We start from the raw sequence: 128,446 nt of genomic DNA, 5'->3' as shown, positions 1-128,446 counted from the left end.
GTCTTGTCCTGAATTCTAGCCATTACCATAGATGATTTTAGTGGCTATATGTTGCCAAATGGCTATACTTTTTTTTTCGGATTTTTTTTTCGAAACTCAAGTAGGTTGAGTTATAACTCCAAAATTTTTTATTCACCAACATTTCTAAGGTATATCGAGATTTTGAAGGCTCTTTTGCCATTCATGCAAAATAAATATTGAAATAAATATATTAAATTTGCCACAATATTTAAAATTTATGGGATATATATAGAAGCATTCACCACATGTACATATGTACTCATACACATAGTACATATATAGACACATGTCACATACTACTTATCCTTGCTCCTTCTTTACATACTCATACACATGAATCACACACCCCTCTGCACACACACATTACTCACCATTACATCTACTCTTGTATTCATACATATATATACACAATTCTTAGAACCAAAAGGTTTTAGGTACTCATGGTCCAATAACTTGAGCTAGTCAAATCTTTGAAGCATGCAACTTGAAACTTGTAAAGCAAGATAGAGCTCTACCTAAAACCCATAAATGCTAAGGGATTTCTCCTCTTCATAGACTTGAGCACAAATAATACCTCCCCTTCAATGAATGGTTTATCCAAGAGCAAGCTAATTTTAGCAAGGTGCCAAGGACTCCTTAGTTAAGTTGAGTAACACCTTAGTAGGATTGAGATTCATGCTCTATGCTATGGTGATAGTTGTGTGAACACAAGCATTTGTAGTACATGGTGCAAGTGAAACTCATGAATCATTACATGGTCTAGGCACTAAAATAGATGTAGCTAGTTTTTCGAGGATCTCAATAAGATAGAGGTACTCTTGTATTACCTTTTTCAATGACATTTGTATACGTGGTGGTATTACTTTTTGATTATAAGTCACTTGTGGATGAGGGAAGGAGAATTTTGACACAAAAGAAAAAGGCTTGTAGGTGATAAGTTTAGCAATATATGTTGAAGACTTTTAGAGCTCGCAATGTAGGTCGAGGGCTAGAAGTTGTACTTTAAGTACAAAATACCGACCTGGGTGCATAGAGCCGAGTAAAAGCATTTACAAGTTTAATCTTTATGTGAAAAAACCTTGCATGACTATTGATTAACATGTGTGTGCACCCATAATGTTCTCCTAATGATCGTAACTCCACGGCTATGATTTTGTACTGAGTCTCTCTCTCTCACTTTGATTGCACATGATTGGGTTTATTGGAAAGTTGTGCTTCTATATCGGGTCTTTTTCCTCCTCCTCTTCCTCTCTCTCTCTCTTCTCCCTCCCTCCCTCCCTCCCTCCCTCCCTCCCTCTCTCTCTCTCTCTCTCTCTCCCCACTTCTCCCATCAGAAGCAGCTTAGTCAAGCAACTCCAGAGAGCAATAGCAATCTTCATCGCTCCCAGGCAGGCAAGTGAGCCTCTCTCTCTCTCTCTCTCTCTCTCTCTCTCTCTCTCTCTCTCTCTCTCTCTCCCTCCCTCCCTCCCTCCCTCCCTCCCTCCCTCCCTCCCTCCCTCCCTCCCTCCCTCCCTCCCTCCCTCCCTCCCTCTCTCTCTCTCTCTCTCTCTCTCTCTCTCTCTCTCTCTCTCTCTCTCTCCAGGTGTCAGGTTATCTCCCTCTCTCCTTGCATACTGGTCAATGGTCATAAGTCTATGGCACTCTATTTTCCATTCCATACTGGTCACTAGTCTCGTAGGAGGCAGGTGGAGAAATGGGCACTATGAGTGAGTGTACTGATCACTACTCACATCGCAAGTGTGGCAACACTCGTATAACCCATCGTAGGCACTCAATCGTGTGAAGTCAGATAAGTAGGCATCGCAGGCCTGGCAACACTGCGAGTGAGCATATTGATGCCATCACAGGCCCTGGAGATGTCATGAATAGGGAACGAGATGCACTGGTCTCGTAGGCCACCACACAGGTGGCGAGTGAGGCCCTAGATGACCAATGCCGCCGATGTATAAGTTGTATTCAACCACATCCACATATAAGATGTATTCAACTACGAGCACGTATAAGGTGTATTCAACCACGGGCTGCTGTAAGCTGAAGCTAGTGACTACTACTGAGGACCGCAAACGATATGTAGTGCCTAACTAGGTAAGACCATAGGCTATTTTAGCAATGAAGGAGACGTGGGGAGAAAGCGAATAAAATCCATGTATGATCATTGATTAGTAGAATGGCCACTCTATCGACACAATTCAACTGAGGGAGTAGGTAGTTGGATATGGTGGCCTGGTGGAGCTTTCATTAGAAGCTGCCCGAAACCAGGCCTATCCTCTTGCTTGCGCATGAGTGCTCAGAGCATAGAATGAAAATGGAAGCATAGGATAGCCAAAGTTTTCCATTGATAATATAACAAAAAAGAAATGTTTGCATTAGCAATAAGCTAAGGTTGGTAATTTTCTTGCAATTTTGAAAATGATGAATGGAAATGCATATATACATATACTTGAATAACTTGTGTGTGTGCGAGTACTCTTCACGCACGTATGTATGGCATGTACTTTAGCTTGGAGCACGCTATTTGAATGGTCTCCGCACAACTTTTTGATCATGAATAAGGACTTGTTGGAGTGAGCCAATATCTAGTCCTATAAAATGAAATAAGAAATGAAAACACTAGCTAATCACCATTTAGCAATATGTGTCTATAGGAAAAAGGATGCAACTCAGTGGCTTACAAAAAAAATCTCTAAACCGTGACTATGTCAAAACTTGTGCCATGTGTGTCAACACCTTAGCCGTGTATTCTAGGGAAAGCATGATGATTTATTCTCTTATAATTTATTCTAGTGTTGGCTTACTTCACTTTGTTGTATATTATAATCTAAGCCATACTCTCTATGGACATTGCATCATTGGGTGGTCTTAGGGTTCTTTATTTACACGAAGATATGGTGTTATTTATTTGCATGAAGTCATGCATCTTGTTTAGGTGGATTGTAGCTCGCAGTTTTTGCTTTATGTTGGCAAAAAATTTCATTTAAGGTAGCAACGAATCTAAAAAATATTGTTAACACAAATTCTTTCTAAGCTGTTGAAAGGTAAGGGATTCTTGAAACACCTTTAAGTACACACAAGCATTTTGAAGCAAACCACATAGGGATTGGATTGGGACTTAATGCTAATGCGAGGTGGTGTTTACCATTGACAGTAGGATACCTTATTACATGCTAATTGTTTTCAAGAATACCATTAAAAAAAGATTAGAAAGTAGGTGGCATGGTGTGTGTGGATAGAAATGAATAAATAAATTATGGGCATTTGCTCGTGTTTTTGGCTACGTAATGTCCTAACATGCTAGTTGTTTGGTGTTGCTTGATGGGATGGGCATTACCACATTTAGGTTGTACACTCGACCATGAAGTGTCCTCACGTGTGTAGATCTTTAAAACTCTAGCAATCTTTTTATGTATTTATGATTTCATGAGAAAACAACTTGATGCGATCTATGTTGCATCTTCATTGTTCAATGTCTAAATGATATCATGCAATTTTAACTTAATTGAAGTCTATATACAACACTAGTATAACCCGAGATTGATATCATTTACTTTTTTTAATAATCAAGGATTGTAATTCAAATGTTTATATTCAAGTGATGCAATATAACTTACAATTGGGAGGCAAGGTCTTGGGTGCCATGCTTATACACTTTTTTTCCTTTGTCATAGACTAGGGGAATTGGCCTTGTCAAGATGGCTCTTAACGCTGCCAAAGCACTCCGCATTTGCTTGATAGAGGCCATATCGTCCAGTACAGAAGAGAAAATATCATTCATTAATAGCAACAATGTTGCCTTTTTCAACTTTTGCAATTGAGCATGCATAGCTATGCATGCCTTGTTGCAACAACAAGGGCTTTCGCACTTAGTTATTACTTATGCAGTCATGGATCCTGAGAAGAACTTGCATCTTTTTTGCACATTGCTCGAAAACACACCTAAGATGCTTGAAGATCTTAGGGAGTTAGCATCTTCATTTGTATCAAATGAGAAGTTGGCCTTCTGGAATACAAAGTGGAGAGAGGAGGTGGCACATTCAAAGCGGGCAAAGGACTTGTCTGGTGCCTCCTCTCTGTCAAAGGGTTTGAAGACTACAATAGGTGCAAGTCCTAGCCTCAGTTGAACAAGACAACAAAATGATTTGCCAGGGCCAAGAACTATGTGGCAGACATTGAGGAATCACCAATGTGTGCCAACAATTGGCATTCCTTTTGATGCAATCAAGCCAGGCAGAGACATCGGCTTCGGGCAGTGTGAGGAAGCCACAATAGATAATATCAATTATTTTTCTTCATATTTTAAAGTTTTTGCCAAAATGTACAAGGGCTCTAATAATGCCAAGTTACAATAGTTTCAAGTGGAGTGTGGGATGCAAAAGGTCGATGCATCGATTGTGTGATGCATTGCCTTCACTTTTGAGCCCCCTTGGGTTATTGTCTTCCCCTTATTCAATGGTGGTAAATTGAATGATGTATTGATGTGGGGTCCTTTCAAGGAATGTATATATAGAAGAACAATCGAGCACTTGCACAAGACATCAGTGGGATTTAGCCCTAATCCTGAAAATGTGTCCAATGCAGATGAGAAAGCTATGATTATGGGCATTATTAATAATATGCCAAACATTATTCATGCACTAGTGGATGGGATGAAGGCCGTGCATAGTGCCAACATCATCCATTCAGACTTTACATGCTAAGAACATGGTATTAGACTTTACCACAAAGAACATCCCTAGGGTTGGCATTGCAGACTAGGGTCTAATGCTCATTTCTAACATGACAAGATCAACAATCAATTGTGGTGGTGCAAATGATCCCATGCACCTCATTAATGAGCGTCGGTGGAAAGGAGACTTGGAAAGGAGAAGAAGACCTTGGATTGCACTTGAGATCTACGACCCACTATGCCAATCTGCCTATAGTAAGGAGTCAGATGTGTACGTAATTTGCTGGCTCATCATCTATCTTGTTGAGTTTGGCACCTAGGCCAAAACTTGTGGTTGTGCAGGAAGCCAAGGGATGCCCCAAATGAAGTGATCATGCATCTAATAGAGTTAAAGGCAAGTGATCGCATGTTGGTAGATGATAGGGCTGCAAGTATATCCTTTGTAAACCTTGATGATTTTTTGAGGGTAGAGTGTGGGATTGATCCTGCAAAGGCACAGAGACCCCTTGTAGAGCTTGCTCCTATTTTAGCTCACCCTTTTTGAGTAACCCAACTCTTACAATCTCTACTTGCATTTTGTAAAACAATCTATCAGTTTTTGGAGTTTCCATGACTTGTGAATCCAAACATGTTTTGAAAAGATTGGCAACTTTGTAAAACTCTATACTCCATGGAACGGGACTTGTAATTTGTGCCTATAGATTAAGTTAGTTAAGTGCTTTTAATTTTTAGGAGTAATTATTCCAAGATTTCATGTCAATGTCGTCTCATTCACGATTTGTTTACAGATTGATAGTTTTTTCAAGTTTGGAAATTCACTATTTGCATTGTGTCATGTTTTATATCATGGTAAAGATTTTATATTATAAATTGTTTCTAGATATTAGGCAAATGTGAAACACATGTGACTCGTGAGTATTCTAATGCATTCACGTGGTTTATGAGTGTGAATAATCATAATTTGATATTTACATCATAGACCACAATGCTTATCATTATGCACTTAATAAAGGTAACACTTAGAAAATTTCATAGTCACCAGAACCACTCAGAGATTTGTATGAACCTTTTATAGCTACTTTGTGATTAATTCCATGATAAACTTGGATATCAAATTATCAACCATATCGCATTTTATCTCCATTGAACTAGTGTCACGATTTAGTAAGATTTTTAAAAATGTGCAACGATGTGTGTGTGTGTGTGTGTGTGTGTGTGTGTGTGTGTGTGTGTGTGTGTGTGTGTGTGTGTGTGTGTGTGTGTGTGTGTGTGTGTGTGTGTGTGTGTGTGTGTGTGTGTGTGTGTGTGTGTGTGTGTGCTAGCGCTAGTTATTCCTTGCAAATAAGATGTTTTAATTTAAAAGCTTGAAACCAATCTTTTATGGGTCATAGTTAAGTTGGTAATGGTCTATACGTTTCTTTCAATTTCAAGAAGGTGAGGAGATGAGGTAGGAAAAATGCACAAGGATGTATGTGTACACACACGCGTGCACGCACTTACACACACACATATGATCACATTTTATACCAATTGCACACATTACCAACTTAACCACGACCCATAAAAGATTGGTTCCAAGCCTTTAGATTAAATCACCTTGTTTGCAACAAGGAAGAATACCCTTAAATATGTGCACATACACATCCTTGCACATTTTGTACCAGTTGCACATAAAACAAAATATAACTTGAAAGTGAAAGAAACATGTAGACCATTACCAACTTAATTACAACCCATAAAAGATTGGTTTCAAGCTTTTAGATTAAAGCATCTTATTTGCAAGGAATAATACACACGCACACGCACATACACACACATGGGCACGAGCGCATGTACACATACATTGTTGCATATGTTTAAAAACCTTACTAAATAATGACACTAGTTCAATGGAGATAAAATGTGATATGGTTGATAATTTGATATCCCAGTTTATCATGGAATTAATCGCAAAGTAGCTATCAAAGGTTCATAAAAATCTCTCAGTGATTCTAGTAACTATGAAACTTTCTAGGTGTTATCTTTATTAAGTGCATTATGATAAGCATTGTGGTCTATGATGTAAATATCAAATTATGATTATTCAACTCATAAACCTCGTATATGCATTAGAATACTCACAAGTCACCAGTATTTCACATTTTCCTAATAACTAGAAACAATTTATAATCTAAAATCTTCACCGTGATATAAAACATGACACAATGCAAATAGTGAATTTCCAAACTTGAAAAAACTATCAATCATATAAAACAAATCATGAATGAGACATAGACATGAAATCTTGGAATAATTACTCCTAAAAATTAAAAGCACTTAACTAACTTAATCTATAGGCACAAATTACGAGTCCTGTTCCATGGAGTATAGAGTTTTACAAAGTTGCCAATCTTTTCAAGACATGTTTGGATTCACAAGTCATGGAAACTCCAAAAACTGATAGATTTTTTTACAAAATGCAAGTAGAGATTGTAAGAGTTGGGTTACTCAAAAAGGATGAGCTAAGATATGACCAAGCTCTACAAGGGGTCTTTGTGCCTTTGCAGGATCAATCCCACACTCTACCCTCAAAAAGTCGTCAAGGTCTGGAAAGAATATACGTGCAGCTCTATCATCTACCAACATGAGATCACTTGCCTTTAACTCTATCAGGTGCATGATCACTTCATTTGGGGCATCCCTTGGCTTCCTACACAACCACAAGTTTTGGCCTAGGCGCCAAAACTCAACAAGACAAATGATGAGCCAGCCAATTGCATACACAGTTGACTCCTTGCTATAGGCAAATTGGCACAGTGGGTCATAGATCTCAAGTGCAATCCAAGGTCTTCTTCTCCTTTCCAACTCTCCTTTTTTGCCGATGCTCATCTATGGTGTCCATGGGATCATTTGGACCACCACAATTGATTGCTGATCTTTTCATGCCAGAAATGAGCATTAGACCCCAATTTATGATGCCAACCCTAGGGATGTTCTCTTTGATAAAGTCTAGTACCATGTTCTTAATATGCAAGTCTGAATGGATGATGTTGGCACTATGCACGGCCTTCATCCCATCCACTAGTGCATGGATAATGTTCTGCATATTATTGATAATGCCCGCAATCCTAGCTTTCTCCTTTGCATTGGGCACCTTGTCAGGATTAGGGTTGAATCCCACCGATGACTTGCGCAAGTGCTCGATTGTTCTTCTATATCTACATTTCTTGAAAGGACCCCACATTAATATATCATTCGATGTACCACCATTGAATAAGGGGAAGACAGTAACCCAAGGGGACTGAAAAGTGAAGGCAATGCATCGCACAATCGATGCATTGACCTTTTGCATCCCACGCTCCACTTGAAACTATTGTAACTTGGCATTATTAGAGCCCTTGTACATTTTGGCACAAAATTTCAAATCTAAAAGAAAATAACTTATATTATCTATTGTGGCTTCCACACACTGCTCGACGGAGCCTTCACCGATGTCTCTACATAGCTTGATTGCATCAAAAGGAATGCCAATTGTTGGCGCACATTGGTGATTCCTCAATGTCTACCACATAGTTCTTGCCCCCGACGGATCATTTTGTTGTCTTGTGGAACCGAGACTAGGACTTGCACTTATTGTAGTCTTCAAACACTTTGACGATAGAGAGGAGCCACCAGACAAGTCCTTCGCCAAACGTGCCACCTTCTCTCTCCACTTTGTGTTCCACAAGGCCAACTTCTCATTTGATACAAATGATGGTGCTAACTCCCTAAGATCTTTAAGCATCTTAGGTGCATTTCCGAGCAATGTGCGACAAAGATGCAAGTTCTTCTCAAGATCCATGACTGCATAAATAATAACTAAGTGTGAAAGCCCTTGTTGCTGTAACAAGGCATGCATAGCTATACATGCTCGATTGAAAAATTTGACAAAGGCAACATCATTGCTATTAATGAATGATATTTGCTCTTCTGTACTAGAAAATATGGCCTCTATCAAGCAAATGCGGAGTGTTTTGGCAATGTTAAGAGCCATCTCGACAAGGCCAATTCCCCCCAGTCTGTGACAAAGGAAAAAAAGCATATAAGCATGGCACCCAAGACCTTGCCTCCCAATCGTAATTGCATCACTTGAATATAAACATTTGATATACAATCCTTGATTATTAAAAAATTTGCATGATATCAATCTTGGGTTGTACTAGGGTTGTCTATAGACTTCAATTCAGTTAAAATTGCATGATATCATTTAGACATTGAACAATGAAGATGCAACATAGATTGCATCAAGTTGTTTTCTCATGAAAGCATAAATACATAAAAAGATCTCTAGAGTTTTAAAGATCTACACACGTGAGGACACTTTATGGTCCGAGTGTACGACCTAAATGCGGCAATGCCCATCCCATCAAGCCACACCAAACAACTAGCGTGTCAGGACATTACATAGCCAAAAACACAAGCAAATGCCCATCACTTATTTATTCATTTATAGCCCATCAGGACACTATCTAGCAGGATTCACGACCAAGTGCCCATCCATACCCAAGGGGGAAGGGAGGAAGGGTGTCACAATCAAAATGACACATCTATATTGAGTTCACGACACAATGCCAAGTCAATTGTGACATACTTGTCAAAAGGCACTCACTTTCCGACTTCATGATGACTAAATGCCTACTTGATGAGCACCTTTCAATCCTACACACACACTATCTAGCAGAATTCACAACTAAGTGCCCATCCATACCCAAGGGGGAAGGGAGGGTGTCACAATCAAAATGACACATCTATGTTGAGTTCACGACACAATGCCAAGTCAATTGTGACATACTTGTCAAAAGGCACTCACTTTCCAACGTCATGATGACTAAGTGCCTACTTGACAAGCACCTTTCAGCCCTATACACACACACCCATCATAAGACAAGTATCATGACATGTATATATCAAATACACGACACATGCCAATCCATGTATCTCACAAGTGACTACAAAATACATATACGCAAAGACTCAAAGATACAAATAGTGCATGGCAAGAGACCCATCTCATGACACACATACATGCCAATCAACGACCCCTTGCCATACACGTGCGTGTGAAGAGTATACACCTTCGCACAATGAGTGATAGGAGAGGATTGCCTTATCGGTTCTTGTGACATGCATATCCTGAATTCACGATGCATGCCAGCTAAATGGCCTCTCCTATCACACATGTGGATGTGTGCACACACATACACGCACACACATACATACACACATTGTGACAAGAAAGGACTGTCTCATGACATGCATACACCGAATTCATGATGCATACCAATCAACAAGCCTCTCTTGCCACACACACCATACCACCTACTTTCTAATATTTTTTTAATGGTATTCTTGAAAAAATTTGGGGTAAGGTATCCTACTGTCAATGGTAAACACCACCTCGCATTAGCATTAAGTCCCAATCCAATCCCTATGTGATTTGCTTCAAAATGCTTGTATGTACTTAAAGTTGTTTCAAGAATCCCTTACCTTTGAACAGCCTAGAACGAATTTGTGCTAACAATACTTTCTTAGATCATTGCTACCTTAAATGAAATTGGTTGCCAACATAAAGCAAAAACTGTGAGCTACAATACACCTAAGCGAGATGCATGACTTCATGCAAATAAATAACACCATATCTTAGTGTAAATAAAGAACCCTAAGACCACCCAATGATGCAACATCCATAAAGAGTATGGCTTAGATTATAATATACAACAAAGTGAAGTAAGCCAATAATAGAATAAATTATAAGAGAATAAATTATCATGCTTTCACTAGAATACATGGCTAAGGTGCTGACACACATGGCACCAATTTTGACATAGTCATGGTTTAGAGATTTTTTTTGTAAGCCACTGAGTTGCATCCTTTTTCCTATATACACATATTGCTAAATGGTGATTAGCTAGTGTTTTCATTTCTTATTTCATTTTATAGGACTAGATATTGGCTCACTCCAACAACTTCTTATTCATGATCAAAAAGTTGTGTGGAGACCATTCAAATAGCGTGCTCCAAGCTAAAGTACATGCCATACATACGTGCATGAAGAGTACTCGCACACACACACAAGTTATTTAAGTATATGTATATATGCATTTCCATTCATCATTTTCAAAATTGCAAAAAAATTACCAACCTTAGCTTATTGCTAATGCAAACATTTCTTTTTTGTTATATTATCAATGGAAAACTTTGGCTATCCTATGCTTCCATTTTCATTCTAAGCTCTGAGCACTCATGCGCAAGCAAGAGGATAGGCCTGGTTTCGGGCAGCTTCTCATGAAAGCTCCACTAGGCCACCATATCCAACTACCTACTCCCTCAGTTGAATTGTGTCGATAGAGTGGCCATTCTACTGATCAACGATCGTACACGGATTTTAGTCACTTTCTCCCCATGTCTCCTTCACTGCTAAAACAGCCTATGGTCTTAGCTAGTCAGGCACTACATATCGTTTGCCGTTTGCGGTCCTCAGTAGCAGCCATTAGCTATAGCTAACAACAGCCCGTGGTTGAATACAGCTTATATGTGAATGTGGTTGAATACCACTTATACGCCGGCGTCACTGGTTGTCTAGGGCCTCACTCGCCACCTGGGCGGTGGCCTACAACCAATGCATCTCGTTTCGTGTGCACGGCATCTGCATTCCATCTCCAGGGCCTACGACAGCATCAATACGCTCACTTGCAGTGTTGCCAGACCTACGATGCCTACTTGTCTGACTTCACGATTGGTCGCATCACATTGTTGCTACTGTTACTAGTAGCCCGACCTATGATGCCTACTTGTCTGACTTCATGAGACTGAGTGCCTACGATGGATTATACCACTGTTGCTAGACCTGCAATGCGACCACTGATCAACATGCTCACTCGTAGTGCCCATTTCCCCACCTGCCAATGCGAGACCAATGACCAGTACGCAATGGAAAATAGAATATCACAAACATATGACCAATGACCAGTATACAGGGAGAGAGGGAGACAACCTGACACCTGGAGCTCAATAGAGAGAGAGAGAGAGAGAGAGAGAGAGAGAGACTCACTTGCTACTACCTAGAGTTGAGCTACCTGTGAGTGATGAAGATTACTGCTGCTATCTAGAGTTCCCTGGAGTTGCCTGACTAGGCTACTTCTGATCGGGAGAAGTGAAGAGTGAGAGAGACAGAGACAGAGAGAGAGGAAGAGGAGGAGGAAAGAGACCTAGTATAGAAGCACAACTTTCCAATCAACCCAATCATGTGCAATCAAAGTGAGAGAGAAAGACCCACTACAAAATCATACCCATGGAATTACTATCATTAGGAGAACATTATGGATGTACACACCTATTAATCAATAGTCATGCAAGGTTTTTTCACATAAAGATTAAACTTGTAAATGCTTTTACTCGGCTCTTTGCACCGAGGTTGATGCTTCGCACTTGAAGTATAACTTCTAGCCCTCGACCCGCATTACTAGATCTAAAAGTCTTCAACATCTCTTGCTAAACTTATCACCTACAAGCCCTTTTCTTTTGTGTCGAATTTCTCCTTCCCTCATCCACAAGTGGCTTATAATCAAAAAGTAATACCACCGTGTATACAAAGGTCATTGAAAAAGGTAATACCATAGTACCTCTATCTTGTTAAGATGCTTGGAAAACTAGCTACATCTATTTTAGTCCCTAGACTATGTAGTGACTCGTGAGTTTCACTTGCACCATGTACTACAAATGCTTGTGTTCACATAACTATCACCATAGCATAGAGCACGAATCTCGATCCTACTAAGGTGTTACTCAACTTAGCTTGAAGTGTGTGCATAAGAAGGCACTTCCCTAGTACTCCACAAAATTTTGTCTCAATCCAAATGGCCAATGTGGAAAAAATGATGGACATCCTTCCTAAAAAGCAGGGCCTCGTGCGCTTGCTTGTGAACCACATGCCTATACATATTGAAGGATGCCCCATATGCAACTGCTAGTCATGATGAGTCGTACTAAAGATGTTTCCTAAGAAGAACGCTAGAACACTTAGGCTTATCCCTAGTTGTGCACTTGCCACAAAAATTCAGGATCAATCCCAAGTCAACGAAATCAAATAAAAACACAACTCGCAATGCCTATTTTAGAATAAATCGTATATGCATCGAGTTGACAGTGCCTGTAGGGATTGTCAAATCATGAGCAATGTAGAGTAGCAATGTACCACCAAAACAATTCAATAGAATCCAACTCACTGCAACAACGTCTCTCTTCTCTCCATCATTCTCTCATGTAACCTGGTCTACACCTAGAATTAGAGCATCACCCCCTCTTGTACAAAACCCTACTCGAGAAGGAGTTGCACATATAGCTAACCACCTTAAGGGTCCCAACCTCTTAACTAACATTGTTACTTATCATTGTGTGTTAGCAGCTCAAACATTCGATTTGGATCCTCTTGCTAAGCTAGGTGGGACCTCCTGAGAGATGCTCCATATCAATTTTACTTCAATTCTCTCAAAGCTAAGCATCAAAGAGAGATTGTTACATTTATTTAGGACAAAAATAGATGCACCTTTACTGATGACTAGGATACGCTAATGTTTTCCACAAGCATCTCTCAGTGCTAGCCAAAGTTGAGCCCAAGAGTGTTGTTGATTGGTCCTAGTGTGTTTCTAAAATCTTGGATGTGGAAATGGAGAGAGTCCTTGGCACCTTGTTGAAATTAGCTTGCTCTTGGATAAACCATTCATTGAAGGGGAGGTATTATTTGTGCTCAAGTCTATGAAGAGGAGAAGTCCCTTAGCATTTATGGGTTTTAGGTAGAGCTCTATCTTGCTTTACAACTTTCAAGATGCATGCTTCAAAGATTTGACTAGCTCAACTTATTGGACCATGAGTACCTCAAACCTTTTGGTTCTAAGAATTGTGTATATATATGTATGAATACAAGAGTAGATGTAATGGTGAGTAATGTGTGTGTGCATAGGGGCGTGTGTGAGTCATGTGTATGAGTATGTAAAGAAGGAGCAAGGATAAGTAGTATGTGACATGTCTATGTATGCACTATGTGTATGAGTACATATGTATAAGTGACAAATGTTTCTATATATATCCCATAGCTTATAAATATCGTGGCGAATTTAATATATTTCTTTCAATATTTGTTTCGCATGAATGGCGAAAGAGCCTTGAAAATCTTGACATACCTTAGAAATGTTGGCAAATAAAACATTTTGGAGTTATAACTCAACCTACTCAAGTTTTGAAAAAAAAAACTGAAAAAATAAAAGTATAGCTGTTTGGTGACATATAGCCACTAAAGTCATCCATGGTTTTGTCTAATGTTTTGAAAGTTACACAATTATTGTATGACTTTTAGACAAAAAAACGATCCCATTTTTTGTCTCATTTATTCGAGGACTCGTATTTTTAGCCCAAAAAGCATGCTTAAACTAGGTAGACACATGCAACTACGAGAGATAGTAAAGCAAATACTTTTAAAAACTTGTCCTACCATAATTGAATGTATAATATTGAGCCTTTCATATCACATTCATAAATATATTTGTTAGAAGATAGATGTTGTAACATTGATACATGAGAATAGATTGAAGTTCATCATCTTCACATATATATAATATAGTTAACACTTTTTAGCAATGCAACTTTAGAGGAAAAATCAACCATTCATCACAAATATCATCACCTTGCTATACTAACAATACAATTCAATTTGCATAGTGTTTTACATATAACATGGAGTGAGAGAAATGATAATGTAGCTTACTTATTTTATACTAAATTGAAAAAAAATTATATTGTCATGGTTGAGTCATCACAACAAGCGGAACAATTGATCCCCATAGCACCTCATATGAGAAAGAAGCAAACAAAGAAAAATGTCGAAGCACAAAATGTCAAAATGACAAGAAAGATGTATGTATAGGTTAATACAAGGCACAAGCATTTAGCAAACATGGAACATAGAATCATGCTAGCATGGCAAAGAGTTGGCATAGTACTTTCCAAGAATTCATAATTATGGGAGAATGTGTTCCCTATAAATCAATAGCATTGTTATGTATTGCACTTCCCTATCCTATACTATTCTATATCACAGTAGAAACTAGGACAAATAATAGTGAACTTACTTAGATATTTAGTATTTAAGTTGTCAATATATTGGTAATTTGTATGTTTGTTTGCACTCAAATAAAATCTTGTTCACATGTATCAACACAAAATGAGCATCAATAATTTGTTAAATAATGACTTAATCATTTATTTAAATTATAACACACATTACATTGAATATCAAGTATATGTTAATGTCTTCATTATTAAACATAAACGAAACAAGATCCCTATCCCACAAATATTAATGAAAAAGAGTTTCTCCATTTTTTTCCATAGCACTTCAAGTTGTGCTTTATAATGGAACAAAATTAGTCTTAAGTTCGGCTTGTAATAAAGAAGAATTAGCAGCTAAAAAAGAAGGAATTGAAATGAACAATGCAAAAGCCCTTAGATCACTTCAATGTAAAAGCTTGCAACGGTTTCAATGATGCTTAAAAAAAAGCAAGCAATATGTGTGCATTTGAAAACCATATTGTGCATGTAGGAGTTGGTAGGACACTAGTTTGCCCTCCTATTTAGAGAAAGACACAACTAAAGACTGCAAAGGTCAAGATCTAATGCTGCTAACAAACATTGCTCCAAGTGTTTCTTTGGGTCAATCGTACTCCAAGGTTGTAGAGACCAAATTTTCACATGTGATGGTATCCCACATATTTGAAGTAAGAAGAATGGCATAAAATAGGTCATTATGGAGTGAATCCATCAAAGCAGCTCTTTTTCTTTTGAGTGTTTTACTTTGAAGCATAAATTTCCTACCAACCTTTGTTGCAAAGGTTTGCTATCATAAATAACTCTTTCCCACAAGACGAAGTTATAGAAGGGACATGATAGTGAAGCATCCATCTAGGAAGAGCAAGGAACACGTATTCCTCCTATTTTGGAAACTCAAGAAGTTAAGGACATGTAAAAGATGACCATGATATGCATGAAAGTCAAAGGGTTTGTGAATATGCTTAGCATGTAGATGGGGGGAGGAGGGGCGCAAAAAGCTTCACACAATTACTACTATAAAACAAAACATAAAGAAGAAGAGCATGATGAGAGGATGAAAATGTACCTGCCTAGTGATCGATGGTGGTGCGTGGTGCAGCAACGTGCATCAACAGCTTGGGACGAAAATTAAATTTTAAAATGAATTTTTAAATTATTTCCTTGGCCTATGCAAGGAATTTGGTAGTGTTATGATGGATTTGGCCTCTAGTGATCCCACATGATGAGAATTCAGCAAAGCCTTGGTGTCAGTCACATGCCATCCATCCATCATATGCCCAGAATCATCTAGGTCTACAAGGATGAACAAACCTCCTTCCAAGGTTTCAAGAGGCTAGATGGAGGTCCACCACCATGGATACATCTAGGCCATCATTATGCATTTCTAAGGGGGGGTGCCCTGCCCGGGACATTAGAGAGGACATATTAGCCATGCTTTAACGATTCATGAGAACCATCGTTAGATGACATGCATTTTCCTATGTGAGCAACTTTTTCTCACGAGTCATGTTTCCCCCCTAGCACCATTGGACCCTCTCCTAAAATATATATACATGTACTAGGCTTCTATACGCGCGTGCACACACACATACAATGTACATATGTGCAATTTCAAGAACCACACATGAAACTATGGCTTTTTTATATACTAACCCACCCCAACGCTTCTCTACGGGCATAGATCTAGGGGCCTAGTCTCTTATCACATGAGAGGGCTGCTTACATGGCAAGAAGGACCAAATTGACTTTTAGAGTGATGGTATCCCATGGAGAGACCATTGGTGATTATGATAGAATGTATGATTAGGAGCAAGCCATCAATGCCACATGAGATCATTGTAGCAACACTAGGTGCCACATCTTTAGTCACAAAGGCCCTCTTCAAGGAAGTGGCATTCCTTCAAAGATTATGGGAGCTCCCACAAATGAAATACTCCCACCAAGCACTCATGTCCTCCAAGCAACTAGCAACTAAGGGAGATAGACATTACTTGTATGCCTAGATGTACACGTGGCCAAGGCTACATAGGAAAAGGACAGATGCGCTCCCACCTTTTGATTATAGCATTGACTACACTACACTTGAACTCAATCATTCTAACTAAGTGATCAAGATGAATATTGTGAGAGTGGATATCGAAAGGACTTGGGTGAGCCTTGTGCATCAATTAGGCATAAAGATTGTACTCTACCAAGCACACTTCTAGCACCTCTCTTGATCGAATATGCAATTATGTGGGATAAAGATACTCTCAAAGGAGCATTACATATGCCAATGCATTGTGCATCATGAAATCAAACAGAGATACCACTACCTATTTTGAAAAGAGGGTTTTGGGGCATTATGTAGAGTCATGGAGTACAAGGACTAAGATTATTTTTGCTCGAGCTACAATGCCACAAGGAGACTCTTTTCGAGACAAGAAAATAGTACGTCCAGATTCACCTAGATAGAGAGTGCTCACGAAGTTCCTCACACCAGTGATAGGGCTCCTCCACTATCTCCTCCACTATCCACCATTGCCTCAATCCCAAGGAGTTTAGGCTCCTCAACTATCCACCATTGCCTCCATCCCAAGGAGTTTATGGTCATGTGGAATCACCCTAGAGCGATCCATATCTAAATGTTGAGTGAGACGTTCTCAAACCCTAGGGTGATGACCTCATTGTCCTCACCATTGACAAATACAAGCGATTATTGCCTACCACAAGAGACACCCGTTGAGATATCTCAATCCCCTTATTCTCGGGTTCTAATAACATAGTCACATGTTACAAAGGACTCAGGAGATTCAAGCTATATCCACAATGCAACGGAAATTCAAGACAATTGGCTATATTAGAATGAAAAAATATATTATATGGCATTATTCCATGATATAATTTCAAAGGTAGAACCACTTGTAACTTGTTCTTTCATATTATCGAGCGTTAATAACCAAATTGAAGTGAAAATCTATGACAAAAGGGTGCATATGGTACTTGCAGTCCAACCAAAATCAAGGTTTAGTGAGGATTAACACACGACAATGGGCCACATATGTCGAGGATGTACCCTGGTTGTTATACTTGTCGTATCATAATTAGAAACTCAAACCTGGCTAGTTGTTGAAGAATGACACGTTTGCAGAGACTTGATGAAGCGATATCAGTTAGCAAGTCTTTCAAAGTTGCAAGGGGTAGAAGACATCGTACATGAATAGATTGCCAAGTATGGCCTTTTGTAACACTCCATTACACATCACAAGTCCAATTGAAATAAGGGCCTTATTAACATAATCTGTGTGCTTTATGATAGCACGATTTTTCAGAGGCAACCCTCATAAGGCTTACAACAAAAGAATATACGTTGAATCTTATGGCATGGTTTGCCATACTTCAACAAGACACAGGGTTGATGCCATCTAATAATTCGCGTTGCCTTTGTATAACAGTTGTCTGAGCAAGAAGAGAGAACCAGTCCAGCGAGGGCAGCCGCCATGGCCAGGTCTTCAAGCATACAAACCACAATTAGCAGAAATGGAAAGAATGGAGATGGTAGGAGACCGTTACGTGTAGCACGAGGGCAAAGCGCCATGCCATGGCAATTATCCTAGCATGCATCTCGTTTGTAACGGCTTGCAATTTCTCCATGGATTTGTTTGTGGAGGGGAAATGAGAAGGCCATAATGGTTGTTTCACTTCTTTATCTTTTGATTTTTCCGTTAGGGTTTTAACTCTAGGTTGCTTTCTACCAATTCTTTTCTTTTTCAGCTAGGGTTGACCTCTAAAGGCCGCTTCATACTAATGCCCTGTAAGGCATATGCTTTTGTTATATGTATTAATGCTATTCTATGCAGACAATAAATGGTGTGTGAAAGTTACCCACCTTAACCCGCATACTAAGGGGTATCCATAGAATGGGTACGTGCCCTATAGAGGGACCTACCCATATGTATTGGGTCCCTCTCATATGGACACCCTTTTGCAAAAGCCCTTGTAAATTCCTAATATCAAACAGACTCTTGAAAAATCCTTAGTCAAGTACGAAGTTATAAGGGACCATATTCTTGCTTTAGTGAATCCATTTTTGCGAAATACCTTAATAGTTTTGCATATGCTAGTAGCAGCTCTCCCAATCAACATTGGCTGAGTAGATATGGACACATATTTGTGAAAGAAGACTTTGTGAGACAAACATGATTGTGGCCCGTTGGGGGATGTTTATCCCCTTTGCTAACACAATGTATGTTTTTTTATGTTCATAGTTGTTTGTTAGCTAAATGAGATGTTTTTGGCTTATTTTTGCTTGCTTGAGAAAAGTATATGTTCTAAAGCTATCAACTAATCCTTCTCCATAAAGAAGACATGATTATCTTGATATAAATCACATGTATCACGTATATATGTGTCTGTGTGTGTGCACACACACGCACACACATATCAATCGTTCATGAAACTATATTGCAAAAGAAGATTGCATTCCATGCACATTCTCAAAAGGCCTAATTGATGGAAGGCATGAAGAAACACAAGATGAACTAGTAGGTGAAAAGTGTTAAAGATATTTAGATATATACATGGTAGAAACCAAACGAATACCAATTTTGGAAGAAAAAGGGTTCGAGTGGATAATACCATAGAAAAGATTCAAGCAAGGAAACCATCAAGCAACTTTAGAGTTTGGAAGGATGGAAGGTAAAATTGAAGTATTAGAGTAATCAAAATGTTTCAAAGGCACCAACTCAATCAAAGCTAAAACTTACATGAACACAACTCAAAGCATAACACATTGAAATTGCCAAGATGAGGGCTAATAAAAAGGTGGGGAAATGAGTAGTTTATTCAGGTGGCAAAGTCATCATAAAGGAGTTCAAAATTCCTATGCAATAAGTTACTTTTAGATTTACGTATTTTCGTCATTATTATAGCTTTAGTAGTCGATTTTCTTTTTGTGCTAATGGTACCTTGACATGGGTTTCTTTTTGTGCCAATGTCACCCTAAAGTGGATTGTAACTAAACTTTGACGTGTATCTCTATGTCCTATATGCCTTTTAATGCATCTAAAAGGACGTATATCAATGAACCTAATGACACATCCTTAACCCCAACAAGCTCATCATGAATTAGTTTTCCATAGCATAAAAGAGATCAAAGTAGTTTAAAGGTCCAATTTAGCACCACAAGCCTATAGTAAGAAATCAAAAAACTTATGGTGGTAGCTACTAGTCTACTTTAGTTCCACAAGCCTATAGAAAGTTTAAAAGTTATTGAAAAGTCCTAATGAACCAAGGGTGCATAAGATGACGTGTGACATTACCCACAAAAAGCTTAGGGAGCTTTCTTCAAGAAGCCTTGTCTAGTCAAAAGAGGCAAAAGAAAAGGTTGTCTCAAGCAAGTAACAATTATTACATCAAGGACATACAATACACACTTTTTCTCTCAACTTAGAGAGTTTCATAGACATGAGCAAGGTGGTTTTGGGTCTAAGCTTTCCTAGTTATTCCAATCTTTAATTGACATGTAACCAAAAATGCCAACTAGTGTCACATTTTGGCTTAATACAATGCTAAGGCTGGGTCAAACAGAGGCGGCAGCACTACAAAACATGACCAACCATCCACCTCCTTTGTGTGAACAATGAAGCCGGAGACACAGTGTGCTACAAGAAGATAAAGAGGTTTTTTCTTAGTGCCAAGGCTCTTCCGAGGGGGAGGGGTCGGTAGAAAGAGGGTGGGTCTGAGCGAAAAAGAGAAGGGAAGTCTCAGCCATTTGTGGGATGCCACGTCAAAAGTACGCCCCTTTGACATATCTCTACCGCTGCTCGTCTGAACCCAACCTAAGTAATTGAAATGACTTTAGAAAAACCTCAATTTTTTTATATAACTATTGGAAGGGTCATACTCTTCTTATCCTAAATGTCTCCTAACTTTGAAGGGCAAATTCATTTCTAGCCTTATTGTAAATGTCCATTTCATGATTGTTAAAACATGCTAGCTTAATTTTTTGCAAGTCTGTCGATTTTTGTAATGTCTCTACATGTATATCTTTTTAATCACCATGAGACTTTGATAACAATAAAACATGCAAGAAGCAACAATGTTTTGATATGATTTCAAGGTTGAACAAAATTTTGCAACTAATGTGTCATCAACATGTACGATTGCCTCTGGCACTTCAACCACTTTGAAATCAATGAGTCTCTCGCTCACTCCCATGCACAACCCATTTTCACGGGGAAGCTTTGGTCGCTCAAGAAGGAAACATTAAGCCTAAACAAGGGGAGGTCCATTATGGTTCCTCCCAACCAAGATAACCCTAAAGGTTGCCAAGATAGGCACATGATTAGAGGCAACGATTTCTTCTAGGATTTGATATTCGAGTCCTCCTCCCAACCACCAAGGACCTTGCATTGCATACATTCTATCTAGCCATCCACCTCTCCATATTGAACCAACATGTCTATTGTGCGAGATTTAAACAAAATGCACCTGAACTCATGGCATCCACATGCTCAAGTGAGGCAATCAAAGAGAGAGAGAGAGAGAGAGAGAGAGAGAGAGAGAACTTTAATTGTGCATCCTTAATGATCAAGCTCCAACGATGTCCCTATTCTACTAGTTGTGAGGTGGCATTTTAGGTTGTTTTCATCCTTGTGCATATTGAATTCTTGGCTCCTTATACCTTTGAATACTCAACTCATTTGTCTTTATGGACAGCATGTATATGTGTGTACATGCATCTCTATGTGACCTTCCCAACAAAGAGGAAAACATGTCAACTCTAGGAGCAAGCTTTGTGAGACATAAACACCAACCCTAGTCAAACAATCAAAACAAGCATTGCACTTGGAATTTTCCATATCATAATCGGACGACAAAAAATGAAAGCATGAAAATGTATAGTCGAAAGAAGTGAATGCTCTTTTTACACTTCAAAATAATGGAATGAGTTAAAAAACATGTAAATGTTGTTAAATACAATAAAAATAGGAATGATGCCCTATTACAAGTGCAAGACACTCATGTCACAATTTAGAAGATTCTCATATTCCTCTTGCTGCTTATTGAATTTAGAGTTGCAAGAAGATGCATACACAACTTGGAGAAGATTTGCAAGACTTAAGGACGCCCTAAAGTGAATAAGCATATATATGCGCCGGAGGGGAAAAACCTCTTTGAGAGAGAAAAAAGCGACCGAAAGGTCCTAAGTATGTGTTCACACACCACTATTGAAATACGATGACAAATTCCCCCAAGATTCATACATGTGTGTGTTCACACACATTAAACAAAGGGTGTACAACTTTACCTAAGAGGTTAAACACCCTTACCCCTCTCTGATACTAATTGTTGGATCTAGAAATACAAACACAACTTGGAAAAAATTTACAAGACTAAGATTACCCACAATGAATAGGCATATATACAAGACCAAGGGAAAAAAAAACCTCCCAGAGCAAAAAAAAAAAAGTGCCCCAATGGTTCCCAATGCGTTCACACACTACCAAAATATGTTGACATTGCTAATCTTGTTCAAATTGCACACATGGAGTAATATTGACTTACCTCATGTTGTTGAAGGTTCCTAAGCTTGGGTATATGAATATGAATACCTCAACCTGGACGAGCTCAAGCCTCACTTGGAATACTCTTATGCATCTACATGGTCAGGCATATATCTGGCCGTCATGAGAATTTGGGCGGGATTATATGTATCCATCATGAGATTTGCATGTGATTCCTCTTAAAGCCTTTGTGGTGGTATTGCATTTAGGAAGAACCTTTCCTTTTAGCCATAGGGACAAGGACTTCGGGAGCTTTGGTTGTATGACAAAAGCTAAACACGCTTGAGCATCATATTTGCAGCCATAGCTTCCAAACTATTAGTAAATGACCGTCATGGCACACCTTGTTCTCATTTGTTGGCCATTTCCATACTTGCAGCTCAATCTAAGGACTATTGTGTGTGCAACGCTACTGGCTTTTACAATGCCAGTCTTTCTATCCAGGCATCGTTGTGCTTGAGAAGTTCTAGAGCTTGCAGTTCTAGGTTACAAGGAAACCTGGTAGATCCATGGTGTGAAATTTTGCAACTCCAATGAGAGCCCTGACCTTATGAGGGAATCTTAATGATTCAAAGCCTCAGGAGTCGCCTATGATTCTGCTGTCATGCCCACTCAACTCGCAGACTCCCATTATAAAGCACTGATTTTGATAACATAGTGAAGTGAAAAAGGCCATAGGCACCCCTATTAACCTTTTCATGGCTGGTATCTCATGATAGCACTCTTGCCCTTCCCTGCAACATCAATCAATTCTTCTAATATGATTCCAGAACTCTCTAAACCCTCCAGCAGGCATATAAAGCTTCTCCAGCCATGCTTACAAATTTGTACAAATCAACACTCGCTCCCCCAAGAAGTAGGTGAAACCTAAAAGCAAAAGCATGGTTCTAAAGACGTATTTCATATCACGTTCCCATCATGCAATCACACCCATCTTTGAATGCAAGCATGTACCATTGCCCATCTCAAAACTTAAGTCAAATGCGAGCCAACATCTAAGCTGTCTTTTTGTATCCACTACTGGATTAAAAACAAAGTGAATAAAAATCAGAAGAGCAAATGAGCAGCTTGCAACCCCATCATTCTGGCAATATGTTCTAAGAAACAAAACATTGATTTGCTACTGCTACTACCTTGTTACCTAATTAAGTCAAGTTAGTTAACAATCAGAATCAATTATCACTCAGCTGTATAAAGTCAGAGTCCAACCCTCATTTCAAACCTTGGTAAGAGCTACGAGTGCACACATTACTCCCACATTCAAATTGATTTCAACTGCGACTTACATGCACAGACTCAACCTGAAGTGCAATATGTAACATTTCACACACAGGGATGTTCAATTCCAAGTGTGCTACTTGCACAGCACAAGTCAAATTACCCAGGAATTCGGTTTCCAGCTGGCAAAATTCAAACTCCACAATTGGAACGAGTCCAACCTTTGGAGAGCATGTGCAGAAGGATGTCCCTTATGGGGATCCCTTCCTTCGCGACCAAACGACATAAATACTGTACAAATAATGATCACCTAGAGGAATAATTCAGTACCCATATACCCATTCTCTGGAACCCAAAACAAAAGCCCTGCAGCAAATCCTTTTTTGTATTGATACATGGCAGGTCAAGCCCACTATTGAATAATCTTGTAAAGACCCCACCTTATGGGTCAAGCAAATATATTAGCCAGCCAGGCATGTCTATTACTTACAAGAGAGTAGGGCTAGATTTCATCTGAAGTCAGCTCCTCCATATTTTATAATCTCCATGCACACCAAAACTTTGCTTACTCAAGGCTGGGTTTGCCTTTTTGGGCAATCAGCTTTATGGTTCAGAGGAGAGTCGAATTCAGTTGAGTACAGTAGCCCACTAAATTTAGTCAAAAAACTTCAATCTGCCTTGAGTGAGGCTATTTGGGGCATATGAGAAAGATCACCTGGAAGGTGTTGTCACTTGATTTGCAACTATTCACTGGCTGTGAAGTTTGATAAGTGGTCACTTGATTTGCAACTATTAACTGGCTGTGAGGTTTGATAAGTCGATGTCTTGTATTTCCAGACGCACAACTAACTGATCATGCTTCATCCACAACTATCATCTGATCCAATCTCCTCTTCCTCAAACTCAATGTCCCCTTCCACCTGTCATAGAAAGCAGTCATTTAGAAGACAACAAATGCTTAGAATCCCATAAGAACCTTTCAGAACCAAAAAACAATGACCTAAAAAGTTCTAGGTACCTTATCTAATTCATGGGTGTGCTCTTCATCATCAGAACCTTCTTTTTCAGAATCACCCATCTCTTCATATTCAAACTGCACACCTCTCTCTATCTCCTCCTCAGAATCAGTAAGTTCTTCATGTTCCATTACTATGTTCATACTTGATTCATCCCCACCAGACCCCTGTTGATCAACTTTCCCTTTCCCTTTCTGGTTTCCATTGACTAGATTGGTGTTAAGGGGCTTCTTTCTGGTATTTTTAGCAACAGGAGCAGAAGAAAGCATTGGAGAATCCTTTTCTAATCCATTATGAAGAATTTGCAAGATCCTCCGCTGCTTTTGCCGCTGCTGGCTAGCTCGTAACGATCCTGGCTGAGACATCGGATTTGATAATGCTGATGGCCACTGGACAATGCCCTGATCCAACTTAACCTGATTGCCTGTTGTCAAAGCAGAGGGATTTCTTTCCCGTGCAGAAGGCCGTGCAGATCGTATCTGATTGTCTAGTTGTTCATCATGATCTTGCAAAAAAGGGTGAAGTTCTACAGAGCTTTTTGTCTGATCCTTTCTTGTACATGATGAGACACCAGAACCTTCAACAGAAAGATGGCATACTTGTTGAGGTTGCCCAAGGTACTTGGACATATAACTACAATAAGTGTTGTCCGATATCTGAAGATAGGACAACACCCCTCCTGCAGCTCCCTGCATCAAAAGGGGATGCATACTGGCACATGCAGATTTAGCAACTGAGGTCACTGGTTTCTCAGATAACTGATCTTTTTGTGCTGCCTGACTATTTCCAGGCTGATAAACATGACTTGGAAAATACACCTTGCTGCTTAAGTCTCTGGACACATGAAAATTCCCAGTACAGTTCATCAGCGTCATCATGCTTCCTTTTTGGTGTTGTGATAAAGGATGGTCACTACTCAACTTTGACTGGGAGATTACACGGACTGAGGGGGGAAGATTAAGTGATGGTAGACCAGGCGCTAACTTGATAGTTTGTGTTCCATTCTTATAAAGACCACAAGACCAGGACTGGTAGCGTTTCCTCTTGGATTTAGAGAGTCTAACATTATGTGAAGATTCAAATACATTCACACCAGATGCAGAGCTCCTTTCTGGTGGTAGATGAGATTGTGCACATGGGACCATATGATTGATTGATGTAGTCCCTCCTGTGTTGATCTGAGATGAAGTTCCATGGCAAGATGTTGGCAGGGTGTTTGTGTAAACAGAAGGCAGCTTGCTTGTGTGTCCCGTGACAGGAGTTGCTTTGAATGTACTACAGTCAGTCTTCGAGTCTTTTAGAAAAGCTTCATGCAAGTACACATTGTTTGCTCCATCAGCTTCACCCTCACTGTTCAGCTCTCCATTATCACCCCCACCATCACAAAATATTGTACCCAAGACACCCTGGCAAAACAAGATAGCAGATTATTCATTTTGTATCTTAAAAATCTCACGCAATAGTGTCTTTCAAGTCTAACAAAGCCAGAAGAAAAACAAAACAAGGGAGCAGAGAGGTTTCACCCTTTCAGAAATGCCCTTAACATTAATCAAATATCATGTTCAGCAGGCAGTGCACAAAGCAAAACATTCGATGCTTATGATAAAGGTCATTAAGTCACGTACATACATCCCCTCAATAATTAATTTTTTTTCCAATGAATTTCTGAACTTTTCTGGAGCCATCGATGATGATGATTTTTCCACAAAAATCCCTTGCAAGAATCATCTTTTGATGTGCTACCATAGACATGTCATGGTCTTTGGGATTGTTAACAAAAGAGCATTGATGCAGAATGAATGTAAACTGTTTATTCCAAAAAGAGCTAGAACATTTGTCGGACTGGAAACATGGGTAACACTTTGTGGACTGACTGCAGAATTCTCACATTCCACACAACAAGATCACTAAGAAGATAGTCTTATCTAACATCAGTAGCATTGCCCCCATCAATAAACACTTTCATCAACCATTTACGAAGCATTCTCAGTGTGTTATTCAGTTCAAAAACGTTTCTTTGAGCCCCTAGTGTAGGCAAAGGCATGTGTCCTTGTAACCTGTGATTATCACACCATAAGGAAGTGAGGCCCTTCCTTATCCACAGTATTTAAGGCTTGAGAACCTTTCAATGAGCAGCCCATGCTCCACAATCATGCAGGTGCCAATCATGCATTTATTAAAGATAAAACTTCCCAACCTCCTGTCCTTTTGTAAGGAGCAGACCAAACTCCTCCATCATGCATTTTAAAAACAGGAATGCAAGTATTGCAATGCTTCAACCCAACCTTCTCCTGTTTTTTTGCTTTGGGTATTTGCTTAGCTTCCCTTGTGGTCTTGTAAGATTTTTGAAGACCCGTAGCTACTCGCCATTGCCGAGGTAAAGTCACTGGATCACGATATGGGACACACTGCTTCCAGACTTTTGTCCAATCATTTTTGAAAACTTTCAGCCCCTGTGAAATTTAATGCATATAACAATTGTAATTTGACGAATAAAATATCAAAACATTTGCATATCAGCCCTATTAAATTTGAATATTGTTTCAACTGTAACTCAACTAATAGCATATCAAAAACAATCCAATCAATTCAATCACAAACATAACAAACAAATATTTAAATGGTTCGAACGTGAGCAAGAAGAGTGCACAGGTGTATGTGAGCATTGCCCTTACAAGGGTTTTTTTCTTGTCGAAGGTTTTTTTTGTGGACTTTCATTTGGTTGCAGCTGTTTGAGTGCTTAGATAAATGCTCTTTAATTGTTAGCATGTTCTTTGCTGCTTTTTTTGGGGAGGTTTTGGGGGGCCATGGGGCAGTGCATGGGTGGAGGGGGTGTTTTAAGTCTTTTGAACATTGTAGCATTTTAGATCATTGCTCATCGAGAGTAGTGCTGCAAGTCATATGACTCATTGGCATGCTTGGCTTCAAGATCTCCATCCTTAAGAAGGTACGACCACCCTAGGGGATGTTTCATCAATGTCTACTTGTGGTATTGACACTTTGCCATTGTTTTCCAACCATTCATCTCCTTTGTAATGGAAGTCCATGTACTGGACTTAGGCTTCCATCTCCTCTCTGTTCATGGTCTTACCCAACTTGGTACCCAGGTTGTCCCCATCAAGTAGGCTGTCTTCATTGAGGATTCTACATCAAAAGCCATTCTTGCAGCAAGTTGGCAAGAAAGAGAGTTATATCGACTCCATTTTCCTTCCATTGTGAAGGACCATCCTCAGCGTGTCTCCATTGCCACACCCCCATCCCAGATATTTCATTCCATCCCCCATCATCTCTTCTAGTGATTCCCTCATACCCCCCATCCCTTTCAAAGGGGGATGATCTAGGTGATATGGCTATAGATTCCTTGGCCCTTCTTGTTTCATAAGGGAATTACCAAGATCGTGAGGAGCTCTTTTAGGGATTACAATCTTCATAGGTCTTTCCTTCGTGCAACGACCTCTTTTTCTCGTCATTGGGCCATCATTGCTTGCTGCTAGCATGCCCATCACTTGGTCCATAGTCCCTAAAGTTCTTTTTGGGCAGGTCTTAGCCCCTTCAATAGCTCCTCGCTATCTTCACTCAATTGGATCAAAAGCTTGGTTCACCCATTCACAATTGGACATCACTAGAGAAATTCATTCAAGCCACTTTCACCCCCATTAGCCTATGGTGGCCTACTATTGTATTAGGCTTTCATCTGGAGAGGGGGTCATACCCCTTGGTTGGAGTTCATCATCAACAAACTTATCAACCATTGTCTATTTGTATGCTCATCTCCTGCATGTGAGCCTCAATCGAGTTAGACAAGGACATAAGGAACTCTAACACAATCTTTGTTCATTTGTTTCTCTCTCCTAGGCATTTTAGGTAGAAGTTCTTCTCGCCTTTTATCACTTCCTTAACCCTCTTGCATGACCATGATGGACAATCCATTTTCCACTGTTGTGCAAGCATTTTAACCATTTGGGTAGAGCGGACAGTCTTGGGTAGTCATATTTTAACTTGGCAACAAAATTTTGCAAGCATTTTAGCCATTTGGGGAGAGCAGATAGTCTTGGGTAGTCATATTTTAACTTGGCAACAAAATTTTATTAGGTTCCACCTCCAATAAAGCAATACGGTCATCAAAAGGTTGGCTATGTTACTAATGTGTAGCTATTTATGGCTTGACCCACTCCATCGCTTTATACGGTGGTATCAATTCACTCCAACCTCCCTCATCATCCTCTTCACCTCCTACCTCTATCTACCACCTCCACTACCGCATCTCAACTGCGTAAAGAGGTTGATAATTGCAACCTTATGTATACACTCCATGCTCAATCAAATTTGTTCCTTCATTTATACTACATTCATCTTGTCTCTATCTTCCCTTCTCACTCTATGTTCATGTTCTTTATCACTACACAATCTCACAAAAACTTTGGAAAACAAGCACCCATCCAAGGATTGAAACTCCTTGCACTTTGTACACACGTCTTTCATTTGCCTCATCAAATTAGTGTCCACCATATTCGCAAAACATCATCATTAAGACAATCTAGTATGGCAATTACCACCACAGCTAACATATTCTACTAAATTCATCACCCCATCCTTGCCTTGCACTGAATTATTTTATGGATGATATAGAAATCTTAAACCTCATTATTCATTTAAGCCATCAAAATGAGAGTCATTAAATTAGACTACTTAAAAGAAGATATCTATTACCTCTACAATCTTGGTATTCATCAATCCATCCTTGTCCTACAACAATTCATTTTATGGAGGATGTAGAAATCTTAAGTCTTATTATTCATATTTAAGCCATCAAACGGAAAGAAACAATTAAGATCCATTAAATTGGACTGTTTGAAAGAAGATATCGATCGCCTCTGTAATCACAATAGGCCCTTGGGCAGCCTATTGAAGGGATGATACCTTGGTTTCTTTTGGAAGGAACCTCTTAGGTTTTAGAAGAGTGTGAAGATGTGACTTACTCACCATCTTGGGCATAGTATTTTTTGGACTTGTGTAATCATGTCTTTCTATATATCAACTATTACCAAGATGTATTGGTTCAATGATTCAATTTAATTTGATGCTCATAAACCTTGAAAGGCAATTTGTATATTTGAGGATTTCAAATTATGGTTAAATATCCATCATTTTATTCAAGGGTGGTCAATGGCTAAAATGCCTTATAATTATTCTTGGGTTGTCATCAACAAGATATCCAAGAGAAATATAAAGTTTTGACAAGTGATCCAATTGACCAAAAAGCCCAAATTACTAAGACTTTTTCGTTGGGATAGTCATATTAACTAAAAGCCCACATAATGAAATGCTCCTGATCAAAATTGGAAAATCTATACAACTAAGCTCTCCAAAGTCTAAATTTAGCAACTTCTAAAATTTTGAAGGTTACTATTTGTGGAAGTTACTCAAATGAGAACTATGTTCATGTCAAAGCCACTAAAAATCCATAATGAACAATTTTGTCTTCAACAACTATCTCAAATTCTTAACCATTCGAGAGGTTTTTAGAGTACAAGGTCTAGAAGCTTCTTTCTCTAGAAAATTGACATGTGGCATCTAGAATTGAAAGAGACAAGTTATTGAGCTAAAAGTACATCACAAACTGATTAGCTCTTTAAAACAGCCCTAAAACATGTAAATTATCAAAAGTTTCATTAAAACGTACACTATCCTAGAGAGTTTCTATATCCCGTAAGAAAAACCCTAATTTCGGCTCCCATTGCTACCAATGATTAGCTGCATCATCTTCAAGTGGTTGCATTGCTGTGCTTACTGATTCCGACCCCAAAGAATGTTGTGTGCTAGTTTTCAACCTACTACTCTTACATTTTCAGCATCGGCTTGATTTGCATTTGCATCTACATAATGCCATTTTCAGTTTTAAGTACTTTTCTTCATCAGCCTCTGCTTCGATCGGTGGTTACTGCACTTGGGATCTGTCTCATTCATGTACAACATTAATTCATTTGCTTCAAAGTTCTCTTTCTTCTCTATTTGTGTTTGTGTTTCCATGTTTTTGTGTTTTGTGTTTTGCATTTAGAATCTGTGTTTCGATCGTGTTTGTACATGAGTTATTATGTTTCAATCGTATTTGTACATTCTACATTTTCTCTATGCAAGCCCTAGCATATCTTCATATGGTATGAGAGTTGGTACTCTAGTTTTATAAAGAATATTATATGGCTATCATGGAGAGCTTGGTTTGTCTGAGATACGCAAACAACATGTAAACGATAGCTCAAATAACTCCACCTTCAAATCCTCTAATGCTTTCTCCAACTATTCCTTCAATGGAGGCCCTGAGGAGTCACTATGGCCTTGATTTGGAGAATGATACTCCATCTACTACCCTTTTTTTAAAGGATCATTCACAACGGCCTAGCTCCTCTTCATCTCATACTCCTTCACAAGATACATCTCAATTGAAGCACTCCAGTAACAAGACTAATCACCTCTCACTTGAAAAGAAGATCCACTTAAAGACACTACCAAAAGTTCAAACTCTTCACACCAATGGTAGGTTCGTACATACTACAATCCATTTTTGTGTGAGTCTGATTTTGTCTATACTACTACAACTGCTATGCAAAAACCAACTGTAAGTCACCATGAAGACCTAGATTGGTACCGGTATGGTTTTGAAGAAAACTCTATTTTCAGAGATGTTCTGCAAGGTAATCCTTTATCCTCAGTTTTATTTAAGTACGAGTTTGGTGCTTCTCATTCATCTTCACATTTCTTGCCCCTTCCCTCCCACTTTCATTTCACATTTAGATTCCTCTTCTTTCAATCTAGATCCTTACTTTAGACTTACAATAGGTTATCTTACCTCACCGCACATTGCCTTTGATGCACATCAAGGTTTTAGGCCATCACTAGACACTCAAAAATATACCACTCTGCACCTTGGTACATCATTAGCAGGAATGTCACTCTTTAACATTGTGCCTTACACATACCTGGAAGTATGTTACTCTTTGTCCTTTGGTCCTATTGTTGGGAAATCCCCCTCTTGCACATTGTATGGCTCTCCTTGGTTGCTCAAACACATGAATCCGCATCTTGAGCTAATAAATCACCTCCTCCTTTAAAGAAAACAAGGAGTGGAAAGAAATCATCTCACAATTAGACTAAATTATGTCTTTCATGATTGATCCTAAATACAGACCATATTTTGATGCCAATGGTTAGTCTCCTTCTTTGCAGGAAAAAGAAAGCAATATACTCACACCCTCATATAGATGCTCCTAGCACTTCTTGCCTAAAAAGAAAAGGTTTTGTACATTTTGCCAGAAACCAAGCCATATTTTTGGCTGAAGCTGTTAATACTGCAGTCTACATTTTAAATCGGAGCTACACAAAGGCTCTCAAGGGAAAAACACCTCATGAGGCTTACACTGGTAAAAAACCATGTCTCACACTTCAGAATTTTTGGATGTGAATGTTATGCACATATTCCACATGAGAAGAGGAACAAGAATTTTTGGATGTGAATGTTATGCACATATTCCACATGAGAAGAGGAACAAGTTACAACCAAAAAGCAGAAAATGTATCTTCTTGGGTTATAGTGATGAGTAAAAGGCTTACAAATTATATGACCAAGAGGCAAAGAAGACCATCGCAAGCCGTGATGTGGTGTTCAAGGAGCAGCTACATACAGTGGAGGAGGATAAGGGAAGTTCTTCCACTTTATCATCAAGCGAAGAAGTAGTCCACTATGAACCTCTCCCAAGAGTTATCCCTATCCTTGAGGAGGAAGTATCATCTTCAAATGATGAGAAAAGTTCACCAACCTAACATCACCCCACCGGAAAAGCCATTGCTGCGTTGGGTGAAGCAGCTCTATGAGCACAATAATCCTATGCCCACATCTATTGAGGAGAAGGCAGACGGACCAAGGAGGTCTCAAAGAATAGAGGAGCAAAGGAGGGCTTCTGCTCACATAGTCAATATGGCCTTGATGGCTGAGATTATGAGAGAAGTAAAGGAGCCAACTGACTTAGAAGAAGCACTTGCAGATCCAGCATGGAAGGCAGCTATGCAAGTCGAGTATGACAACGTAATGAAAAATGACACTTGGGAGCTAGTGGATCAGCCAACAAAGCGGGAGGTTATTGGCACCAAGTGGATATGGAAGGTAAAGTACAATGCTAATGGTACCTTAGAAAAGTACAAAGCTAGACTGGTTGCATAAGGATTTTCACAGGTTGAAGGGTTTGATTTTCAAGAATCATTTGCCCCAACTGCCAGAATGACCACTATTCGCATAGTACTTACAGTGCCGCCCACAAGCAGTGGCCAGTTTACCAAATGGATGTTAAGTCAGCGTTCTTAAATGGTGACCTCAAGGAGGAGGTATACGTGGCTCAGCCACCAGGATTTAAGACCCCCCATTCTGAGAACAAACTGTGTAAGTTGAAGAAGGCATTGTATGGGCTGAAACAAGCCCCCAAAGCATGGTATCAGTGGATAGATAAGTTCTTTTTAAGCTTAAACTTCAAAAGATGTGCCTCAGATGCTAACTTCTTGTCAGAGATCATAGCCTGGTTTCAGGCAGGCAGCAGCTGCACAGTCCAGCTGCACAGTCGGACTGTGCAGTCGGACTGCCACGTGGCAGTCCGACTGCCTGCAGCTGATTTTTATCTGGCTGCGCCCTATTTTGGCGCCCCATTCTAGGCAGATTTTCGCCTATTTATTGCTGACGTTTTCAGCAGTCTGGCATTCATTCTCTGTCGCAGATTACAGACCGGTGCCGTGCAGATCTCTGTCTCTGTTCGCAGATTTCAGACAGCAGACAGTGCAGACTGCAGCAGACTTCGAGGTGGACAGCAGGTTGCATCGTCGAGGTGGAGACACGCAGTCCAGCGCACTGCGCCCGTGTATATCTTTGTATTCAGCATTCTTTATACAGCAGATCTTCAGTGTACACTGTCTCTTTCTCTCCCTTCTCTCTCTGCGTTCTCTCTCTCTCAGTCCTACGCTTCCGCACCGCTGCACTCTGACATGGTATCAGAGCAGTGTTTGAGGGCTGACTGAGCGCAGAATCAACCTGAAGAGGAGTTTCCATCGCGACACAAATTTGCGTTTTTTGCGTTTAAGGGCAGACAGGAGGGCTGCGCCTTGGAACAAGGCTGAAACGAGTGTGGGCGCACAGGAAAGGAGTACAGGTGGTGGATTTGCTGCTGTTTACTGCTGTTTGACGCGGAGAAAGTTTGAGTTTTCAACCTAAAAGTGCAGGTTTTGCTTTTTCATCGCCTCCGGCGGGTGAAGAAGCTTCGGGACGCAGAAGAGCCTTAGCAGGCTGAGTTTACCCAGTCAGAGGGGGCTGCTTTTGCGTTTGAGAAGGCATTGCAGGTGAAGATGTCTACAGAGATGGACTTGGAGTTCCAGGCGATTATGGACCGGAAGGTGCCTGTCCTACCGGCTCTTCCTACAGATCAGAAGCTCGACGGCGACAACTACCGCATTTGGCGCGTTATGATGTTGGCCATTCTGGAGTCCTATGATTTGGCGGAGTTGGTACAGGAAGATATTGACCGGCCCTCGGTAAGAGATGAGTCCAAACTCTCTTCCGATGCTCGTGCGGAGTTGGCCAGGGCCCAGTCTCATTGGGACAAACTGAATGCCAGGATTCGATCCTTTCTCTTTCTATCATGCACTACAGCCGTGATCGCTCACATCGAGCACTTGACGGTGGCTCGTGAGATATGGCTGGAGCTTGATCAAATGTACAATCGGATGACCCTGATGAAGAGGGTTTCTTTGGAGGTACAGATGCGGACCTTGTCCGTCAATAAGTCTTCTTCGCTAAGGGAACACATTAACAAGCTAAGGCAACTACAGATGCAGGTTCAGAACGCGGGGAAGCCGATCTCCTCCGAAGACATGGCGATTACACTTTTGTCCCAGTTGCCGCCACGATTCGGTACATTTTACTCTGCCCTTATTGCTTCGGGGCGAGAGTCTACTCTTCGGTGGGAGGAGTTGGTTCCTATGGTCTTGGACCAAGAGGAACAGTTAAAGGGACAGAATGCTTCCAAGACGGAGGCGTTGACAGGTCAAGCCTCTCAGAAGAAGGGGAAGGACCAAAAGAAGAAGAAGGGGGATAACAAGTCCAAGAAGGACAAGGAGAAGGACAAGGACAAAGACTCCACATGCCATATTTGTGGAAAGACTGGCCATTGGAAGAAGGATTGCCCTGACAAAGACTCGAAGGACACCAAGAAGAAGGAAACCAAGGATTCTGGAGCGGTGGCTACACCCTCATCAGCTGCATTTCTACACTTAGTCATCATTGAGGACGCTTCACCGAATGCTTCTGATGCTGCGATGGCGGCTTCCCAATCTCGAGAGTGGATTATTGATAGTGGTGCCTCACGGCACATGACTCCTTCATCAGATGGTGTTGCCCAGCTGCGACCTTCGCGTGGGCAGGTTCTCATTGGAGACAGCTCTTCTGTTTCTATTGCAGGTCGGGGTAAGATGCAGCTTATTCCGGATGGACGAGGTGGCACCCATACCTCAGAGGTTTTGCATGTACCAGGATTGGGGTACCATCTCCTTTCAGTCCATAAGATTTGCTCCCTTGGTCTTCTGGTGGAGTTTGACAGTTCTACAGTGCGAGTCCTTGATCGTGAATCGAGGAAGGTTCTATCATCTGGATATGAGGAGAACGGCATTTACAAACTGAAGTCTTCCACTGCCCTCTCTACTCTTCTTCTTACCTCACAGTCACAGTCTGAATTATGGCATGCTAGGTTTGGTCACCTGAACTATGACTATCTTCGGAAGGCGTCACGGGGACAGCTTGTTCGAGGGTTGCCGGATATAGTGGTGAGCCAGCAGCCATGTGTCTCCTGCATAAGGGGGAAGCAGCATCGGGATGCCATTCCCCACACCGCTTCGCGGCGGTCTACTTCACCGATGGAGTTAGTATCTACGGATCTATGTGGCCCTATGAGGAATGAGTCCCTGCGTGGGAGCTCGTACTTCATGCTGATCGTGGATGACTATAGCAGGATGACATGGGCCTACTTTTTGGCACTAAAATCAGAAGCTTTCTCGCACTTCAAGGATTGGCTTCTCTTTGAGGAGAACCGATCAGGCCGGAAGTTGAAGACCTTGCGATCCGACAAGGGAGGTGAATTTGTCTCTAATGAATTTGCTCGGTTTTGTGCAGATAGAGGAATTCACCAGGAGTTTGCCAATACGAATACTCCACAAGAAAATGGTATTCTCGAACGGAAGAACCGCAGTGTGATCGAGATGGCGCGCACCATGATGGAGCACCGACAGACCCCCCAGGTTCTGTGGGCCGAGGCTGTGGCTACTGCAGTCCACATCCTTAACCGATCTCCTACTTCGGCCGTGGAAGGGATGACTCCATTTGAGGCGTATTTTGGTACGAAGCCAGATGTTTCTTACTTTCGGGTCTTTGGGTGTGATGCCTATGTTCACATTCCCAAAGCTCACCGTGACAAATTCGAAGCGGCTTCCCGCAAACAGGTATTTGTTGGCTACAGCTCCCAGTCCCAAGGCTACCGACTCTATGATCCCGTCAAGCGGGATGTATATACTAGCCGTGATGTGCGGTTTGTGGAGGTTCCGGCTTCTTCAACGGGTGAGGAGCATCCCGTTCTTGGAGATCCAGGGGAGAGTTTGGCTCCTTCTACAGTTCCACTGGAGCCTGTGCCGTTTGATTATGATTCTGTTTCTGACACAGAGTCTACTGTTCCACCGGATCCTTCTGAGGAGTTACCACCGGTGGACATTCCAGAGTCTTCTACTGATGGAGAACGACGAGGGGAGGTTCGGCCTCCTCCTCGCTGGGCCCGTGACACACTCCGTGATTCAGGGATCGAGGGGGTTCCTGAGAAGTGGGGACCGCAGGATGGTCCGCGGCGGTCACGGAGGCACCAGGCGCATTCTTGGGAGCTTGTGTGCTCCAATTATTGTTTGATGTCCCGAGTTATGCAGGATCGAGAGCCCACCTCCGTGAAGGAGGCTTTACAGTCCGCCCCATGGAAGAAAGCTATGGAAGCTGAGTTGGAGGCTATTGAGAGGAATGGCACTTGGTCACTTGTGCCACGCCCCCCGAAGAAGAAGGTGATTGGAGTCAAGTGGGTCTTTAAGACCAAATATCTCAGTGATGGTACTTTGGATAAGCACAAGGCTCGCCTTGTTGCTAAGGGTTTTGCCCAGCGCCCAGGGATTGACTATCATGACACCTTTGCCCCTACAGCTCGTATGGCAACCATTAGAACTGTTCTTGCTTTGGCTGACAATAGGAGATGGCCTGTTTATCAGCTGGATGTGAAGTCGGCCTTCCTGAATGGTGATTTGAAGGAGGAGATCTACGTTGAGCAGCCTCCTGGCTTTGGTTCTTCAGATGGGAAAGTCTACAGGTTGAAGAAGGCCCTGTATGGTCTCAAGCAGGCCCCGCGTGCTTGGAACGAGAAGATTGATTCGTTCCTCCAGACTCAGTTGGGATATCGGCGGTCCAAGGCCGATCCGCAGCTGTATGTTCACACTTCCGAGGATGGTTGTGTGCTGTTTGTATTATATGTTGATGATTTGATTGTCACAGGTGATGATGCACAGCAGGTCCAGGAGACAAAGTCAGCCTTACATCGGACGTTCGAGATGACGGATTTGGGGCTACTCCATTTCTTTTTAGGACATGAGATTTTTCAGTCTCAGAGGGGGATCTTTCTCTCTCAACAGAGATATGTACAGGAACTCTTGGTGTCTTTTGAGATGGAAGATTGTCGGGCCCTCTCTACTCCTATGGATCCGAACTGGAAGGCCACTTCCCACTCAGCTTCTCCTTTGGCGGATGCTTCCCGCTATCGACAGTTGATAGGGTCTCTGATTTGGCTTCTCAACACGAGGGTTGATCTATGTTTTGCTGTTGGGCTCTTGGCAGGGTTCATGAGTGAACCTAAGACGGTGCATTGGCAGGCTGCTCAGAGGATACTTCGGTATCTGAGGGGGACGTCTGATTTGGGGATTCATTACCCCGCAGGGACAGATGGGTCAGATCTTGTACTTGCAGGTTGGAGCGACTCGGATTGGGCCGGTGACGTGGACCACAGGCGGTCTACAACAGGTTACTGCTTTACTTTGGGTGCGGGTGTTATTTCTTGGAGTAGCAAGAAGCAGCCCACGGTAGCCCTTTCGTCTACTGAGGCGGAGTATCGGGCCGCGTCTTCCACCACATGCGAGGTTGTGTGGCTTCGGAGACTGTTGGAGGAGCTGGGGTGCCCCCAGACTCGTCCTACATTGCTGCGATGTGACAATGAGAGTTGCATTGCCTTGGCGAGGAATCCTGTTTTTCATGCCCGGACGAAGCACATTGAGATCCAATACCACTTCATCCGAGAAAAGCTTTTGGATGAGACCATCACTGTGGAGTATTGCAAGACGGAGGATAATCTTGCGGATTTGTTTACAAAGGCGCTTCCTCAGGCTCTACTTCGGCAACATTCCAGATCCCTCAGACTTCTGCCCTGTCCAGGCTCTGAGAGGGGGTGTCAGAGATCATAGCCTGGTTTCAGGCAGGCAGCAGCTGCACAGTCCAGCTGCACAGTCGGACTGTGCAGTCGGACTGCCACGTGGCAGTCCGACTGCCTGCAGCTGATTTTTATCTGGCTGCGCCCTATTTTGGCGCCCCATTCTAGGCAGATTTTCGCCTATTTATTGCTGACGTTTTCAGCAGTCTGGCATTCATTCTCTGTCGCAGATTACAGACCGGTGCCGTGCAGATCTCTGTCTCTGTTCGCAGATTTCAGACAGCAGACAGTGCAGACTGCAGCAGACTTCGAGGTGGACAGCAGGTTGCATCGTCGAGGTGGAGACACGCAGTCCAGCGCACTGCGCCCGTGTATATCTTTGTATTCAGCATTCTTTATACAGCAGATCTTCAGTGTACACTGTCTCTTTCTCTCCCTTCTCTCTCTGCGTTCTCTCTCTCTCAGTCCTACGCTTCCGCACCGCTGCACTCTGACACTTCTAAGTTTACAGGGATGGTGAAAAGTCTGTAGTGATTGTCCTAAATGTGGACGACCTTCTTATTACAGGTGACTATGAACATATGATCAACCAAACTCGAAAGGCTTTGAATTCTGAGTTTGAAATGACAAACTTGTGCTTGCTGCACTATTATTTGGGAATTGAAGTCTGGCAAGAGCCAAGAAAGATCTTCATCTCTCAGAAAAAGTATACATGGGAGATCTTGAAAACATTTGGCATGACCGAGTGCAAGGAGATAGCTACACCTATGGAGGTGAATGCAAAGTTACTTATTGAGGATACATCAGCACTGGCAGACATTGGGAGGTACAGGAGAATGATCGGCAGTCTGATCTACTTGTGTAATACCAGACCAGATATCAATTTAACACTCATCGCTCAAAGGCCAAGGGTCTTAGATCCACACCCAAAATCGCCTCATCCCTAGCTAAGGGTCTTCTATACATACCAAAGTTGAATCAAATCCCCCTTTCTCAACCAATCTGAACCCCTTCCAACAATGGTAGTGCCACTCCAAGGAGATTGAGAGAGGCTCTTCCTAAGGTAGCGTAATTTCTCTACCCCCTAGTATCCATAGTCATCAATCGCTGGCGATACAATGGATCTTGGATCTCCCCCTCAATCAATGCCTCCTAGTGTCTCTAACTTGTTAAAGTCCTTACCTTCCTCTAGCCTAGTCTTTTAGGAGTCCCAGTTTATCCTTGGACATTAGGGACCTTAGGCTACTTAGGTTACATTTTCTTTAGACTTAGCCATATTATTTTAAGTCTTCCACTACATTCTACACTCACTTTAGCTTTCTATTAGCACAACATCCAAAGTGTCTCAAAATGAAACATCTAGTATGTAGGTTTCTTTCTTTATTATTTCATGTTGGGTTTTGTATTTCCGTTTAGAACTAACATTGTAGGTCCTACATGGGCGGAAGGTTTATTTTTTTCCGTCTCTCCCTTGGCAAGTATTGCCTCCATCGACATGGAGACGGAGATAGTATGAGTCTTGCATATCCTTCTTCTCTTGGCATTTGTTTTAATTTCCTTTCAATTGAGATGTTTTTATAATTAACCATCATTATCTACACTTCTCGCTTACTTTTCATGAAAGATGGATTGCTACTTTGGTGATTGTGCCTTCATACTTCATTAGCATTGAAGCTATCTCTTGATGTGGAGTTTCAAGCATGCCTATGACACTTGGTTAGTAGTGGATCCCTCTCCAAAGATCAAGTACAAGCACATCCCAACTGCCTTAGTGGCTGAATTTTTCCTACTCTTCCAATTGGTAGCCATCTCCCAAGGTTGAGAGATCCCTCTCTTGAGATCAACTGCAAGGATATTCCGCATATCCATATGGCTAATTCTCCTTTGGCTATTCCGCCTAAGGGATATCAGGTCTATCTTTATCATCAGATTCTTAACAGTTCTTAGCACCACACAAAGACAGACATCAGGTTCCTCTTTCTCCCTTAGTATCAACATTCATGGTTAGAGGGGATTCCTACCCTTTCTTGGTATTCTACAAGTGTTAGCATTCGTCCTCAACATTAGTCTCTCTTTTCTCTTGTACCTCCCCTTTGCATTGCATGATCATCACCATCTCTGTAAAAGAGTACTTGGAAAAGTAAACAATTTCTCCACGAGAGACATTATCCAAGTGGCACTTGTTGCATGCGCATTCTCATCATGTAGTATTACTCTACATCTGATTATGTGAAGCACTCCTGAGCAGATCCCGAACTATTTCCACGGATTTCTTCTACCACTTTACCACCATATCTTCCATGCTTCTCCCTTTTCTTTTGTCACCGACATCCATGGATGGTTGGGATAGCTTGTTTGTTTTGTGATGTGGTAAATCTAACCATCCCTTTCCGTTCTCCCATTCAAGGCACAATTACTTTGTAGGCCACAAATCATATCTTTTTTCTTTTTTGGAAGGTTCAACATGGCTCCATCCGCATTTACAAGTCCTGGTAGGTCATTGGGCAACCAACGAGCACCCTTTGTCCAATGCATTGGCCTCTCTGGGATGATTACTTAGACTCCTTTGGTAAGATGCAAGCAGTGAGACTCGGGCCAATAGAGGTGCATACGCCTCCACTCCTGCCGTGGGTGCCTATGGCGTGCTCCCAGTAAGTGTGCGAGCTTCCTGGGAGTACCTTCCCTACCCACTGGGCTTGGGAGGGGGTGAGCTTGTGCTCCTGTGAAAGTAAAATGTCGATCCGTCCAGCAAGGGCAGGCTGCAACTCCTGCCGAACAATCAATTTCCTGGATCCACGTGCCCCACTGTAGTGGAGGCTATTCACATTCACATCTTGGGGTAAAAATGGGCTTGAGCTTCTCTTCCAATCCCTTCTTAGTCTAGTTTTGGGCCTAAGAGGATATTGAGCAAAAAGTACATTACAAACTAATTAGCTCTTTAAAACAGCCCAAATCATGTAAATTACCACAAGTTTTATTAAATTAAATGGTGCATGATCCCAACTTGATTTATATTGCATCTACAACACATCGTTTTTTTGTTTTCAGCACTTTTTTCATCAACCTCTACTCCTACTGATAGTTACACTCCAAATCTATCTCCAATGGATGAAACACATCGACACCTCCCTCAACCCACTCCTACACCTCCCTGAACCCACTCCTATGACAGCCACCAACTATTGGACAACTCTGCCCTTAAGCATTATATATATTCTCTCATTCATTTACAACATCGATTCATTCACTTCAGAGTTCTCCTTCTTCTCTGTTTGTGTTTGTATTTTTATATTTTTGTGTTTTGCATTTAGGATTTGCATTTATGCATTACAATCTAAGTTATTATGTTTCAACCGTATTTTGCATTTACGCATTATGATCTAAGTTATTATATTTCAACCGTGTTCGTACATTCTGTCTTTTCTCTGTGTATACCCTGACATATCTTCACACAAGTATCCCTATACTTGTGATTTTGTGGTGGCCTATGTGCAATGAAGATTCGATGTTCAATACTGGCAATGGCACAGAGAGAGAGAGAGAGAGAGAGAGGGAGTGAGCAGCAATAGAGAGAGTATGTGTAGGAGATACACGACGTGTGGATACAAAGAGTTGTACCACTCTTAGATTTTTTCGTGATATTTATATGTAAAGTGCTAAGGGTGTGTTTACACACGAACATGTATAAAAAGCACGATGGCTCTTTATTTCCAACAACCTTCCACCTAAAGGCAATAGACCAGAAGGTTGAGAAAAAAATCAGCCATGTCTTAGTATATACAAAGCTGAAATACATATACTACTATCCAACTCCCATCATTTGTCGACAATGAGCAAACCGCTCTGCTAGAAGACTCTTTGTGAAAGGATCTACGAGATTATCATCTATATGTACCTTGACAAACTCAATACTTTTGTTGTCAAGTACATCCATGACAAAGTGATACTTCACTTCTATGTGCTTTGTGTTTGCATGAAAGATAGGATTTCGTGCTAGCATAATAGCACTCCGACTATCACAGTGGAGGACAAGAGCCTCAAAAATACCAAGATCTCCCATCAGACGTGAAAGCCATAAAGCCTCCTTACATGCCTTAGTGGCAACCACATACTCTACCTCTGTAGTAACAATGCAATACACCTTTGTAGCCTAGAGATCCAGGAAATGGCTCCCCCTGTGAAGATAAATACATACCCTGAAGTAGACTTCCTGCAATCAGTATGGCCAACATAGTCTACATTGTGGAAAATCAGAGTTGGAAGCATGAGAGAGTGTGCACAAGAGGGAGAGAGAGAACTCAAGTACAAGAATAAGATCTTGCTTAGTCAATTGTTCAAGGTACAACTAGTACACTCTCCTCAACTGTGAGTGTGTACTTTAGGCTGTTTATATAGCCTCTCGAGAGATTAGGGTTAGGGTTTCCCCTTGCTCCCCTGTCCTCCACTCTATTTACACCTAGCTACCCTTATCCTCTCCAGTATAAGAAGAGTTCCCATGCTTACTTCTCAACATGCATCCGTAAAGCCAACGACAAATACCTTCTACTTTCCAAAGCAGATGCACAAATCCTTTGTGTCCTTAAGATATCTCATGATACCTTTCACTACTTCCCAATATATTTTACCAAGATATGCCATGTACATGCTAACCACTCCTACCCCAAATGCTATGTCACGACATGTAGCAACCATAGCATACATCAAGCTACCCACAGTTGAAGCATATGGAATTTTGGCCATTTTAGCCTTTTCATCATCAGATGTAGAGTTGTCCTTTGCACTGAGTTTCACATATGGAGACAATGATACACCGATTGCTTTTTCCCCCTCCATATTGAAATGCTGCAAAATCTTGGATACATACTCCTGATGTGACAAGTAAAAAAGACCTTTTGATCTATCCTGAGTTATGCATGCCAAGAATATGATTTGCTTCACCAAGATCCTTCATATCAAAGCTACTACGTAGGTTTTGCTTCAATGTGTCTAACGCATGAACATCCCTAACACCAATCAACATGTCATCCATATACAAAATTAGTATAATAAGGTTGTCATCTGCGGCCTCCTTGATATACAAGCAATGATCCATTTGACTTCTCTTAAATCATTGAGATTGCATGAATGTATCAAACTTATGATACCATTCACGCAGTGCATGTTTAAGCCTATACAAGCTTTTGTTCAGTTTACATACCATCTTTTCTTGCCCCTTAGCCACAAAACCTTCTAGCTCTTGGGTATATATATCCTCATGCAGATCACCATGTAAGAAAGTAGTCTTTACATCCATCTGTATGAGTTCCATATCCTCACATGAAACCAAGTCCAATATGGTTCACAAAGTAGTCACTTTGACTACAAGAGAAAAGATCTCATAAAAGTCAATCCCATGTTCTTGCATGTACCCTTTGGCAACAAGCCGTGCTTTGTACAACCAGAGGAAACCTTTAGCTTGTAAACCCATTTGCATGGTAGAAATTTTTGTCCCTTAGGCAAATGCACCAAATCCCATGTACCATTTTTCTTTAGAGATTCCATCTCTCACAGCAAAGCTTTATGCTATTTATTGTTGTTCTCTCTTTCTACTGCTTCCTTGAAGCAAGACGATTCACCACAATCTATCAACATGATATAATTAGCAACATAATTTGCACCAGGAACAAACCTGTCTAGTTGTTTGGTATTTTTAGTTAATCTACGGACCCCAATGATCAGTGTTTGCTAGCTTTTCTGCAAATTTGCATTAACAGCTTGCTGTTCAAAAGGTTTAGCATGATGTCATGTTTATTCCAACTATCCCAATGGCACATTTTCTTGTTAAAATTGTAGTATATCATGGGCAACTTCTTGTTGATCAATTTCAGTGCATTTATAGGGTTGTTTACAGCAAGTATTTACTACTGTACGGTATGCACTCTTTGCTATCCTACAAGTATTTCTTCTCAGAACACAACCCCTCTCACTTCCTCTGTCTTTTCGGGCTGTTTATGCATGCGATCTTCCCAAAAGATTACATCATTGTTGCATGCAATTTTCCTTTTTTGGGGATCCCATAATTTATAACACATTTCTCCCTTGTCGCCATATCCTAGAAAGATGCATTTACAAGACTTTGGCTCCAATTTGTTGCATTGTTTCTTGCGTATATGCACAAATGCCTCGTAGCCAAACACTCTCAAGTGTGTATACGAAGGTGGCTTGCCCGCCCACACTATTTGGTGACTAATTTATCAAGTGTACGGTTGTCATAACAGCCTTTGCCCAAAATCCATGAGGTAATGCAACATGAGATAGCATAGTGCGGACCTTCTCCTGTGAAACCAGCCTTCCTTCTTGGAATGGGTAGTGATAACCTGATTTAAGAGTTAATTACAGCAATAAATAAATGCATATAAAACGAAATACACACTTTACCATAACATTCTTGGACAGTAGACTCCCTGTTGGCCCCAAAACTAGCGCCCCTTGCGGCATTTCTTTAGCTTTTATTCAATTGGAAGGAGTACAACTTGAGATTCTTCAATCTCCTCCTGCTAACCAATTGCTCTTGCTGTCATAAATGACCAACAAGCCTTTTGGGTCATTTGCCCCTTGATTCACCCAGGACTTCTTCTCCAATTTGACCCTTGGCTGGCCAAATGTTGCCCCAAATCAATTCGAGATGGGCTGGCTCCTGAAATCCCTTGATAATCTTCAATTATCAGCTGCTGGTTTCAGTCCCTTGAGCCTTCAATCTCTGGCACGGATCTCAAGGTGGCTGCTAAACCCTGATTTCTGCTGTGAATTAGGGTTTGTTGCAGAAATTACAGATCAGCCCACCAAAAATGGCTGAGATCTCCTCCGAATGGCTGAGAATTGCTGAGAATGGCTGAGTATAGGTTGAAGGAGATGAGAGAATGCTGTAGAGAGAGAAAATTTTGAGATTTGTCGTGAAGAACTGATCAAAATCAGCTGCTGCCCTGCTGTACCAGCCCCAAACGTCTGCACCAACAATAGGAGCATCAGAGACTGTGATCTTTAGGAGAAAGTGCATCAACAGCAATTGCCAGCTTCCCAAGGTCAAGAATATGCCATCTCCATCACCAAATTGGTCTCCAATGGCTGGGAAATGGCCCCAAAAGCTGGCAGCAACAGTCCAACAGCCCCAAAATGAAAAAACGAGATTTCCCTCTCCCTTCGGCCCTATTTAGCCTTTCCCCCACTTGCATGGGAAAGCTTTGCCAAGTGGCAGCTTTCTTAATCCATTTTCAGCAATTTCCAGCCATTTAATTAATTTTAATTCTGAAAATTAATTCAGTCATTAATCCATGCCCAAAAATTTGACCTTGCCCATCCAAAAATTAATTGGCTAGGCCATTTGCAACCCAAAGTGGTCCCATGCATTAATTGACCCTTGGACAACCATTAATCCATTAATTAATGCCTAGTCCCTAGTGGCACCACTGACACTTAATGGCCAATTAATGGTCCTAGGGGCAAACTAACACCAAAATTCCCCTAGAATCTAACAAGTGTAACTTGTTACAACTTTTGTCTTTGACACCCATCTTTTTCACAGGGTCCTTTGGCTTTCAACTATGAAAAAGTAGCTTGCACCTCACATGTGCATCTTTTAATTGCACATTTGATTAATCCTTTAATCAAATGTCAATTAAACATAAGCAAACCATCAAATTTTCACGTCCTCGTGACATCCTAAATAGTCCGATTCATACACTCTCTGACACCATTTTTGAGCGGATTATAAGGGGCAGTGAGCTTCCTTTTTATTCCTTTGCTATCACAAAAGGCCTGAAAGGCTTTGGACACATATTCCCCACCATTGTCAAAGCGATGATACTTTAATGTCTTGCTGGTCATATTTTCAGCAAGTTCTAGGAATTTTTAAAACTCATCCAAGGCCTCGTCTTTATGACGGATCAGATAAACCCATACTTTGCGTGTGGCATCATCAACAAAAGTGATAAAATATCTATTTTCCCCTAGAGACAACCTTGGCATCTCATATACGTCTGAATGTACCAACTCTAAGGGTAAAGATTTTAATAAAAGACTTTTTATGTGATATTTGAGCATGCTTGCCAAAAATACAATAATCACAATGGTCAAAATCAGCATACCTCAAACATGGCAAATAACCCAAAAGAGAAAGCATATTCATTCTAGTTTGACTCATGTGCCCCAACTGGCTATGCCACAAAGATATACTTGGCTGCTTGGTTATGGCGACAATATGATCATGCACGCTAGATACATGTAATGGATACAGAGTATCACTTTTAGAGCCTTAAGCAACAATCCTAGAGCCCTTACATATCTTCAATTTGCTATCCCTGAAAGTGGTATGATAACCTTCATCATCTAGCTCTCCTATGCATATCAAGCTCTTCTTGAGCTGAGGTACATGCCTCACATTATGCGAAGTAAACATTGAACCATGCTAAAATATCAAATGCACACTGTCAATCCTTGCAATGTCACGTCCATAATTATCCCCCAAGTGGACAACACTATATCTACCACCACTTTAGTCCGAGAGACTTACTTATGGTGTGGTGTTACATGGAATGAAGCACTTGAATCAAGAATCCAGGTAGGCATATCATCATCAAAATTTGTAATCCATGACCATGCATTAAAATAAGAAGCAAAGAGTATGTCACTGCCACTGTCACTCTCGTGACTAACTACATTGGCTTCCTCTATCTTCACACTACTCTTATTTACATGTTGGCTATCCTTTTTCTCATCTTTGTTATCATCAGTATTTTTGGCTTTGCCCTTTTCTTTCTTCCACTTAAAGTAATCCCACTTAAAGTGTCCTTTCTTGCCACAATTATGGCACTCCACATTTTTACCACAAAACTTCTTGTATACTTTGTTGTCAGAGTTACCCTTCTACTGGGATCTGCCTCTAATGTGCAGTACATTGGAAGACTTGTCTACTGATATATTTTGCCGATTGAGCTCTTCCATGAGTAAAGAGCTCTCCACATTTTAATATAGCAATATAGCAGTAGAATTACTCATCTTTGTCCTAAAAATGTCCCAACTTTCAAGCAAAGTGCATAGCAAAAAGGTTGCCTTAAATTCCTCATCAATGTGAAATTCCAAAGCAATCAACTAGTTGAAAATAGAGTTAAACTCATTCAAATGTACAGACATGGTTGTACCTACTTTCATACGAAGGTCCATCAATTTTTTTTAACTAATAAACTTTACTTGCTACATTTTTCTGAGCATATAAGTCCTCAAGTCGTTGCCACATATCATAAGCAGATTTCAATTTCTCTATGTTGAAGAGTAAAGTGTCTGACACTAAAAGCTCTATGGTAGAGTGTGCAAGCTCATCTAACTCATCCCACCCATCTGGATCCATGGTTGCTAGTTTTACCCCTTTTATCTTTATAGACTTCACATATTTCTTCTATACCAAGACATTATAGCACTGCTTCTGTCATATAGCAAAGTTGTGTCCACCCTTAAGCTTCTTAATGTGCAAAAGATTGCTGCTATCACTGCTACCAACCATGATTTACAGCTCAAAAAAGACTCAAAAGTCAACAAATGTGAGCCCAACTGTCACATAAATGACCAAGGCACGAAAAAAGTACCAACCGGCAATGAAAATTCAAGTAATTGCAGAAATTTCAGATCTACTAATCAATTTTCAGAGGTATGAAATGCATGCTACAGCACACCATAAGCCATTACAGCCGTACCATAGACTAATATATCAATTTCAAGAGAAAGCCCCAAATTTTAGCTACAAATTCTGCTCCAAATGCATCCACAGGCAAAAATTTGACTCCAACAATCGAAAGCCCCAACATTTCTCTGCTCAAACTACTCAAATGACACCAAACATAACTCCCAAATGGATTGCACAAGCCAATTTCACCAAAATTTCACAAATTTTGCAAAAGCCCCAAATTTGTTTGAGGTCCAATGTGCTCAAGTTGCATAGAAATTGCATTGCAAATACATACCTAGACCAAATTTCACCCAAACTTTGCAAATTTTGCAAAAGCCCAAAATTGTATGGAATCCAATGTGTCAAAATTTCAAGAATTGTATCTGTTCCACTGCAATTTCTGCATGTGTGTGAAAAGCCCCAATTTCAAAGAACTGAGAGTATACAAGATTCCACAAATTTTACTCAGCCAAGTAAAATCTTCACACATACGCTAAATCCCCAAATTCCGAGACTAGATGCATGCCCAATCTCTAAGATTTGTCAAGCTGTGCGCATGCACGCATGACAGCCTGCAAAAAGCACCAAGGAAAGAAGGGAAAAAAAGAAAAAGAATGTTTCATTCTTTTTTCTAAACAACCGATAGGTTGAGCAACACGTGATCTGTGCCTAGGAGTTGCCACCGAACTACTTGCAACGGTCGGTCAGCACGCAACCTGTGCCTCATGCCTGTCACCGCCTGCTCATGTGGCATGTCAGTCGCTGCCTAGCTGCCTATTGAATTGCTTGTCGCCTGTCCCCAACGCTGGCATGGACTGCCTGCCTACACCTGCATGGCCCACAGCTTACATGGCATGTTGGTCTGCCTACACGAAACTCAAGAGACAAGCAACCTTCAACTCTGATACAAGTCTCTGGTAGCCTATGCGCAAAGAAGATTTGATGTTCAACAATGGCAATGGTGAAGAGAGAGTGAGTGAGAGAGAGTGAGATGCACGATGTGTGGATACAAAGAGTTGTACCACTCTTAGGTTTTTTGTGATAGTTATATGTAAACTACTAAATTAAAAGTGCTAAGGATGTGTTCACACTCGAGCATATATAAAAGGCACGGTGGCCCTTTATTCCCAACAAATTTTGCTCAATAATTGTCATTTTCAACAAATACTCGTTATTTGTAGCCTCTACTTTCCACTTTTGAGCACCCAAGCCAACACCTATATATTAGAGGTCTCTCACTTCATTTCCAACAAGCTCTAACATTGCGATTTCAGCCACATACTTTGTACTTGCTTATTTAACACTCATTTAAGAAGCTCTTTTTACTTAGCTTAAACATATCAAAGCACAAGAGAAGAAATCAGCTTGTTGTCCAATGCATGCAAAAAATAGGGTTTCAAAATCCCAATTTTCAAGCTTGCAACAAACAAGCCCAATTGTATATGATTCACGCACTTTGTGCCCGTTATTTGTTCCAACAAACTTTTGTAATGGGGGAGGGACAATTCCCCTCTCATCATGGTGTAGTCTCTCACTTTCCTTTTTCTTTATAATTTCATTGTAATACTTGATCAAGTTGGTTAACTTCGAAGCATTGTCATTCCCACATTCTTCCCAACCTTTATATACTCAAAACGGGATGTTGAACCACTAATATTAGAGTTTGCACTAATCATTGATCAAAATGCATCAATCTCTAATTAGTTGTCTTGAAATTAGCCCCAAAAAGCATTTAATGCAAATTACAAATAATAAATGGCTTTATTTTCTAAGGTAGGATAAATGCACCAACATTCTCTATTATAAAGCCAATTGTTTAGTGTGTCCTTTATATCTCATTCATTACCCTCAGTCTTCATCCATCAGCCCTCAACCTTTATACCACTGCCCACACCCAATTAGGAGCTGCTGCTAGTCCATCTCAGCTTGTCACCCACTTGGAGGACATGCCATCAGTGTAGAATCTATAGGAGCCTATTGCCCACAACTTGTCCCAGTTGCTACAAGCTCATCTAAGGACTGCACACACAGCCTAGCAATATCAGTCACAGCAGACCACCGGGTTTGAAGCACTTTTCCACCTGCAATTTTATTGATCAAAGGTTGTCCCTGCAGCCCATGACATCATACAACCTGTGGACATCAGATTGACATCTGTCCTGGAGGACATGCCATCAGTGTAGAATCTATAGGAGCCTATTGCCCACAACTTGTCCCAGTTGCTACGAGCTCATCTAAGGACTGCACACACAGCCTAGCAATATCAGTCACAGCAGACCACCGAGTTTGGAGCACTTTTCCACCTGCATTTTTATTGATCAAAGGTTGTCCCTGCAGCCCATGACATCATACAACCCGTGGACATCAGATTCACATCTGTTCTTTGATGTCTGGCAGGCAACATCTTCAAAGGCTGTGTTTTCTGTACATACAGGCCACCTTGCTGTCATACAGCTCCTGCCACTACTCGAGTGCTGACATCATCATTGACACAGCCTGGCCTACATTTAAAGCTTGCTGGACCTGCATTTACTGCTGCCATCCTGACTGACATGTCAAAGACACCATGAATGCTGCAGCGTTTCACAATCCATCTCAGGCACAACACACTCCAACATCACTCTTATACACCTCAGCCCTAGTCCTATGGACACTGAGGTTCGAAGCACCAATGCAATCTGTACCGGTATTCAATAATCCATAGGAATCTATCACAATGGATTTCATCTCACAAGAACACCTCAAGTTCATGACATGATTTAGTCCATTGTTGATAGATTTAATAGGCAATCACATTTTATTCCATGTCGTAAAACATTGAAATCATCACAAGTTGCAAGACGATCAATCCATAAATGAAATTTCTTACATGCTTGAGTTTTCTACTCATTGAAAAACACATAATGCCTTGAATGTAAGTTTTCTTAAGTCTTACATAGGTTCAAACTCCAAAGAACCCATTACCGAAGATCCACCAAAAGTAGAAAACATGACAACTCTTTAAACCAAAACACTTGTTTCAAAAGGATAGAACCACAAATAGGTGGTCTTACGACACAAACTTCCTCCTAAAATTAAAACATTTATCAACGATAAGTACACAATGGATGGATAAAAATTTCATGAAGGATTACCTTGATATCCTTCAACCATATAAAAAAGCTTGTCAACTAAGGACACCTAAAAAAGCCAAAGGGCTATCACAACACAAAAGAAAAACTACTAAAGTCGATCATTGATGAGTGGTCACAAGCTATGGTGGACCCATGCAATACGTTAGATTCTTAAAACAAAGGTTGCACAAACTTTCACCTATATGACCTAATTTAGCACCTATGACCAAAACTCTGGTATAATAAGATTAGATTCGCATATAAAAATGATCTTAAGAGTGTAGACTAGATATGCCAAAATATAGACTTACAATCAACAAGATGACATGATCATGAAAAGTTTGTGCAATTTTCATACATAGACTGAAAGTTTAGAGTACCCATATCTCTACATTAAGATTTTAAACCAAGACTTTAAAACTAGGGGTCCTTGAATTTTAAGAGCCTCAAATTGGCCTATAATGCTAACCCCAAAAAAACAAAAATGATGTTCTAAAGATAGTAAGTGTGCATGTTGACAAATTTTACTACATAGGGATGTTTCTACTCTTGACAATTTTCAACCAAAGAAGTAAAGCCTTAAAGAGGAAACAAGTATCATGACAATTGTCATTCATGTTTCCAAGTGTCCCTTCACTTGTCCTACTTCGTGACATGTGGATGGACACTTGCCTTATACTAGTCCATTATCCCTCTTTGAAGTCGAGACTTCCTTTCCCCTTCCTTTTCTACCCTATACTTGCATAAGGATCAATTGTTTTATCGCATAATAAGCCATAGGCTGTTTTCTTCATCTGTTCTATTGTCTTTTAAATATCTTGCCATTGTTATCCAAAATATATATATATTTTGAATGCTTGTGAATCATGGCCAAGTGGTAAGGCATTGTTTTTAAATAATAGACATTTTCAGCCTCAAGAGTTTATATATTCCATTCCCTTGAAATGTTTAATCACGGAAAAAATGAATTTTGTAATTATGAAGTATACTACATTGTAAGGGGTGCTTACAATATGGGCTCTAGACCAATTATACTAGTGAAGGCCATATGCAATGTCTAAGGCCTCAAGAAGTTTCTTTTGAATCTCTGCATTATAGATGATTCCAAATTTCTTTGTTTATCCCATAACTACAAAGGCTTCTCTTTCTAGGTGGATGTGTAAGTGCGTCACCATTAGTATAGATCAAAGTGGCACAAGGATCTTACAAACAGTAATGTGGATTATATGACCAACTTAAAATATTTCAAGTGAGTGATCAAGTGATTGGTAATAATGCACACAAAACTACATACTAAAACAAAAGAGAGGAAACGACAATTGTCGTAATTGACAACTAGACCCCTTTAAAGTGCATAGCATCCCTTCCATACATTTAGGCATCAAGATGGAGCTGTTCTCCTACTAATAGTTGTCAATGGCATACCTATTATTGAAATTCAAGCAAAGCAGAGAATTTGCATTCAACAGAAACAGGTTTTGTAACCGGCCTGTTCACTGGAAAGGGCGGTAGTGTACAACCAAAATACATAAATGTTTTCACCCAATTTACAGTCATCCACTTTACCTGAACTTCAAGACACTGAATCAAGAAGAAAAACAGGAAGCTAGAATGCTCCCGTTGCCACATAGGCACCCTGTTGGCCCCTAAGTTAGGCGCCCCTTGCGGTATTTCTTTATTTTTTTTAAAAAGAGAGAAAATACAATGGGCTGTCTTTCACCTATTCTGGGTGAAATTTGGCAGCATAACAGTACAATTACTGACCCAAAACAAGTTGACCAAGAGGGGAAACTCTGCCCAAGTCTGAAACTTCTGGTTGGAGTGCAGAATTGACCATTTCAGTCTGCTGTAATTACTGGTTCAGACCTGTTCTGAAACTTGTTTTCAACTCATACTGTTCCCTGCACTGCTCAGCCCACTGTAATTACTGGTTCATACCTGTTCTGAAACCTGTCTTCAGCTCATATTGTTCCCTGCATTGTCTTGCATCATCAATGCCAAGTGCCCCTTGATTCTGGCATCAATTGGGCTCTGAAGTAGCCTCTGAATAGTCCAGAATCAAAACTGATTTAGTGCTGTTTCAGACACTTGCTTGGTGAGGTTACCAGCCTCACCTGTTCCTGCTTGGAAACAGCAAACAACTGCTCCTGTTCCTGAAGAAAGGAGGCTCTTGCCTCATGCAAAAACAGCATATTCCACACAGTTGTACCTGAATCAGAAGAAAGGCCTTTGATTCTGCAGCATAACCATACTGTCAGGGAGAGAAAGAGAGAGAGTAGGAAGCAAGTTCAGCCCTCTGTGCATCATAGACAAGGTAGACCAGCTCTCAAGAGCTCTCGATCTGCAACAATCCATCTCCCCTTTCACAAATGAGCCCCCAACCATCAAAAAACTGCACGCCAGCCCCTCTTTAAAGAGGTAAGTGCACAAATTTGTGCCAAGTGGCAGCACTGGAAGATATTTCCCATCCCAGCCTTCCGGCCTAAAATTCTCCATCCTCGGTGCAGAATTTGACCTCGATACAGACCAGAAGATTAATCCTCGTGCAAAAACGAAGATAATGACGCGAACAGATTCTGAGGTCCAAAAATAATAACTCCCTAAATTTTAGGAGTTGCTTTCATTGCATCCCCACTAGTCTTCTGACCATCTTTGCAGACTATGGCTACATCCAAATTTGTAATGTAGCTCAACTGAAAGTGAATTTCCACTAATGATCCCACATGGACTAATCTCTTGGAGATTTGTCCATCTCCACTTTGAACTAGTCTCTTCCAGGCTTGTCAATCTACAGTGCCATCAGTCTCTTCCAGACTTATACTGGACCTTAACTGTCCAGTCTTGACTCACTAGACATTCCTGTCCGTTTCACATACTGGCCATGCAACTCAAGCGTTTAGATTTCAAGAGGGATCCTTCCAAAAAGAAAAACCAAATAAAGTATGTAATAAAGAAATCAACAATAAAGGTAATAGTTGTCACAGTCTTGTGGCAGGTTTCTTTTAAGAGACATCTTCTTGTATACAACCATAAAGAAATCTTTCAAAATTCCACTTCCTTAGCATTCCAGTCGAGACATACATTGCAGGTTTAGGGAAAATATCACAGCACCTCATTACTATAAACCATAAGAGACACAGTTAGTCACCTGCAACATTCTTAAGGCAACGCATTCTTGTTTGATAACCACACAGAGTCAAACATGTTGAAGAGACTAACTTGTCCAAAGACAAACAGTTTCACACACCTCCTGTATGCAGAGGACTTCTTCTTTTGTCAAAGGAGAAGTCTTAAGCCTTCGCACTGCCTGCAACAGATCAAAAGCGCAAAAAAAATATTAAAATACATTGTCCAACCAATCTGAAATGGTAGTCAGATATTCCAAACTATAGAAAAGAAAACGTACCTTAATGGAGTTTTCTGGAGCCCTAGCAGCACTCCGATTCTTCTGTCGTACAAAAATCTGCAAAAAACAATGTAGCACCAACGTTAAAAATAAAAGCAATCCAAAACCTAACAAATAACAGGATTTAAAGGAAAGACCAATGAAGTTTTAACTAAAAAGAAGCAAACATGTGCTAACTAGATTATATATCTAAAAAGTAACACATTGATTTCTTTGATTTAGGCTGTCGTCCCTTTAGTTCCAAAGAGCAATGAACAAGATGAAAGAAGCAGCATCTAAATTGAGGATTCCTAATGTATGGATTATTATTTCCAAGGCAGTTACTCAGAAAGACTAAAAGATTACAATTACAATTGATAGTTCTACATACTCTCCTCCAAAACCTACCAGCTTGCAAGTTATGAGACAAATTACCAAACTGTGTATAGCAGCAAATGGATATTATGAGCAAGTGTCAAAGAACTTTTTAGTCCAGCATTTGGAATTGTCAGAGTGCAGTATTGCAGGAAGCAAATGTAGTGGCTGAAATAGAGAGATGAATGCATACACACAGAGAAAGAGAGAGAAAACTCAGAAAAGAGAATGCTGAATGCTGAATAATGAGGATTGATATGTAGGAGAGGCTGTTGTGTCAGTACACGCTAAGCCTCTAACCTCATACTATCCTGTAGAAAGCAATGACAGCACTACATCCAGCAGTTGCCTAATAAATAGGCAACTAGGTTGTGAAAAAGTGGAGTAGGTTGGCCATAAATGCTAGGCAACTGCTGAAGATGATGTGGCGGCCTGACTGACAGGCGTAACCTTCTGTCGATGCTACCCAACCTGCCCTGCTGCCCACACTGCCTGTACCACCTACTGCACCCATCCGTCTGCCCAATGCACCCACCCAGCCTGCCTGCCCATCCAAGAGGGGACGTCTAGCACCCCCTCTCAGAACCTGGACACAGCATGAGTCTCAAGGAACTAGAATGTTAACCATAGAAAAGCCTCAAGAAAAGCTTCGGTGAAGAGATCCACTGAGTTTTCTTCCATCTTGCCATACTCCACGGTGACATCAAGATCTCCCAAATGAACTGGTATTGGATCTTTGTGTGCTTCATCCATGCATGAAACAATAGGTTCGGCACAATGGCTACGAAACTTTGGTTGATGCACGGGAGAGGGGTAGCATGGCTCTAAGGATAACCAAGCACTCCCAAAAGTCTCGGAAGCCAAAACGGCCTCACATATGGTAATCAATGCTACTCTATACTCGGCCTCCATAGAGGATAGAGCCACTATCAGTTGCTTCTTGCTACTGCAAGAGATAGCACCTGCACCAAGTAAGAAGCAATAACTAGTAGTCAATCTCCAAAGATCAACATCACTAGCCCATCGGAATCTGTCCATCCACACATCTGTCAGAGTGCAGCAATGTGGAAGTGTGGGACCAAGACTGAGAGAGAGAGAAAGAGACAGTAGAACAAGAGATCTGCTGTAGGAAGTATGCTGAATACAAAGGAATGCAGATATGTACACGGGCGCAGTGCGTATGTCTGCATATCTCCTCTTTGATGATGTCACCACACACGCACACCTCGAGGACAGCAAGGCCTGATCACAATCTGATCTCCATGATCTGCTGAGAATGCCTGTGAATGAATGAGAGTGTGCAAGAGACCGGCTATATATAGCCTAGGAAAAAACAATGCCCAACATCAGGTCGGCTGCATTAAATGCATCCGACTGCATTTAAAAATGCCCAAACTGTCCGACTGCACAGCCTCTGCCACGTGGCATCTGCGACAGCATCTCTCATCACACATGTCACTGCTGACCTGGCAGAAATGATGATGTGGCACGCTGCTGCTGACATGGCACTCAAATCTGGAACACTCTCGAATGGCTGCCTGGCTGGAAAATACATATGTACACAGCCTGAAAAAGGAAAATGCATGTGTCCTAGGCAGTGTCTCCTGAACCTGCACAATATAAAAGGCCCAAGTCGAGGGTACTGCTAAGGAATCAAATAATCCTTATAGCAGACTAACAATGAGTCTTCTTGGGCTCACTCATAAACCATACACGCAGGCCTATCAGAAAACAAAGATCGATCTATGTATTGAGTAGCCAAATTGAGGATCCAATAAATCGCTGGTAGTTGGAAGCATCAACAACTGATGAATCTCTGTAGGCTGAAACCTTCCAATTAAGATCCATAGAAATAGAGATAAAATGGAATGCCGTCATTTCAAAGGCAATCAAGAGCTAATATACATATCATTGTTGAGAGAGAGAGAGCCCACTAAGTCTTCCATCTCTCATGACCTAGAAAGAAATAGGGAAGGCAAAATTGGGTCTAAATGTGGAAGCGATTCCTTTCCACTCCTTGTTTCCTTCAAAGAAGGAGGTCACTCATTAGTACAAGATGAGGATTCATGTGTTTGAGCAACCGAGGGTGGTACTATGTGCAAGAATGTAATTCCCCGCATAATAGGACTAGAGGACAAAGAGTAACATTGTCACCAGGTGGTGATACTTTTTGCAGTTGCTTTCCTTATTTATTTATATAAATATTTTCTTTTTCTTTTCTTTAATTGCTATTGCTTTTTACCACTAGAGTTCTCTTGGATTAAGCTGGGATCTTTCCATGGGCAGAAGAGGCAACCATTGGAACAAATTGGACTAATGGTTTGTCCTGAGCCTTAGGACCGGTTCCATATTGAATGGGCACTGAAGAATAGAATGCGAGTGGTTTGGGACTGTGTGCTTAGCCACTGGAGATGGTGCAGGACAATGAGCCTGGTCAAGACAGAAGGTGCACATGTGAAAATACTCACCGAATAAAAGTCACCGTAACTGAGCCACATTACACTTTTTGATGTGGTTGCAATCATAAAAGTTGCTCACAATAACTTGAGGAATACAGGGGTCACCATCCCTAAAATTTAGGGAGTTACTATTTTTGGATCTCATAATTTGTTCGCGTCATTATCTTCGTTTTTGCACGAGGATTAATTCTCTGGTATGTGTCGAGGTCGAATTTTGCACCGATCATGGAGAATTTTAGACTGGAAGGTTTAAACGGGAAAATCGTTACACGTATGCCATGTGGTACAAATTCCCAAAAGAGAGAGAGAGAGAGAGAGAGAGAGAGAGAGAGAGAGAGCATTTTAAAAAAACGTAATAGGCATGAGGGGCAGATCTGAGAGTGAAGTTTTGAGGAGCTGAGGGCAGATTGCTACAAGTACATCAGCTATGGAGAGTACTTCTTCATCTCTGACTCATGTACGGAGGTAGAGCTTGCTCCCTTTGGTTAACTCTCTCTCTACTCTCAGAGGAAATACTTTGCATGATGGGTTGATTCCATTGAAGGTACAGTTCTGTGTTTTCTTTGCACTTCTCCTGAGGCAAGAGCCTCACTATCCAAGTTTAAGAGCAGTTGTTGGCTTCTCCAATGCAAGAACTAAAGAAAGTGATGACCATACCACACAGGAACGAGATTTCTCAGCTCTGATTTAGTGCTGTTTGTGGGACTGTTTTACTGCTAGAATGATGCCAGCGTAAAAGGGATGTTGTTCTAGTTATGTTGGATAGTAAAAACAATACATATACAGTTCTGCATATTGCAATTCTACACATGAATCATTGAGTTATGGTCACAGAAAGTGTTTTCCTAAAAGGGATATTGTTCTAGATAATGGACTAACAAAGAGAAATCAGCATTTAGATGTTTGAAGGGGAAAATGACTACAAATCTAGTACTTATTTTGCCAGATCTGTCTAAGCCATTCGTAGTGCAGTGTGATGCATATGGAAACAGCATTGGTGCTGTATTAATGCAAAATGGCCGAGTTGTGGTATACGAGAGTAGAGTACTCTCTGTCGTTGAAAGAACTTACCAAATTTATGAGAGAGAGTTATTGGCTGTGATCCATGCACTCTCTAGTTGGAAGCACTATTTGCTTGGTGCTGATTTTGTAGTGCAAACGAATCATCAAACACTTAGATACTTTCTCACACAAGCTAAATTGTCAAAAAAACACATGCGTTGGGCAAATTTCCTATCTATGTTTCATTTTCAAATAGTGCATATGGAAGGCAAGAAGAATGTAGTTGCAAATGCTTTATCTCGCAAACCACGAGTGTCAGTTGTTTCAATTTCTTATCACCATGAATTGGATGATATGGAAAAGCAGTATACTGATGACGAAGATTTCTCTGAAATCTATGAACAGTTGATCAATGGCCAACATCATGATCATTATATGTTCAAAAAAGGCTTTTATCATGATGCATGGAAGACTATGTGTTACAAAACAGCTAAGGCCAAAAGTTTTATTAAAAAGTCATGCTCCACCGTATGCAGGACATCATGGTATTGATGCAATAGTCAAAGCAGTAGAGATTTTCTTTTATTGGCCAGCCTTGAGATCTAATGTTGATGCATATGTCAAATCTTGCCTTGTATGCCAAAAGGTCAAATTTGATAGACAGAAGGCACCAGGGTTATTGCAACCACTACCTATTCCAAAAAGGCCATGGGAAAGTATTGCCATGGATTTCATTTTTTATCTTCCAAGAACGATGGAATCTGGACTATCATTTGCAGATTCAACAAACAGGCACGTTTCATTCTTGTAAGGAAAAAGGTTAAGTCAGAACACATGGTAAAGATATTTATGCATAATCAATTGTCAGTGATCGAGACCCAAGAATGACTAGCTTGTTTTGGAAAGCATTGTTTGAAAACATGGGCACTATGCTGAAATTTTCATCTTCTTTCCATCCACAAACTGATGGACAGTCTAAAGAAGCAAATTTGACTGTATTAGATCTATTGAAGTGTTATGTTTCAGATCATAAGACTTCTTGGGAAGACTAGTTGCCATTGGTTGAGTATGCATACAATAATACAGTGCACTCATCTACTAGCAAAGCACCTTTTGAGATTGTGGAAGGTAGAGAGAAATTGCCTCTCATTTTGCAGACAAAAGATAACATTTTTGAAGCATATCATTATGTAAAAGATTGGGAAGAAGCATATAAAAGATCAAGTATGCCTTAAAAAAGTCACAGGCTAAACAGAAAAGAGTTGCTAATAGTCATCGTCAGGAACTCTTGTTCAAAAAGGATGATTGGGTCTTATTGCGTTTTGAAAAGGCACATTTGAGAAAACAAAAGGGCAAGGAACGTTTGTTTCCAAAGCTGAGTATGAATTATTATGGCCCTTTTCAGGTCTCACAGAAGATCAATGACGTGGCATATAGACTGAAATTGCTAGAGAATTGGAAAATTCATAATGCATTCCATGTGAGCCTATTGAGGTCTTTTATTGGTAAAGTGCCAGAAGATATGGTTCAAGAGGAACAACCTAAAGTAGAGGAATTAGATGAGATTCTAGTTCCTGAGTAGATCCTTGCACATAAAGATAGGAAAGTGAAAGGTAGAGTTATAAGAAGATTTTTGGTGAAGTTCAAGAACTATTCACCAATGGATGCTAAATGGATGGAAGAGGCTGAATTGACAGATTCACCTCAGTTATTGCAACTTTACCGAGAAGCTTTCTTACTGGAATCTACAGTAACTTTGAATGCTTTTTGAAGCAATGTACATTCTCTATTGTACAGTTGAATACTACATCTCATTGAATAATGCACAATGTATGGTTTACACTTAGCATTAACATGTGTATCATTGAATGAAATCTCATTGCTTTGAAGTTGTATTTATTACACTTCAGTTGAATGATTATACATGTTGTGACACTAATAGTTCGGGGATACGTGCTATCACCTTGTGTTGCATTCGGAAACATGTATATTAGAAAGGCTCCTAGTAATCATAGTTGGATACAGGATGTGATCCTCCACCTATGTGAGACTTGAACTTGCAATGACACAAATGGTAGTGGAGAAAACTCCTACCATCGCCCATGTCATCTATTAGCAAGTGATACATGCGATGGCACTAATAACATGGAGAATCTTGTTATTGTCTTGTGTCATCCGTTAGCATGTGTGGCATGCAATCAAGGTCGCTTGCTTCTTTCAAGAGGGGATTATATCACTAGCTTAGTACCCTGAAACGGCGTTTCGGAGCTGCCGAAACGGACCGGCCGTTTTGGACCGAAACGGAAACGGCAGACCGGCATTTCGGTATCCTCCGGTCTGTTTCGGTGCACTCCAGCTGCCGCCGCTACCTCCTCCTCCTCCTCCTCCTCTTCTTCTTCCCCCCATTAACCTTTACTTCTTACTCTTCTTCCTCTTCCTCCTCTTCTTGGTCTTCCTCTTCCTCATCCTCCTCTTCTTCTTCTTCCTCTTCCTCTTCTTCCCCCCATTAGCCTTTACTTCTTCCTCTTCCTCTTCCTCTTCATCTTCTTCTTCCTCTTCCTCCTTCTCCTCCTTCTCTTCTTATTCTTCCTTTTCTTCCTCCTCCTCCTCTTCTTCTTCTTCTTCTTCTTCTTTCCCCCATTACGTAAAGGCTAATCATGGCATTGGATCCATATTGAAGACACGTCACTCCAATCAAGGGATACGAGGGCTCCGGCAGATCAAAGAAGTGGCGGTGCAACTATTGTGGATTGGAGAATTCAGGGAGTGTAACACACGTGAAAGACCACTTGGCATACGTTTCCAACAAAGACATCAGGCCTTGTTGTCCAGACTACAGTTGCCAATCATTCATTGATGTTGATACTTATTGCTCAATAGTTACTAGAGTCTAGAGACTAGTACACAGTGCTCAGTACTCACTGGACTTTGGGGTTTTAACTAATTATTCACATGACATAGTTACATGTATCATTATATCTTGATTTCACTTATTATGCATCTTGATTCTTGTTCCATTGTTCTTGATGTCAATCTTCCATTCTCTTTAGATCATAGATGATTTAGGAGTCATAAATTATAATTCATTTGTTGCCTTCAGTTTTGAAAATTGAGTCTTAATTGTGTTAAGTTGTCTTAAGTTTCAACCATTGAGTCTTAACTCTTCAATCTTCACTCGTGAGTCGTGACATGTGTAATGAATCATGATTTCAATCATATAACATGGACTCAAAAGTTTTGTATGAAATTTGGATGCATGTTATTGTAGGCATTGATATATTTGCATACCCCCATAATACTGTATTTATTTTAGTGTACAATCCGAAACACCGTTTCCCCATTTCCAAAATTTGGCCGAAACTCCGGTTTTTCCCGTTTCCGTTTCCCCCGTTTCCGAAACTCCCCCATACTATGGTCACCAGGTTGTGATACTTTTTGCAATTACTTTCCTTATTTACTTATATAAATATATTATTTTTCTTTTCTTTAGTTGCTATTACTTTTTACTCCTAGAGTTCTCTTGGATTAAGTCAGAATCTTCGCATGGCCAGAAGAGGCAACCATTGGGACAAATTGGGACGAATGGGCACTGAAGAATAGAATGCCAATGGTTTGGAACTGTATGCTGTCACTGGAGATGGTGCAGGACAATGAGCCTGGCCAAAACAGAAGATGCACATGTGAGAATGCTCACGGAATAAAAGTCACCATAACTGAGCCACATTACACTTTTTTATGTGGTTGCAATTATAAAAGTTGCTCAGAACAACTTGAGAAATACAAGGGTCACCATCCCTAAAATTTAAGAAGTTACTATTTTTGGACCTCAGAATCTATTCGCATCATTATCTTCGTTTTTGCACGAGGATTAATTCTTTGGTCTGTGCCGAGATCAATTTTTGCACCGATCATGGAGAATTTTAGACCGGAAGGTTTAAACGAGAAAATTTTTACATGTATGCCATGTGGCACAAATTCCCAAGAGAGAGAGAGAGAGAGAGAGAGAGAGCATTAAAAGAAAACGTAATAGGCATGAGGGGCAGATCTGAGAGTGAAGTTTTGAGGAGCTGAGGGCAGATTGCTGCAAGTACATCAGCTATGGAGAGTACTTCGTCTTTGACTCGTGTACGGGGATAGAGCTTGCTCCCTCTGGTCAACTCTCTCTCTATTCTCAGAGGAAATGCTTTGCATGATGGACTAATTCCATCGAAGGTACAATTCTCTATTTTCTTTGCACTTATGCTAAGGCAAGAGCCTCACTGTCCAGGTTCAGGAGCAACTGTTGGCTTCTCCTATGCAGGAACTAAAGAAAGTGATGACCATGCCACACAGGAACAGGGTTTTTCAGCTCTAATTTAGTGTTTTTTGTGGGACTGTTTTACTGCTGGATTGATGCCAGGGTAAAAGGGATGTTGTTCTGGATATGCTCGACAGCAAAAACAGTAAATACAGAGTTCTACAGACTGTAATTCTGCACATGAATAATTGAGTTATGGTCATAGAAAGTGTTTTCTTTAAAGGGATGCTGTTTTGGATATGCTGGACAATAAAAACAATAAATAAAGAGTTCTCCAGACTGCAATTCTGCACATGAATCATTGATATGCTGGATAGTAAAAACAGTAAATACAGAGTTCTGCAAATTGCAATTCTACACATGAATCATTGAGTTATGGTCACATAAAGTGTTTTCCTTAAAGGGATGTTGTTCTGGATATGCTGGACAGTAAAAACAGTAAATACAGAGTTCTGCAAACTACAATTCTGCACATGAATCATTGAGTTATGGTCACAGAAAGTGTTTTCCTAAAAGGGATGTTGTTTTAGATATGTTGTATTGTTCTTATACAGCTAAGATTTGTTCAGAAGAGATGAAAGCCAATTGTTCATAGGTTTTGTACTTTGAAACGTTTCATTTTTTTTGTAATTTCTCATCTCTAATTGAAAAAGAAATACCGAAAGGAGTGCCGAACTTCGGGGCCAATCTGGTGTTGAGCGAGGAAATGAGGTCTCTGTTTGTGTGTGTGTGTGTGTGAGAGAGAAAATCAGGTATCAATTGAAGGAACTACCACTTTATGTGAGTCATAGACCGTTTTCAAACGCACTTGTGGGTGGGTGTAAGGCACAATGTTAAAGAATGGTGTTCTCGCTAACAATGCACCAGGGTGTAGAGTAGTATACTCTTAAGTGTCTAGTGATAGCCTAAAACCTTGATTTGCATCAAAGACAATTTGTGCTAAGACCAGATAATCTATTATAGGTCTAAAGCAAGGATCTAGACTGAAAGAAGAATAATCTAAATGGGAAGTCAATGTGGGAGGAAAGGGTGGGAAATGTGAAGCTGAATGGAAAGCACCAAACTCATACTCAATGAAATAGGGGATGAAGGATTACCTTGTGGAACATATGTGAACACAAAGTTTTCTTCAAACCATACCAGTACCAATCTGGGTCTCCATGGTGACTTATAGTCAGTTCCTGCATAATTGAAGAAACAATACAAACAAAATCAAACTCACACAATAATGGATTGTACGAACCTACCACTAGACTTGATCGTGAAGAGTTTGAACTTTTGGTTGTGTCTGGAGTGGATAGTCTTTCCTCAACTAAGAGGTGATCAATCTCACCAATGGAGTGCTCCAATTGAGATATAGCTTGTAAAGGAGTATGAGACGAAAAAGAGTTGGGCCATTGTGAATGATCCCTAAAAGAAAAGTTAATAAATGGAGCATTGTCCTCCAATCAAGACCATGATGTCTCCTCAAGACTTCCATTGAGGAAGTAGCTTGAGAAAACATAAGAGAATCCGACGATGGAGTCATTTGAGTCATTGTGAATCAATTACGTGTCATTTGAGTCATTGTGAATCAATTACGTGTATCTCGCACAAAACCAAGCTCTCCACGATAGCCACAGAATACTCTTTAGAAGAGCACCGGCTCTAATACCATGTGAAGATATGCTAGGGTTTGCACAAAGAAAACACGGAATAAACAAACAGTTGAGCTAAAATATGCATTATTTGCTGATTAGCCTCTTAAACAGCCCCAAAACACACTAAAAATGCTCTTTTAGAGTAAACCCTAAAACGGGGAGCGGTTCGAGAGAGTTCAGTGGAAACCCTAAAACGGGGAGAGGTTCAAGAGAGTTTAGTGGAAATCCTAATTTTTGGGGCGCCCTTCCACATCTATACAGGCTGCCCCCATTTAGCCATTATCCTTGTTTGCAGGTTACACCAGCCCACACACCCTCTGCTGCTGTTGGCGTCCAGTTGCCAGCCTACAGCCCGCCTCCATCTGTTGTCCAGCCATCATCGATTGCAGCCACATTATCTTCAGCCTATCCATTGCTATAGGTGACAGCTCTCAACTGCTGGCAACTACTCCAGACTATCCCAGACTGCTGTTCAGCCTGCTATCCATCATCTCCAAGGTCAACCAACCTACGTTTTCAGCATTGCAGGCCCTGACACTCTCAGACATTGTTTCAGCCTGCTGTTTATAGCAGACTGTGCACAATTTCCAACCTCCGATCGGTGGTACACTGCTGCGTTTACCAGTTTCCAGCCTGCAGACTGCTGCGTTTTGGTGACCAGCCTGCTGCCATTCACTATTCAGCACTCCTACACTCTGACTGGTGGTCACAGACTTGGGATCCGTCTTTGGTGGACATCACACTTCAACATTGCTTTACCCTTGAGCACACTGTACACTCTTACATTCATTTACAGCATTCATTCACTTCAGAGTTGTGTTCTTTCTCTCCCTTCTTCCATTTGTGTTTGAGTTTTTATGTTTGAGTTTTGAGTTTTGTGTTTAGGGTTTGAGTTTTGCCCTCTGTGTCTGTGTTTGTCTCTTTGTGTTTCTGTCGTGGTCGTACACTCTGTATGTCCTCAGTGCAAACCCTGGCAGTTTCCTTCACACGAACAAGTGAAACACAATAACTCAAACAGATATGCAATAAATGCAAACCTTAAACGCAAAACACAAATAGAGAATAAAGAAAACTTTGAAGTAATGAATAAACGCTCTAAATGAATGCGAGAATGTACAAAATACTCTAGGGTAGAGCTGTCCAACAATCGGTGGCTCTCATGGGAGTGGGCTGAGGGAGGTATCAATGTGTGTTGTCCACCAAAGAGGAATCTTGAGTGCAATAACCACTAGTTGGAGTAGAGGTTGATGAAGGAAATTGCTGAAAACACAAAAACAGCGTGCTATAGATGCAAATGCAAATAAAGCCGATGCTAGAAATAGAAGGGCAGTAGGCCAAAAACCATAACAAAGTAGTCTCGGGGGCCTGAATTTGCAAACACGGCAATGTTACCGCCTGAAGATGATAGCAGCTAATCACCGGTAGTAGTGGGAGGCTTGGGAATAGTTATTGACCATGTAGCAACGGTTGTTGGGGGCTGGACAGCTAGTGGAAAAGGGCTGATTGCCAAAACTTACAAGATAAGGATGCGTTGAGCGGTGGGCAGCCTATCTATTCATCGATGTAGAAGGATCCTCCCAATTTAGGGTTCTGCTTATGGAACACAGAAACTCTCTAGGACTGTACACTGTTTAATGAAACTTTCAGTAATTTACATGTTTTGGGCTGTTTTAAAGAGCTCATCAATTTGTAGCACATTGTTAGCTCAACATCATTTGGTTATGCTACTATGCCTTAGTTGAGAATCGCAGAAGGTTTGAGAGTCCTTGTGCCTTGTCCACATGTACTTGTGGGTCCCACTCTGCCTAGTCCCTCACAGTTCTTCGTTCTCATCAACCAAACATGCTTTTACTGATCACACTTGTTTTAACGGTCTAGCTATACTCCTTGGTCAAATTTAATGAGACATGTTCTTGGCTCTCAAAACTTGTGGGACCTTCTCCAAGGGCTAGAACCTCAACCAGATCCGTGGCTAGTCCATCCATTTAAGGCTAGAAATGTCTCTACTATAGTTGAGATGATGCAAGGTCTACTTTCTGAATTTCACTCACAGCTAAAACACTTTGACCTAGCTTCAAAGCGATGGAAATACTTGGCTGACCACTATGCAACTCAAGTGTAATGTCCCCCCGTGCCCCCCCCCATGCGAAACCCCCCCCCTTAGAAAATTTTTAAATTTTTTTAAATTTTCTTTACTCTCACTCTCTCTCCCCTTGCCGACTGCATGGCAGGGAGAGAGAGTGAATAAGAGGGAGTTAGGGGGGGGGCATGCAGCCCCCCAGGTGGGAGGGGTGGCGGCCGCTAGACGGCCGTCTTCCACCTCCTCCCTCCCCCCCTATAAAGCCCCTCGAGGGGCTGAGGCACAACGGCCCCCCTCCTGCTACTGCAGCACGGCCCCCTCCGTCTGGACAATAGCCCCCCCCCCTCCGGCTGGACAGTGCCCTTCCCGCCCCCCCTCTTGTCGTGGCAGCAGGCAGCGGCCCCCATCGTCACGGACACAACCCCCCCTTCCTCGCCTTCAGCAACACTTCCCCGAAGAAGAAGAAGAAGAAGAAGAAGAGGGAAAAGGAGGAGAAGAAGAAGGAGAAGAAGAGGGAGAGAGGAGAAGAAGAGAAGAAGAAGAAGAGGGAGGGAGAGAGGAGAAGGACAGAAGAGGAAGAGGAAGAAGAAGAAGAAGAAGAAGAAGAAAAAGAAGAGGGAGAAGGAGAAGGAGGAGAAGAAGAGGGAGAGAGGAGAAGAAGAGAAGAAGAAGAGGGAGAGAGAGAGAGGAGAAGGAGAGAAGAGGAAGAAGAAGAGGAAGAAGAAGAAGGAGAAGAAGAGAAGAGGAAGAAGAAGAGGGAGAGAGAGAAGGAGAAGAAGAGAAGGAGAGAGAGGGAGAGGGAGAGTGGGAAGGTGGATGAGAGAGAGAGGAGGGATAATCATAGGGAGAAAGGTAGAGGGAGAGAGAGAGAGAGAGAGAGAGAGAGAGAGAGAGAGAGAAGGGAGAAGGAGGTTGAGAAAAGTGGAGCTGAAGAAGAAGAAGATCTTGACAAAGTTCTCCACGATGGCACCAAAGCGGAGTATTGCGACGAGTCTCGATCATAAGTGGAGCCAGAGACACGAGAGATGCAGACAGAGAGGCAAGCATCAACTATGCCCCTACTCCTGCGAATCAAGTCCAAGTTCCTCAAACTCTTGTTCTCTCTAGATGTTTATATCATCACACTTAAAATCCATAGACTCATTAATGTTGCGCATAGCTTGCCATAGGAGTTGAAACAATAGGACAATGTTAGCCTTGATCAAATCAGGATCAAGGGGAAGACCACTGAGATCATTTAAAGGATCTAGAAGGAATTTGTTAAATTGATCTTGTGAAGCCCTAACCCAAGGGAGAGAGCGAACCTTATGGTAGTTGATTTATGCTAAGCATGTTGCTTGGAACTGTTGAAATGGTTTTAACGAAGGTTGATCTTGTTAAAGATGGAAAAAGTGATTGCTAGGCAGAGTGGTTACTTGCTGGATTAGGAAAGGATGTTTTCCTAGTTAAAGGATGTTAGGCTGGTTGTTTCAGCTTGATTGTTCAGAAAGGATACTTAAGGATTCGTTGTGGTTTTGGATGAATATCCAAGTGATTATATTTTCATGGCGGGAACTGTAAGGATAAATTACCATAGGAACAAAAGGGATGTTTTTCCTAGTAAATGTTATTAGGCTGGTTGCTTCAGCTGTGGATGATTTCCTAAAGGGATAAGTAAGGAAGGATGGCGCTAGCCACCCCCCGCGAACCGCCAAACCCTAACCAAGGGGGTTATGAATCTGCGTCGAGAATGTGGACCGAACCCGCCACGAGAGGTCTCTCCGTGAAAATTACTTGGCGAGGAAGACGCTTGGGTGCCAGGGGGGCTCTGGCCGTAAATCCCAATGTCTCCGAGCCCTACACAAGTGTTCTACGTGACTCGAGATGGGATCTCGAGGCCTTGATACTAGTTACAAGGCAGAATCTTGGTAGGATAAACCTTCGGGTTTTTATTGTCGGGAGACGGAAGGATTTTTCTGCGGAGGCAAAAAGGGACACTTAATTCTCCTATATGGGCGGGAGACAAACATTAATCTGAAGATAAGTTAAGGAAGTGTTTGATCTTGTTTTATCTTGCCTTCATGTCTGTGCCCTAAATTACGTAAAGGAACCTGTGATTAACGGGTTAATTAAGGAAGCTGCTTTTATGTGTCAAAGATAATATGGTAGGTAATTAGATAACTAAAACAACCCCCGAGGGAAGCGTGGTGGATGTGACCAATGGGTCTATCCTACGGAAGGGTGGTCTCGGTTAGCCGAGAGCTTTCCTGAATGGAATTTATTTAATGCGAACGTTAGATAGACAAGGACCTTAGAACTTGTAAGTTAAAAACCTGATTCGTGCCGTTTTAGTGCACCGGATTGGGACTATGCCTTACAGGCAGAGAGGCTGAGCGATGCATCCCTCTCGTTTCCCATTCTCTTTGAACCAAGTGCGGTATGAGTCTGCCTTGGTTCAGTTGTATCTACGCAAAGTGGAGCAGTTGTAGACCGACGCTAGAAGGTTGTTAGGAAGATCCGACTACGAGGAACCCGGACTTCAGGTCGATCCTAGTGGGAACGGCCGGATAAGTTCCGTTGCGAGGCAGACTCGAGAGCCCCTAGTTGGCAAACCTCGTATCATTCCTTGGGAGTGCCGGGTGGCATCTTCTAGATATATCTCTCGATGGACCGCTAAGACGTGTCCCGTGATTTGAGGAGCGGGCACGTTACAGTTGGTATCAGAGCAAAAACGTTAAAGGGCTGAGTATTGCATGATTAGAGTTACGCAACAGATGCATGGTGGGTCTTAACCCATAGGTTATAAGCCCCACTAGTGCTTGTCTTCCTCAATTTCTTCTCGAGATGAGAGTAAGGACTTTGTAGCTATACCATGCCGTTGCTACCGATTGCACCTATATAGGGAGTAGTAGTGACTCAAAGCCCTGCCTTGTTTCCACTATACGTGTGATTCCCTATACCCAGTGGTGAACCCTCTTATGTGCGGCGTCACAAGGGTGTAGTCCTGGGATATGTCTATGTTGTCCCGCTTTTTGGATTGAATAATACAAGAGTATACCTTGAGCTCATATATCGTGTTACCTTTGTGTGTCGTGTCGAGTGCGTAACGAGTGCAGGTTCATCACACTTGGTATCAAAGCGACTCTTGCTCGGAGTGAAGGAGTGCTCACGGAAGCAGGAGGAAAGATCCAGTGCCCCGAAGAAATCGAAGTCGTAACGACCCACAGCGCGACGCTCCGCGTCATATCGCCCCACGTCGCGTCGCCCCCCCGACGCGTCGCCCCGGCGTGACACCCCAACATCGACATCCCACCGTCTGAAGACGTGACGCGGCTTCCCCGCGGCACGACCCACACCACCACCAGGCGAAACGCGGCTTTCCGCATCGACACCACCACCAACCGCATGGAGGACGAGAGGGAGAATGTCACCCTCCCAACAATGGAGGAGAGGAAGAAAAGTAGAGGGCAAGAATGGAGAGTGGCCCAAGAGAAGAAGGTGGCCGGACTAGAAAGACAATTAGATGGTATATCAGGTATGCTGGAGTCAATATGGAGAAACATACAGATGAAAGAAGAGGAGGAAGAAAGGAGAAAAAAACTAGAAGTAGAGAAGGGCTATAGAGAATGGGTGATTCAACAACAAGAAGAGGAGAAAAGACACAGAATGCAAGAGGAGATGGATAGAACGAGTAGAGAGGAGACATCTAGGAGGGCACAAGATACAAGGAAGGAGAATAAGAAAGTAATAGAATTAGGAAGCAAAAAGAAAGACAAGAAGAAGGAGAAGAAGAAGCACCATCGCAAGGAAGAGGAAGATAGTAGTAGTTCAGAAGATGATTATGGAAAATTCAAGATGCCCCAACCCGCCAAGTACAAGGGAGAGAGAGATGGGTGGGTTCTGAAGAAATGGATCGCAGAGGTAGACAGGTACTTAAAGTATTCACGAATAACCGAAGACAGGAAGGCGGAGGTGGCAGCCATTTACTTGGAGGAGGACGCTGCCAGTTGGTACCTGCTGGAACAAGAGCAGGGCCACACCATCTTTTCGTGGGAAGAACTCCAGGAAGAACTGAAGGACTACTTTATTCCAAAGATGGAAAAATTCAAAGTGAGAGATGAATGGAGGAACCTCAAGCAAACACAGGGAAAGATAAAAGAATATGTCAGCAAATATAGGCAGATCATGCTGCAGCTACCAAACATGAATACAAACACTAAGCTACATGGATTTTTATTTGGGATGCAAGAATGGGCTAGAAGAGATGTGGAGAGACAGGAGCCAACAAGCTTAGCAGAAGCCATGAGAATGGCCGAACGACTGGTTGACCTGGAAGGCAGAAGAACAGCACAAGTGAATCAAAACAGGTTCAACAACAACTTCAACAACACCTTCAACAACAACTCATGGAACCAAAGGCCCGATGCTCCTAGAGGGGCATTCACAGATACAAGGAGCCAAAACACCACCACCACCACGGCTGTATCACAGACCGCCTTAGTACCAAGAAGAGCAGCAGGAAGATGGGGAAATAATCACTACAGGCCAACTCCTAGCACATCGTATGGGCCCGCAGAATCAAATACGTCATGGTGGAGACCCCCGGGCCCGTCCGTCGGAATCAGATGCTTCAAATGCGGGGGTCCACACTACCAAAACAGATGCCCAATAGAAGATACAGCTTCGTCAAGTGGATCAAGGGTGAATGCAACTAGTGCATATGGAGGAGAAGAACCACAACCACCGCGAATCCAGGAAATCCCAAATGGGAGTGAAGAAAGCATGGACCATCCAAGGGTAGTGTCAGTTAGCGCCCGACCCCAATGCATGGCAGCCAGAGTAGCAGCAATCCACCATCTATACATCAAAGGCCGAGTGGGCGAGGGAAACCAACCTATCATGGTGAACACAAGAGCAACACACAACTTCATGACACCAGGGTGTGCAGCAAAGCATGGATTAAAACTGTCGAAGGCCCTAGAAGGATTAACAGTAGCATTCGCACAAGGAGAAGCCAAGGAGGTGAAACAAGTCTTTGCAATCCAAGTAGAAGCCGACAAGTGGAAAGCGAAACTCAACTTCTTAGTAATCCCCATGGATGATTTTGAAGTGATATTGGGCTTGGAATTCTATGACAAGTATGTCATTGCAATGTTTGGTAAAGGTGTAAATGAAATGATGCTAGATATGCAAGGAGAAGGCGTCAAGTACCATGTGAAAGAATGCAACTACCTGGCAGGACCCCAATCAAAGTGCAAATGAAGGAGAATAAGCGAGGAGTATCATGCCAAACAGTGAAACCAACTGCAACACAACCAAGGGACCAGACCCAAAATGCACCGATCCAGGGGGTCATTATCAGGCTACGTATCATGGCATACAGTGCCAAGCAGGTCGAGAAATCAGTCAAACAAGGAGATATGGTCTATCTGTGTATGATCCGACCGATTGAAGAAGAAGAAAGTGGCAAGAAACCCAGTCAACAGAACAAGAAAACAGAGGTGGCAGAAATACTTGAGGAATTCAAAGATGTGGTGCCAGCCGAGCTGCCCAAGGGTCTACCACCCAAGCGAGATGTGGACCACAAAATTGAGCTGATCCTAGGGTCTGCCCCACCGGCCCGAGCTCCCTATCGCATGAATCACACCGAGCTCATGGAACTGAAGAAGCAACTACATGAACCAGAAGAACAAGGATTCATTCGCCCTAGCAAATCCCCCTTTGGTGCCCCAGTATTATTTGTGAAGAAGAAGGATGGGGAACTTAGACTTTGTGTAGATTATAGGGCCCTTAACAAAATCACCATAAAGAACAAATACCCCATGCCCCTAGTGGAAGACCTCTTAGATAGACTGCACGGGGCAAAGTACTTCAGCCGTATTGATCTTAGATCAGGATACCACCAAATCCGCATAGCCGAAGAAGATATCCCAAAAACAGCCTTCCGTACCCGATATGGTAGTTTTGAGTGGTTAGTATTAGGTTTCGGCCTAAGCAATGGGCCACGCACATTTTGTGGCCTCATGGATGGAATCTTTAGACCGGAGATAGATATCTTTGTCATTATCTACATAGATGACCTCCTAGTCTACAGCAAGACCCTAGAAGAGCACAAGCAGCACTTATGCCAAGTTTTTAAGAAACTGCGGCAGCATCAGTTATATGCCAAGCCGGAAAAATGTGAGTTTGCAGTGAAAGAGTTGGAGTTCTTAGGCTTTATTGTAGGAGCAGATGGAATCAAAATGGACCCTAAGAAGGTGGAAGCTGTCCAAAGATGGCCTGTACTGAAAACTGTAAGAGAAGTGCAAGAATTCCTCGGCTTCACAGTATTTTGTCGAAGATTCATCAAAGACTACAGCCTCATCACTGCCCCCCTCTCCCACCTCACCAAAGAAGATCACTCTTTTACATGGGGGAACATGCAACAGGAAGCCTTTGAGCAGATGAAGAAGTGCATGAGCCAAACTCCCGTCCTAAGGGTGCCGAACTTCACCAAACCCTTTGAAATCTCTACGGATGCATCTGACTATGGCATAGGAGGTGTACTGGTACAAGAAGGTCACCCCATTGCTTATGAATCAAAGAAATTTACCGATGTTGAAACAAGGTGGAGTACACATGAGAAGGAAATGTTGGCAGTCATCCACTGCCTTAGAAAATGGAAGCACTATGTTCAAGACAAGCATACAATAGTCTTCACCGACAATATCTCCCTCAAATACTTCCAATCCCAACCCAAATTATCGGCAAAGCAAGCCTGTTGGCTAGACTTCTTAGCCGAATTCGACCTGGAGATTAAGCACAAGCCCGGCTCCACTAACAAGATAGCAGATGCCTTGAGCCGGAAAGCTGACCTGAAAGCTGTCAGTGTGGTCAGCAGCACCTTCATAGAACTCGTCAAAGAGGCCCTGGAGTAAGACCAAGAAATGCACAAGATAATCAAGGATGTGGAAGCAGAGAAGACCCCCCATGGAATGTACACCTTAGAGGAGGGTATCCTATTTTTAGGCAAGAGATTGTATATCCCCAACAATGTGGAGTTAAAAGAAGCTCATCCTGCATGAGATACATGATGGTAAGATTGGAGGCCACAAAGGGCAAAGCAAAACATTGGAGGCTCTTAGGAAACAGTTCTTTTGGCCGAATATGAAGCAAGAAGTGATAGACTACATCAAAACTTGCCCCACTTGCCAAATGGTCAAAGTACCACAATCAAGACCAACATGACTACTACAACCATTACCGGTACCCAACCGCCCATGGGACGTCATCAGCATGGACTTCATTGTGGAACTACTTGAATCCCATGGGTACACAATCATCTTTGTAGTGATGGACTATTTCTCCAAACAGGGTCACTTCATCCCAGCCAAACCACCACTGAATGCCAAGGAGGTAGCACGCCTCTTCTTCACACATGTATTCAAACTTCATGGCTTACCACTCGCCATTGTATCAGATAGAGATGGAAGATTCATGAGCGACATATGGAAGGAACTTTTCAAGACCCTAGAAACACAATTGAGATTCTCATCATCCTTCCACCCAGAGACAGATGGACAGACAGAACAAGTCAACCAAGGCATTGAAGATTATCTCCGAAGCTATGCCCGAGTGGACCAGAAAGATTGGGCCTTGTACCTTGATGTATTGGAATTCCACTATAACAGCTCAATCCACTCGGCAACGGGATACACCCCCTTTGAGTTAGCCACAGGAAAAGAAGTCATTACACCACTGGCCTTAGCATCCAGAGCGGCCAAAGCGGAAGATCAAGATGCAGAAGAATTCTTGAAGAAGTGGAGAGACCGCAACGCAACAGCTAAGCAAAGCCTTGAGCAGAGCAAGATCACCATGACAGAGCAGGCAAACAAGAAGAGAAAGGTTGTACTATTCGCCAAGGGAGACATGGTCCTAGTTAGCTCCAAAAACATGTCACTTCCCAAAAACATGACCCCCAAGTTCAATCACCGATACTATGGACCCTACCGAATCACTCAAGTGCTGAACGAAGTCACCTACAAACTGGACCTGCTAGACAGTGTTTGTGTTCATAATGCATTTCGTGCTCGTCTTCTGTGCAGGTTCTATCCAGACAACCAATGGGGACGGCGCGTACCAATGCTCCATTCCAATGGTCCTTTCGAAGTAAAAGCATTCCTCCGACGCCGAGAACAAAGAGGCTTCCCCGAATACCTCACCAAGTGGCGCGGGCGTCCACTCAAGGAGGCCACTTGGATCTCAAAAGCAGAGGCCCGTGAACGCGGAAAGGATGCCTTCACCCTTTGGCTCGAGGAGAACCCCCCTGCCCCTTCCAACAACCCTTAAGCCTCTCCAGAAAACCCAAAAATAAGGCGGTTCTCAATCATAGACCCCAAACGTGCCCCACTCCTCAAATGTAATCGAGTCAAGGGTGGACTTGCATGGTAACAATCAGCAAATAACTCCAGGCAACAAAGCCCCAACTGTCCAGTTTAGATGGGTAGACACTGACCAGCTTGCTAGAAAAGGCTGCGTTAAGATCCCCAAATCCTAGTGCGGCAGACACTGACCAGTCTGATAGTATAGACTGTGTTAAGACCCTGCGGTCCAATTAGACCGGCAGACACTGACCAGCTTGCTAGAAAAAGCTGTGTTAAGACCCCGGATAAGTCAAATAACAAGACGCTACCCTTAGATTGCTGAGGACAGCAATCCAGTAAGCGGGGGTGAGTGTAAGGGCTTTGTAGCTATACCATGCCGTTGCTACCGATTGCACCTATATAGGGAGTAGTAGTGACTCAAAGCCCTGCCTTGTTTCCACTCTATGTGTGATTCCCTATACCCAGTGGTGAACCCTCTTATGTGCGGCGTCACGAGGGTGTAGTCCTGGGATGTGTCTATGTTGTCCCGCTTTTTGGATTGAATAATACAAGAGTATACCTTGAGCTCATATATCGTGTTACCTTTCTATGCCGTGTTGAGTGTGTAACGAGTCCAGGTTCATCACAATGAGGACATCTCGATTCCTCTAAGGGGGAGAGGATGTAATATCCCCCCGTGTCCCCCCCATGCGAACCCCCCCCCCTTAAGAAAATTTTTAAATTATTTCAATTTTTTTCTCTCACTCTCTCCCCCTACCGACTACATGGCGGGGAGAGAGAGTGAGTGAGTGAGTAAGAGGGAGTTAGGGGGGGCATGCAGCCCCCCAGGTGGGAGGGGTGGCGGCCGCTAGACGGCCATCTTCCACCTCCTCCCTCCCCCCCTATAAAGCCCCTCGTGGGGCTGAGGCACAGCGCCCCCCCCTGCTACTGCAGCACGGCCCCCTCCGTCTAGACAACAGCCCCCCCCCTCCCTCCGCCTGGACAGCGCCCTTCCCCCCCCCCCTCTCGCTGTGGCAACAGGTAGCGACCCCCATCGTCACGGACGCAGCCCCCCCTTCCTCGCCTTCAGCAGCGCTTCCCCCCCCTTTGTGATTACAGCGCCCCCCCTGGCCGTGAAGAAGAGGAAGAAGAGGGAGAGAGAGGAGAAAAAAAGAAGAAGAAGAAAAAGAAGGAGAAGAAGAGAAGAAGAAGAGAAGGAGAAGAAGAAGAGGGAGAAGGAGAAGAAGGAGGAGGAGGAGAAGGAGAAGAAAAAGAAGAAGAAGAAGAAGAAGAAGAAGAAGAAGAAGAAGAGGGAGAAGGAGAAGAAGGAGGAGGAGGAGAAGAAGAAGAAGAGGAAGAGAGGAGAAGAAGAGAAGAAAAAGAAGAAGAAGAAGAAGCAGAAGCAGGAGGAGGAGGAGCAGCAGCAGCAACAACAACAACAACAACAACAAAAGGAGAAGGAAAAGGAGAAGGAGTAGGAGAAGGAGCAGGAGCAAAAGCAAAAGAAGGAGGAGAAGGAGGAGAAGCAGCAACAGGAGCAGAAGAAGCGAAGAAGAAGAAGAAGAAGAAGAAGAAGAAGAAGAAGAAGAAGAAGAAGAATGAGGAGGAGAAGGAGGAGCAGAAAAAGAAGAAGAAGGAGGAGGAGGAGAAAAAGAAAAAGGAGGAGGAGGAGGAGGAGAGGAGGGAGAGAGAGAGGAGAAGGAGAGAAGAGAAAGAAGAAGAGGAAGAAGAAGGAGAAGAAGAGGAGAAGAGGAAGAAGAAGAGGGAGAGAGAGAAGGAGAAGAAGAGAAGGAGAGAGAGGGAGAGGGAGAGTGGGAAGGTGGATGAGAGAGAGAGGAGGGATAATCATAGGGAGAAAGGTAGAGGAAGAGAGAGAGAGAGAGAGAGAGAGAGAGAGAGAGAAGGGAGAAGGAGGTTGAGAAAAGTGGAGCTGAAGAAAAAGAAGATCTTGACAAAGTTCTCCACGATGGCACCAAAGCGGAGTATTGCGACGAGTCTCGATCATAAGTGGAGCCAGAGACACGAGAGATGCAGACAAAGAGGCAAGCATCAACTATGCCCCTACTCCTGCGAATCAAGTCCAGGTTCCTCAAACTCTTGTTCTCTCTAGATGTTTATATCATCACACTTAAAATCTGTAGACTCATTAATGTTGCGCATAGCTTGCCATAGGAGTTGAAACAATAGTATAAAGTTAGCCTTGATCAAATCAGGATCAAGGGAAAGACCACTGAGATCATTTAAAGAATCTAGAAGGAATTTGTTAAATTAACCTTGCAAAGCCCTAACCCAAGGGGGAGAGCAAACCTTATGGTAGTTGATTTATGCTAAGCATGTTGCTTGGAACTGTTGAAATGGTTTTAACGAAGGTTGATCTTGTTAAAGATGGAAAAAGTGATTGCTAGGCAGAGTGGTTCTTGCTGGATTAGGAAAGGATGTTTTCCTAGTTAAAGGATGTTAGGCTGGTTGTTACAGCTTGATTGTTCCGAAAGGATACTTAGCGGGTTTTGGTAAGGATTGGTTGTGGTTTTGGATGAATATCCAAGTGTTTATATTTTCATGGCGGGAACTGTAAGGATAAATTGCCATGGGAACAAAAGGGATGTTTTTCCTAGTAAATGTTATTAGGCTGGTTGCTTCAGCTGTGGATGATTTCCTAAAGGGATAATTAAGGAAGGATGGCACTAGCCACCCCCCGCGAACCGCCAAACCCTAACCAAGGGGGTTATGAATCTGCGTCGAGAATGTGGACCGAACCCGCCGCGAGAGGTCTCTCCGTGAAAATTACTTGGCTTAGGAGGACGCTTGGGTGCCAAGGGGGACTCTGGCCGTAAATCCCAATGTCTCCGAGCCCTACACAAGTGTTCTACATGACTTGAGATGGAATCTCAAGGCCTTGATACTAGTTACAAGGCAGAATCTTGGTAGGATAAACCTTCGGGTTTTTATTACCGGGAGACGGAAGGATTTTTCTGCGGAGGCAGAAAGGGACACTTAATTCTCCTGTATGGGCGGGAGACAAACATTAATCTGAAGATAAGTTAAGGAAGTGTTTGATCTTGTTTTATCTTGTCTTCGTGTCTGTGCCCTAAATTACATAAAGGAACCTGTGATTAACGGGTTAATTAAGGAAGCTGCTTTTATGTGTCAAAGATAATGTGGTAGGTAATTAGATAACTAAAACAACCCCCCAGGGAAGCGTGGTGGATGTGACCAATGGGTCTATCCTATGGAAGGGTGGTCTTGGTTAGCCGAGAGCTTTCCTCAATGAAATTTATTTGATCTGAACGTTAGATAGACAAGGACCTTAGAACTTATAAGTTAAAAATCTGATTCATGCCGTTTTAGGGGACCGGAATGGGACTATGCCTTACAAGCAGAGGTTGAGCGATGCATCCCATCCCTCTTGTTTCCCATTCTCTTTGAACCAAGTGCGGTATGAGTCTGCCTTGGTCCAGTTGTATCTATGCAAAGTGGAGTAGTTGCAGACCGACGCTAGAAGGTTGTTAAAAAGACCCGACTACAAGAAACCCGGACTTCAGGTCGATCCTAGTGGGAACGGCCGGATAAGTTCCATTGCGAGGCAGACTCAAGAGACCCTAGTTGGCAAACCCCGTGTCATTCTTTGGGAGTGCCGGGTGGCGTCTTCTAGATATATCTCTCGATGGACTGCTAAGACGTGTCCCGCGATTTGAGGAGCGGGCACGTTACATCAAGATAGATCCTATCACATAAGCCTTGGCATGAGCTTCAAATTTTCAAAATCACTATAGCCATCAAATTCTAAGGCTCTTGAGGAGGAGATTGCATTGCATTGGATTTCAACCAATGGCTTATCCAAAGATAGAGTTTAAGACCGAGTCACCATAGCCACTTCTAGTCAAGCGATCAAAGTCTAAGGCCCTTGAGGAGGAGATCCCACCGCCCCTAGATTCCCAACTAGTAGCTCATCCAAAGATAAAATTTTGAAACGGAATGGGGGAGTTATCAGCCTACTTCGACATGGGTTTGTCAGACCCTTTGTGATACACTCATTGAGAGTATCCTCAAGAAGTGAAAGTGCCAAGAAGGGCCACAATGTTCTTGTTATAATTAGACACATACAAGAGAGTTTTACACAACCAATTATGAGTTAATGACCCATGCCATGGCGGACAATGAAACCACATCTATTGATGAGGCATTGCAATATAATCATTGGCATAGGGCCATGGAACAGGAATTAGAGGCTATAGAACAAAATGGCACATGGGAGTTGGTGCCTAGACTTGTTAAATGCAAGGTGATTGGGATATAGTGGGTCTTTAAGTCCAAATATCATAGTGACGGCACTTTGGGCAAACAAAAGGCCTGCTTGGTGGCAAAAGAATTTGCTCAAAAGCTTAGTGTTCACTTTGATGACACTTTTGCTCGTATTACACGCATGGCCATGATTTGGACAATGCTTGCCATTGCTAACCATAGGAGATGGCTGGTCTATTAGTCGTATATAAAGTTCATATTTTTGGACAGGGACTTGAAGGAGGAAGTTTGTTACGTCCGTGGACATCCAAATGGGCGTTAGTAGCATTGGTCACAGTGGTTATGAAGTGACTTAGTGTACATGCACTAAGGGGACTTCGCGGTTACAATAGTCAAGTCCTATTTATAGGATTCAAGGCCGTATTGTGCACATTCATTGTGTGATCACCACTCTTGGACTCTTGGCCCATAGGCCAATGCATCCATACACCAAGATGGTGTGGCCTCAAGGTATGGGATGCCAACCCTTGGGATGTGGTCGTGACCCAGAGTGCTACTAGCTCTGAAACCAGTCTTCCTCCTCGGATAGAGGGACAAATAACCTAATTGAGTATTATTTATAGCAATTAACAAATTCACAAAACTGAAATGCACACTTTACCATATAATCTTGGACATTGGATACCCTGTTGGCCCCAAAACTAGCGCCCCTTTCGGTATTTATTGAACTTAATTAAAGAAGAAATTGATGTACAATGGGATTCTCCCAATCCCTTTCAGTGTTCCAACTTCCCTTGCTGTCCAAAATGACCAGCAAGTCTTCAATCTGATTTGCCCCTTGATTTGGGCAGTCAATTAGCCTTCGCCCACTTTGATGGAGATGAAAAATGCCCCAAATTCATTGATTTGTTGGTTCCTCCACTTGAATTTGACTAATAACAACTTCAGTCTTGTTGAATCCAGGTCTTGGAGCTTCCAATTTCTAGCATATTTCCCGAGGCTGCTGTTAAATCCTAATTTCTGCTGCGGATTAGGGTTTACAACAAAGAAATCTGAAATTTCTCAACCTCTGGTGATCTCAATGTTGTAATCTTTGAAGCAAGGCTATAGAAAGGTTGGGAGATGAGAGAAAATGCTAAGGAGAGAGAAAATTCAGACTTTCTTCACGAAGAACTGAAGAAAATCAGTCATTTACTGTTGTTGCCCTATCTCAACAGCTTGTAGATGCAAATAAGTGAAGAAAATCAATCATTTACTACTACTACCCTATCTCAACAGCTTGTAGATGCAAAAAACTGAAGAAAATCAGTCATTTATTGTTGTTGCCTTGTCTCAACAGCCTGTAGATGCTATCACCTTCTACTGTTGATTGGTCTTACATGGGCATTTTTGACAAGCTGCGACCTTCCCAAATGGTTCTTCCAACATTATCCATAATTAAATATTACTTTTCAATTTTTAAAATTTGAAAATTAATCTAATAATTATTTCAGTGCCCTGAAAAATAATCTGACTGGCCAATAATTAAATTGGCTAGGCAACTTCCATTCACGAGTGTCTCTACACCATCTTTGACCGTCGAATTGGTGTTGGATACCATTAAACGCCACTTCTCTAGTGTCACCAACAACTGACACTTATGGTCAAATAAATGACCTAGGCCAACAACTAGCACTAGATACCACCAAGTATGTGTGTGACATAACTTAAAGCAACTTTTGCCTTTCATATCCCGTGATTTTCTAGGATCTTGGGCTCTTAAATTTACTCTAACCCCAATACCTCACATGTGCAACATTTACTTAACCATGTGATTAAAAATTGATCCACATGTTAAGTGAGATTTCAAAAATACATGCCCTCATGACAAGCTCCCAGGCTTAGACGTGAGCATGTTTGACTCTATGGCTAGGAGGTGAGTTTGATATCCTGAATGATCCTATTCATACGCTTTGCGACACTATTTTCGAATAGAATGTAAGGAACAGTCAATTAATCCTTAATATTCCAATCATCACAAAACTCCTCAAAAGCACGTGAGGCATACTCACCCCCATTATCAGATCATATGTATTTTAGCCTATGCCTAGATTGGTTCTAAACCAAAGCAACAAAGTGTTGAAAAGTGGCTAAAACCTATAACTTTTACTTTATAGAATAAGCCTAGACTTTATGCCAAAGTCATCAATAAATGTAACAAAGTAGTTAGTACCACCTAAGGATTGACAGCGCATGGGAAGACCCATGTCAGTCATCTCAAACTTTTGGTTCAAGGCATCCTTAGTCTGCTCCGTCATCTATAATAGTCCCTTATAAGAAAGGGGTCATCTATACACAACACATCCATACAGAGCACAAATGCCACATGCTCGCCAATTGGGGTGTAGACGTTCAAATTCGGATCACAATATGATTTGCGATATCCCAACCTCTCTCAAAGAAAAATGTTTGTTTTCTTGTTCCATACTCAAGGAGCCTACCCATCACAACCAGAAAACCCAAGAGATTGCTCCACAAATTTTGAACCATCCCCCTAGGATCCAACCTACACACAAGACACAAAATCTTTGAAGAAAAAAGAAAGCAATACAATCACACCTCACAAAGACCCTCCTAGAACTTCTTGCCTAAAAAGAATAGATTTTCCACATTTTGCCAAAAACTAGGCATGTAGATGAAAGCTGTCAATCAAAGGCCAAGAATCTTAAACCCAAACCCAAAATCACCTCCTTCCTAGCTAAGTGTTTTCTACCCACCAAAGCTCAATTCAATCCCCATTCCTAAGCCAACCTCATCCCTCCTAGTAGTGGTAGTACCACTCCAAGGAGGTTGAGAGGGGAGTCTTCCCCACGCAAGTAGCGCAGTTTCTCCACCCCCTGATATCTGTGTTCATTAGTAACTGGCCACCAATGTGATGGATCTTGGATCTCCTCCTTAGTCAGTGCCTAATATATCTCTAACTAGATTCATCATTACCTTCCCTGAGGCTAGTCTCTTGGAAGTCCTATGTCATCTTTAGGAACCTTAGGTTGATTTCCTTTAGGCTTAGCCATACTTTTTCAAGTCTTCTACTGTACACTTCCTTCTTTCATTCACTTCCACTACATCTCACTATCACAACATCTAAAGCATCTCAATATGAAACGTTTATTAGGTTTTGCATTTCAATTAGGACCAACATTATAAGTATATTACTACTCCTTCCTCGGTTAAAGGTTTGTTTTTCGGTTCTCAAACTCTCTCTCCTCAAGCTCTCTAGCCCCACTCCCTCAAGCTCTCCTTCACTGTATCTCCGCTCTACCTCCACTTTCGAGCTCTCCATTGGCCATCCTATCTATCCTCAAGCTCTTAATATGTGAACTCCAGGTATAAAGTCTCTAATTGCCTTGGTAAGTATTGCCTTCACTAGCATGGAGACAAAGATAGTATCTTCTCTCTCGAGATCAAGCATCCTCTTTTCCTTATCTTGCCATCCGTCTTTCTCTCCTTTCAATTGAGATGTTTTTATCATTTAACCATCATTTTCTACACTTCTAGTTTACTTTTTCATGATAGACGGCAGACGGACTACTATCTTTGTTGTTATACCTTCACATTCTTGACTGGCATAGGAGCTCTCTCCCAAGGTTGAGTTTCAAGTATACGATACTTCATAAGCATTGGAGCCATCTCTCCGGTGTACCCACGCATCCCAACTGCCTTGGTGGCTAATGTTTTCCCACTCTTCCAATCAAGGAGAGTCAAGTCTTCCTCCTCCATCCATTCGATCTATTTGCATGATGGACTACAATCCTAGCGCTTTATCGACATGGAGTCATCTCTTGAGGTTGAGATTGGGGCTTGCTTGCGCCACTTGATGAGCATTGGAGCCCTCTCCCAACTCCCAAGGTCGAAATGGGCATGTAAAATGGCCAGCCGGTTATTCTTCAGCTATTCCGGCTAAGGGGGTGTCAAGTCTATCTTCATCATCACATTCTTCATGGATCTTAGCACCATACAATGACCGATATCAGGTTCCTCTTCCTCCTTCAACATCAACATCCATGGTTGAGAGGAGATTCCTACTCTTCATTGGTATTCTACAAGTTTTGGTGTTTGTCTTCAACATCAATCTCCCTTCCCTATTGTACTTTCCCTTTGCATTGCATGATCATCATCATCTTTGTAAAAGGACGCTTGGGCAAGTGAACAATTTCCCCATGAGGAACACTATCCAAATGGCACCTTGCTATATATGAATTCTCATGATGTAGCATTAATATTTGCATCTCATTATGCAAAGCACCCCTAAGCAAATCTTGAGCCATTTCCACCCGCAATTCTTTCACCACCTCACTACCACACCTACATACTTATTCTCCCTCATCATTAACACTCTTGAGTGGTCAAGTTAGCTTGTCTGAATTGTGATGTGTTGGATCTAACCATCCCTCTTCGTTCTCCCCCTGAGGCTAAGAACACTTGATTGATAGGCCGCAAACCATATCTTCTAGCAAAGGGGGGATCCCCCCTCCACCAAAAAAAAAAAAAAAATCAATGTGGTTCCATCCGCCTTCACAAGTTTTGGTAAGCCATTGGGTAGCCAAGAAGCACCCATTGTCCATGCCTTGGTCTCTCTAGGATGCCACTTGGGCTCCCTTGGTAAAATAACTAAGCATGGTAACGGCGTGTCAACCCAAAAAAAGGAGGGTGGGAGGAAGAAGAAGAGATGGGTATTTCTTAATGATGCAGAGAAAATAAGGGGGAGATCAAAAGAAAATTTGGAGCCCCAAACTCCTATGTCTCTAGAACCAAGGCAAAGTATGAGCAAAAGAGTGTCATACTCTGATGGATTCCAAAACGCAGTAGCAAATAATCACCAAATATGTCTGACAACAGCAAACACAACTCAAAGATGGTTGGAAACAGTGCCAAATAGAGCCGGAGAATGTTAGAATAGCAAAACACAATATTGTTGATAATGTGGCAGCTGAGACGATGCTGCAAACAATAAAATGCAGCCCAAATGATGATGCAAGCAGGCTGGATGATTACATCAATTGTCCATACAGGCTGGTATGTAGGAAATGCAAGTTGGCAGAGTGAAAACAACAATAAACGCAAGCTGAGTCACGATCGAACTGGCTGGAAACAGATTGCCAACTATATAGGGAAGGTCGAAACAATAGTTGCAAGTAGTGAAGAAGGGTTGAACAGCGGACACCAATAGCCTCGGAGTGTCTGGAAGCTGGTGCCTACAGCAAATAGGCAGCAACTCAAACTGAGATATCGTCCGTGCAGGGGATGGCCAGCAGAGTTTGCCCATACTTGGTGGAGGTATATAAAAAAAAGAAAACATACTTGTAGAGAATTGGGAACCTTTCAAGGCACTTTTGGCTGAAGTATTTATCTCCCCTCTTGAAAAAGAGAAATTGGTACGAAGATGGTATGGTTTGGAACAAAGAGGCCAGTGTAAGAGAGTATACTAACCAATTCCTCAACCTAACCATGTATGTGGAAAGCATCAGTGATGAGGCTAAGCTCCACAATTATATGTATGGTTTAGAGCCATCTTTATCAGCTGATGTCATGGCACAAAAGATTGCAAATGACTTACTAGCCACAAAAACCCTGAAAGAAAACCCTCTTCTTCTCACCAAGAACCATTGCTCCAAGAACACACAAGAGTAAATGGCACACAAGAAATAGATAGATGAAAACCATCCTCACCCTCTTCCTCAGTCTCCATGAGATCTTGCAAAGAAAGCACAAGAGAAAGAGACAAGAACAAGAAGAGAAGATAAAGGAAGAGAGAGATGTAACCACCTCAACCTCCCACCTCCCCAAATCCCACGGCTACAACCACCCTTTTCCTTTTCTTGATATTAGAAAATTGAGTTTGGCAATCTGCAAAGATGAGATTGTGGCTGAGTGGTGCGCAACCTGTCTGTTTACAGATGGGTGGTCCTCCCAAATTAGGGTTTGGTTTGTGGGACATGGACACTCCCTAGGAACGCATTTCTTTTTAATGAAAGTTTGGTAATTTAATTAAGTAAACCTGTTATGGGATCTGGGAGCCATACTTGTACAAAATCCCTGTCTAACTGCTGTAATTAAGATTTGAGGATGTCTTCCGCCTCGAACAACCATCATCCTTTGCCATCAGCTGTCTTGCTATCCAGCCCTCATCAGCACCAGCCCTACCCTCTCATCATCACCTTCTACTGCCTAGCGAGCCATTGCTGCTACTGACATCATCATCCAGCTGATGGTGGCATCATTCCCTACTGTGATTCATCACTGTGCTGCTACCTGGAGGAACCAGCCCTGTATTTCCTGATCCAGCTGCTGCATTTTACCCTGCCACCATGCTGTGACAGCATCTGCCATCTAGAGTGATCACAACAGCCTGATGCCTGTGTTTCACCCTGCTGCCTGTGCTACAACTGCATCCAGAGTCATCATGATAGCTCCCAGACCTGTGTTTTGCTGCCTGGACCTATAAGTCTGCTGCCCTCTGCTCCAAAACTGCTGTGTTTGACAGTTTCCTCCATCATCCAGCTACCAGGTCGCCCTTCATCACAAACAACACTGAGCTTTGGTGGTTTGTTATGTTTGAGATCCATTCCAAGGGATGACACTCTCCTTCAGCATCCCTTGGCTCGGTTCCACAACAGACAGTGGCTGTTGGAGAGCCCTTCCACCCCTTGAGCATAAACTCATCAACACCACACTTAGCCCTCAAGGTTGAATTAAGAATATCCATGACCCTTGGCTTACTCAAACATTTATCATCATTAAGCCTCCCCAAGGCATACTTGGTATGGAGAACTTGCTCTTCCCAATTAGCTTATTGCGAGCTCATTAACCAACACCTGCCCATCTCTCTTTTAACAAAGGATGTAAGCAACAAATGCAGAACAGCTCGATCAAGTTTAGTAGAATTGAATACTAGTTATCTTATAGCTTGATATTCAACTTCTAAGAAGATCTAACTGCTCATCATTTCATAGCATTGCAAATTCATAAGACATGGATGTTCCTCGATTCTTAGGATGGTCCAACTATTCAAGATAAGCTATACAACTAATATAAACTATATATAGATGAGAGACGGGGTTCAACTGGGAGAACTGCAAAATTAGGTCAAAGATACTTAGTATCTTGCAGTGCAATGTCATGAGTCTACTATAAGACTGCATTATGCCAGAGACTTTGAGATTGATCCTATGACTGATCTAAATTGTAATGTAGTTTGTCATGAACAAAGAATGGCTCGCCCCTAAACAAGAACTCACAGCCAGTACAGTCCATCATCTGTTTGTGATTCACTTTCTTCTGCAAATTTCTAGTGGCTTACCTTTATCCAAAGGTTGGAAAGCTCGTAACAATATATCCTGACTCCATCAAGAAACATAAATACCTGATGTGCAGTCTTGGAAGGAAGAAAGTGTTCTTGTATGGCATCCCAATTCGTGTTGTATGTCATTAGGCCCATAGCTAGCAGTCTATAACAGGAAAATGTCAGTGTCAGAAATGTGTTATGTTGAAAGAACCCAAATATATCACAAAGCTTGACCACAAATATATCAGCCAATCAGACCCTCAAATATAAGAGAAGTACAGAGTAGACTTTGTGCTGAGAAATATCAAGAGAAGAACTGACAAAGAAGGCTTACTCATCCTCCGCATCTGTAAATAGCAGACGGTTTGCTACAGCAGAGGGTGGTGCCTTGTGAGGAAACAAAGCTGGATTAAAGCAAGGTACAAATCTACTGATAAGAGCTGATATCTCTTTTGGCACCAAAGCTATGCTTTGCTTTTTGGTATTCTCAACAAGAACAGCAGCCATTGTCTTTTTTGTTTGTATGTTGTCATAAAATGTCATTTTTCGTGAAGGAAGATTATCTGGAAAATGCCCCTGCCACAAACAACTTTACAACTTGAACAATGGGCTAATGAAGCTACTTGAATACAAGCTTATGTTATCCTACACCACCTTATAATTATTTGCATCGACTTGCAGCGGGAACAAAGGCTCTCGACTAACATCATGAGGAGTTCCACATTCTAAATGCTGCTGTCTATACCGTTCAACAACTGCCAGAGTCATTCAGACCATCAAAGAAAGAAAACAGTCTACTAAACAGATGCGTGAGAGTTCCAATGCCACTGTTAAAGAAGTAATTATGCAAAACAATCTGCCAGAATACAGATTTTAATAAAGACGCAATCTCGCATACAATTCATACTCGGCTGTAACATCAGATGAAGTATACCCTTGGGGATGTCCGCCAAAAACTCCTTCACCAGTGCAAGTGGAGCAACATCTAGGAGCGAGTAAACTGGTCCAGAAATTGATGGGGCCCAACAGAAGTTAGTGTCAACACAAGTACCTTGATCTTTGACAGAAGAAACAGGATTTGTTGGCAAACGATCAGAGGATGCAGTTGCAACTGATGTCTCACATGAAGCACGACCCTCAAAGTTTGAGTTCGTCACACTACATGCTGGGGCATTTAAAACACCAGGAGTCCCATTCTCAAGACTGGAAGAGGCAGCATTTATAGAGGGCTGTGAGAAATTATTCATGATATTCTCTTTGAGCATTGCATCCGCGGCTTTGTCTTCAAGTTTAGGATAAAGATGTTGCACATAGTGGGAAAAAGGAACCTGGAAGATTGAGCTGTGAACATACGGCACACAAAAGTAACTCTCGGGATAAGCTGACTTTTTCCAAGACCTTACACGATCACATGTCTCAACAAGCTGCGACAGCAATCTATGAGTATCCATTGCTATTTGCTGTCGAGAAGGCTCTAATATACATAATGAGAGAACCTGCACTAAAAGCTGCACATGCTCATGAATTAAGCAATACAACTGTCCTATCTGGCTGGCAATGAAACCACTAGCTGTAGGCTTGCACTTGGGCTCTGTGTCACAATCCCCAGCACTAAATGAAGGCCGTAATGGTCGAAGTCGTGCTTTTGCTAACCCAAGAAGTCTTTCCTTCACTTGTGGCCTTGTTTTATGTCTCCTCTTTTCTCTCATATCCATTTTCCGGCCAACTCCTCTCGATGTTCTTCTAGCACTATCAGAGTCCCCTTTCGGCATCTCTTCATAATCACTTTCTAATGCCTCCTCAAGTTCAATCTCGAAATCATAGTCATCTTCTTCATCATCTTCTTCGTCTCCTTTCTCACCATTCTCATCATTTGGCTCAGTCCCAGCATTCCATTTTCCCTGAACAGCAGCTACAAATTTCCTGTACTCTTCCTCATCATCAACATTCTGGAAATAGTCTTCTTCATCTGATTCTTGCAAAAACGTTTCTAATTCATCTAAAGACATATCTGCAAGAGAGTAATGTGCCCTAGTTCTTTTACAGATTGCATCCACAGCCTGTTCCTCTTCACTGCAGAAATAGCTTTGGCTTTTGACCTCTTTTCTAAGTGGGCTCCTTAGGTCAGAGAGGGTAGCAAAAGTATAACCAACTACTTCCTCCTCTGTCCTTCTTGGCATAGTTTCATTGTACCCTGCTCCAGGATGTTTATCTGTAGCTCTGATATCATTTGCCGCATCCATCACAGAGCAAAATCTTTGTGAAGCAGAGTCTGCCTCAAACATAGCTGATTTGCCATAGGAATATTTTAAATGCCCTTCCTCCTGCAAAATGCAGCCTTCTCCCCTATTGAGGTCCATGTCACCGTCATTGACCTCATGTTCCTCCTCATTCAGAGTATATGCATTGTCATCCTCACTGCCAGCCTCAGAATCATCAAACCCTTTCCCATCACAAGTCCCTTCTGCTACTACAAGATTCTCCTCAACTAAGTCCTCGCTCTCTGAGCTCAAGCCTGACGAAGCTTCTGGAGAAGCTGAATGCTGTGACAGTGGATTGAAATCGATATCTTCTTCGTCCTCCTCATCACTCTGTGTGGAACCAGTACCGTCAATCATTAAGGTTTCTGTCCTGTCTTCACGTCTCCTGCAACAGAATTTCTGCATCATCTGAGTTTCAGCAGAAAATTTATCAACCACCAGTAAGGTTGTTTCCTGTCTCTGAAAATCTACACAAACTTCTTGTGCTTCCATTCCAATCCCTTGTACAGCGTCCTTTTGTAAGAGTGAATCGCTGCCTACCACAGCGCAGGCATTTCCCTCAACTTTACTATTGTTGTCATGGGCTTCGTGTTTATCCTCGGCCTCCTCAGCCTGTACAATAGTTTCTTGTTGATTTGTCTGCTCTTCATTCTCCTGTGCAGCGATTCCTTGTTGAATTCGTGCATCGGTGCCAAAGAGAACCATGGCAACAACGAAAACATGAACTATTGCCCTGCGTTATGAGCCTGGGAAAGCTGTCAGGGCGCGCATTTTTCGACGCAGACTGATCTGGGAGCAGACGGGAAAAACGAAGCTAATCTTACTAGATTCTTGCACGGAAGAAATGCGTCAGCAAACCTGATGTTGCAAGGGACCGATGGCGCCCGCGCTCTTTCAAGCTTTTGATTTGGGGGAGGAACATTTGACTGTGTTTTTACCGTCATAGTTATCCGATGTCTCTTTAAGTGGATACGGATGACAAAACAAACCGGCCCATCGCAGGCATAGCCTTTTGCCCCCCTTTCTTACTAGAAATTATAGCTACTTTGACTTTGACAGTCATACCTTGATCCAATCATCAAGTAGGATACTTTTGTGTTTTATGAAACATTTTATGCGACAAGATTGCTCACATATACGCATCATATTTTGGTTGTATGGCTCGCATACTAAATCACATTATATGCCCTCCTAATTATTGCAAACTTTTCGAGCAATCCCTTGTAAGTTATGAAATTTTCACAAGTAATTCAATAATCATTCACTATCTTAGTACCATCTATATTTATTGTTTGTTTACATCATATTTACCCTATTTCTGTATTGTCTAAAGGTGCATCGACATATTGAAGATCAACTTCATGCATGAAGTTTCCAATGGCAAGATCCTTTCACGAACGAAGTTGTGTTTGATGCTCATTTGGACAATCCACCAATGTCAGTAATTTGCACCTTCTTGTGCACATGTGTATACATGTGCACACTTGTGAGTAGGTAGGTATGCATGTGTGCATGCATATGGCATATAAGAGCAAGGTTTGTACACATCGACATGTCACATGTATGCATTTGCGTACACATGCAAACTTGCATGCATAGGCATGTGTGCACATATACGGTGTGCATCCATACGTCATGTGTATTCATGTGTTTTTGTTAAGAATGGATGGTGCATTTTGGAGAGGGGGGCTCTACATATAAACCTTTTATAGTTTCTCAAGCAATAGTAAACAGAGCAAGACTATCCACTTCTAATTCTTTCTTTAATGTATGGCCTTTTGATGATCTATTGGCATGGACACTTTCATAATAATGATAGCCATTGTTATAATGTGCATCTTGATTATGAGATTCATGTATGTGCACATCCGTATTTGCCATTAATGGAGTGAGAGCATCTACATAAATCTAAAAATGGCATTGATGCTAGCCACTTAAAGGGCCTTGCAATCACCTCTTATTGAATTGTTGTCTATAAACATAATATTGCAACCCCTTTTCATCGATGATGAGCTATAATTACAAATAGTGTGTACCGTTGCTACTCATGTAATCATTGTGACCATTATGATTGCCATAAGAAAAAGAAAATAATCATCATTTCTATGTACATGTAGGCCTCCATAATCACCATAAAATAGCCTCTGGGTTAATACCGCTATCCTGATCATTGTTACACACTTGCATAGGTGTAGTTTGGGGTGGCTCTTCATATACATTGATGCCTACAAAGATGTCATTGATGTGTTGATGGTGGGTATCATTCTGATCATAATGATGGTTGGAAGCATTGCCATAATGGGTGTTTTGCTAAGAAGGGGTGTGTGTTTATAAGAGGTAGATTCTTCCCTTGGAAAAAACTCATCTATAGGAGACATGGTGGGGGGAGAAGGAAGGCATTGATATTTATTCAACACTTTGACATAGCTTACTCTAGGGATAACTTCATTGAGTCATTGAAAGTGTGAAAAGCCGCAACTTTCCTTAAGGGTAATGCTTTGCAATGAAAGACTTATCTTTTTCTGTAGGGTGGAATACCATCCACTTGGGGCCCATCTAGTCCATTAAGGGAGCTACCTTGGTGACTCCATTCAAAACTCCCACAGAATACCCAAACTTCATAGGGTCACATGAGTCTACCCTCACAAGGGAAGTCTTGCCTCATTCCCATGAGGATTGACCCATAGTGAGAGTTCCTATTTGATTCAAGTGTATTCTAACAAGGTTTCTAGTGTTGATTATGGATAGCTAGATGCTTATCCCTATGCAATAGCAATGATGGAGGAAATTGTTGATGTATCAATTCTAGAGTTGATAATGAGCGGGTCTTCTCTTATTACTCTAAAGCCTCATCATGCAATAATGCCTTCCACATAGCCATATGGTGTGCTCTATCATTTCATGGGGGGGGGGGGAGAGAGAGAGAGAGAGAGAGAGAGAGAGAGAGAGAGAGAGAGAGAGAGCATGCATGCATGCTCTCACTACATGGAAAGGGAGAGAGGACGTTTTTTCCTCATTTTACTCGCAAACCATAGTTGCTTCTTGCCTAATCCTAAATACTCGGTAAACACACACATGACATTCTGCATGCCACTTGTTATGAGGTGGCAAGAACTTGGCAAGGACAAGGATTGCTACCTTATAACTTACCACAAATTAGCATCAAGAAGAAGAAGAACTTCATTATTTATTGCGAGAAGAGGAATTAGAACAACATACTTCTCGATACAATATTAATATAATGGTGGTTACAACAAGGCTAGATTCTCGAGACAATGCAATATCTCAATACAATACTAGATCAAAGACAATACAAGAATTGAAACTAGAGAGGATTTACCTCACAAGAGGCTCACAATTGGCATTGGTAAGATTGAAGGGCTTATAGCTCAAGACCCTTGTTATACTAGAGTCGAGGAGGTTAGGTGAGGAGGTTAAGGGGAAGCTTCTAGATGACGACATTATAAATGACGTAAGAGTTGTTTGCATGTGTGTTGATGTAGCATGATGACATCATCGATGACAACAAGTATTGCTGTAGAGTCTCCTAAGGAATCTTCTTTAACTTTCTTAAAACTTTTTTCTTGAAGTTTCTAGAAGATACTAGATTTCTCAATGTCCATAACATTACACCCTTCTATAGCTACAAGTTCCACAATGAGTGGTGGGGTTTCTTGGTAAGACTCTTGGCTTCAATAGATGTTGTTGATGAAACTCCTTTACTTTAGCAAGTGCTCAATGAAAGTTGGAGGCCAGCTCCCATGTTCGCTCACTAGCATCATAGTCCTTTCAATGTGAGGCATTCAAGCCTTTAACAAGAGATTCTAGAATCAAGGATAGTCTCGACTTCATACTCCAAGTGTCCTTCAATCTCAATCGATGGTGTTGGTTGTGGGTTTATCCCCCTTATTGAGGATGTATGGCAAGGCTCTAGAATAGACCCATGGAATCCTATGTGAATCCTCGTGGATTTTGGTAGCTAGAGACAATAAATGATTGGATTCACTTGGCCAAGCCTTTGAAAATCTAGCATTTGGGAAGGGTAAGAAGGGCATAAATCTTGATGTAAAAAGCCAAACTCAATCTCCAATGAAGTTAGATGTTGCATTTGTTGTTGGTTGGCATTGTCTATGTATCTTTATTGGACTTGTAAAATACATTGCTGTATGAGTTATTTAAGTTTTAAGAGGATAGAATCATGTTGGTCATAAAATGTGTCTCCTTTCTTACCTGTAAGGTAGGAGCGTCGAAACAATGCATCCAATTTTCATCATTAATCGTCATGTTGATATGATATGACAAAATCAAATCGAGAAAGAAAGATGCTCCATCTTGCTTGGCTATCAATTCAAGACCTAAAACTCACAAAGTACTCTAGATTTTTATGGTTTGTAAAAACTATGATTTTTATGGGGTGCTCTTAGAAGAAGCCTATATGTTTCAAAAGAGTCAATAATGTTCAAAATTTCCTTATCATGATTTTTATAATTTATTTCAACTATTAAGAATTTTCTAGAATGAGTAAAAATTGATGTGTGAGTCTCCAAGAAAAAGGACTTGGATGGATCTACATGTATCAAAATGTGGGTCATAATGAAGGCTTGCTCAAGTATTTGGAAAGCCTTCTCTGCATTAAAGTTCCATGTGATTTTATCATTTTTTGTTTAGGTGAGTGGCATGGTAATCTTGGAATAAACTTTAATGAAGACTTGATAGAAATTTTGAACCCTAAGAAGGATTACACATCTTGAATTAACCTTGGTATTTCCTATTCAAGAATAGTTTTCACCTTCTTTCTATGCATTCCGTTTTAAGAAACAATATATCCAAGAAATTCCACCTCTAGCAGCTTATGAAAATAACACTTTTCCAATTTAGTATACGAGCCCTTTTCTTATAGCTTATCAACAACTATCTGCACATGATGCTTGTGCTCTTCTTGATTATTGATGGGAGAATGTCATCTACATATATTACCACAAAATTGTCTGGGTACTCACATAATGTGTCATTCATTAGATGCTAAAAGACTATTGTAGAATTTGTCAAACCAAACAGTATGACAACATGCTCATAGTGGCCTACCTTATGTGAAAAGTCATATTTCACTCATTACCTTCCCTTATTGACAAGACTATAAGCCCCACTAATCATTGTAAATAGCTTTGCTCTTCCAAGTCACTCAAGAGTTCGGGGATCAAAGAGAAGTGGATAATGATTCTTGATGGTTACCTTATCGAGTCCTCTATAGTCAACACACATGTGGAGAGAGCTATCATTCTTCTTGATAAATCATTTTAGAGCTCCTACTAATCACTTTGAGTGTCTATGGACCCTTACTTTCATCGTAAATTTTCATAATTTTGCAAATTCATATTGAGATAGCTTATAGATTGGGCCAAATGGTGGTTGAGCTATCTCTTGTATCTCAATGGCATAATCATAAGATTAGTGATCGAGAAGCATATCTGCATTTTTCTTTTTACATACATCTTGGTAATCACAATATTGGAGTGGGAAAGCTTGCATGCCTTTGTCGATTGACAACTCATCAACTAGCAAAGCATATATTAGAAAACTAGGATCAAGATTTTTCTTAGCTACTCTCATGAATACCTTTGCCCCAATAAAAGGTGGTCTTGCATTCTCTTTTTTAGTAAATTGTGCTTATCTTGTTCCAATCATAAGATTTGTGCTCAAGAAGCATATCTACATTTTTTTTCTCAAACACATATTGATAAATACGATATTAGAGTGAGAGAGCTTGCATACCTTTATCAATCGATGACTCAACTAGCAAAGCATATATTAGAAAAGTAGGAATTTTCTTAGCTATTCTCATGAATACCTTTGCCCCAATGTAAGTTAGTCTCACATTCTCTTTTTTAGTAAATTGTGCCTACCTTGGTTCAACCTTTTGAGTTCTCCAATTGATATTAGTATTGGGTAGCTTGAGCCAAGGTAGACCACTGATGATTGGGTTGCTTAGAAAATATATTATATTGATTGCTATGTTTGTTACAAAGTCTCTTGATGTTACTTTTATACAATTAGTTTCATACTTGATATCTCCTAAAGCAAGAGAACAACCGTCTATGAATTCCATAGGAACTAGGCTAGATTTCTCCATGATTGTGGTACTACATTGCCTTACAAACTTCTCATCTATAAAGCATGAAGAGGCTCTAGAGTCCAAACGCACTTGAACATTTGGTTGTCGTATTGGTGCATAAACTCTTATTGTCAACGTAAAACTTGAAGTAGCCTTAGCAAGCAAAAATGGGCATTCCAAGAACTTTTGATTTTTATTTAGGCGTATGGCCCCTACTATGGCTGGTGGGCATCCATGTTTCGAGATGAGGGCATTATAGAGCTTTATAGTCATGGGTGCTTATTAGGACAATGTTGAGGAATGTGCCCAAGACCTCCACAATATAAACATAATCCAAGAGTGCATCATCATTGCTTCTCTTGAGCTGACAACGGATTGAATTAGGTTGAATCAAATTACTTAGGCTCAATATTGTTCGTGTTTCCCTTGGGAGATCATTGTTGTTGTGGTATCAAGACTTTATGAACCCCCATGGCACTTTTCTTGGCATCTCTCAAATACAAATCTATTACATTCTATTGATTGAGAATGAGGTCACTTAATGTGTGAACCTTTGGCATTGTTCATAAGAGATCCTTCATATCATTATTTAATACTCAACAAAATTTGCTAATAAAATACCCTCATGTCAAGCCAGATTGCAAGTGAATTTTTAAAAGTTAGATGCAGAAATTTATGTCGGTCTAGATCCTTGTCATAGACTTCTTAGTTTGGTCTTCGCAACTCTGGCTCTATTAGTGCCTCTAAAGATGGCTAGAAACTCTTAAATAAAAGCTTTGAAATCATGAAGTAGAGGAAATTCCTTCTCAAGGAAGGCTGAAAACCAAAAGAGGATTGTACTTGAGAGGAGCGTGTTGAGAAGTCTCACTTGAGAAGCATCATCAAGATTACACTTGGGGTACATATAGATAAACAATCATACTCTTTGAAATTCGAGTTGGTCCTATTGAGCTTTTTAGATAAGCTAACCTTTGGTTCCTTCTTTTAGCTAGTAGGGCAACTATAAGATGTCGAAGGACCTTCTTGATGAAGACTTACCTCTAAGAGTTCTTGGAATTGATTTTGAGGATCTTGGATGGCTAATCCCAAAGCCTAGGATTTCTCTACTTGTAATCGTGCATTACTCTCATAAAGTTCTTGAATATTTTGATGGGTGGTGATGATACTTTCCATCATCATATCCATCACAACTAGGCAAGATCAATGTATGTGGTCTCACTATATTGTTATGAGGGCAACAAGCACATGGCAAGGACCAAGGATTGTCGCCTTGTAACTTACAAGGAATTAACTTGAAGAATAAGAAGAAATACTTGATTCTTTATTGCAAGAACAAGAATTACAATAAGATACTTCTTGATATAAGTTGTATACAATGATGATTACAACAAGACTAGATTCCCGATATAGGACAAGATCTCGATATAAAACTAGATCAAAGACAAGATAAGAATTGGAGGTATGTAGCTTGAGATGGAATTAGAGAGGACTTACCTTGGATGAGCCTCACAACTAGCATTGGCAAGACTAAAAGGCTTGTAGCCAAGGCCCCTATTTATACTAAAGTTGAGGAGGTTAAGGGAAAGCTTCTAGTTGATGATATCATCAATGACATAAGCATTGATGTAGCATAATGACATAAGCATTGATGTAGCACAATGACATCATCAATAAATGAAACTGCATTTTGTCACCTGCATCTTGTATACTGACACCGCTAGAGCTATCACGAAAGTGCTTCCGTAAATGGCATAGTGCTACATTGAATGTCATAGCTTGAGTACGCATATTATGGAGGTCATCTACTATATATACCTCACATTCCCAACCTAATTTAGTTTTTAAAATCTCCACAATTGTGACTCTCTATCCCTCTCTGATCTCACTTAGCAAATCTCCCAAATCGATCAAGTTTCACTATCCCATTATCACAAGTTTCCCCAATCTTGCTTATAAAGGCTCTTAAGTTGATCCCATTATTACAAGTTTCACTATCCCTTTCTCTTGTGGCTCACAAAGACTTGGACTCGTCACAAGTTCCACTATCCCTTTCTCATGATACTCGTGTAGCTCTTAAAGAACCTTGACTACGAGATCACAAGGTAATTTGTCAACAAATTGTAAATGCATAAAAATTTATTATTTTAAATCCACCATTTCTCACTAATGGATATCATTATAAGATAATCTCCTTACAAAATGGCCAATTTTTGGCTCCTTTCTATATACTAGGTAATCAAAGTACTCTCTACCATATGAGACAAAAGGCTATTGATATTTGTGATAAGTGAAATGTCTTCTTTGTCTTCTAATCATGTACACTTATCATGGTGTAAAGGGGATGAAAATTGAGGTAGTCCCTTGACATTGCGACCCATCAATGCTTTTTAGCCCTTATGGTGCGCAGATCGGATGTTGTATGCGTGCATAGTGAATGCTGGAAGGTCCCCAAGAACAAAGAACTCTACAAATCTTCATAATTTCAAGTAAAAAGCAAAAGGAAATTTGCACGACATGAGACAAAAAGACCAATTGGGTGCAATCTCCCCCCATGCCTTATGTGAGCGCTTCACAAGGCATGTATTTATAGATTTATTTATTTTAAAACCAAAAAATAGTCCACTTTACAAATAGCATGCTTTTGCTTTTGCGTATGTGTTTGCCCAATTATAGAGTAAGGCGTTTGGGCATCTAAAATTCAGGCTGTGCCCAAATACAAATATCAAATAATGAAATATTTAATCGAGCGCCTATGCGTATACAAGATAATAAATGTTTTGTCAAGCGCTTTAATAAATAAGAGTGCTTAAATAAATATTGGGGCCTAGTGATAAGGCACGTGTCCATCAAAAATAGTAATTCTTCTAGGCATTTGGATTCCTACAGTCCACATGTCCAATATAGTTTGTATCCGTAAAGCCAACGATAGATGTCTTTTGCTTACCAAAGCAGATGCACAAATCCTTTGTGCCCTTGAGGTATCTCATAATACCTTTCATTGCTTCCCAATGCTTCTTGCCAAGGTTTGCCATGTACTTACTAAATAACCACTCCCACTACAAAGGCAATGTGTAGATGTGTAGCAACCATAAAATACATCAAACTACCAACGGTTGAAGCATATGGAATCTTGGCTATTTTAGCCTTCTCATCATCAGATGTAGGGCTGTCCTCTACATTGAGTTTCACGTATGGAGGCAATGGAACTACGATTGCTTTCCCCCCTCCATATTGAAACGTTGCAAAATCTTAGATACATACTCCTACTTAGATAGATAGAGTAACCCCTTCGATCTATCTCTGAGTACTTACATCCCAAGAATGTGATTGGCATCACCAAGATCCTTCATGTCAAAGCTGCCATGAAGACTTTACTTCAATGAATCCAAGGCATGAGTATCCCTGTTAGCAATTAGCATGTCATCAAAATACAGAACCAAGATAATCAAGCTGCCATTTGTTGCCTTCTTGGTGTACAAGTAGTGATTAACTTGACTTCTCTGAAAGCCCTAAGACTGCATGAAAGTATCAAACTTATGATACCATTCCCTTGGTGCCTGTTTCGACAATACAAACTTCGTTTCAATTTACAGACCATCGTCTCTTTGCCTTTAGCAACAAAATCTTCAGGCTGCTACATATATATGTCCTCATGTAGATCACCATATGTAAGAATGCACTCTTTACATCCATCTATATGAGCTCCATATCTTCAACTGCAACCAAGCCCAAAATGGTTCTTAGAGTAGTCATCTTGACTACGGGAGAGAAGATCTCATCAAAGTCAATTCCATGTTCCTGCTTGTACCCCTTTGCAACTAACTGTACTTTGTACATTGCAAGGAACCAGAAGTGACCTTCATCTTGTAAATCCACTTGTACGGAAGAGTTTTTTGCCCTTTAGGCAGCTACACCATGTCCCAAGTACCATTCTTATCAAGTGATTCCATTTCCAATAGCATGGCATTGAACCACTTCTTACTGTTTGGTCTAGTCATTGCTTCCTATAAGCATGACGGTTCACCACAATCTATCAACATGACATAATCTGCAACATACTGTGCACTAGGAATAAACCTATTTGGCTACCTTGAAGGTCGGGTTGACCTATGCAGTGAAGATTCTGCATTTGCTAGCTGCTAGGCCTGCAAATCTGCATTTACAAGTTGCTATCCTGAAATATGGGCATGTAATTCTGCGTGTACATGTTGCTATCTTGAAATTCGAGCATGCTGTCCTGATAGTTCAGGCTATCCTAGCTGCATGTTTTCACATTGAAACTATGATGTATCATGGGCAATACCTTGTTGGTCATTTCCAACACCATTTTTTGCATTTTCAAGACTATTTACAACATGTATACACTACTATCCACTAGGCACAAATGGCTATCTAAAAGGTACATCCTCCCTGAAAACAACCCTCTTGACTTCCTTAGTCTTCTCGGGCTGCTTACGCATGCAATCTTCACGGAAGATGATGTCATTGCTACGTACTATCTTTCTTTTCTCGGGATCCCAAAGTCTATACCCCATCTCACCCTCGTCACTGTATCCTAGGAATATTCATTTACAGGACTTTGGTTCCAGTTTGCTACATTCTTCTTTTTGTATGTGCACAAAAGCCTTGCAGTCAAACACTCGCAAATGAGCATAAGAAGGTGGCTTGCCCGACACTCTTCTTGAGGGACTCTCCCCCCCAAAGTCTTATTCAGTGACTTGTTAATCAGATGAGTGGCTTTCATAATAGCCTCTGCCCAAAAGCCATGGGGTAATGCAGCATGAGACAGCGTCGTATGGACCTTATCCTGCATGGTCTGATTCATGCACTCTGAAACTCCATTTTAGGGTGGCAAATGAGCATAAGAAGGTGCCTTGCCCAACACTCTTCTTAAGGGACTCTCCCCCCAAAGACTTGTTTGGTGACTTGTTAATCAAATGAACGGCTATCATAACAGCCTCTGCCCAAAAGCCATGGGGTAATGCAACATGAGACATCATTATATGGACCTTATCTTGTATGGTCTGATTCATGCGCTTTGCAACTCCATTTTGGGGTGGATTATGAGGGGCAATGAGTTCTCACTTTATCCCCTTGATGTCACAAAATGCTTGAAAGGCTTTGGACGCATACTCCCCACCATTGTCAAAGCGAAGACACTTAAGTGTCTTATCAGTCTGATTCTTTACCAATGCCAATAATTTTTGAAACCTATCAAGCACTTCGTCCTTGCTACGAATAGGGTAAACCCATACTTTCCGTGTAGCATCATCAATAATTGTGACAAAGTATTTCTTTCCTCCTAGAGATAACCCTAGCATCTGACATACATCGGAATGTACTAGCTCTAGAGGCAAAGATTTTAGTGAAAGAGACATTTTATGAGATGTCTGCACATGCTTACCATAAACACAATGATCATAGTGCTCAAAATTAGCATAACGAATACAAGGCAAGTAACCCAAACAAGAAAGCACTTTCATTCCTATTTGGCTCATGTGTCCCAATCGACCATGCCACAAGGAAACACTTGGCTGCACGATCACGGCAACAATATGGTCACGCACACTAGATACATGGAGAGGAGATAAAGTATCGCTCTTTGAGCCTCTGGCAATAACCCTAGATCCTTTGTAGATCTTTTATTTCCCATTGCCAAAGGTGGTATGAAATCCATCATCATCTAGCTGTCTAGTACCAATCAAGCTCTTCTTGAGCTGAGGTACATGCCTTACATTCTGAAAAGTGAAGACACATCCATGCTGAAACTGTAGTTGCACATTGCCGATGCTTGCAGTGTCACATGCATAATTGTCCCCAAGATGGACAACACCATGTCGACCTCTTGTATAGTTTATAAACCACTCACGGTGAGGCGTTACATGAAAAGAGACACCTGAATCCAAAATCCAAGTGTGCATGTCATCATCCATATCGACTATCAAAGCATGTGTACTGAAACATAAAGAGACGAAGAGTACATCATTCCCATTGTCACTCTCATGTCTAATTGCATTCACCTCTTCGATCTTTACATTGCTCTTCCTAGTAGGCTAACTCTCTTTCTTCTCTTCCTTGCTGTCATTCGTCTTCTTGCCCTTCTCTTTCTCTTTCTTCCATTTATAGTAATCATGTTTGAAGTGACCCTTCTCGCCATAGTGATGGCATTCAACATCCTTACCACGTGATTTACTGCATCCCTTTATATCAGATTTTCCTTTCTGCTGTGATCTGCCTCTAGTATGCAAAGCACTGGAAGACTTATTGGATGCATTGTTTTGCTGATTCATTTCTTCCATGAGTAGAGCACTCTCTACATCAACATACAAAAGCACAACATTAGATTTGCTCATAACAGTCCTGAAGTTATCCAAGCTCTTTGGCAAAGTGCATAGTAAGAACGTAGCTTTGAACTCATAATCAATATTGAACTTCAAAGCAGCAAGCTGGTTGAAAATGGAGTTAAACTCATTAAGGTGAGTAGACATTGCAGTACCCTCTTTCATATGCAAATCCATGAGTTTCTTCAGCGAGTAGACTTTGCTTGCAGCACTCTTCTGGGCATACAATTCTTCCAATCGCTTCCAAATGTCATAAGTAGAATTCAAACCTTCAATGCTAAACAACAAGGCATCAGAAATTGATAGCTCAATGGTCGAGTGTGCAAGCTCATTTAGCTCATCCCAGTTGTCATGGTTTACATCAGCTGGTTTTGTTCCCTTTACTTTAATCTGCTTTGCTTGCTTCTTCTATTGCACAACAAGATATTATAGCACTACTTTTGCCAAACTGCAAAGTTGTGTGCTCCAAGCTTCTTGATATGCATAAGATGATTGTCACTGCTGCTAGCCATGATTCACATCCAAATAACTATATGACAATAAATGACAACTAATGCCAAGCAATGGAAGCTCCAAAATCCACTCAGTAGTATGTTAGAAATATCCCCAAGTATATAGTAGCAAGAACATACATAAGTTCATTGCCCAAAATGCCTCAAAAGCATTCAATGATAGTAAACATACCAATTTCCTAACAAAAACAGAGTGCAATCCTGAAATTCCTAACAATACAAGTCGTTGTCTTGTAATTCAGGAGTGTAGTCGTGACATTCAGAAAAAATCTGTCCTAAAAATTTAGAATTGAAATAACCTCTTACATTGACTGAGATTGAGCTCTAAAGATCATGCAAAGTTGCTCAAAACATCACCATAATGTTCTTGCATAGAAACATATCAAATTTCTTAACAGTGAGGTAAGCTATCCTAAATATGCAGAAAACTGTCATGAATGTACATCAACAGACATGTAGGTAGAGCTGATCCAAAAATGAGCTTTAATCACTGCTCAAATGCATTCCGAAATCAAATCCAAGCATGTAACTTCAACCATAAGCATGAATACATGGTATAGAATGCCCGAGACCAAGTCTAGAAGCAAGACATAATGCATAGCAGTCAAAATGTCATTCAGCCTTGTTATTCCAACAGCCAAATCTCTGTCAAAACCAAGCAAAGTGATGACTCTAATCACCCCAAAATGATCTCTAATCATGGGCATAACATCTCCAAGTCATGTAGCACCAAATGGGCATCAAATAATCATCACATAAGTGAATCATAAGCATTATTCATTCAAGAAATAGTTGTTGCCCTTCTACAAAATGAGCCAAATCCTTGCCAAGATTAGCTCAAAATAGCCTCAAGAGAATGCCACATGGTTCCCAAAGTATCCAATATCAAGATACATCCAAATAGCTATCATATGAGCATCAATCTCAAGAGAGTAGGTGTTGCCCTGTTTATTAGAGATCTGAATACTGTGTATTTTAGACTTGAAGTTGAATGTATGTTAGTCCCAAGTGTAATATTACACTTCAATGCTCAATGCTAAGCATTAGATGCAAAGTCTCGAGCACAACCATGATGCCAAATGAAGAGGAGGAGCAGGTCTGCTATAGGTCTTGAGCATGCTAAAAACTAGATTTGTATACCCATGCCAATGGCGCCTTTAGCCTTGAAGAGATTGGAATGTTGGTCCAAGTGTTGAAGATGATGGGGAGGGTCCCCAACTGGCCAATGATGGCTGCTAACAAGCTCAAATGAAGAGGGAAGATTCAAGCTTCAAGAAGAAGCTTCAAACCTTACTACCTTGCTTGGAGACTCTTCACAGTGAACTCTTCTTCAACTTCAAGCTCCTGCACCTAAAGAAATTCCAAGCTCTTGATTGCTTGAACCAAGCTTTGATACCACTTTGTTGAGTTAGCTGTAGTGAAGCTTCTGTGTAGAGATGCAGGTTGAGAGAGAGAAGAGACAGAGACACACGATTTGTGGTACTAAAGTGTGCACCTCAATAATCATTTTAGATAGGCTATGTACAACCTGGCCCTTACAAGTGGACACGGGCATTACCCTTTATCCCAACATAACTAATGTTGGAGATGGAGTTGGGGGATCTAGGAATAGCAATGCAAAATGTGCCATAATTTTTGAGTTGCTTCTTAGGACTACACCGGATCAATCTTCACCAATATGCTGCTCCACTTGATGTTGAAGGTGCAAGGGATCAAGTTCAAGTAGTGGCTGATGTCATGGAGGAGGGGGAGATAAGATCTTAGGGTTTCTTACTCTTAACAATCATGGCACCTTGCATAGGAAGATAGAGAGAAGCTTTGAAGCAAAAAGTAACTAGGGGTTTGCTCCTTCTCTAACTCTTGAGACTCTAAATTTGACATGTGATCCCTAAAAATTGTATAGGAAAGAGTAATGACTTGCTAAATTAACCACTTTACCTCTAGATGTGTCAAAAGCTCTAGTCATAGCTCTTTCTTGTCTTCAAGAAAGCTAGCACTAACTGTAGTACTCCTTGCTGTACTTCTAGTTGCCGCTCGAGTAACTAGGGTTTCTAGATTTGAAAAGGAAGCTAGATTGGAAAAAGAGAAAGGGAGAAAGGACCAAAGCTTGATGCTTTGGTACCAATTGTAATGAACGAGACTAAAAGGAGAGGGAGAATGAGCAAACGAGAGAGAAAGAGAGGAAAAAGAAGAGAGAGAAAGATTAGGAGAGGAGAGAGAAAGATAAAAAAGGAGAGAGAGAGAGAGAGAGAGAGAGAGAGAGAGAGAGGAAGGAAGCCATGGAAGCTAGAGAAGAAGGTGAAGAGTTAGCTCTTGATTATACATGGATGCCCTAAATTGGGAATCTTGTACCTTTTATACCCGATCAGTGTGAGTGGGTATTTAATCCCTAGTTCCAAGCACCTCGCTTGTTACAAATACCATCAAAATCAAAGAAATTGAAGAGATTTTAGCCTATCAAGCTTCATGGAGTGCATAATGGAGTTCTATTTTGGGGCTTTTGGTCATGAAGCTTGAATCTATTGCATTTAAGCATTTGAGAAGACTCAAGGCAAGTAATCTTCAAAGGATTAATGGTCTTCAAGCAAAGGACGAGTTGATTTCAATGGAATCATGGAGCATGGAGCTTATGGATTGGATTGGGACGATTTCTTTTATTAAGGTTGAGGCTTGATTCTAATCGAAGCTTCTTCAAGCTTACAAGAGGTATTTTATTTGCTTTTAATATGCGAGATTTCTCCACGTCTACTTGCTCAAGCTCTTCCATTTGCTGATGAGAGATATTGGACATTTCAACTTTTCAATGAACCATAGATCATAGATTAATGTCTTTTTAGATAAATGAGAGCTTCTATATTGAGTTTCGACATTGATTTCAGTTCAATTCGATCATGATTACCATTTTGTATGCTTTTATACATAACCCTAATTTGATCTTTTGATTCTCTTGTACCTAAGAAATAAATTGTAAAGGGTAGGTATTGAAATCAATGAGCCACTGATTTGCAGCGGTAAGATCCTCAGCCAATTCCATTTTTTGATTCTCTTTTCAATGATAAAATCTATGCATAATATTGAAGGCTAAAAGGATGATTTCAGTAATGCACATCATCCTTGTTTTCTTACAATAGAATACTCTTACCACCATGGAAATGCCCATCTAACAAAAAGATGGATATCGGGGGAGATAGTGGGACAAAAGAGAGGTGACCCTCCCTCACTATTGAAGATCCCACAGGGGTGTGACCAACTGACCTGGGGGAAACTTCACCTACCTCCTAGTGATTTGGGGCCCATGTAGGGAGCCTATCATGCCATTTTGTCTCTCACACAAGTACAACTAGAAGAGAAATTAAAGACTTAAAGATTTTGGTTGAAGAGCATTTGATACAACTTCATTAATCAGTTTATAGGGATTATATAGAGATTACATGTTGATTATAGGTTTACTTAGCCTTCATTATAGTAGGATACATGTATATGCAAGAGTAACAAGGCTCTTGGGCATTGATTGGGGCTAATATTCAAACATTTATAGGTGTTGTAGGTTATTCTAGGCCTATTACAAGTAGTTCCTGGGGCATTACAATTAAACACAAAATTGGAGCCCATTTTTTGGGGTATTAACCACTTGGTTACAAGTATTGTAGAGTATTACAGAGTCTATCTAGGGCCTATACAGGGTATTACAAGTCATATCTAGTACCTATAGGTCATATGGAGTGTGTTATAGGGTTTGGAGACCTTAGTTGGGACCTATAGGTAGTACTGGAAAGGTCAAAACAGTGAATTCACAAGGTGTTGGACTATTTTGTGTAGTAGGAAAAGATTATTCGGAGAATATTTTGTTTCAATTCTAAAGTGAAGTACTATAGCTCATTCTCCTAAAGAGCTATTTTTTTTTGGCAAAGTTTGTGATTCTAATATTGTGGTGAAAAGTTGTAGCCATTTTAGTGACATGTGGTCTACTAGAAGTGCACTATGACAGTAAGTGAAAATGGCTAGAAATAAGGGAAAGAGCAAGGCTAATGATGATGTCTAACAACAAATTAAGAAAGCATATGAAGTAATACCTAAGGCACATTATGATGAGAAAGAATCTTAAGAATATGGCATGTATTGCACTCTAAATGCCACACTTTATAACCATGAAATTAGGCATTTAAACATATATATTGAGTTGATTTCACATACAACCTATGAGATTAGGGAGACTTCTTTTAGAACTAATGAGCCAATTTTGAGCACTCATGTGTCCAACCCTCCTCCAAGAGCTAGAAGTCAGCCACCTATTCCTCTAGGTAGGTTCCAAACCAATTATCATAGAAGTACCTCTAATCTTTCACGCCCCATGAGTAGCTATATGGACATGTAATCCCCAAGCATCAAATGGGAAGCAAGGTTTTGTTGAGAGAAAGCTAAGTGACAAAATTGTGTTAACAAAATCTAGTGGCCATTCATCATCATTGGATGATTTGGAGGAGTGGACCTCAAAGTTAGAGTCTCATTTGATATTTTTTGTAGGTTTGATGACCAAAAGATTCACTCTGCTATGCTTCACCTCGAGATCTTTGCTTATATATGATGGAGGTATATAAAGAGGAAAAATCAATAGGTTGATAGATGGGAGGATTTCAAAGCAAAGATGGATCAAGTATTTGTGTCTCCCATTGAGAAATAAAAATTGGCTAGGAGGTGGTATTAGTTGGACCAAAGAAGCCTATCAGTTAGAGAGTATACCAACCTGTTCTTAAACCTTCTTACCATACATATAGAGAGTGTGAGTGATGATTTAAAGTTACATAAGTACATGTAGGGTATGGAGCCTAACCCTCCTTCCCCAAATCATTCATTTTTAATTAACCTCCCTCAAGTACTCAACAACCTCCCTCAAGCACTTAAGGTCTTCAATCTACATATTCTTAGCTTCTACCAATTTTTGAGTTTTCTATTTTAACATGTTTGTTGTCAGTCTTTGCATGTTTTTAAATCGTAAATCTTTGCATTTGGGTTGCTATAAAGTGTGATTTATTGCATGATGCTGCCAATCTCTTGATTTTAAAGATTTTTTCAAAGTTTCTTTCATGCAAGGAAAAATTATATTGTTTAATGAGACTTGACATCTTTCTACACCAATTTGTTGCTAAATAATAGTAATTTACACATCATTATTCATTTTTGGGAGAAAATACATTTATTGTGCATGACATGTTTTTGTGTTTCATAAGCCATTGTTAATTAATCTAAGTTTTTTCATTTTTTGCATAGGAAAGACACTTTAAAAATGTATTTATAAGTCAACATGACAAAGAGGAAGCTATCTTTGGAAGGTACCAAATTGAAGAGCATTAAAGAGATAATTGATGATAGGTTCTTTGGCTTCCTTCACAAAATACAAAAATTCCTTCAAGTTCAACCACATCAGGTCAATATTGAATGTTTCCTTTTATCTCAAGGAGTTGTTTGAGGATCTTTTCAACAAGCTTCAAGTGTATAAGGAAGATTATATCTGATACATAAAAGGGTATTATAGTTGATAGTTATGTGCATTACAATGATAATATTCAAGCAACCAATGCTCCCAAGACAACTTTTGCTACTAGATGGAATGTAATTGATGAGGAGTTCAAGAAATATCAAGAAAATTTCAAATTTCACAATGAACAAAAACAATGTCTACTTATTAAGAAGGATTTAGGTTTTCTTGTGTTTCTACAATGTATAGAAGATTCACCTACAAGATAAGTACAAGAAAAGAAAAAAGAATAAGTTGCATATTTAGATGAAGAGGTTGAAGAGAAAGTAGAGGTATTTCAAGAGTTGATTGAGAATCAATTGGTCCAAGGTTTTGATGCTACTTTCTTTAAGAGTGAGAATATTGCAAAAGTAGAGGGCAAAGATGTAGATTTGTATGCAAAGGTTGAATATGACCCTCCTAACATTTCCAAGCGACCTTATAAATGAAACAAAATTGTCTTTCTAATTGATATTAACCATCTTTTCAACCTCAAAGAAGATTATACTTGACTATGCTTGCAAGATGGGGTCATAACTAGTTCCATAGCCTTATCCATGTTGTATATTTGATAGAATTTTCTACAAAAAACTTCGATCAAGGTGTGCTACACATCAAGATGGAGCCCTTGACAAGTGCTTTCAACCCATGTAGGTTGGGTTTTTCTATTCAGAGTTCAGAGTAAAATTTGATGTAAAACAATGAGCTGCCTACAATCTCCTTGTACTAAAACAGAGCCATTGTTGACTTATCCTCAACCAAAAGAGCTTCCTAAAGATAAGAAAATTCCCGTGAGTTGGATGCTAGCCTAAATGAGGTCCCAAATAAATCCATTAACCTCCTAGATCAAAAGGTATTCCATCATAATGATTATCCAAGAGAAGAGAATCACCATCAATCATATACTCATCTCCACCCAAATCAAATGGATACAGAGAAGTATCCCCATAGACAAGTCCATAATCACATCCATAATCCCTAGGGTCATAGAGAAGCATAATGCCATCTTTATCTTCATGTATATCCACATCATGTGTTACATCATTATCATATATATACCACTCATCATAACCATAATCAAGATACTCATTATCATATGCATTCAATGGCTATTGTAAACCTTGGTTAGGTGCAAGACAATGCTCAATAAGATCGTTATGAGGTTGCTCCAAGACCTCAAAACCCTTAGTATAACCATTGATTGTGAGTGCCATGTGATTCCTTGACTATCAGTCACATCAGCTTATAGATCTTATGCTTCATTATCCCCTTCTTTTACATCTTATTAGTCATTGTCTTGCTCAAGTCCATCATGACATGATACTGAGTATACATGCTAGCCAGTCCTTTGGTCAGTGTTGCTGGCCAAAATCCCTCACTATAATCACATAAAATCTACAATATCTCTGTTATCACACCCTCAACAAAGGACTCAAACCTCCGCTTTGTTTGTAGTAGTTCCCACAATTTTAGTACAATGCTCTCCGTAGCAAAATTCTAACAATCAACATGATTTGTAATCCCTCCCTAAAAGGTAGCAAGGATGGTCTAAGCAATAATAAACTAAGCATCTCTAGAGTTAGTTTCTGGTAAGGCAAGTAACAGATGTGTACATCCCCCAACTAGTACCTTCACTCTCCACTCATCTTCTTGGCATAATGCCTTGAGTGTACCTCAACATTAATTTTTGTAGCCATTGTTCTTGACTTGGCTAATGCTACAAGCAAAGGTATAGCTTGAGTGTTAACACCAATGCCAATCATGGCTTCCATTCTAGTCCTTACTATCACGATTGTGGGAGAGAAGGAAGGAGTCTCACTTGTAGCTTTCTTGCTTGCACAATGGGGGAATACACACAAAGGTGGAGGCTGAAAACAATTTTTCTCTTCTTAGTTGTGTAAGCCAAAAAAGGAACTCTAGTACATAGAAATAGAAGAACCCTATATATGGGTCTCAAACCAAACTCAACTAACTAAGGTGGCATAATAACAGAGCCACGAACTAGAGTAGATAAGGATAGCTATCATCTAGCTATTATTCATGGGTGGTGTACCAACCGCATCTGCATTGACAAGTCGGTGACATAAATGCATAACGGTCACCCTAGCATATCACAAGTGGAGCTCGATATCTCAACACTCCCCCTTGAGCTCAATCCCAATTCCTGCACACCAAGCAGGTCTCTGAACTTGCGCAGCTTCTCTGCGCCCAATGCCTTCGTGAATATGTCAGCTACCTGATCCTCTGTGCTGACATAAACTAGATCAATAAGACCTAGTAAAACCCTCTCCCGCACATAGTAATAATGCACCTCAATGTGCTTTGTTCTAGCATGATAGACTGGGTTATTTGCCAAGTGTATACTACTCATGTTGTCACAATAAATGACAACTGGCCCATCTGTAGGCTGATGCATATCATAAAGTAGCTTATGCAACCAAGCTACCTCACATACAGCCATTGCTGCGCCCCTGTACTCAGCCTCTGTGCTTGAAAAGGCAACTGTAGGCTGTTTCTTGCTGCTCCAAGTGACTGCAGCACTCCCAAAAGAGAACACATATCCACTGGTAGATCGTCTATCTGAAATACTACCAGCCCAATCAGCATCAGTGTATCCATACAATTGTATCTGAACCCCAGTCTCATAAAATAGTCTATACTGCAATATAGACTTCACATATCTGAGTATGCGTCTAGCCGCATCCAAATGTGGTTTCCTTGGAGCCTGCATAAACTGACTTACCAATCCAACAACATAGCTCAAATCTGGCCTGGTAATAGTCATATAAATCAAACTTCATATTATGCGTCTGTACATAGTAGGGTCTTCGAGAAGCTCACCTGCATCTGCGCTCACTTTCACATTCTGCTCCAAAGAAACTGAAATAGGCTTACAGCCTGTCATCCCATATTTAGACAGCATGTCCAATCCATACTGCCTCTGCAAGAGCCATATCCCACTTGGTGATATAATCACCTCAATGCCCAAGAAATAACACAGCTCTCCCAAATCCTTCATCTCAAACTTTTGCTTCAATAGCATTTTCACATGAAGGATATCTTCATCACTATCACCTGTGATAATCAAATCATCAACATAAATGACAAGCAGCATAATACCCTTCTCTGTTTTTCTCACATAAAGTGAAAAATTTGCCTTGGAAATCTGAAAGCCAATAGTGACAAGATACTGCCCTATCTTGTTAGACCATGCTCTAGGTACTTGCTTCAAGCCATACAAGGCTTTCTTCAACCTGCAAACAAACTTAGGATGAACAGCATGCACATAACCTGGTGGCTGCTCCATATAGACATCTTCTTGCAAATCACCATGCAAGAAGGCATTCTTTACATCCATCTGATGCAAAGACAATCCCTTTGATGCAACCATAGCAATGACTGCTCTTACGGTTGCCATCCTTGCAACCGGACTGAATGTTTCTTCATAATCAATGCCATATATTTGTGCATACCCCTTGACTACTAATCTTGCCTTGTATCTATTCACAGAACCATCTGCATTGTGTTTCACCTTATAAACCCACTTACAACCAATTGCATGCTTATCTTTAGGCAAAGGTACCAATTCCCATGTAGCATTTGCTTCCAAGGCATCCATTTCTTCATCCATGGCTTTGCAATCTTCTTCACCTTCATGTTGTAGTCATTGATGCTCATACTTTCTCTTTGCACATTGTGCAACTCTTGCTTGAGCTGCATTTTCCTGGCTTGCGTACTTGTGCTATACATTTTTGACAAAGTATCCCATGCCTCCTTTGGCATACTTGCATCTTGAATATGCACAATCATAGAGTCTGAAATGCTGATAGACTGGCTAGCCAGTACATAACTTTCCTGGCTCTCTCATGGCATGCTTTAAATGCCTGCATTTGCTGTTGATTGGGAACATCAAGAAGAACTGGTTCTTCTTCATTTCCTGCAACGAATTCCCAATATCCTTTTCCCATAAGGAAATTCGTCATTCTGAACTTCCATGCTTGGAAGTTGTTCTTGTCAAGCTTTTCAGTGACCATCTGTGAAAGAGAATCAGACGCCATTACAGAACACTGCAAAGAATACAGCTTTAACCTCACAAGGGCAAATCTGCAAAACTGATGAAAGTGGTATTTGACCACACAGTCACTTCCTAGTGACGATTTTGCATCAACAGGCAACAAGGATAATTCTGTAACTCCCAATGTCTCTACACACAGGCATACGATGCAATTTCTATAGTAACTTTTCACCGACCTGTAGAACAGTGGTTGCATAGCATAAAATAGGGCCTTTTTTTGAGTGCGTGCAGAAAACTTTCGCCTCCAAAACAGGCCCCGAAATGGCCTCAAAACAAAAAAACAGAGTAACCAAGGGCTAAAGTCTTCTCCCGCAACATATACTGCCCTCTTGCTACACCGCGAAGGGCGTCTCAATCTGAGACAATACACTCTTGCACTTTCCGGTTGTGCTACCTACAGAGACTTGCTTCCAAAACAGAAAAATGAAAGCAACACTGGTCCTTTTACTAGAACACCGCGAGCTTGGTTTGCTTTCTTGAGCTCCTTACCATGAACAAGGCTCTGATACCATGTCACGATTGTGAGAGAGAAGGAAGGAGTCTCACTTGTAGCTTTCTTGCTTGCACAATGGGGGAATACACACAAAGGTGGAGGCTGAAAATAGTTTTTCTCTTCTTAGTTGTGTAATCCAAAAAAAGAACTCTAGTACATAGAAATAGAAGAACCCTATATATGGGTCTCAAACCAAACTCAACTAACTAAGGTGGCATAATAACAGAGCCACGAACTAGAGTAGATAAGGATAGCTGTCATCTAGCTATTATTCATGGGCGGTGTACCAACCGCATCTGCAACTGACAAGTCGGTGACATAAATGCACAACGGTCACCCTGGCATATCACGAGTGGAGCTCGATATCTCAACACTTACAAGCTTAAGAAAATTCCTAGTAATAGATTCCTTCTCATGGAAACTTGACACATTTTCCCTTAATTTTTCAATGCTTTGAACAAAATTTGTCTAGATCATCCATATATTGTGTCACACTATGAAACATGATTTCATCAATTGTGTGGAATTGCCTTTTACATGTAAATTGCAACACCTAAATCATTGTATGTAGCAATTATTGCTTCAATTTTTGAATGTAAGATAGACTCAATCTCTTGGAAAGGACTTGCTGAAAATAGCAGAAATGGTGCTACAATTGTCTCAGTATCTTGGAAGAAACTTGCTAAAAAAAGCCAGTTAATTTGTGTCTAAAAAAATAGAGGAGCTCTCTAGTCTAATGCCCTTTCAACCTTGAACAACAAGTCAAAGTTGATGACATCTCCAATTCCTTCAGCAAGAGTAGAGACAACATCCTCCGACTTATATAGAACCAATGAGTTTGATCTTTGTAGCAGTAACTTTAGAGCTTCCTTGTCACATAAATTTTGAATAGTGATGGATTTAGGAGCAGGCTCTTGTTGCAAGCTCTATGAGATCCTTATACCACAAAAGCAAATTACAAACATTGTGAGATCTGAATGAATACTGAAAGCCAAATCTCTTGCTAAAAAGCATCTCTTTTCACTCTATCTTTTCCATATGAAAGACATGTTTCCTTGATAAGTCCAAGGGTCTTCTTACCCTGAACAAGATCAACACCAATAGTAGTGATATGCTCTAAGCAAATGACATTTAGTAAGTTGAAGCTCAAGCTAGATGCTAATGCGAATGCTAATTTTTCATGTACAGGTCGAAGGCACTGAGAAGACAACAAACTACTTCAGATCTACCCTCAAACTTCAAGAAAATCATACTCAAACTTGGCATTATTAGCAAACCCATAAAGTAGATTATACAAAACTCATATGACCTTTCATAAAGGTCCAAATGTAGCTCTACTACCAATTGATTGTTGTTGTCATTGATAAATCTTGACTTGATAACTATTGAGTGTTGCCCTTTTTCTTGTTATGCTTATCAAGTACTTTATGTTGTTCACAAAAGTTTCTAGTATTGTAGTGGGAGCTCATGCTCAACCGCCAAGACCCACGGACTGCTTATTTTTTCAAGCGTTTCAAGCGAGCTCTCATGGCTATCTCTCACCTAGCCGATGCACCGTCGATCCTCTTGGGGTGTAATGAGCTTACCTTGATGCCAAAATGAGGTGCCTCCTCTCTTGCACACACATGTAGCTCCACGATCCTAGATGCTAGCTCAAGCATCCTCGAGCCTCCTCCATCTCCAAGCTCCATCCACCCTAGCCGCGTGCAAGAAAAGAGAAGAGAAGATAAGAGAGAAAAAGAGAGAAGAGGAGATGGTGAAGAGCTTCACTCTCTTGATCCTTCACTCCCTCACACTCTCACACTCCCTCTCTCAAGTGCACACACACAAGCAAGGTGAAGAGAAGAAGAGAGGAATCTTGTTAGCCACACACCAAAGAATGAGCTTCCATTAACTTTTTGAACTTTATATACAAGCCCTAAAATCCCATGGGCACCCATCCCTTTTTGCATGACCGGCCATTGAGGCAAGGTCCCTTTTTCTAATTCATTCTTCTTGCTTCATGCCCTAAGCCTATACCCGTCTATTCTTTTACAAATGGCATAGGAGGAAGCATGGCGCTCTTTTACAAGAGTTTTTAGAGGTGCCTTTCATTTAAAATTGTGCTTTTTGCCTCTGCTTAGCTTTAGGGGCCGCCTCTACACCTTTGCTCTTTTTCCATACTTTTTCTATTTTTTCCTTTATTTTTTTTGCCATCTCAAATTGAGGTTAACATTATCCCCCTTCGAGACGAGTGCTAGTCCCATGGCACTTCTATCTATTTGTTGGAAAAGGGTAGGAGGTTGGCAAGTTGTTGGTCAGGTGATGGTAGGGCCACATGTGGAATTGGATGCTTTAGAAGCTTTGGCAATGACAGTTGATGGAGAAGCCAATCAGATGTCAAGTGGATGATGGGGCCTTCGGAGTTGGTGGTTTGTCGCATTTTGTAGTACTTGAAAGGAGAAGGTGCAGTGCTCTACCTAAGGGGAGTGTCTACCTTATTGTGCGGTGCATTGTGCTCGTGTTGGTGGAACAGGGAGCTAGGTCTAATCACAGGCAGGCCTGGGTGATGTCCCACACATGAGGACCCCGTTCATGCGGTAGGGAGGTGTGGTGTGTGTAGCGTAGGGTGACAGGTCTAACCATAGGCGAGTGTTACCTCCCTAGGTATGTCCTACCCTTGATGTGCCCTAAGCATGAAGTGGGGGGTCAAAAAGGGGCTAGGGGATTAGGAGTGGAGCCAGCCAACCGAAGCCACTAGACACGCCTAACTTGAGGACCCCTAGCTGCAGTGATCGTGTCCTATGTGGTCCTGGTTGTGTCTTCATGTGAGTCTTTCTTTCCATGTCTTTTTCTTTTTGTGATGTGTTTTCTTGCCTTCCTTTCTTTCTTTTATTTTTCTTTTAATTTTTTTTAATTTTTATGAAGCCAAAATGACAACCAGTTTCTAACTTTCGTCGTTAGAGTGAGGTAGAGAAGGGGGCCGGATAGATTTGCTCAAAAAGTGCCAGCTCTGCATGTATCCCTTGAGATTCATGCGAACATGGAGTGAAGTGGTGGAGAGGAAGGGGTGGTTACATCGGGTGAACTGGCTATCATTCATATCTTCAAGAAGAGCTAGGAAAAAAGAAGGTAGAAGGCTAGCTCTCATCATGAAGCGCGTCGTGGCGCAACTATCGATGGTGTTAGGATAAAAAAAGAGGGGTGGGAGGCCAGGCTTTTGTGGGGTAGGGTCTTGCTTAAGTAAAAGTTTAAGAAGCATAAGGTAGTTACAGGTGGTTATGAAGGCTGGATCAGGGCAAGAGGAAAAGTCGGCGAGAAAGCAGGTCATGGAAACATTTAGGCTTTCAAAGGTGAAGGTGAGAGCTTGTTCAAAAGAGGCACCGTTAGGATTATAGATAATGGGGAAGTCATAGCGTCCATGGAGAGTAGAGTCAAAATCCATTCCTACCCTACGAGGGTATGCCATAAATGTAGAGTTGTTCCTCTCGTAGGGTAAGGTGTTGCAAAAGGCCATCCAGGTGAGCATGCTAATGTTGCACACCCGTCTCCTCCACATGGGCTGGCAATTATAGCCTTGTATAGAATGTGGCACTTCAAAGACCTTATTTTGCCAAAAGTCTGTCTCTTCGGTCCCCCAGAGAGTGGAATTATTTTCTCTCTCTTCTAGCCATTGGTGCTGGCCTAGTCGACTTCCAATCGCAATCACTTCCTCCACTACTTTAAGTGGCATGACTCTCCTCGGGCTGTTGGACAGAAGGAAGCTAAAGGAGAATGGTTTTTTGTCGGTTTCCTATCGCTCCCAAACTATTAATTCAGTGTGGAAACCTACTAGGATTGGGCATGGTGGTAGGGGTGTGGATGGTTGCACGACCGGCTTGGCTCTCATTTGTTTTCTAGTTTTTTCCACCAGTTTCTTTCTCCTATCCCTGAGGGCGGCTTGTCTTTCCTCAAATGTATCAATTGATGTCTGCTCTTGGGAATGTGGAGAGGGGGGTTGTGGGATCACCTCTTCTTTAAATATGCCCATATCAAATTGGAGTTCAACTTTATCCCTCTGTCGGTCTGCTTGCTGTGTTTCCTCTTCAAAGCCTAGTGCATCGACCTCCTGGGGGGTTAGGCTGGCCATCAATAAGTACTTCTGTTGATCATCAAGGCTCAGCCCCATGACATTGGGTTGGGGTGGCATGTGCAGTCTTGCTTGCAGGGCCTTGCGGCTATGCTTAGTTTCTTCTTTGCCACCTCGAGGGACTCCCCTTCCTCTGAGTGGCTGGTATCTATTAGTGTATTCAAGAAGGCTTTCTGTTGAGTGTTGAAGGCTACTTGGGCAGCCTCTGCTCTGCTCTCTGCAAGGATTTTCTCTTTTTCCATGAGAGCTAGGCGATGCACCAAAGTCTTCATCCTCCATTCATTCTGTCCCGCCCATTCTTCGGCTCTCTTCTTCATTTTCTCCATGCCTTCCCCCTACCTTTGCACCATAGCTATGAGTCTTTGCTCCCGATCTTTCAATTCTTTGCTCATTCTCTCCTGCTCTTTTCTTTCTAAGTTGAGCTTCTCAGTCATGGTCTCCATCTCTTTGTGATGTTGTTCTTCCTCTCGCTTCCTTTCCTCTTCTTTGGCGGCAAACTCCTCTATGCCTTGCTCGATCTGACTAGTCTTTGCAGTTAGCTCTTCATGTTGCATGATCAAGAGTTTATACTCCCTCTGCATTTTTACCAACTCCTGATTCTCATCTTCCAGTCGTCGCTGCCTCCAGCTTTCCTCCCTGTCGTCCTTAGCCTTCAGCTCCTATTTGAGATCAAAGATCTTCTTTTGTTGCACGGCTATCTACCGGGTTTTTTTCAAGCTAAAAAGCAGCTACCGACTCTTTTTTCACAGCTAACTCAGCCACATCTATCTTCCTCTCCTCTTTAGCTTTCTCTAGTTGAGAGAGCAATTTAGCAATGTATTCATCATAGTTAGCTGGTGGCATCATCGTCGTGTGGATCGGAGTGGTTGAGGCCTCCACTTTCTGGCATTTTGAATCTTGTCTAGATTCGGCGTCTGTGGCTAGCCTCTTCTGCCCCGTGGTCGTGGTTTCCATGCTCTTCCCTTGGGCTAATTCTTTATTGATGAAATATTGCATCCATGCCACAAAGTTTGAGATGTCGGCACTAGTGGGGATGCTTGGGATGAGGGTGGCTGCTTCGGTGGTAGGCACCAGGAGGGTCGGGATAGGATGGATGGGGGCTTTACCCTTGCCTTTAGTGACGGTTGGTGGTATGATCTCCGGCACCTGAGTGCTTGATCCTAGCCCCTCCTCCCTGGGGGGCTCAGAGCTCCTAAGTCATCTGCCCTGCTTTGTTGCTCTATAGACTGACGTGTGGCTTCGGCCATATCTTCCTCCTCCTTCCTTCTCAACTCCTCCTCTTCCCCAACAGTCCTTCTCTCCCTCTGTTTTCCTAGATTCTTCCTCCAATTTATCTGCTTCTTCTTTTTCTTTCTTCTTCCTCTCTTGGGCCTCTTGTTTTGACACCTTCTTGGCTTTCTTGGCTTCTTCCTTCGACTTTTATGCTTCCTATTTCTTCTTATTCTCCCTCTCTCCCGCCTCTTTGAGGGATTCCCTTTTTTCTCTCTCTAAGTCCTCCTTCTCGTTTTTGCGGCCTTCATCCTACTTTTTCTTTTGTGGCATCCTCTTCTTAGGTTTCTTTGCTTGCTTTTTGCTTGACTGTTCCTTCTGTTCTTCCCCTTCTTGATCACTTTTGATCCTGTTGCTAGACAACTCTTGGTCCTGGTGATGAGGGGGTGATCTGTCAGGTGTTTCTCCTTCTTCTTCCTCTGATCATGTGCCTCTTTTACTGCCTCCTGGATGAGGGCAGTCAAAACACTTCCATAGTCGATAAAAGAGGCTTTGGATGAGGCTTTCTTCTTCTTAATGCTTTTGGAGGCTGGCGACTCCCCGTCTGCTGGCTTGCTCCCCAAGGCTAGTGCTTTTGCTGCCTGGTCTATGGTCTTGTGCACATAGCCATTCCAGTCAACCTCATCCAGGGTGCAAGTTGCCATGCTCTCCAACACAAGCACGTTGATCCAGTGCATGAGGGAATTGTAGCGCTGGCTGGAGAATAGTGAATGCACTAGTTTTGCCTGCATGTGGGCTTCAGCATCAGGGATATCTTGGATGCTGATGCCGTCGTTGGTCAGCACCTCTTTCCTCTTCATCTTAAGCATGGTATAGATGTCTCTTTTCTGCTTCTTCTCCACCTTAGGCTCTAACCCCAATGCCTTTTCCACCAAGACTAGGTTCAAGGGTACATGTATACATGTTTGGCCTTCTCCCCCCTTCCCACTGTTACAGTTCCACATTCCTGATCTGGGTTGTAAGTTCTAAGGAATTCCACACACTTTGTGTGGTCAGGCTCTTGTGCGAACTTCTCGAGGTACTTAGCAAGGTTGCATTGCTCTACGACCCTCTTGGCTGCTTCCTCCTTGGCCACTACTTCCTTGATGTTATGGATGGTTCGAAATTTTAGTTGGTTGTAGGCACAACTTTCCAAGGAGACGCCATACTGGGTCCTCTTCTCTTTCGTGAAGGGGAGTTGGTGAGCATGGTCTTGTTGCGACATCTTTCATTCCTGTCATGAACCATAATTCCCATTAGTGCTTTTAAAAATAATAATTTGTTGAACAGAAAGACTTTATGTTTGTTGAATGAAAGCAGTAAGATCCAACATAGATTCTTCCCTTCATACTTTTTGCCTTTTATTTCAAAGCTTTTGTGACATTCCTCATACATCACCAGTTTCTTATGTGTTTATGTGTTTGCTTGATCTTGATTTGTTTTAATTTGATTCACTTTACCCCCTCCCCTTCCAGATTGAGAAGAATCCTTCCTAGGATTGAAGGTTAGGAGGTCAAGGGCATTCAACATTCAGATATAAGGGTTACTTGCGCATGAGCCAAATATAGAATTCTGGGTTATACTCCAATTGAGCCTCGTAGTCCAGATCGAAGGGTTGGATACTTACGTGTGTGATGTAAGTGAGGACATCCGTTAGGAAATTGCCGGAATCGACATGGCTAGCAATGTGTAGCTCTTCTTCGGTCAGGAGATGATCAAGATATGGGTATCCTTTGATGTGCTCTTCCATGGGTCGACCACAAAGAGTGGTTAACACTCTATATGAGGTGGGCGCAATATAGGTTGGGTCATACTTCGATGTCTTGATTGCGCGGCTCTACTCAGCGTTGGTCATGATTTGACATCCTTTGAGTTCCCACTGCAATCGTAGAGTTTACCAATTTCGTAAAAATGGGGAGTTAGTGTTAGCTAGCTCTTTCAACTCCTCGAATTCTTTGTCGGTGATGGAAGAAGTCATGCGCTTATCGTAGGACGTAATGAGGCGTTGTTTGATGGCTTGTTCTCTTGATATCTTAGTGCGTAGCAACTTGGCAGCTAAGTGAGGTGTTTTGACAAATGCAAATTCGAATGTTTCCCAGGAACAAGGCATCTTGCAACAGGCCTAAGTCCAAGCGGTCATAACTTAGAGCCAGCGACATGAACGTGGCGTCTAAGCATCTAAGACTAGCAATAACGTCATCCCTTGTGTCTTCGCCTAGGTCTATGGCCAGAGTTAAGAATGATTTCTGCTCGTAGGAGGGTTTAAGGCATGTAGGTGGCTGGGGTTTGATGAGGCTAGAAGGCTTGGCGGTAGATGGTGGCAGTTCCCCATGAAGCGGTGCTTGAGCCTCATGGATGAGCATCGGAGTAGTAGCTGCTAACTGATGGGCTACTACACTTGGATTGGGTTTGGCAAGTCTTATCGGCACTAGCAGGGGTTGAAGTGTGTAAAGGTGTTTGTGGTTTGGGTCAATAGGCTTGCTCAACTCTTATGGGCTTATGCATGGGTGAGCTTGTAGGAGGTGAGTCCTAGAAGCGTTGCGGCTTCTGGTTCTGAGGTTCTATGGGGCTCGGGGTGATCAAATTTGAGGGCAGCGTATGAGTAGTGCCTTGGGCCATTCGGGCCCTAGGGATCCATATCCATGCATTTCTCTCATAGTAGCCTTGCGTGTGCAAGAGGCTTTTGGGAACCCATCTTGGCTTGATCATGCTTCGAAATCTGTAACTGCATCTCGGCCTCCTAGGTTTAGAGTTTCTTGTATTACGAGGACTTGAGCATCAACTCCTAGGCGGCGGTTGCAACTGTTTAAGCCTCCATTGAAACTTAGACTGTTGGGCCTTAGCTTTTGCTATTGTGAGCAACGGCTCATGAGATCTGGTGGATGGTGGCCAAGCACTACCCCCTTTGTAGACTTGGCTGCGAGTATTTCTATCGGTGGCCTTACGGACTTTGATGAGGTCGCACAACCCTTACTAAAGGCTGTAACAATGCGGACGTTGCCTACGGCGAGGTGGATGCACTATGACTCATAATCGACATTGCAGTGAGTTTGCTTCTTGAAGGTTTGCCCTAGTAGCGATTCCGTGCCTGCATCTTTAGTGTTTGGCAACACATAAAAGATCATTGGTACAGTCTCAGACTCGATAGCAATAGCGGCCCTGCACTTACCAAGAAGTGAGTCTAATCAGCCCCCATATGGGCTTAATTTGGCATTAATGGGCTGTAGTGGTGGTTTACCAAGTTGGGTCCAATGATCGTGAGTTAAGACATTGAAGTCTGCTCCTACTCCCTCGTCGATCAAGGCATTGAAAACGCATGTTTGCTTGGCAGTGACCGTGATGTGGAGGTATGTGGGTTCTACGGCTTCCTCATCCTCATCATCAATTTTTGTGATTGTGGCGACTCATACTTTGACAGGGGGTTCTAACATTGGTGGCTCATGCAGCGGATGTGTGGGAGGGTAGTACTTCTTAATGCAACTGCCATTGAAGAAGCCTATGCCCTCGTTGTCTAGAGTCTCGAGCTCAACGTTGCCAGTTTGGTTGATTGCATAAACTTTGAAAGGCCCAAGACCTCTAAGCTTCATTTTTCGCTTGTGTCCTTTAACTAAGTACATGAGTAGTAAGTCGCCCTGTTCAAAGTCGCGATGCTTGACATGCTTGTCAAACTAGCTCTTGTGTCATGCCTTCTCGCATATGAGCGCATGAGTGGCTAGAAGGTGAGTTTCTGAAAGGCGTTCAAGTTCAATCAGGCATTGCATCCATGCCTCCTTCCCTTCCCATCATTCTTGAAGTGCTATTCTCAGGCTAGGAACGAAGAACTCTATTGGTAGAATTGCCTTAGTCCCATAGGTCAACCTAAAGGGAGTCTAGCTCATAGCCATTTTATAAGCTGTACGGTAAGCCCACAAGGCTGCCATTAGCTTGTTATTCCAGTCGCTGCGCGAAGTAGAGACTACTTTGGTCAGGACAAATACAAGGATCTTATTTGTGGATTCTGCCTGCACGTTTGCCTGAGGGTAGTATGAAGAGGAATTTTGATGGATAATTAGAAAGGTGGATAAAAGATGCGTTATCACTTCATTGATGAAGTGCATGCCTTGTTCATTGACTAGTTCGATGGGGCAGCCGAATCATGAGATCACCTGCTCCCATAAGAACTTGGCAGTTGTTCTAGCACCGTTCTTTCGTGTCGCTCTTGCTTCTGCCCATTTTGTTAGGTAATCTGTGGCCACAATGATATATTTGGCCTGCGAATACTGTGATGCAGGACTAATGGGTCCTATGAAGTCAATCCCCCATTTTTCGAAGGATTGTCGTGCAATGATTGGGGTCAACTCCATTTGATCCTTGCGAATCGGGACCTTTGTCTGCTGAAACTTGTCACAATGCTTGACGAATCGTGCTGCATCGCAAAAAAGTGTGGGCCATCGCAATTGAGACTGCAGCACCTTGCAGGCTATCATGTCTCCGCTAAAGTGCACTCCAAGAATTTCATTGTGCACCTCTGCGAGCACATCGTGCATCTCATACTCGCATACGCATCTACGCAACAACCCGTCTTGCCCTAGCCTATATAGTTGGCTTGCTATCAACTGATAGGGTTGGATTTTGAGGATAAGTCGCCTAAATTGGGCTTTTTCTATCAAGCGCTCAGGCAGTCCATGCTCCAGCACTTGAACGATGTCATCTGCCTAATATGACATTAGATCAGCCTTGAATAAATCTCTCTCATAGAAACGGTTAAATAGATGGGCGTCTAGCAATTCATCGGCAATGCCTTGTCTAGCGGCCTCTCCCATGGGAATGCATGACATGTGGTCAGCCATGTAGTGCTGTTTTTCCTTCCGTACAACCATGGAGAAGTCGAATTCTAAAAGCAGAAGGAGCCATCGAGCAATGCGTCCTGTAGCGCAGGGTTTTTGTTTACTAGATATAGTAAGGCTTGATGGTCCACAAAGAAAGTAAAAGGCATAGCCAACAAATAATGTTGAAACTTCTTTACATCAAATACCTTGGCTAAATCCTCTCCCTTAGTCGTCAAGTAATTCATTTCAGTCTCAGTGAGTTGTCTGCTAGCAAAGCTCAATGGATAGTTGAGGTTATGTTTGCCAGGTTGGCACAACACTGCCCCCACGACGAATTTCAAAGCATCAATATGCACATGGAAGGTAATGGTCCAATCTGGGGCACGTAGAATCGGTGCAGTAGTCAGAGCCTTTTCCAATTCCTCATACGCTCGTTGGCATGCTTCAGTCCACTTGAAGACAATCAAAAGCTTGTACAAAGGTCTGGCAATCAATACATAGTTTAGCACAAACCGTCGATAGTATCCCATATGGCCTAAGAAGCATTGAACTTCTTTATAGTTGATTGGGGGTGAATATCAACAATAACCCTAACTTTCGAGAAGTCAATGTGGCAATGCCGTTCTTCGACACTACATGCCCTAGGATGTATCCATGTTTCACCCAGAACTAGCACTTTAAGGGGTTCAGGGAGAGACGATATAGGTGACACTGCTCAAAGACTACTTGGAGTTTGTCTAAGTGTTCTCTCCAGGTCGAGTGAACATATAAGTCATCCACGAAGACTTCTGATTCCTTGAGAAGCATGTCTTTAAATATGGTGCAAATGAGGCGTTGAAAGGTGGCTGGGGCATTAGTCAACCCGAGGGCATGACTATGTAAGCAAAGATGCCCATTCAGTGGCGAAGGCAGTCTTATGGCTGTCGATAGGATGCACTTGCACCTGATTGTATCCAGAGAAGCCATCTAGAAAGCTGTAGGCCTCTTTGCCCGCCACTCTTTGTGCTCGGTGTACGGCAATGGGTAGTTATCTTTCTTAGTGGCAACGTTCACCTTCTTGTAATTGACACACTCTCTAATCTTTCCGTTTTTCTTCATCACTATGACTCTGGGTGACAGCCAGTCTGTGTGCTCAATTTCGTAAATCAATCCCACTCTCATCAGCTTGTTGACTGCATGAGCGTATTTTGGATTCATCGGGTACGATCGCTGCTTGACCAGTGTTGCGTCAAGCGTCATGGGTATGTTATGAGTCACTACACTCGGATCTACCTCCTTAAGCTCTTCTAAGGACCAAGCGAACACGTCTATATACTCTCGCAAGAGAGCAACAAGACTCGTCTCCTCTTCCTCAGTCAAGTCATCGGCAATAAAGACCGGTCGGGGTATCTCCCCTTCATGTGCTAGGTTCACCTCCTTGACCTTGGCTCGATAGGTTCACTCATTTGCCCTTGGCATTTGGCACCCAACATGATTACTACTCTGTCACCCTTCTCAAATTTCGTAAATCTCTTCGGGAGATCTTGTGGCTTTCTTTGCTCTTCCGTTTGCGTGTCCTAGGCTGTTTTGCCCTTTCTTCCTTCAACTGTCTACGCCTCAGGGGGATGGGTAGGTGCCCCTTGGTGCATTTGGTCCTGGATGGTCTAGGTATTTCTTGGTCGCTATCTGAGCTTACTTTTGACTCAAAATTGAACTCGCCATTTTCACTAGAAGAAGTGGTTTCTCCTGGCGGTTGTAGCTCAGAGGGTGACTCTATTGTAAGCACTTGTGTCGTACCTAGTTGGGTTAGGCCTGCTTGTTCGAAATCTATGGCTCCTATGTGTTCCAACCAAGCATTGTCACAATCCATGCCCATGACCCCTTGATCTATCTTAAAGACACTCTTTTTCTATGGCTTGGAGTCTGCTCGTATCTGTTCTATTTCTTGTCCCTCAGTGTCATATTCCACCGTGTCTATCTCACCCTCACTTTCGTCACACTGAAAGAACGACAGTCTTCATACTCATCATTGGAGTCATCTTTGTCCAGACTGCTCATCGTCTCCTAGGTTTTGGTATATCTCTTGTCTCTGATTGGGGACTAGGACCCAATTGTACATGAGGTTTAAGTCATGCACCCTGGTCCATTGCCACCTTGGTTCGTCTAATAGATCTTGGAGTGGCTTGAAGTTTACTACTGGATTGCCAACTAGCTTGCCAGTCAAATGGAGTTCCCTCTTGTTATTTGGCACTTGTGACATGTTTAGGTCACCCACGAAGGGTTCCTGCCATCATGTAGACTGGTACGGAGGGTGTGTCTTTTGACTTGCTAAGTGTCTTGATGGCTTGCTCGTATGCCTCATGATCCGAGAATGGCAAGTTGATCGTAGCAAGGATATGTGTCCAGTCTCGCTCATCCTTTGGGCATGGGATATACTTGGTCAAGGGCCCATAGGACTTCTTGACTTGAGTGTTACCTTTAAGCATCGCGGAAATGGCATCCAAGTAGACTAGTGAGGTCTTCCATGTGTCTGTCTCTACCCTCTCAACTTCCCTTCTATTTCCAAGGAAGATTAAGCCATTACCCCAATCTTTGATGACTCTGGCATTGCGCATCTAGGGTCGGCCTAATAGGATATCATAGTCCACTCCCTTCGTGACTATAAAGTCAACTGAGAACTAGACGCCTGCGATTTTCATCGGCCAGTTTTTAAGTACCCCGAATGGTTTCACTCTCATACCGTTTGCTAGTGTGACATTGAACCTGGCGCTCTCGATAGGCGGGTTTTCCCAAGTCTGAAGCACTATGTGGCTCAGTACACTAACTCACGCTCATGTTTCTACAATCCCCTTTCTTGTTGTGTCGCCTAGGGCTAAGACATGTAAGACCGCATGCATCTTGGCGCCTTCCTAGAAAGCATCAATGTGTAAGGACTTAGGCACAGAGTGCAGCGTCAGATTCAGTATTTGTGTCTCTGCATCATGGTCGTGCAGGTCTACAGCAGCTTGCTCTTGTGATCCTTCAACCCACTGCTTCAAGTCTTGCCATAGGGTGTAATGCTGCCTAAGCAGGTCTCCCAAGCTTAGCATCACAGGGGTGATCACTAGAGTGGTAAGGAGGTCATTGGTTGCTTGTCTTTCTCCTATTCTGGATTGTCCTAGCCAATGGCTGTGATTGATTTGCTGGCATGTAGTGTCAAGGCTTTGCCTAAGCGGTATCGCCGCTTGCGGCGCAGTCGCATCTATTGATTTTGGTTGAGGGGGGTGAGACTGGTGTGCTTATGCTAGAGAGATCTTTGATCTCGTCCTCTAGGATGGGCTCAATATCTTTTAGGTGCTCTTGGGCCTCTTTTACCCATTCCTTCACTTTATCGATAGCCTCTAGTTGGCGCTTCAGATGCGGGTATTCCCCTACCCTAGCACTTCCCTTTTCAGCCGTCTTAGGAGCTAAGGTTTCTGCCTCTATGTCAATGACCTTCTTTCCAGCAGGTAGAGTTGTGGCACTCTCAGTCTTCAGCGTGATCTTAGCTTCGGGTTTCTTCTTTCTCCGTCTATGGCTCTTCTTCCCGAGATCGAGGCTGCATCGAGGTTGCTAGGACCTGGCAACGATATGCTAGCCTGCTTCATTTGTACTCAGGTCTCTATGCTTGGGTCATGACACACAATGGGATAGGTGTGGCCTCCCCATCGAGGTTCTCAATGCCGAACAGCCCCAATGGGACAAATGGCACATTAGCTGAACTTGAGGATGGTTTTTGCCTGGGACAGTCATGAAGAGATGAGTGATTCCACACTCAAGGCACCTTAGGTTTGCCTTGTCTCTATTTGGTTGCTCCCTTTCAGGACAACGTGATGAGACGTACCTTGCATGACTGCAAGTCCAACATATGATTGGATCCTGTGTCTGCCCTCTTAGGCCTCTACCTCGGCCTCTTCCTAATGCCATCACCGGTACTCGTTGATAGTCCATAAGGACTGTGTTGCCCTCATCGTCATGCGAGACGTATGGGTATACATAAGTCTCTTCCTCATTTGGCTCCTCCACGTAGTGGACTGGAGTGTCACTCAGTGGATGGGTCACGTAGGGACCAGGCAGTCTAGGTATGCCTATAGGGTTTATGTCCATTCTAGGAACAATCGGTTTAACATAGTTAGGTGCTGGAAGGGCCAATGGGGCTGGGTCAGCTCGCTAGATATGGTTGGCCGTATGGTTGTGAGTACGGAAGTCTTCTAGGTAATCTGCAATGTGCGACGTCGTGACCAAATCTACTAAAATTAGTGCAAGGTCGTGACCTAGGGTCTTGACACTCGGTCGACAAGTGATTTCTGACACAATACACGCATTGTATGTGTGGGTGCATTGGTTATCTCAACATATCCTACAGTTTGGCTATCTCCATTTTTACCTAAGTCAAGTCTTGGTTTGTCTCAATGGCTTTCCCTTTGTCTTGGGCCGTTGGACCTGATCATCCACTAGAGGCTAATGCTCTCTCTGAACTTTGCGAGTTGGTCTCTTCTGAATTTGAGCTCTTGTAGTGGCCTTAGGAGGAGCCCTTAGATAGTTTGAGAGTCTTCAAGACTAGAAGTCTCCTTGCTATCAAATTTCATTTCTATGAAATAATGTGGTGGTTTTGTTGTATTAGTTGATCCTTGATTCAAGTCCTCTACAATAGTCACCCTTCACAATGACAAAAAATTTGAACGGCTAGCACATGCCTAATAGCAATATTGATGATGATCAACACATATATGTTGACTAATTCTTACCCCAAAAAATTCTTTGAATCAACATGCATGCAGTTCTATTGAGAATATTGTCTTGCACGTCTAGTTGTTGCCAATTGTTGCTTCTAGGAAACATTAAAAGTGGTCCAAAGAAAGGTTGTTCTAGCTCAGATTAAGCACCTATACAGAGGTGTCGTTGAAGAGAGAGGGAGGGATGAAGCCAACTAAATGGTTTTGTGCTTTGAAATGGCTATTAGGTACATCAATGCTAGCCAACTAAATGGTTTTGTTGTAATCTCCACTTGATCAATGGAAAGTGCCCCTACATTGATCAAAACACAAGTATTCACCTTGCCAATGGGAATTAGTTCTTCTAAAATCATCATCCTACAAAGAAAGCATTTGTAGCTCTTGTCAATGGCATTACAATATGCTAAGTGTCAAGACTGGTATTACATGGAGTCTTTATGAGTCTATTAGCATTGCTATCATTTCAAAGAGAGGCTCTAGATTTTAAAAGATAGCCCTTATGTCTCTAATGTCCTTAGTAAGGAAGTCTTGAGATGCTTGTGCATGGACTTGACATGCATATGGCTATTCATCTGTCTTTGTGTTGGTAAAACGTGATGATGATTATATCATTGGTAGTGACCTAATTAGAAGCTGATGTATCTTGTGTACAAAATCTCACAAATAGTGGCTAGCCTGGTCAAAATGCCATTCTAATATGAAGTATTAGCCTATTGTTGAGATGCCATTGTAATATGAAGTATTAGCTTTTTGTTGAGAACAAGCCCCACTCAGCCATTCCAACTCTTGATCTTTCTTCCAACATTATAGATGAATTGGATAGTACAACCCCTGAATGTGCATCTCCATTAGCTTCCTTGGATAAGCATGCCTTGTTTGATGTCATCCCTTTAAAGATTAGGAGTTGAAGACTCTTGACTGTTAAGTAGTTTAGCTTGGGATATCTAATTTCTATTCAATTAATCTCGATTCCAATAGCATCTCTACAAGGACTCTTACAAACTCAAGATCATGCATTACAAAGTATGTAGTAGGAGCTGGCAAAGAATCAAAGAACCATGAGTACAATGATTAGGATATCTAATTTCTATTCAATTAATCTTGATTCCAATAGCATCTCTATATGGACTCTTACAAACTCGAGATCATGCATTACAAAGTATATAGTAGGAATTGGTGAAGAATCAAAGAACCATGAGTACAATGATTGGAGGCTCCTACCTCGGACATGCAATAACAGAAGGCTACTACCTTGGAATGCAAACTAGAGCTCATAAGGTTTTTGCACTCAACAAAAAAAGAATGAAACAAGTTGCCTCCATAGAACATAGTCATACAATACAAGTGCCATGAAATGAACAACGACAAGATGATCAAAGGAGAATTGCCGAAAAAAACTATCAATATTACATCCTTTGCTGAGAGTTCAACATACTTGAGGAAATCTTTGCAAGGCTGCTTTGTCTTGTCAATAAGTTTTTATTAAAAAAAGTGAAAGGATTAAGACAAATCTTTAAGAATTCCACGTCTACTTTGAATGCCCATCCATACTAGTTGTGACAATGAAAATGGAGGGACTATAATCATCACCAACTCTCAAAGTCAACCTCTAGTGCATGAGAAGATTGATCTTTTGCCATTGGTAGGACTGTGAGATCTGAATCAGGAGTCATGTTTGTCCATGAAGGAAGATTGAAGTCATTCCTAACTCATTCCAAAATGTCATACAACCTAAAAAGAGAAAGGTCAAGCACATGTGCAGAAGGTCCCATGCCACTCTCTAAACTTAAATTGTTCAGCCTTAACTTCACAGAATATTGGCTTGATTCAACATAGATCTTCAAACGATTCCAAATTTTCAATCTTTCATCTTCTCCACCACATCCAGTATCTGCAAGAGTGGCCTCATACTTTGAAGCTTACAAAATACTCTTGATATTGCTACATAGAATGCCATTGTCCATGTCTATCCACATTTAGGTTTTCCACGAGGTAAAAGGGAACCAAGCTCTAAGAGGAATGCTCTATTATTACCAATGAGCATTGTTAAAGAGTATTATAGGCATAGGAGACTCTCCAAGCATTAGGAGAAAGACTACGTAGCTAACTTATGGGCTCTATTGATGCTGAAGTTTGTGTAATTTGTGTTGAATGCATGTTGTCCATTCATGACTAAAAGCCTCCAGAAA

At 41.6% G+C, this 128,446-nt stretch overlaps 1 protein-coding gene across 2 annotated transcripts; it reads right to left on the bottom strand.

Annotated features, from left to right (window-relative positions):
* Window positions 1–23,935: 23,935 nt before the first annotated feature.
* On the bottom strand, window positions 23,936–89,282 carry DUO3 (Homeodomain-like superfamily protein). Of its 2 annotated transcripts, XM_087669515.1 has the most exons (9): window positions 86,986–89,281; window positions 86,706–86,806; window positions 86,386–86,627; window positions 86,130–86,214; window positions 54,333–54,389; window positions 54,174–54,233; window positions 26,870–27,037; window positions 24,587–25,990; window positions 23,936–24,488 (listed from the first exon to the last, which is right to left on the bottom strand). In XM_087669515.1, exons 1-9 carry the CDS (start codon window positions 89,015–89,017, stop codon window positions 24,429–24,431), a joined length of 4,209 nt encoding a protein of 1,402 aa, XP_087525641.1. In that variant the 5' UTR covers window positions 89,018–89,281; the 3' UTR covers window positions 23,936–24,428. The 2 variants fall into 2 exon arrangements, with proteins under 2 accessions (XP_087525641.1, XP_087525644.1); XM_087669518.1 differs by lacking the exon at window positions 26,870–27,037 and having other exon boundaries at window positions 86,986–89,282.
* Between the last annotated feature and the right edge of the window lie 39,164 nt (window positions 89,283–128,446).

The sequence above is a fragment of the Lygodium microphyllum genome, chromosome 3, assembly GCF_053477565.2.
Source record: "Lygodium microphyllum isolate KBCC chromosome 3, Lygodium_microphyllum_v1.1.10, whole genome shotgun sequence".
NCBI lineage: Eukaryota > Viridiplantae > Streptophyta > Polypodiopsida > Schizaeales > Lygodiaceae > Lygodium > Lygodium microphyllum.
The sequence above is the reverse complement of the archived record's forward strand: the minus strand, read 5'-3'. Positions and strand labels throughout refer to the sequence as shown.

Coding starts and splice junctions, on each gene's coding strand:
- DUO3 (XM_087669515.1), bottom strand. CDS start 89,017: ATGGTTCTCTTTGGCACCGATGCACGAATTCAACAAGGAATCGCTGCA. Junction 54,390..86,129: donor CTTCCAAGACTGCACATCAG/GTATTTATGTTT, acceptor TGTTTTTTGCAG/ATTTTTGTACGACAGAAGAA. Junction 27,038..54,173: donor AAGTCCTCTGCATACAGGAG/GTGTGTGAAACT, acceptor TAAATTTCACAG/GGGCTGAAAGTTTTCAAAAA.